The 144179-nt window shown below is 42.3% G+C and overlaps 2 protein-coding genes across 8 annotated transcripts; both read right to left on the bottom strand.

The window, feature by feature from the left end:
- Positions 1-73931: 73931 nt before the first annotated feature.
- On the bottom strand, positions 73932-111914 carry ANAPC4 (anaphase promoting complex subunit 4). Of its 6 annotated transcripts, none has more exons than XM_087963430.1 (32): positions 111869-111914; positions 110792-110922; positions 110424-110508; positions 108417-108541; positions 107202-107307; positions 106344-106476; positions 104977-105051; positions 103974-104000; positions 102423-102467; positions 101485-101569; positions 101011-101121; positions 99565-99648; positions 97634-97720; positions 96540-96604; positions 95786-95828; positions 95621-95697; positions 94094-94194; positions 93959-94010; positions 92263-92318; positions 90451-90497; positions 88178-88234; positions 86993-87049; positions 85860-85953; positions 83563-83660; positions 81025-81086; positions 80129-80167; positions 79741-79842; positions 78270-78347; positions 77768-77938; positions 77150-77273; positions 74713-74886; positions 73932-74062 (listed from the first exon to the last, which is right to left on the bottom strand). In XM_087963430.1, exons 4-31 carry the CDS (start codon positions 108522-108524, stop codon positions 74737-74739), a joined length of 2334 nt encoding a protein of 777 aa, XP_087819556.1. In that variant the 5' UTR covers positions 108525-108541; positions 110424-110508; positions 110792-110922; positions 111869-111914; the 3' UTR covers positions 73932-74062; positions 74713-74736. The 6 variants fall into 6 exon arrangements, with proteins under 6 accessions (XP_087819556.1, XP_087819557.1, XP_087819553.1 ...); XM_087963431.1 differs by having other exon boundaries at positions 110865-110922; XM_087963427.1 differs by having other exon boundaries at positions 73932-74886.
- A 1740-nt stretch (positions 111915-113654) lies between these two features.
- On the bottom strand, positions 113655-142426 carry ZCCHC4 (zinc finger CCHC-type containing 4). Of its 2 annotated transcripts, none has more exons than XM_087963416.1 (13): positions 142205-142426; positions 132707-132825; positions 131245-131327; positions 128054-128329; positions 127123-127191; positions 124972-125044; positions 121693-121843; positions 120463-120566; positions 119231-119352; positions 118179-118254; positions 116894-116945; positions 115028-115172; positions 113655-114044 (listed from the first exon to the last, which is right to left on the bottom strand). In XM_087963416.1, the coding sequence occupies exons 1-13, from the start codon at positions 142290-142292 to the stop codon at positions 113939-113941; spliced, it is 1464 nt and encodes a 487-aa protein (XP_087819542.1). In that variant the 5' UTR covers positions 142293-142426; the 3' UTR covers positions 113655-113938. The 2 variants fall into 2 exon arrangements, with proteins under 2 accessions (XP_087819542.1, XP_087819543.1); XM_087963417.1 differs by lacking the exon at positions 142205-142426 and adding an exon at positions 141977-142025.
- Positions 142427-144179: the final 1753 nt, after the last annotated feature.

Raw genomic sequence — 144179 nt, 5'->3', positions numbered from 1 at the left:
CTTAGAACAATGTTTTATTCATTAGGAGCCTAGCATGTAAAAACTCTGTAGGGAATCTGTCAAACTACTGTCACCATATCTCATTTTTAAGTAAGCAATAGCCCATTAATATCATGACTGTTTGAGTTATGTAACAATTCTTAATTGTCCAGAGGTCATTTAATACTGCTGAACTCAGGTAATGGGTGTAGAAGGTAATGGGTGGAAATATCTTTTTACAGGAATCAAGAAGAAAACTGGAGAGAAATCCATAGTTTTCTTTGAACCCCAGGTTCATTGGTGGATGTGGCAGTGGCTCAGGGGCTAAGACGCTGAGCTTGTCGATCAGAAAGGTTGGCAGTTAGGCGGTTCAAATCCCTAGCGCCGCATAACAGAGGGAGCTCCCATTACTTGTCCCAGCTTCTGCCAACCTAGCAATTTTAAAGCATGTAAAAAATTCAAGTAGAAAAATAGGGACCCCTTTGGTGGGAAGGGAACAGCGTTCCGTGTGCCTTTGGGCATTTAGTCCTGCCGGCCACTTGACCACGGAGATGTCTTTGGACAGCGCTGATTCTTTGGCTTTGTAACAGAGATGCCCCCTAGAGCTGGAAATGACTAGCAGGGATGTGCCAGAAGAACATTTACCTTTACCTATAATTTTGGCCTGAAGAAAAATGGATATCCAAAGAATGGAAGCAAAATGATGCTAGGAACATCCTATGGGGATAGGGCTGCCATAAAGAAGAGGTGGGTCAAATTATTCTACAAAACATCAGAAGGCAAGATAAGAAACAATGGATGGAAACTCATCAAGGAGAGAAGCAACCTGGAATTAAGGAGAAACTTCCTATCAGTGAGGTGGAACAGAAGTTGCCTCCAAAGTTGTGGGTGCTTCATCACTGGAGGTTTTTAAGAAGAGGCTGGACAGCCTCTTGTCTCAAATCAGAGGTGGGTTTCAGCTGGTTCTGACCAGTACTGGAGAACCAGTAGCGGAAATTTGGAGTAGTTCAGAGAAACAGCCAATACCACCTCCGACTGGAGATTTTACAGTATTCTTCCCCTGCCATGCCCACAAAGCCACATCCACAGAACTGATAGTAAAAAAAAAAATTGAATCCCACCACTGGATGGATCACCCACAGCTTCTGAAGGGAAGTCGCCCCACTGGTTAATTAACAGAACAACAGAGCTGGATGGGACTTTGGAAGAATTCTAGTCCAAGCCCTGCTCAAGGGGTCTCCAGGTATGCTATCTCCTGTGTTCATCACATTATCTTCTCCTTCGTGAAGATAGTGGAGGCACCTTCTCAGCTTCTCAATACCTTCCTCTGGTTGTGTTTCCCAAGAATGACAAACGATGTTTGATGATGATACAGAATACAGAATAACAGAATTGGAAGGGATGATTTCAGACAAAGGGGCTGTCCATTCTCTTATTAAAAGGCTCCAGTGATGGAGCATCTACAACTTCTGGAGGCCAGTTGTTCCACCAATTAATTGTTTGTACTGTCAGGAGATTCCTCCTTGATTCTAGGTTGCTTCTCACCTTGATTAAGTTCCATCCGTTGCTTCTTGTCCTGACTTCTGGTGTTTTGGAGAATAGGTTGACCGTTGACTCCCTCTCAAATATTGGAAGATTGCTTATCGTGTCATCCTAGTCCTCTTTTTCACTAGACTAGACATACCCCATTCCAGCAATTGTTCCTTCCATTCAGTCAAGTTCCAAATCTTGGTGATTTCCCTGGGCCAGGTTTCTCCACATCTTCCCATCCACATCTCTGGGCCAGGTTTCCCTGGGCCAAGTTTCTCCACATCTTCCCATACTCTGGTGGTGTCAGCTTTGATGGTGTCCTGGTTCTTTGGTGTCCTGGTTTCCTTTTACCGCTGATTCTTCCAAATTTCTTTCTCTACTGGACTTCCACACATGACATGGCAAAAATAAGCAAGATGTAATTTTGTCTGTAGTGACATGTCTGATGTTACATGGTCCAGAACTTGCTTGTTAGTCACCTGTGTTGTCCAAGGAAAAATGATGTTTGACAGATGCTTAAATCGCCCCAGTTCTTGATTTCTTTACCAAACTGTAAAGAAGGCATTTGATAGGGGAGGAAGTGGCCTTTTTGCTTAATAACTTGTTTTGCTAAGATAGCTCAAGTGCCTTCCAGGGAACTCAACAGAAGAGCCGAGTATTCAATGATTCATTAAGGTGGAAGGAAGAAACCTAGAATATAAACCTGAGGCCATAAATCCATACACAAGCTCTGGTTTCTGGGAAGCATATGGAGAAATTTATCTTATTTCTTTTTTGTTCACAACAAAGAGACTAAATCAAGCCATATCATGTCTCTGAGCCAAGGAAACCCAATCACCTGAATAAGGAAGTTAAGGATCTGGAGATACAAGATTTGTCAGCCAAGGTGGATGAGAAGCCAGACACTTGAGGTAGTAAATCTTTCAACACTTTTATGGCTTAAGAAGGCTCCTTGAGAGATTGGTAGGGCCCAGTCGAGTGTGGGCTGATATCAAAAATCCCAGGGTTTTATTTGCATGTGTCATTGTCCAGAGAAGGAAAGAAAGTTCAGACAATTACAATGTCCTCATGAGCTCTTCCTAACCAGTATGTGGGATTGTTTGGGTTCCATGAAAAAAATATATCACCACCTAGACCAGTGATGGCTAACCTTTTTGTCATCGCAGGCCAAAACTGCGTACGCGTGTATGGCTGCATCCATAATGCAATGCGTGTGCAACCCCACCCCTTCACACGCACTTTGTGACTTCCCTGTGCATGCCCCATTCCCCTGTATATGCATACATGTCTCCAATGCGCGCAATTCCCTCGCACATGCGTGGCAGATACCCAACAATCAGCTGGCCAGTGGGGTGTGTGCACATGCATGCGCAGTCGATCAGTTCTGGGTGACGGCTCACGTGCTGGCAGAAAAGGCTCTGCGTGCCACTTCTGGCAAACGTGCCATAGGTTCGCCATCATGGACCTAGACATTTTAGGCAGGAGAAATATAGCCAATCTGGTTTATAGGTAGTCCTTCAGTGATGGTATGCTACTGGTTCGGCCTGGTTCAGCCAAACTGGTAGTAAAAATAACTACCGGTTCAGCCGAACCAGTAGTAAAAAGCACTACCCTATCAGCTGAGAGGATAAAAGAAGTTACAAGTGCATGCGCGGGTGGGAAGGTTGGTCTTAGCTTTTCATTTCTTTGTCCTCTCAGCTCATTGGCATGTTGGGGGGGTTGCGCACGCATGTTAGGTGCGCGTGCGCAATCACCCACCGAACCGGTAGAGACCAGGGTAGTAACCCACTGTTGTAGTCCTTGGCTTACAACTCTTCATTTAGTGATGGTTCAAAGTTACCAGGCACTGAAAAAGTGACTTATGACCATTTTTCACACTTACGACCGTTGCGGCCTCCCATGATCCCATTTTGTGACCTTCTGACAATCAAAGTCAACAGGGAAATCAGATTTCCTTAACAGCCAGGCTACTCAGTCCACAGTTGCAGTGATTTGCTTAATACCGAGGGCAAGAAAAGTCATAAAACAGGCAAAACCCGTTTAACAACTGTCTCACTTAGCAACAGAAAGTTTGGGATCAATTGTAGTCCCACGTTGATGACTGGTTTTACTGTAGGCCGGCCTCAGTTATTCTAAATGGCTTGAGCTGGTATTTTAGAGTGCCTTATTTTTTTAAATTAGGGGCAGTTAATTTCTTTTGGGAAAGTGATAACACAGATATAAAAGTAATTAGAAAACAGTGCCCCCATTTGGTCATCCTTTCAGAGACTTCTCCTGTCATGCCCCCGTCGGAGCTTGAATCAGTAAAGGAAGATGAGCCGGAACTGGAGCCGATGGAGATTGAGGGGGCTGGTTGCGAGGAAAATGTTTGCAAGAGCCCTCCGTGAGTTTTTCATCACAAAGATCTAACACACACACCCCGAGAAAACCTGTAAAGGTAAAGGTAATGGTTCCCCTGGCACATCTGTGCTAGTCGTTTCCGGCTCTAGGCGGTGGTGCTCATCTCCGTTACAAAGCTGAAGAGCCAGCGCTGTCCGAAGACGTCTCCATGGTCATGTGGCTGGCATGACAAAACGCCTTCGAAAGCGCACGGAACACAGTTCCCTTCCCACCAAGGTGGTCCCTATTTTTCTACTTGCATTTTTTTACATGCTTTCGAACTGCTAGGTTGGCAGAAGCTAGGACCAGTAACGGGAACTCACTCTGTGACACAGCACTGGGGATTCGAACCGCTGAACTGCTGACCTTTCTGATCGACAAGTTCACCGCCTTAGCCCCTGAGCCACCGCGTCCCACAAGAAAACCTGAGCAGTTCTGTTATTCTGGTTTATGGCCTTCGGATGCGATATACAGACCAATATTGGTGATTTTGAAGATCGTTTGAACTTCCTTCTTCTGTCGTTCATGCTTACCAAAGAGTATCAGTCAAGTTACTTACTAGTTACTACACATGACACGCAATTATCCGTTCATCTTAACTACAAGCACTAGAGTTCCCACATACCATTACAGAAGATTTTCAGCATTGCTGGAGACAACCTCAGCAAAATAAACATGGTTAAGATACCCCCCCCCAACTGACCTTGTTCCTACTTTGAATTAATTTGTGTCATTTGAATGGTTCTTCTAAGCTTGTTGAGTATATTTTTGGTGTGATTATATACGCAGGCTAGGCTGTGCAATCATATATGTAGTGTGTACTGTCCATTGAAATGACGGAGTCCTGGAAAACAGGATTATTGTCTCGAACTAAATGATATGCCTCATGTAAACAGGTCACAGAGGCAGGTATTATATTATGCAAAGGGAAGCGTGTTAGCTCACACTTAGGAATGTAAGCTTCACCTATCTATTAACAGGATCTGGACAGGCAGTCATGGATGAGGAAGGAAAACATGGCGTGACAGCTTTATACGCTGGCAACAAAAATGGCAACCCTCTATTCTTGGGTGCATGAAGAAGAGAAGTAAAAAATAAATAGTGGATTAATGGAAGCACAAAGTTAGTCCTTAAGCAGAAGGTCTGTTAAGTGTGAAATGGGATTTTATGCTTCCAAAAAAAACAAAGACAAATGGGATTTTATAACGAGCCCTGGTGGCACAGTGGTTAGAAGGCAGAATTGCAGGCTAACTCTGCCGGCTGCCAACAGTTTAATCCTGACCAGCTCAAGATTGACTCAGCCTTCTGTCTTTCTGAGATCAATAAAATGAGGACCCAGGTTGTTGGGGACAAGAGGCTGACTCTGTAAACTGCTTAGAGAGGGCTGTAATGCACTGTGAAACAGGATATAAGTCTTAAGTGCTATTGATCTCCAGAGCTATGGACAGTTAATTATCATTACAACTCATTTATTCTTTATTTATTATCTATTTATCTATTTATCTATTTATCTATCTATCTATCATCTATCTATCTGTGGCAGTGCAGAGATTAGAATGCAGTATTACAAGATAATTCTGTTGACTTCTGGGAGGGAAGGAGGGAGGGAGGAAGAGGGAGGGAGGAAGGAGGGAGGGAGAGTGGAAGGAAGGGAGGGAAGGGGGGAGCGAGGGAGGAAGGAAATGATGAAAATAAATGTACACTAAATCTGGCTCTTTAAGTTTGTATGGGGAAAAAATGAGAAGAAACATGACCGAGATGTTTAAAACAATGGGTGCCATCAACAATGTGAATTCAAAGCAATATATTTTTTCTTCCTTATAATACGAAAACTCAGTGACATCCATGGAAACTCCGTGTGTGGAGACAGAGGACTCACAGAAGGAAGTGCTTTTGCACTCAGTGTGTATACGGATAAACTCCAACCTGTTGTAATGGCATCCAGTCAGGATGGATTTCAAGGGGGAATAGTAGACAGTTTTGCAGAAAACCAGGCTGGCTCTGCGCAGCTCCAAATTTTGATAGCAGCGGACAGTAAAACTCATGGCTGGACGGCCAATGGGAGAACCCTGTTGCTCTTCAGTCCAAGCTGGTGAGCTTACAAACAGAGCCTGTTGGTGAAGGGATGGCTCAGAACAACTGGCCCTTCGGATGTTCTTCTAATTCAGACAGATCTCAATGATAAGCTGCCCAGACAGTGGTGGTTGCTACCGGTTCACACCGGTTCAGCTGAACCGGTAGTAAAAAAAAACCTCCAACAATCAGCTGGGAGGAGAAAGAAGAGAAAAGCACAGGATCGGCCCTCTTACCCACCCCTCTTCTTTATCCTCTCAGCAGATTGGCACTGCAGGCCTCATCTGGTATGGGAAAAGCTGCACACGCACATTAGGTGCGTGCATGTTAGGTGCACCGCGCAATCACCAAACCGGTAGTGGAACAGGTAGGATCCCACTGCTGTGCCCAGAGTCAGAGAATTTATTTTTTAAAAAAAAAAAAAAACCAGGGCTAGCTATCTGCACCTTTTCAATACAAGTAGCTGTTTGTAAAAAGAAAAGAGCATCAAGGACTGGGTAAGATAAGTGTGGATTTATGTTACATATATAAAAAGCTAATGCAATCCTTGGTTGTATAAACAGAAGCATAGAATCAAAATCACGGGAAGTATCAGTATCACTTTATAAAGCCTTAGTAAGGCCACACCTGGAATCCTGCATCCAATTTTGGTCACCCCATTGCAAGAAGATGTTGAGACTTAGGAAAAAATGCAAAGAAGAGCAACTAAGACGATTAAAAGACTGCAGACTAAAACATATGAAGAAAGCAGGAATTCAGTATGTCTGGTCTAGAGAAAATAAGGATTAGGGGTGACACGATGGCAGTCTTGCAGTATTTGAGGGGCTGCCACAAAGAAGAAGAGGTCAACCTATTCTCCAAAGTACTTGAAGGCAGGACAAGAAACAATGGATGGAAACCAGAGAGATTCAACCTGGAATTAAGGAGAAACTTCCTAACAGGGAGAACAATTAACCAGTGTTGTCTTCAGAAGTTGGGGATGCTTCATCACTGCAGGCTTTCAAGAAGAGACTGGACAGCCACTTGTCTGAAATGGCCTGAGCAGGGGGGGGGGGTTGGACTAGAAGACCTCCAAGGTCCCTTCCAACTCTGTTATTTGGTATTCTGTATCATCATCAAACATCATTGGTCATTCTTGGGAAACACAGCCAGAGGAAGGTAGTTGAGAAGCTGAGAAAGGCACCTCCACTGTCTTCACAAAGAAGAAGAAAATGGGATGGACACAAGCATCTCCTGCTTGAGCAGAAGGTTGGACTGAAGGACTTCCAAAATCCCTTCCAGCTCTATTCTGACTTCAGAACTTAATTAAAGTGTATTTCATCAAAAGAGCAACACAATATCCCTGCCTTAAGGGGGCTCCATAAGGCAAGAGTCTAAGAGTCATCTACAAGGAAAGCCTTTTCAATTACTGGTAGCTATTCAAGGTGGAGGGCAGGAAGGCAAGGATGGGCGTGAGGAGAGTGAATTCTCTCTGGGCAAGGCAAGGAATACTATAATAGAAGAGATGGCAGCTGTACAGTGAGGAAAACCAGAAGAACTCAAAAAAACAGATCATGCCAAACAAATCTTATTGCAAACCTTTGACAAAGTGACAAAATTAGTGGAGCAGAGAAATGCTGTGGATGTAATTTACTTGGACTTCCATAAGGCATTTGACAAAGTAGACCACAACCTTCTACTTGGTAAGATATAGAAATGTGGGCTAGACAGTCTCACCACCAGATGGATTCGATACTGGCTGACCAACCGCACTCAATGTGTAGTCCTCAATGGAACTGCATCTATTTTATTTTATTTGATTTATTTGATTTGTCAATCGCTTACAAGATAATAGGTATAAGAATAAATATGAGTAAGAATACAGGAAATAGGTATGAATAAATGGGGACAATAGGACAGGGCCAGTAGGCACGATGGTGCATTTATGCACGCCCCTTACAGACCTCTTAGGAATAGGTATTCTCTCCCTTCCTTTTTCTCCTCCCTCCATTCTTTTCTCTCCTTCCTTCCTTCTTTCCTTCCTTCCTTCCTTCCTGCTTTCCCCTTCCCTGTTCTCCTTCCTACTTCCCTTCCTTCTTTTATTTTTTATTTTATTTATTTTATTTGTCAATCGCTTACAAGGTAATAGGTATAAGTACAAACATGAGTAAGCATACAGGAAACAGGTACGAATAAATGGGGACAATAGGACAGGGACGGTAGGCACGATGGTGCACTTATGCACGCCCCTTACAGACCTCTTAGGAATGAGGTGAGGTCAATAGTGGATAGTTTGAGGTTAAAGTAGTGGGGGTTAGAGGATGTAACAAGTCAGGTAGTGCACTCCAGGCATTGACCACTCTGTTCCCTCCATGCATCTACATGGAGGGAAATATGCAGTGGGATACCCCAGGGCTCTGTCTTAGGCCCAGTATTCTTCAACATCTTCATCAATGATTTGGATGAAGGGATAGATGGGGAATTCATCTAATTTGCAGGTGACACCAAGCTGGCAGGAATAGACAATACTCTCCAGAAGATAGTCTCAACATACAGAAGGATCTTGATAGACTTGAACATTGGACACTATCAGACAAAATGAAATTCAGTGGTGAACAAAAGTAAGGTTCTACATTTAGGTAAGAAAAACCAAAATGCACAGGTATAGTATAGGTGGTATTTGGCTCAATAGTAGTAATTGTGAGAGAGATCTTGGAGTCTTAATGGACGATCACTTAACTATGAGCCAGCAATGTGAGGCAGCAGCCCAAAAAAGCCAACACAGTTCTAGGCTGCATTAACAGAGGGATAGAATCAAATCACGTGAAGTGTTAAGACCACTTTATAAGGCCTTGGTAAGGCCACACCTAGAGTACTGCATTCAGGCTGGGTCGCCAAGATGTAAAAAAGATGTTAAGACTCCAGAAAGAGTGCAGAGAAGAGCAACAAAGAGGATTAGGGGACTGGAAGCTAAAATATACAAAGTAGAGTTACTGGAACTGGGTATGTCTACCGGTAGTTTGATGAAAAGAAGGACTAGGGGGGACAATGATGGCAGTCTTCCAATATCTGAGAGACTGCCACAAAGAAGAGGAAGTCAATTTATTCTCCAAACCTATTCCTCAAAACACCTGAGGGCAGGACAAGAAGCAACGGATGGAAACTAATCAAGGTGAGAAGCAACCTAGAACCAAGGAGGAATTTCCCGACAGCAAAAGCAATTAACCAGTCGATAGGAAGACAAAAATTCCAAATCCAATCTGAACAATCTGACTGACTGTGTGATAAACAAAATAATAATAATATTTGCATTAGTTTTTAAATAGGGGAAAAGATCCCAAGCATTCATTAAATTAAATTCAGATTAAAAATCCTCTTTAGTGATTGTGAAACCACAGACAACTCACCTATAACTTGCCACTGAGTTTAAATCCCGTCTACTATGATTACACATAATTACTAAAAGCCTTAGGATAAAGCACTTGATACTTTTAAATACCCAAGTACAATGTTTTAGAAGCGGGATAACCCACTCAAGAGTATGCCTCAGATTTGTTTTTACAATTTTTTCCCCTAGATGATTAAATTCAGGCAGGTCTGATTTGTAAAACAAAAAACAAAAAAAACTCACTTCTAACCACATGCAAAATACAACAAGGATTCAAAATGAACTGAGTAATTATTTAGTGAAACAATGAATCCCAAATAAAATTGTACAAAATTAAGAATCCGAATGATTATAATATTCTTATAATTTAAGTTCATGGTTACTATAAACAAGACCAAAGTGCTAATTACAATTAATGCTTAACATAGCTTTAAAAAGCACAATTAATTTCATCTCAAGAAAAGACTTCCCTTTAAGAAACTGCAGATGAATTTCTCATTTGAATTGACTCTGATTTTGTTATAACCTCAAGGCAATTGATGTTACCCATAAATCATATGGAAAATTATTCAAAATAGATTGTTAACCAAATTGGATAGATTGTATTGAATTGTTTTAGATCCGCAGGGTGTGATAAATCTCTGAATCAATTTTAATTTTAATAAAATCTCAGATGGATTAAGATTATTGCCATTATTTCTTGTGTAGGTATTGTATCTTAATCCTTTTTATGTATTTAGTGGCTAACTCTCATGCAACTATGTTTAAATGAAAGAATTGCTAGGAATTGTCAAATTATCTCTTAAATTAAATTTCCAGAAGAGACATTTATGCACACTTCCAAAGGAGTCATGGAAAGTTTTAAAGAATATGGCGAAAATCCTACGAAGAAGATGAAGATGAGGAGGAGGAGAGGAGAGGGGGAGGAGAATGGAAAGAGGAAGAAGTGGAGGAGGAGGAGAAAGAAGGAGGAGAAGATTATTTAACAATTAAGAACCATCTTAATAAGATATGCATAAAGAAATTCCCAGAAGAACAAGCATTATTTTAATACATTTGGAAGTGAGGGTGGAGTCAAAATAGATTATCATTTTGTTCTACTGCTGGCATTGGTAAACAAACCCAATCTCCATGGAGCGAAGGTGTTTTACATAAACCTAATTAAAACTTAGATCTTAGATAGTATTATAAATACTAGATCTTAGATAGCATTATAAATGGTAAACAAACCCAATATTTATGGTAAGAATCCCACTTGTCTTAGATAAACAAAATATAAACTTAGTTCTTGTGGTCTTATAAACCAATAGTGATAATTAACCAAGAAGTCAATTTTTTACAAGAACGTTAACAGGCAGGAAAGATGAATTCTCTTCCAAAATGTGTTCATACCATAAAGATTTCAGATATACCATATTGTTGACTTCTAACACCTAAGTCCAATGCAGGCACAAAACTAAATAACAGTTGAAACAATAATATATTAGAACTAGCTCTATACTCGTGCTTCGCTACGAAACTATGTGATTGGGCTTAGTTTTTTGGGGAGGAAAATAAGGAAAAACAAATTCTGCCTACAGAATTCAGCATCCATCGGTATTCATTTGGCTAGTGTCCTGTCAGTATGTGAGAGAGTTGAGGGCTGTCTGGAAAGTGAAATGGTATTTGCTGTGTGAGCAAGGAGACAGCAAGAAGCCTGGGTGTGGCTTAACTCAACTGTTCTGTACTAAAGCTGCTTGGTGCTGTGAAACTGAAACTCCTCTCCTCTGCTTGTGTTTTGCATCTGGAAGAGATTTCTTTTCAGCTGGGGAGGGGGAGTAGAACTCCTTAGCATCAGAGCATGTTAATAATAATAATATAGGAAATACTCTAAATGCTCTGGTGGTCATTTTGAAAAATCCTTTCTTAGCGAGCCCCTAGAAGCCAAGAGGAAGATATGTGCCAAAGTTCAAGTTTGCAGGCTTTACGGTTGTGGATATTTTGTGATGGCACATGAGTGGTATTTCACTTTTATATACACTGCTCAAAAAAAATAAAGGGAACACTCAAACAACACAATATAACTCCAAGTCAATCACATTTCTGTGAAATCAAGCTGTCCACTTAGGTAGCAACACTGATTGACAATCAATTTCACATGCTGTTGTGCAAATGGAATAGACAACAGGTGGAAAGCATAGGCAGTTAGCAAGACATCCCCAATAAAGGAGTGGTTCTGCAGATGGTGACCACAGACCACTTCTCAGTTCCTATGCTTTCTGGCTGATGGTTTGGTCGCTTTTGGCATGAGACGGGGTCTACAGCCCACGCAAGTGGCTCAGGTAGTGCAGCTCATCCAGGATGGCACATCAATGCGAGCTGTGGCAAGAAGGTTTGCTGTGTCTGTCAGCGAAGTGTCCAGAGCATGGAGGCAATACCAGGAGACAGGCCAGTACATCAGGAGACGTGGAGGAGGCCATAGGAGGGCAACAACCCAGCATCAGGACCGCTACCTCCACCATTGTGCAAGGAGGGACAGGAGGAACACTGCCAGAGCCCTGCAAAATGACCTCCAGTGGGCCACAAATGTACATGTGGCTGCTCAAACGGTCAGAAACAGACTCCATGAGGGTGGTATGAGGGCCCGATGTCCACGGGTGGGGGTTGTGCTTACAGCCCAACACCATGCAGGACGTTTGGCATTTGCCAAAGAACACCAAGATTGGCAAAGTCGCCACTGGCGCCCTGTGCTCTTCACAGATGAAAGCAAGTTCACACTGAGCACATGTGACAGACATGACAGGGTCTGGAGATGCTGTGGAGAACGTTCTGCTGCCTGCAATATCCTCCAGCATGACTGGTTTGGCAGTGGGTCAGTAATAGTGTGGAGTGGCATTTCTTTAGGGGGCCGCACAGCCCTCCATGTGCTCGCTAGAGGTAGCCTGACTGCTATTAGGTACCGAGATGAGATCCTCAGACCCCTTGTGAGACCATATGCTGGTGTGGTTGGCCCTGGGCTCCTCCTAATGCAAGACAATGCTAGACCTCATGTGGCTGGAGTGTGTCAGCAGTTCCTGAAAGACGAAGGCATTGATGCTATGGACTGGCCCGCCCGTTCCCCAGACCTGAATCCAATTGAGCACATCTGGGACATCATGTCTCGCTCCATCCACCAACGCCACATTGCACCACAGACTGTCCAGGAGTTGGGGGATGCTTTAGTCCAGGTGTGGGAGGAGATCCCTCAGGAGACCATCAGGAGCATGCCCAGGCATTGTAGGAAGTTCATACAGGCACGTGGAGGCCACACACACTACTGAGCCTCATTTTGACTTGTTTTAAGGACATTACATCAAAGTTGGATCAGCCTGTAGTGTTGTTTTCCACTTTAATTTTGAGTGTAACTCCAAGTCCAGACCTCTATGGGTTGCTAAATTTGATTTCCATTAATAATTTTTGTGTGATTTTGTTGTCAGCACATTCAACTATGTAATGAACGAAGTATTTAATAAGAATATTTCATTCATTCAGATCTAGGATGTCTTATTTTTGTGTTCCCTTTATTTTTTTGAGCAGTGTATATAGTTTTATCTTATATACCTTATATAGTATATAATATATAGTATATTATATAGAATTACGTAAACATATAATATAAGGAACCTTTAAAACGTTCATCAGGTATAATAATAACCTTTATACATTTAAAATAATGAGTAGTCATTTATTTATTTGCAAGTACCTTCATACTTGCCCATGAAAAAGAATTACTTTTACGGCATGTTTAAACTTTAAGCAATCTGATTTCTAACATATACTGAAGAGGAAACTTATTCCACAGAATTGGGATTGCAATTAGTTTTTAAAAATGCTCTTAACCAGACTTCCGGTTTGTCGGCTTCGGCAGCGGCAGGGATTCGCAATCCTGCGCGATCCCTGTTGCGCTAGCCGTCTTGGTGCCTCCGATCCGGACGGGTCTGGAGGCTAAGGTTGCCCCATAGAGGCAGCCGAAGATAGGAGGGATACTGGATAGGGGTTGGGGTTTTCGCAGACCCCTTCCCCACCCGGCTTAACCCTCTTTTCTCAAGGCGGTGGAGCGGCGGTCAGTAATGGCCGCCACAAAGAAGCTGACAGCTGGACAAGATTGTGCTGGAGGAAGAAGGAGAAAGTTCTGAAGCGAAAGTTTTTTTGCTGAACTGGGACTATAAGATACAAGTAATATCCTGAAAATCCTGATTTTTTGAAAGATACTTTGTTTCCAGAAGAGATTTACAAGCGGCGAGTGAAAGTGTTTAAAGAGAAAGTTTACTCTCCTTCCACATGGATTTAACAAATGGATATTGAAAATCCTGCTATTTTACAGAAGGTAAAAAATTAAAGCTTTCTGTTATAAGTGGGAAGGGAGAGGACAAAAGGAAAATTTTTATTAAGATTTTGTTGGAGGAGATGCCTGGAAGATTTTGAGATTGGAAGTTAATTGTAATAAGACTTTAAAATACAGATTGGGTTTTTTTTCCCTTGCCAATTGATATTACCCCAGGAAGAAAAAGTGTGAAGAACTTTGTGCTCTGTTTGGATTGTTTGATGACTTTGGGATTTTGGGGAATTGTTTCAAGCTTTGAATTATCTTGGTTGTTTTAAGAAGAAGAAGAAGAGAAAAAAGAAGAAGAAAAGGTTTATAATGGCTTTATCTGTTGATGAACTGAGAGAGGAATATGGCAAAATAAAAAAAGAAGGTAAAGACGGTGTGAGAGAAATTTTTCGCTTTTTAGAAATGGCGCTTGTCACTTATCAACAAACACAACAATTAATGGAGGATGAAGAAGAAGAAGAAGAAGAAGAAGAAGAAGAAGAAGAAGAAGAAGAAGAAGAAGAAGAAGAAGAAGAAGAAGAAGAAGAAGAAGAAGAAGAAGAAGAAGCCATCTTTAACGAGTTTACAAAGTTGATTAAGAAAGGAAGGAAAAAGAGGGGAAGGAAAAAGGACATAAGACTTAAAAACATCCAAGAAAGAGAAAAATAAGATGCAAAATCAATACAATGTTAGAAAGCAAAAGAAAAGAGAAATACAACAGAGAGGGGAAGCTAAGGGGGTAAAAAGACCAGATGGGATAAGATAGGAAGGAAGAAGGGGGAAAAGCCACAAAGGTATAAAACAAGATGTGAAAAAGAAATCTTTTTTTAGGGATACTGGGTAATGCATAACTTTGTTTCAAAATGTTTCTGCAAGGTACATAAGATAGTATTGTAGTATTTGTATTAGAAATAGAAAATTAGAATTTTATAAGACTTAAGTAAAGATTAAAACATTAAAGGTTTAATAATGATAGATTTTAAGATTTAATAAAATATTAAAAGGAATGTTTAAAATATTTAGTTTAAGTATAGAGTTTAATTGACTATTGTGTGGATGTTTGTATGAACTTATTATTATGGTATTTGTTTTTGCAATAGATAATTGGAATGTTATGAGATTTAATGTTTAATTATATATTTAATTACTTTATGGATTTACTATTTTAGTAAGTAGAATGTACTAAGCAGAATTAGATAGGGAACTAGGTGTTACCTTAAATGTTAATTTAGGGGAGCGATGGAAAGGCATCATACTTCGATTAGTGATTTCAGGAGAAATCTTTTTTTTCTAATATGAATGAGATAAATGGATAATTGGAAAAGAATGGACAAAAGATACAAATATAATGATTTAAATTAAGATGAAATAAATAAAATAGAATTAAGAAGAGTGGAAAGCGGGGAGATGCTATAATGAAGATATAGAAGGGTAAATAAGATAGGTAATGGCATATAAGTTGAACATGAATTTAATTGAAGTCCATACAAAGAGAGGTAATCCGGGGCCAAGCTACTTTTTAAAAAGAAGTTTTATGTTTTTGTGTTTTGTGTGTGTATGTTTGATTGAGATTTAATAAAACCTTGGGAGAAAGCGAGAAGTATAATTGTAAACAAGGCAGGGGGAAATATGAATATGATGAGTATAAAATGGATAAATATAGAAGAAATGTAATTGAATAAGAGTAATGAGAAATTTGCTAAAAAATATTTAAGTGGAAATGGGATATATTAGAAGTATATTGTATAAAACAGTGTTTTATCTGCCTTGTAAGAATTTGTAATGGAAAGAGGTTTAATGTCTTTAATGTCTAATGATGCTTTGTTTGTCTTTAAAATTAATAAAATTTGTTTCAAAAAAAAAAAATGCTCTTAACCACTGTTCTGAATATGAACCAAATAGGGATCATGGTTCAAGCCTTAAAGTTATGATATACCCAGTGGTGAGATTCAAATAATTTAACAACCGGTTCTCCACCCTAATGATTTCTTTCAACAACCAGTTCGCCAAACTGCTCAGAAAGTTAACAACCGGTTCTCCTGAAGTAGGGAACTGGTTGTTGCAACTAATATTGTAAATGTTGATTGTAATAGCACAGGCGACACACTGTTTAATGGAAGAGGACATGTTCAAGTTTAAAAAATAAAACAACCCTTTATAAATAAATAAATAAATCAGTTCCAGTTTAATTCCAAACGAACTGCAGCTTCTTGCTCTCTCTCTCTTCAGTGTCCCGACATTATAACTTTCAAAGATCATCCAAAAAAAAAAAAAAACACACAAAAATGTTTAAAAAATAAAATAAAATAACAGAAACAATTGTTTTTTGGCCTGTCTTACCAGGAAACCCAGACACCTAAAATGGCTTCTTGATGCAAAACTGAATTATTGTCTCTTGAAAGAAGCACCTGATTCTTTTCTTTCTTTTTGCCTTTTTATTTATTTATTTATTTATATTTATTTATTTATTTGATTTGTCAATCGCTTACAAGATAATAGGTATAAGTATATACATAGTTATGAATACATGAAATGGGTACATATAAGAAAAATAAAAGAAACAATAGGACAGGGACAGTAGGCACGTTGATGCGCTTATGCACGCCCCCTACAGACCTCTCAGGAAAGGGGTGACATCAATAGTAGACAGTCTAAGATTAAAGTTTTTGGGGTTTGAGGAAGAAGCCACAGAAGTCAGGTAGAGTATTCCAGACATTGACCACTCTGTTGCTGAAGTTGTATTTCCTGCAATCAAGTTTGGTGCGATTAACCTTGAGTTTGTATCTATTGTGTGCTCTTGTGTTGTTATGGTTGAAGCTGAAGTATTCATGATATTCTGCAACGAGTAGAAGAGTGGAAAGTTCTTCTTGTGAAATATTTCTGGACTTTCTCAACTGTGTTAATATCAGGTACATAATGCGGGTTCCAGACTGATGAGCTGTATTCGAGTATTGATTTAGCAAATGCTCTACTTAGTAGTGTGATATTACCAGAGAAAAAGCTACGTAGGATTAGGTTAACAATTCTTAATGCCTTTTTGGCTATGTAGTTACAGTGGGCTCTAGCACTTAGATCATTAGAGATGAGTATTCCAAAGTCCTTTTGTTTTGGAACTCTGTCAATATTTCATTCAAAGGTTTATTTAGGTCATGAGCAAACAGCTCTAGGGGAATTTTCAGATTGAGGAATAGTTTATCATAACTTGGCAGAAGGGAGGGAAAAAAACCTATGCCAAGGCAAACAACACCATGAGCTTGTGATGTCTTTGCCAGTTTCCTTGTTTGAGGAGGAAGAGCTGGACAGGTTGGCCTAGACTTGTAACAATTCATTTAGTGACAGTTCAAAGTTAAAGCAACACCGAAAAAAAGGGACCGATGACTGTTTATTTTACATTTATAACCGTTGCAGCATCTCCCTGGTCCCTGGGATCAGAATTCAGATGCTTGGCAACTGACTCATATTTATGACCGTTGCATTGTCCTGGGGTCACATGATCCCCTTTTGTGATCGTCTGACAAACAAAGCCAATGGGGAAGCTGGATTCGCTTAATGACTGGGTTACTAACTTAACAAATACCAGTAACAGTATCACTTAGATTTATATACTGCTTCACAGTGCTTTCTTTCCAGCACTCTCTAAGCGGTTTACAGAGTCAGCCTCTTGCCCCCCCTCAATATCCGAGTCCTCATTTTACCCACCTCAGAAGGATTAAAAGCTGAGTCAACCTTGAGCCAGTCAGGATCGAACTGCTGGCAGTGGGCAGAGTTAGCCTGCAATGCTGCATTCTAATCACAGGAAGGAAGGAAGGAAGGAAGGAAGGAAGGAAGGAAGGAAGGAAGGAAGGAAGGAAGGAAGGAAGGAAGGAAGGAAGGAAGGAAGGAAGGAAGGAAGGCTGAATCAACCTTGAGCCAGTCAGGATCGAATTGCTGTCAGTCGGCAGAGTTAGCCTGCAATACTGCATTCTAATCACAGGAAGGAAGGAAGGAAGGAAGGAAGGAAGGAAGGAAGGAAGGAAGGAAGGAAGGAAGGAAGGAAGGAAGGAAGGAAGGAAGGAAGGAAGGAAGGAAGGAAGGAAGGAAGGCTGAGTCAACCTTGAGCTGGTCAGGATGAAACTGCTGGCAGTCGGCAGAGTTGGCCTGTAATACTGCCTTCTAACCACTGCGCTACCACATTCTTACATGCCATGATTCACAACAACCATGGCAGGAAAAGTCATAAAATAGGGCAAAACTCACCAAGCAAACGTTTCACTTAGCAACATAACTTTTGGGCTCAATTATGGTCATAACTTGAGGACTACCTGTTATAAAATTGATTGTTTAATTGGATGTTTTTCCCACAATTTCCCATCCTATAGTGTGGCTTTCCACAAGAAATCATTTGAAAAAATATCCTTCATGTTTTTTAAAAAGGCAGTCCTATACGATAATCAGTTGAATTAAAAACTACGCATATTGTTTCTTTGGTTCTTTTTTATAGAAATGGTGTATATTTTCATCCCCCAGGACAGTCAACAGATATTCCTGGGTATTGCAGTGTTTAACAACTAGAAACTCCCCAAAAAATCTTTCTGAGAAGCCTTGGATGCTAAACTGAATAGTAATATAATTATCTTTTATTGAGATTACAGTCCAGGTTAGAAGTTTATTTAACTAGATAAGGTATATAACCAACATCTGAACTAAACATCAAGTACATAGGTAAACATATACTTATATAAAAACATTTACAATGTATAAACATTTACAATGAAAACTAAAACAATACGAGATAAACCCCAAGGAATATAATTGAAACCTATTAAAAAACCAGGTTGTTTAATATATAAATAAATACAGTCAAAGAAGTCAAACAATCAGCGCAGTTATACAGAAGTAATTGTTACAGGCACAACTGCTGCCAAGAATTTGGCAATCGACATGATTATTGCTCTTTTTTTTTGCTATTACAATGGAAAGATTGAGCAACCAATTATGTTTCCTTCCAGAGGACTTGACTAACATGAGAGTTGATCAGTTTTTAAATCTGTGTAATAACATAGGGAGACTACTTATTACACTGTAGGAAAGACCCTTCAAGCACTCATCAAGTTAGACAAATGGGAAAACAACTGAATGTAGTCCTAGAAAAGCCAAAATGAAATTTGCAGAGAATCTACTGATCTAAACAGCGAGCAGATTCTATCTTGGTATATCCAGTGGTGAGATTCAAATAATTGAACAACCAGTTCCTAATGATTTCTTCCAACAACCAGTTCACCAAACTGCTCAGACAGTTAACAACTAGTTCTCCTGAACCGGTGTGAACCGGCTGAATCCCGGTTTATCCTAGTATGAAACAGAATTCTTCTTTGAGCAGATGAGCTGGTCCTTAGATGACTTCTGTTCAAGTATCTCTAGCGTTGCTTGGGAGAAAAAAGAAGGACAAGGGGTGACATGATAGCAGGGTTCCAGTATTTGAAGGGCTGCCCCAAAGAAGAGGGAGTCAAGCTATTCTCCAAAGCACCTGAAGGCAGGACAAGAAGCAACAGGTGGAAACTCATCAAGGAGAGAAGCAACCTGGAATTAAGGAGAAACTTCCTAACAGTGAGGACAATTAACCAGTGGAACAGAAGTTGCCTCCAGAAGTGGAGGTTTTTAAGAAGAGACTGGACAGTCACTTGTCTGAGGTTGTATAGGGTCTCCTGCTTGAGCAGGGGGCTGGACTAGAAGACCTCCAAGGCCCCTTCCACCTCTATTCTGATTCAATGGATGGAAACGAATCAAGGAAGGAAGCAACCTGGAACTCAAGAGAAAATTCCTAACAATGAGGACAATTAACCAGTGGAACAGAGGTTGCCTTCAGAAGTTGTGAGTGCTCCAACACTGAAGGTTTTCAAGAAAAGACTGGCCAGCTATTTGTCTGGAATGGTATAGGGCAGGGTTGTCAAACTGAAGGCCCGTTGGCCGGATCTGACCCAAGGAGTTCTTAGATCTGGCCTGCCGGGCTGCCCTGGAAACAGCAAAGGACCATTTGGCCACCACAGGTGCCCCCAACATGAGTGATGTTGAGCTGGCCATGCCCACCCACCCACCACAAGGTCAAACACAATCCTGATGCAGCCCTCAATGAATTGAGATTGATACCCCTGGTATAAGGGTCTCGGGCAAACGATGCCTCACAAATAACTTGACACATTTTCCCGAGTTTAAGATCAGATGAAGTGTTGTTGGCAATGAGAACTCATTCACTTCAGGTCAGTGGTGCCCAGCCTGTGTGGCTTGGTGGCCCGGCTGGGGTGGGAGAGAGGAGCCGGCCCACGTGAGTGTTGGGCCGATGTGTACATATATACACGCAGCTCGACTCATACAAGCATCAGGCCAGTATGCATGCCCACGCAGCTTAGGTTGGACAAGTTGTGCTGCACGCGTGCATCAGTGGTGGGATTCCAATAATTTAACAACCGGTTCTCTGCCCTAATGATTTCTTCCAACAACCAGTTCACCAAACTGCTCAGCAAGTTAACAACCAGTTCTCCCGAACCGGTGTGAACCGGCTGAATCCCACCACCGGCATGCATGCACGCCAACCTAATGCTTGCACAGCACGGTTGCGAATAGGCCACAATCCAGTGGTGGGCCGCAGCCTGAAAGTTGTAGACCCCTGACTTAGGTGAATAAAGAGGACACTAACAGCTCTCACCCACTCAGTTTTTACAAAAAAGAAGAAGGAAAAAATGGAGCACGGGCTCAGGCCTGCCAGCCTTCTCTGAAAGAGGCATGAGGTTGGTTAAATTATCTTGGCTATTATGTTCTGTTTCAACGGTATGATTCAATCGATTAAATCCAATAATCTTGTGTACACATAAGCGTTGTTTAGGTTGTCCTATAATATCTCCCTGAGAACAGATTAAAAAGTAGACTTTAGAAAGACTATAAATAGACATTTACTGGATGTTGTGATCGGTTTGTCAGCTAGTTGTTGACTTAACATAACACAAACATAGCTCAGGTTTCTTGCCTTTCGTACACACGGGAACAACAATAACTTGGCAACCAGGAAATTGGTGAACAGTCCACTCCATTAATAAACAGACCTGCCAAAAGAGAATCCTTCACAAAATGTTGACTTTCAGAATGTCCAGTGTTATATAGAATTATTAGACCAGGAAGTTTTTCAACAAAGAGTTCAAGAGTTCAAATTCCCCTTTCAGAATGAACAATTAGAAATCGTGGCAAGGACATATATACTAGATTAATACCCATTCTTCACTACGAAACTATGTGGTCGGGCTTAGTTTTGGGGGAGGAAAATAAGGGGGGTGGAAATCTGCCTCTGCCTACCAGCATCCATCTGGTTAGCATCCTGTCAGTGTGTGAGAGAGTTGAGGGCTGTTTGGAAAGTGAAACAATATTTGCTGTGTGAGCAAGGAGCCTGGGAGTGGCTTAGCTCAACTGTTCTGTACTAAAGCTGCTTGGTGCTGCTATGAAACTGAAACTGAAACTCCTCTCCTCTGCTTGTGCTTTGCATTTGGAAGAGATTCCTTTTCAGGTGAGGAGAGGGAGTAGAATTCCTCAGCATCAGAGCGTGTTAATAATAATAATATAGGAAATACTAATGCTCTTGTTAGGAATATGTCACCTAACAGCTATTTGGGTTAGAAATATATAAACCAGGATAAACATTTTAAAACTGTATCTTTAAGAAAATGCAAAACTGTAATTAGGTGTGGTTTCTCAAACGGCCATAAGATGGAGCCAGAAACCTGGTTTGTCTTAGTCTGAGTCTCAGAAGAGAGTGTGAGTGTATCTCTGTTTCCTTCTGTTGGAAAGTGTTGCCGTTCCTCCATTTTTCCTAATTGACTGATATTTTCTGGATTTAATGTAAGTCTTACTGAACTGTTTTTTGACACTGGACTTTGATATTTGGATTATCCCTGGATTGAAAACTGACTGATTTAACTTGTGAATGACTTTGGATTGCTTATTTTGGACTTTGCTTAAACCTTTCTGGAAGTAAAAACCTACATTTACTGCACAGTGTATCTGTGTGCTATGTGTGTATTATTCCAACGCTACTCTCTATACGTCTCCCTGTATGCGCTCATTCTCCTAACGGGGAATTACCTCAACAGCTCTGATGGTCATTTTGAAAAGTCATTTCTTAGTGAGCACTTAGAAGCCAAGATGGACATACGTTAGAGGCCTAAGAATTTATGGGTTCTGCTCAGGATCATATCTCTTCCTACCCCTTTGCTTTTCTAAACAGAGAAATCTGATATAATTCCTGGGATCTGTTAGAGCCACTGTCTCAGCTTAGAAATGACAATCCTGAATGCTCCTGGGATCACCAGTGGGGTCACTTTGGGTTTTACTTTCCACATCCTCCCCAATTCCTCCTTCAGTATGTACACACACACACACAAACTTGATACACACACACAAACTTGATAAACACACACACAAACACACACAGAGAGATATCGATTGGAAAGCTGTCAATAACTGGAAACACCAAAACAGAAACCCGAATGTAATTGGCTGTCCTGGGAAAAGCTGAAATCAAAGTATATTTCCCAGATAAATCTAAACAAGGGTTCCAATTGGGTACCGTAAGATCAAGGGATTCATCCTTCCTTGGTAGACCAAAGAGGAAACGTGACCAGATGAATTTATTCTACTTTATTGTAAGGCTACATTAGCAGAATCTTGCAAGTATGAAAGTACGAATCCGCCCACCCTCGCTTTATTTATTTATTTAATTTATTTATTTATTTGATTTGCCAATTGTTTACAAGATAATAAGTATAAGTGTATACATAGTTGTGAATACATGAAATGGGTACATATAAGAAAAATAAAAGAAGAATAAGAGAAACAATAGGACAGGGACGGTAGGCACGTTGGTGCGCTTATGCACGCCCCCTACAGACCTCTTAGGAAAGGGGTGAGGTCAATAGTAGACTTTCACAGCCTGAGGAATGAAGCAAGATCCTTTCTGAGTTTCTCTGCCAGCTGAGGGCTACATCCCCTCTCATCTGACTGTTTGCCCTGTTTCTCAATCGTTTTGTCTGACATAATACCATTATTTCAAGGGAAGCTACTATCTGAACTAAGGAAACAGGCACTTTAAAGACTTTTGATTGATATCAACCTGACATGGTGGATAATGGAATTATGAAAATCCTGCCCTGCCCTGCCCTTAAATCCAGGAAGCCCTCTCGGGCACTTGCTCAACAGCTGTCTAACAACTTTGACGTCAACACACAGTAGAAAGCCAAAGGGGCTACTGAATGCCCAGATTCAGGCAGTTGTGTAGATGACTTTTGTGTAAGGTCATGTGTACACTTTTGTGTAAGGTTTTGACCTTCCCCAACAGCATTGGTTAACTCTGAACAGGATCCATAACCCAACATGACATCTACCAGGACTCCTTGTTTAAGTGAGGTCTTGTCTTTACCCCTCAGTGTGACGGGGTGCTCCTTGACAAAAGAGTCATCCCATTGTGTCTGAGCTTACACTGGCCCAATGTCTGATTTTTTTTTCAACATAGACCAACCTGTCCTTGAATGGCTGGGTGGACATTTGAACCACTATAAATCCATGTATGTGCTGTACACTAGATATAGATAGATAGATAGATAGATAGATAGATAGATAGATAGATAGATAGATAGATAGATAGATAGATAGATAGATAGATAGATAGATAGATAGATAGATAGATAGATAGATAGACAGACAGACAGACAAGTAAATAAGTAAGTAAGTAAGTAAATAAATAAATAAATAATTGTTATCTTCTGGAGACCTCTCCGGGTTTTATGCACCTTTGCTGGTATCATTCTCATATTTTTAAATTCAGGTGGTTTAATATTTCCATAAATTCATCAAGGGCCCCTTTGGCTATTAGACCTAAAGCCTAAACATAGATCAAACAAAGCCTACATCAGTTTTCTAACAATGACATTAATGTAAAATATACTTGTTAGGGATAACATTGTTTACCCTAACTGGTTTGGGTAAAAATAATAAATATGGTATCATGGTTTGTTAGTTAAAGTGTGTGTAACTTTAACAGCAAGAATGTAATTAAGGGTGTGGTTGTAAAAGCACTATATAAGAAGCGAGGCAATGCAGCTCGCTCACTCTGGCTTACTGATCCCTAATTACTGAATGGATTGATGACTGCGTTCTTGCCGAAGAAGGAGTGTTTATTTTCTCAACAGAGAGAAGATAAAGATTGGATTTATTGTAAGTGAACTGACATTGGCTATTCAACACGGACTTTGCAAATAGAGTATCCCCGACAAGAATTGACTGAAATTGATATATGACTAATGGACCGTTTATATGACTATGCTATACTTCTTAAATGGAATAAACTATATTTTTGATAGCACAAGCGTATCTGTATTTTTACTGCGTGTTAACTAGAAAACTTATCTCACACATTTACCTGTCTTCCTATCTGACTTCGCTGCACATTTCTGTTTAGTTTGTTTTCCTTAACACCCGTTGGGGAATCCAGGCTTAACACTGGTTATGGGCCCAGAGAGACTGCAAAGTCAGTTTAACTAGGATAAAAACAGGTTTATGTAAAAAGTGAGATTTTGTGTTGTTACAGTAAACAGACAGCTGTGTTTTATCAATTATAGTTTTATATCCATATATTGAAACATGGCACAAGTCAGTCTACAAAGTTTGTCCCTTATATCCAAGCTGCATGGAACAAACTATGTTTCATGGTCTATGAAATGTAGTCTACTTCTACGAAGAGAAGGTCTGTGGAACATAATTGAAAACCCACCAAACGTAGAAGAATGGGATCCTGAAGATGAGGAAGATAGTCAAAAGATAGAAGAATTTAAACAGAAAAATGAACAAGCACTTTGCATCATAGGACTAACATTAACTGATCAGCAACTTGTTCATATACGTGGAGAGCAAACTGCAGTTGGGTGTTGGCAAAAACTGAGGAGGATTTATGTCTGAGATAACGTTGGTGCTCACATAAATCTAACACGGAAGCTTTTCCGCACGTATCTCCAAAAGAATGGTGATATGCTGAGTCATTTGAATACTATGAAAAGCATTTTTCAAGAACTTCATGAGAAGGAGTTAATTTTCTCTGAGCTACACCAGGTCTACATAATTCTATCTTCATTAGACGAAAGTTTTGATGACTACGTAACTTCCCTTGAAATATTGCCTAAAGAAAGCCTAACTTTAACTGATATCACTGGCAGATTGATTGAAGAGGCCAGAAGAAGACTTGAAAGAGATCAGTTAAGGAGGGAGCAACCTCAAAAGGAAAATAATGAATCTCCTACTGCATTCGCAATTAAAAGATGTTTTAATTGTGGAGGGAGAGGACATTTTGCAAGATTTTGTAAGAAACCAAAGCACCAGAATGCAAGCCAGAATGCTGTAAGCCATCAAAGAAGAAATAAGAATTATGAGTTAGCAATGTATAGTAATGGAGTTGTAAAAAATAATTTATGGGTGGTTGACAGTGGTGCATCCCACTGTATTACAAATGATAACAAAAAATTTATAAAAATGTCAATGAGTTCACAGCATTCAATACCACAGACAATACTGCTACCCTACAAAAAGATCTTGACTATGTATCTGAATGGTCAAACAAATGGCAACTTCAAATCTCAACAAATAAATGCTCTGTCCTACATATTGGCAAAAAAATCAGAAAATAAAATACAAGCTGAATAGCCAAGATCTTGTTGATGACCCAAGCTCTGTAAAGGACCTTGGAATACTCACCTCTAATGATCTAAGTGCTAGAGCCCACTGCAACTACATAGCCAAAAAGGCATTAAGAGTTGTTAACCTAATCCTACGTAGCTTTTTCTCTGGTAATATCACACTACTAACCAGAGCATACAAAACATTTGCTAAATCAATACTCGAATACAGCTCATCAGTCTGGAACCCGCATTACGTATCTGATATTAACACAATTGAGAAAGTCCAGAAATATTTCACAAGAAGAGTTCTCCACTCTTCTACTCGTTGTAGAATACCTTATGCCACCAGACTTGAAATTCTAGAACTAGAAAACCTTGAATTACGCCGTCTTCGGTCTGACTTAAGCATGGTATATAAAATCATACATTGCAATGTCCTACCTGTCAATGAATACTTCAGCTTCAACCATAACAACACAAGAGCACACAATAGATACAAACTCAAAGTAAACCGCACCAAACTTGATTGCAGGAAATACGACTTCAGCAATAGAGTGGTCAATGTCTGGAATACTCTAACCGACTCTGTAGTCTCTTCCCCAAACCCCAAAAACTTTAACCTTAGACTGTCTACTATTGACCTCACCCCTTTCCTAAGAGGTCTGTAGGGGGCGTGCATAAGCGCACCACCGTGCCTACCGTCCCTGTCCTATTGTTTCTCTTATTCTTTTATTTTTCTTATATGTACCCATTTCATGTATTCACAACTATGTATACACTTATACTTATTATCTTGTAAGCAATTGGCAAATCAAATAAATAAATAAATAAATATCTCATTGGCAAACGGCTGGAAAATTAAAGCAAAAGGTGAAGGTATAGCTCATTGTTCTAGTATAAATGAGAACATAAAAATGTTATATGTACCTCAACTTAAATTTAATTTGCTTTCAGTTAGAATGTTGGTTAGATTAGGATACATAATTACCTTTAGGGGAGATACTTGTTTAATTGAAAAAGAAGGTAAGAAAATTACTGCATCTTTAAGAGGTGACTTATATGTGTTAAATGATAATGGTTTAGAGGTGGCTAACATGGTTTATGACAATAGGAAACCTCATGATGAATGTATTCACTTGTTACACCGACGGCTAGGTCATTTAAATTTTAAAATGATTAAGAGAACTGTTCAACTATCTAAAGGAATAAGTTTGAAACCTTGTAATAAGTATTTGCAATGTTCTGCTTGTAATCAAAACAAAAGCAAAGTTATACCGGCAAATAGAGTTGATGGATTTACTACCAAAGAGCCTTTAGAGGTAGTATTTGCCGATATAATAGGGTCCTAAAAAGCCAAGTGTAGGTGGTGCTAGATACATATTAAGCATAATGGACCACTATTCTAGGTATGGTTTCTGTTTTCTAATGAAGAGAAAAACTGAAACGTATACAAATTTCTTTAATTGGTTAAAATTTGCAGAGAGGAAATCTAAAAAGAAATTAGTAACTCTTATAACAGATAATGGTGCGGAATTTACAAATAATAAATTCCAGAGTAGACTTAGAATGGCAGGTATTCAACATAAAAAGTCCGCACCATATAGGCCTCAACATAATGCATTTATAGAGAGACGAGGCCAAACACTGCAATCAATAGGAAGAACAATGTTATCTGATTCTGGATTACCTGACAATTTGTGGGGAGAAGCTATAATGTGTGGGAATCACATATTAAACAATGTTGTTAACTCAACAACAGGTGAATTACCATTCACCCTGTGGCATGGTAGGAAACCTGATTTGAGTTATATTCACACATTTGGTGCACCAGCATGGGTGCATATCCCTACACAACTCAGGCACAAAGGACAACATAGAGCTAAAAGATTAATTTTTGTTGGATATCAAGCAAACCATAGATCTTATAGATTCTGGGAACCAGGTACATCTAGAGTATACTGCAGTGCTAGTGCACAATTCCTAGAACACATAGGATGGAATAGATTAGAGCAGGATTCAGATAATGATGTTATTATAGAACCCTACAAGAGGCAGAAAGAAAAGACTAGTTATAAGAAAAGTCCAATTAAAGAAGAAATCCATGAAGAGCAAATAGAACCAGATCAAGAGGAAATAATTGATCAAGAAGAGATAGATAGTCAAGAACAGGAAATAAAGGAAAGTCCACCTGTAAGTCCTGTTATACCTAGACGTACAACGCGTATAACCAAACCACCTGAAAGATATCAGGCAAGTATTGTTTGCCAAGTAAATAAAGTTCCTACAAGCATACCGTGTTTCTCACATAATAAGGCCGGGCCTTATTTTTTGACCCCGAAAAACCGGCTAGGCCGTCTTTTCGGGGTGACTAATTTCCCCCCTTGCATCCTCGGGTGGGCGGCGGCGACAGCTTGGATGTTCGGGAGACCTTCCGCCACCGTTAATTTCCCTTCTCCTTGCTGCACGTGGCGTTACAGCAACGCCACGGCGTTTAGCGCAGCCACGTGCAGTCAGTCAGGGCTCCTCCCTGCAACCGAGCCCTGAGGAGACACTTGGCTTCAGGCGCTCCTGTGGCCGCCTTCCCTTTGCCGATGGTAAGTGAATTATTTTAAAAACCTCCGCTCATCCTATCAGGGCCGTGCGAGCTGAGCAGAGCCGGGAAAGCAAGCCGCGGGTGTTTCCTGGTTCTGCCCAGCCCGTACGGCTCTGCCGCGACCCTGGAGGGATGAGCGGAGGTTTTAAAATAATTCACTTTACCTTCGAAGGCAAAGGGAAGGCGGCCACAGGAGCCTGAAGCTGAGACAACAACAAAGGCAAATCCTCAAGGTGGGCTGGAGGGAGGTGGCTACGTGACCCCGGGCTGCTTCAATGCAGGTCCTGCCATTGCCGCCGCGTCCTTTCGCTGCGCCTCCCTCTCCGACTGCAAAACTCGTGTGCTTCGCCAAACGCTCCGAGCGAGGCAAGCTGTTTCATACATAGAGACGCCGGCGTGCTCCGAGAGGCTGGCTCTTTTCTCTAGCCGAGGCTGACAGGAAGTGCCTCCAGGGCCGTGGCAGGCAAGCCGCGGGTGTTTCCTGGTTCTGCCCAGCGTGCACGGCTCTGCCACGGCCCTGGCGGGATGAGCGGAGGGCCCGGCGGGAGGCACTCGTTGCCTTGGTGACATTTCGGGTGCCTCTGCCGCCTCCTCACAGCGGCGGCGCTTCGCTGAGGGAAAAAGAAGACAGCGCAGCCACCTTGCTTGCTTTCCCACCTGCCCGCCCCAGATGGCCTCAGGAGCGGCGGCAGTGGCAGCAGGCGTGCACACTCCTGCCGGCGAAGGGAGGAGAGGCGAGGAAAGAGAAGGGAGTGCGGCAGCGGCTGTCACAGTATCGTCTCATAGCGGGGCAAGGCTGGCAAGCTGAGGTGGCCGCACCAGAGAGCGTCACTGCCGACCCGTCGTGAGGATAAAGGAGCGGGATAGAGATTCAGTCAGATGTCAGCCTCGGCTAGAGAAAAGAGCCAGCCTCTCGGAGCACGTCGCGTCTTTCCCTCTCTATGTATGAAAGAGCTCGCCTCGCTCGGAGCGTTTGGCGAAGCACACGAGTTTCGCAGTCGGAGAGGGAGGCGGCGGCGAAAAGGACGCGGCAGCAACGGCAGGATGCTGCAAGTCAGGACCTTGCATTGAAGCAGCCCGGGGGCACGTAGCCACCTCCTCCAGCCCACCTTGAGGATTTGCCTTTGTTGTTGGTATAGCTTGGCTTCAGGCGCTCCTGTGGCCGCCTTCCTTGTTTTCGAGGTAAGTGAATTATTTTAAAACCTCCGCTCATCCCGCCAGGGCCGCGCAGAGCCGCACGGGCTGGGCAGAACCAGGAAACACCCGCGGCTTGCTTTCCCGGCTCTGCTCAGCTCGCACGGCCCTGATGCGATGAGTGGAGGTTTTTAAAATAATTCACTTTACCATCGAAGGCAAAGGGAAGGCGGCCACAGGAGCGCCTGAAGCTAAGTGTCTCCTCAGGGCTCCGGTTGCAGGGAGGAGCCCTGACTGGCTGCACGTGGCTGCGCCAAACGCCGCGGCGTTGCTGTAACGCCACGGCAGCAAGGGAGAAGGGAAATTAACGGTGGCGGAAGGTCTCCCGATATGAAGTGCTCCACCAACGCAGGCAGCACCATATCCGGGCATGCAACAAAGTACTTCCTAACGGCAAGCCCCTCGCCATTCCCCCCATTTCGCATGTTTAATATGGGCCTTAATTTGGGGGAGGGGCTTAATTTGATTTTATGCCAATAAATCATGCTGGGGCTTCCTATTGGTGGAGGCCGTATTGGTGGAGAAACACGGTAGATGAACTTAAGATGTATCCTGCTAAGGATCAGGTGAATTGGCATAAAGCAATGGAAAAAGAGTTAAATTCATTAAAGGAAATGAAGGTTTATGAAGAAACCAAATTACCTCCAGGAGAAAAATCCATTGGGTGCAAATGGATATTTAAAGTAAAGACTGGAAATAATGGGAAAGTAACTTATAAGGCTAGATTAGTAGCACAAGGATTTAACCAAAATATATGATTATGATGAAGTATTTGCACCAAATCTTAAGGCTACAACTTTAAGAGCCGCTCTAGTATGGGCAGCTAAGAAGAATTATATAGTTAACCATTTAGACGTAGAAACTGCATATCTGCATGCACCATTGCAGCATACAATATATTTGAAAAAACCAGTTGGTATAAATGATAATAAAGTAAATAGCAATGATTGTTGGAAACTCAAGAAGAGTTTATATGGATTGAAACAATCTGGCTATGAATGGAACCAATATATTGTGAAAGAATTAAACAATATAGGGTTTAAATCTGGTTTAGCAGATCCATGTATGTTTAAAAGAGAAAATAATGGAACGGTGTCATTATTGTTACTATTTACAGATGATATTGCTTTGATTACTAAGACCAATAATGAAGCTACTGAGATTATTTCATTATTAGCCAAAAAGATAAAATTAAAGCATTTAGGTGAAATTAAAAAGTATCTAGGATTGACAATTAATAAAACCACAAAGGGATTTAAGATATCTCAAGAGGATAAAATTTGCCAATTAATTAAATTGTATAAAATGGAACTTTGTAAGCCTGCAAAGACTCCAATGAGTCAGGAAATTTGCAAAATTGATGCTCAAAGTCCCAAATTTGATAAGACTATATATCAATCTTTGATTGGTAGCTTATCATATATAAGCAATTGGTCAAGGCCAGATATAGCTTATAGTATTAATCAGCTGGCACGATATAATAATGATCCACATCAATGTCATTGGCAAGCATTAAAGAGAATTTTAAGATATCTTAAAGGAACAATGCATCATGCATTGTATCTAGAGCCAAAAGGTTATTTGAATCTTAGTGCCTATGCAGATGCAAGTTTTGCAACTGACATAAACACTAGAAAATCAACATCTGGGATGGCTATATTACTTGGTAAGACACTAATAGGGTGGAGGTCAATTAGACAACAGCATATTAGCTTGTCAACGATGGAAGCAGAATTTTCATGTCTGTCATTACTATGCACTGACTTAATTCTGTACAAACAGTTATTATTAGACATGGGTATAACTGTTAAAGATTCTATTATTGTGTACGAGGACAACCAGGCAGCTATACAATTAGCTACTAATATTGCTGTAAAGACTAGATCAAAGCATACTGATTTAAGATACTTAAATGTTAGAGAATCTGTTAAAAATGGTCTAATTAAACTTGAGTACTGCATGACGGAAGAAAATATTGCAGACCAGTTTACAAAAGCACAAGGTATTGTAAAATTTAAAGAGAGTTGTGACAATTATGATTTAAAGGTGTAAATGGTTATATTATTGTAATATTATTATTATTAACCAAAAGGGGAGAATGTTAGCTATAACATTGTTTACCCTAACTGGTTTGGGTAAAAATAATAAATATGGTATCATGGTTTGTTAGTTAAAGTGTGTGTAACTTTAACAGCAAGAATGTAATTAAGGGTGTGGTTGTAAAAGCACTATATAAGAAGCGAGGCAATGCAGCCCGCTCTCTCTGGCTTACTGATCCCTAATTACTGAATGGATTGATGACTGCGTTCTTGCCGAAGGAGTGTTTATTTTCTCAACAGAGAGAAGATAAAGATTGGATTTATTGTAAGTGAACTGACATTGGCTATTCAACACGGACTTTGCAAATAGAGTATCCCCGACAAGAATTGACTGAAATTGATATATGACTAATGGACCGTTTAAACGTCTATGCTATACTTCTTAAATGGAATAAACTATATTTTTGATAGCACAAGCATATCTGTATTTTTACTGCGTGTTAACTAGAAAACTTATCTCACACATTTACCTGTCTTCCTATCTGACTTCGCTGCACATTCTGTTTAGTTTGTTTTCCTTAACACCCGTTGGGGAATCCAGGCTTAACAATACTGCAGTGTGTTACATGGTTATAGACAAAGGTATAAATGATTGCTTTTATATTTTACTTTCAAATCTCAGCTGGAGTTTCACTAAGGATATAACCTGAATCAAATGAACTCGTGTTGGTTGACATACATTATGCAGATACAGATAATGGAAGTGAGTTTTTATGTCAATTTGAAGACAACATCTTATACATTGTAATATGGTGAAGGTCTACAATGGCGTTCTCCAAACTTGGCAATTTTAAGACTTTGTGGACTTTCAATTCCCAAAATTCCCCAGCCAGCACGAGGAATTCAGGGAGTTGAAGTCCACAAGTCATAAAGTTGCCAAGTTTGGAGATCCCTGGTGTAGCAGACCTGGAGAACAAGCCACAGTATCTCACATTCACACACTGACCTGTATATTTTTTCTTGCCTTCATACAGATGTGTGCATCCCATCGCTTTGACCCTATTTAATCCTTGAACTCCTCTATGCTTTAAATTCCCTCCAAATTTCTCCTCCAGGTTCTCATGTCGGAATTCTGAGGTGAAGATTCTTTAAATGTTTTCCAGATGTGTAAATCTGTTCAACAGAAGAGAACAATTCCACATGAGCAGCCACAATTAAACAAAGCCATGCTGGGTTGTAACACTACTCTATGCTCATTCGACGCAGCCATATATCATGGTTTAGCAATAACACTGATTGAACCTAAGTGTTGTGGTCCACCAGTGGCCTGCGGAGCTGGCAGCAGAGTCGGACAGTGGGAGGAACAGGGGCTGGTTCTGGAGTCTAGGGAGGGCTTGGATGAGTGATCTCTGTCTGACACAGAGATGGGGCCAGGGCCATCTGAGAGTTATGTGCAGACTCCGGAGCCTCCACAATCTGACAGCAGCAAGGAAGAGGAACAGCGGGAGCCAGTTCCCCAGTGTGCGTGTGCACAGAGCTGCAAGAAGGCAAGAACAATAAAGACAAAAGGGGCGACTCGGGAGTAAGGCTTGGTGATGATTAGCCTCTCCCATAAGAGATAAAGGAGGAGCAAAGGGACAAGAGTCTTTGCAGGAAACAACTTTGTTCGTTCTGGTCGATTTAGAGTCTGAAGCTCTGTGTTGACTTTGTGCTCCGTTTGGTCTTGTACAGCTAATAGGCAATTTAGTCATTGGCAGTATTTCCAGGGAGGTAAAGGTGGGTGCTTATCAGCCTTATCCCAAAGGAATGTGGCAGACTTCTGTTAGACTATTCACAAACTTTTTGGGAATCATTACGGGCTGTGAATGCATATAATTCACAGCCATTGAAATAATAAAAAGGGTATTTGGGAACAGCATGTGATTGTTACTGTCTCAGAAAGCCTTCGTCAGAACACTAACCCTTCTTAGTTCAAAGCCAAGCAAGCTACCTTGGGACTTCCTGTGATGAGAAAGCCACGTCTAAATTAGGATCCTCACAGACACAGCAACAGGCTCTATTCACACATAACCCCCTTCAGATAGAATACAGGTAGTCCTCAACTTACAACCATAATTGACTCCAAAAATTCTTTTTTTTAATTGGTTTTTAAGACGAACATAGACAAACAAAACATAAAAACATCAACCCATCATATATATATATATATATATATATATATATATATATATATATATATATATATATATATATATATATATATATATGTGTGTGTGTGTGTGTGTGTGTGTGTGTGTGTGTGTGTATATATATATTTGTTTTCTTAAGTTTATGGCCTTACATGTATAGTTGGTTGGTTCGGTCCCAGCATTGTAGTTGTATTTTAAAGTTGTAGCAACGTTTCAGAGAATGAATCTGCCATCATCAGGCTTCCCATCAGGCTTCTGTAGTGTCCGTCCAGACTTTACAGTGGTTTCAGATTTGAATTTGGGCAGCATTGCTGTGCCAGAATGGTTTTTCTTCATCCTGATTGGTTGGGAGTCTTGGTCTTGTATTGGTCTCGGAGTTGCTGTGTTCTGCTTGATTGGTGTCTCTAATATCTTCTGTCTTTTTTGCTCTTTTGTATCTTGATTGCGGCAGCATTGTGTTGCTTTTTGCCTTTAGTGCAGCTTGGCTGGGTAAATGATACCCCTGATACCTCCAGCCCAAACACATCCCAACCAGGCACCCAGATGAAACCCAGCTTCCTAACTAATGATAGCCGTCCATTTACCCAAGCCAAGCTGCACTAAAGGCCTCCAATAAAGCAACACAATGCTGCCAGCCAATCAAGATACAAAAGAGCCAAAAACAGACAGAAGATATTAGAGACACCAATCAAGCAGAACACAGCAAACTCCGAGACCAATAAACACAGACCAAGACTCCCAACCAATCAGGATGAAGAAAAACCATTCTGGCACAGCAATAGGCTGCCCCAAATTCAAATCTGAAACCACTGTAAAAGTCTGACTCACACGGACACAATACAGAAGCCTGATGATGGCAGATGAGATTCTGCTGAAACGTTGCTACAACTTTAAAAGAACAACTACAATGACGTGGGAAAATACAACCAAGCCAACACCATATATATATATATATATACACACACACACACACACACACACACACACACACACACACATACAGTGTGCCGGTTGGTTTACAAATTGTTTTGTGCTTCCATTTCATAGTCTTCAATTACAATTACATTGTATATATTCTCATATTTTCAATCAAGTATTAAATACATTAATATCATTGTTAATCAATCATTTGACTATACTTTTATTCATTCATGTTTTACGAAATAATCATATTTTACTTAAATTGTTTTGTGACAGTTCATATTATCATCTCAAATCTATCCTACAGTCATTATGTAGATGTAATAAGAAAAGAATACATCTTTATATGTTTATTATTTTCTAAGAGTCTACATATTTCATTACTATATTTTATTGTCTAACCACTGATAGAATAGATCCCAGATTTTATAAAATTGTTTATCATCTTGTTCTCTGATTTCAAATGTCAATCTGCTCATTTCAGCACATTCCAATATTTTCTTAATGATTTCCTCCTGTGATGGTATTTTCTCATTTTTCCAATTTTTAGCAAATACAATCCTAGCCGCTGTTAATACATTTACAATCAAGTATTTCAATTCTTTGCTATATATTTCAGGTAAAATTCCCAATAAAAATATCTCTGGTTTCAAATCTATATGCTTTTTTGTCATTTTTTCCAACCACGTGTGGATTTTAATTGACTCCAAAAATTCTGTTGCTGAGCAAGAACACTTGTTTTGCCCCATTTTACAATCTTTCTTGCTACCGGTTGTCAGTGTTCCAGGAAATCTCCACTCCAAAGAAATAGCTCCAAGACAGACATCTTCTCAAAGGTTCTGTTTTATTTGGATAGTAAACTGGCACATCTGGGGAATCCCAAATCTGAAAGTTCTGGGTTTCCTTGCAATAAGTAAAAACTACAAATCCACCCCCTGCACCCCTCATCTCACCACATGCCCCAGTCACCATTCATCCCAGCTTGAGATGTCCTCTCAACCAGAGGCAGAGATAACATGACCTTGACTTAGAAAAAGAATGCTATTATGTCTAACCACATAATACTCCAAGAACTTCCCCCCTCCCATTTTCCCAGGCTCAAGAATGTGGTAGTGTGGAATCAATATGGCTTCCAAAGCTGACACCGGTGCTAAGGGAATCCCTGTACTTCTTAAGTTAGTCCCACAGTTGTTAAATGAAACTGGTTTTTCCCGGTTGACTTTGCTTGTCAGAAAGTCTCAAGAAGGACATTTTAACCATCATAAATAGCAGCCAGCTGCCAAGCGGCTGAATTTTGGTCATGTGATGTTGGAATGGTTGCCAATATGAAAATTGATCATAAATCACCTTTTTAAGTGCTGTTGTAGCTTTGAACGGTGACTAAATGAATGTTTATAAGTCAAGGACAACTTGTACAAAATCCATTTCCAGTTTTAACAAACATTTCTAGCATGTGGATATCAGGATAACACTTTCTTGTCTCTTTCCAGAACATTGACCCAGAAACTTTTGTTTCAGTGTGGCTTCCATGCTGCTTCCATGTTCAGAAAACATGTGCTCACTTTCGCTGGCCTTGGTTTAATCTCAGCCTAAATGACATCCAATTACCTTTTTATAGCTTTGTCTTCTTCCCAGTGTCAGCTGGAACCTGCTGTGCCATGATGCATTTCCTGTTAAAGGTAATTTTTCACAGCCTCATCCTTTCTAAATTACCCAAGTTGAGCCAATTCCACAAAGGACCCTAGTCCTCAAGAATAGCTCTTCTGGTGCTGATGTTTGCCTTTTGCTCTTTGAATTTATTTGGCAATGCCAACCCCAAAATTCAACCAAGTCCCCTAATTTGGGGCATGTTAGGCCACGTCATCGTATTTGTCAGCTTAAAAGAACAAATGGGGTTTCTTGGTGCGAAAAAAATTGCAGTGATTCACAACTAAAACAAAAAAAAATTTTTTTTGTCCTTTGCCGTTGTTTGGTTCTGTTTATACAAGATTTGCCCTTTTTAAAATATTTCTCCCATCCCAAAGGGAAGACAGAACTCATGAAAGTATTGATATATTATTTGTTAAATTGAAAAATTATTATTTGATTGCCACGACTACTAGGCGTGTAGACATTTTCTCAAAATGGTGCAAATACAGCATGGGGAACACCGTTATTTTTCTCTCGAAGCAGCTGAAACCAACTTAAAATTGGTACTAGAAGTTCTGCCCTTGAATTCCCTATTAGGAGTTCATGTTTTGGTTACCATCTTCTGCATTTGGGACATCAACAGACTTTTCACACTATATTAGAGGTCCCAAACTCCAGGCTGCAGACGGGCAGCGGCCCATGGCCCACCAGGAACTGGGCTGTGCAACACACCTGCACACATGTGGCATCCAAGCAGTGTGTGATGCCACACTCCCCCAGGTCCCAGTCTGCAGAATGGGGTCCACAGATGGGGTCCCTGGCACCTCAAATTTGTGGGGGCCACTGTGCTGCATTAATAAGCATTATTAATTATTAATTATTATTAATTAATTAATTATGACTATCATTAAGTGTTGTACCTTATGATTCTTGACGAATGTATCTTTTCTTTTATCAACACTGAGAGCATTTGCACCAAGACAAATTCCTTCAATCACACTTGGCCAATAACGAATTCTATTCTATTCTATTCTATTCTATTCTATTCTATTCTATTCTATTCTATTCTATTCTATTCACAAGAAGGAACCCAGGAAAAACAAAACGAGGAATTACTTAGATAGAGGTTATTCTGGCTTCTTCTAGGAAAAGCACACTGAAGGCTGTAAAATAGGTTTTATTGCCTGAAATAAATTAAGTTATCAGTGAAATGACTCCCATGGATTGCTGCTGCAGGGCACAATGGATATGTGCTAAGCGGACCTGAAACTACCGTGTTTCCCCGAAAATAAGACCCTGTCTTATATTTTTTTGCCACCAAAAAAGGCACCAGGTCTTATTTTGGGGGGATGTTCTCCACTGACTAACCTCACTTGCATGGGTTGCCCCCGGCCTCCTTTTCTCTGTCAGGGGCCTTCAGGAACTTCTTCTTCTGCAGCCAGCAAGGCTTTCATGAAGGCATCTGCAGCAGGTAAGAGAGCTCCGGATTGATCCAGAGCTTTGTTCTCAGCTACAGAGGCCTTCAGGAAAGCCTTGCCAGCCTTGCCGGCTGTAGAAGAAATGGGCCGGCAAGGCAGGTGTCTGAGTATGCGAGGCCTGGCTACAACTGTCCAAAGGTATGTAGTAGGGCAGCTCCACCTCTCCTCCCCTTCCCACCCTAGCTTAATTTTTACCCATGCACCCTGGATTGAGTGGGATCTTAATTAAGGCTTATTTTGGAGGTAGGGCTTATATTGGGCACACGTGCAAAAATCAAGCTAGGACTTACTTTCGGGGTAGATCTTATTTTCAGGGAAACAGGGTAAATTATTGTTCCACTGAAAGTCTATTTAGTTCCTTTCAAATAGAATGAAAGGGACATTTTTTTTTTTTTTTGAAAATTTTATTTGGGTTTTCACAAAAAAAACCATAATACAACTAAAACATCTTTTTTTGCAAGTAGCATGGTCCCGGGTTACACTTCTTCGTACAGACACAAACTCAATTTCATGCTCATTTTTATGTTCTATTCCATACCTTATTACTGTTTTACATTTTCTACATAGTTTTTCCCCTCTTTTAATTTTCTCAATTTTATTTTAATTATCTCATCTCAATTCAAATCATTATATTTATACTTTTGTTTGTCCTGAGAATGAAAGGGACATCTGACAATCAACTTGCTTTGGGGATTTCGGTGTATAAATAAACTACCCTTTTGAGATCTGAAGGGTTGCAGTTTGGAAGCCAAGCATGGCATACATCAATCAATCCATCAATCACCTGTCAGAATCTTGGACAGAGAGGAGGAAGTAATCCAAGCTTGTGTTTACACCATGGGGATGCACGCATTTTAAAAAGTTTTAATTTCCTTGTCTTGACAATGGGATGAATATTTTGGGCTTAACCCATACTCATCAAAGGATGCAGGGATCAGATGAGGGTTAACTATGAAGATTATGTCAGACCTTCCTCAGCTGTGAACCTCTAAGTAAGAAGGATCCTTAACACCATCAGGTTGGGAAAGGTACTAGAAGCCAAAGTGAAATACAGTCATGCAAAGCCAGAACTGAAATTCGCACGCTAAAATCCCCAGCGTAACTTTCTCCCTCCCGAAAGTGCCTCTCTTAGTTGTCCTCCTCAAAGAAATTTAAAAGAAGGGTGAACTTTCGTTCCTCTGAAGTATACTCCCCTGCCATCTGGCCCCTAGCCTTCATGGCAGACAGGCAGTGAAAGAAGTCCTCGAAGAGCAGGAGAAGGGTATTGAGGTGGCATCTGACAGACTATATGAAAAAAGTTCACTACTAAGAAAATCCAGTTGCCTTTTGGAAAGAAAGCACCTTTGGGACACTTTAACTATGGTTATTGCATCACTTGGAAATCATGTTCCCACTTTAAGACATATCCATCCATCCATCTACCTACTTACCCTACCTATCTATCTACATCTATCTATCTCTATCATCACTATCTATCATCTGTCTGTTTTTCAATCTATATATCTATTTATATCTATCTATCTATCATCTATCTATCTTTTATCTATCATTATTGTCTATCATCCATCCATCCATCTATCTATCTAATATACCTATCTATCATCCATATCTATCTGTCTATCTGTCTGGTTTATTAATCTATATATCTATTTATATCTATCTATCTATCTATCATCTATCTATCTTTTATCTATCATTACTATCTGTCTATCTGTCTGTCTGTTTGTCTGTCTGTCTACCAATCTATATATCTATTTATATCTATCATCTATCTTTTATCTATCATTACTATCTATCTATTTATCTATCTGTCTGTTTATCAATCTATATATCTATTTGTATCTAACTAACTAGCATATATCTATCTTTATCTATCATTACTATCTATCTATCTATCATCCATCCATCCATCCATCCATTCATCCATCCATCCATTATCTACCTACCTATCTATCATCCATATCTGTTTGTCTGTCTGTCTGTTTATTAATCTATCTATCCATCCATCATCCATCCATCCACCTATCTACCTACCTACCTACCTATCTATCCATATCTATCTAATCTATCTATCTATCCATCTGTCTATCATCTATCTACCAATATTTTATCTATCATTACTATTTATCATCCATCTATCTATCCATCCATCCATCGCTGTCTATCTATCTATCTATCATGTATCTATCTATATCTATCTATGTATCTACCATCTATCTACCTATCTTTTATCTATAATTACTATTTATCATCTACCTACCTACCTATCATTTATATTGTTTATGTATTTCTGAACTGCCCGTCTCTCTCAGGCATTACCTTCCAAGATTTCTAGAGCTCCCAACTTGCTCCAAAGGGGAGGCCTTGTCCTTCTGTAGCTCCTGCTGGGTGTTGTGCTTTTTACAGACAATCATTTGGACTGATTGGCGATCATGTTGATGATCATGTTTGGATCATGTTGGTGATGAACATGACTAGAGGTCGTCCAATCGCTGCAAGCCACAGGTCCAGTGCCCCAGAAGCCTGAGATGCCTCACGTTATTTGAGACATTTTATAAATCAACATGGGAAAACGAAAGTGGAAGCTATTTTAAAAATGAATCCACCCCCACCCACCCACTCCAAAAATCCGTAGCTAAGCAAAGGAGAATTGGGGTGTGGAAGACTGGAAGATTCATTCCACAAGTCCTGCATTCTTGGAAGGAGTTCAGAGCAAGCACATTTGGGCAACGGAGACATAAGTGAGATGGAACATTACCATGGTGGCTTTCTGTGACCTCAACAAACTGTATTGTTCTGAAGGATGATGCAAGCCTCTGTCAAATCAGCAGACTTTTGCTTCTGGAGGCTGTGAAGGAGAATGGAAGCTACTAATTCTCCAACCTCTAGGAATTCTAGGAATAACAATAGCCCACAAACCCACAGCCACACTCCGCCAGGAATTATCCAGAACCAAAGACAAGATACAGAAGGATAATGAAAGCAACGATGCAATTTACAAAATGGTAACCATCACAACCGATATTACGTGGAACAAACATCACATCAATCGAAAGTCAGAATCCATGAGCACCAGCTGGCCATCAATCACCACAATCCAAAATCCTTAATCTCTACCCTCATCGACATCAAACAATACCAAATTGATTGGCATAATACAAGAATGACTGGTCACGCTGCCACCCGCCACACACACAAGTTTATCGAAGCCTGGCACTCTACAAGCAACTCCATCAACAAACACACAGACCAGCCTCAGAATTCAAATCAACCTCCCAACCAACCAGTGATGGCACCAGAGGTGGTATTCAGCTGGTTTTGACCAGTTCTGGAGAACCGGGAGTGGAAATTTTGAGTAGTTCAGAGCGCCAGCCAATGCTCCCTCTGACTAGCCACACCCACATCTATCCTCTGTCTCCTGAGTCCCAGCTGATTGGCTGAGTCTTGTCTGGTTGCCCTGCACAGGAGAATGGAGCTGGAAAGCAGGTTAGTGGGGTGGGGAGGGAATGAAGATTTTGCAGTAACCTTCCCCCAGGAATGGGGAGGGAATGGGGATTTTGCCATGCCCACCAAGCCACACCACACCCACCGAACCAGTAGTAATTTTTTTTTTAATCCCACCACTGGCCCAATGGTTCTCACCTGAAGTGGCCTCCTCATCACAAGACCCATTGCAAGACCCTCATCCAATGTGACCCACACCTGACCCATCACAACAACCTCACCTGACGTGACCCACACCTAATGTGACTTCCCCATCACAGGACCTACTGACCACATGAAGCAGAAGAACACCAACAAGGACAACTCCTAAACTCCGCTGAAGATGTTACCTAGCCCGGAAACCAACTCAGCAAGCTTGGAGAACGAACCACAACCCTGAAGTTACTAGTTCCTTGGACTCTTGCATATCCAGAAATGCAGTATGCCCCAAGTTGAGAAAGGGTTCCTCACCACCTGATATGAATAACGTAAGGACAGTTGATGTCCTACAAACCGGACATCAATGTGCAAAATTTTGGAGGCAGTACTGATGAAATGTCAGAGGTCCTCCTCTGGATAGGAAGCATAATCCATACACTGAATATTTTACAGTAGTGGTGGGATTCAAATAATTTAACCAGCAGTTCTCTGCCCTAATGATTTCTTCCAACAACCAGTTCGCGAAACTTCAGAAAGTTAACAACCGGTTCTCCTGAACAGGTGCAAACTGGCTGAATCCCACCACTTCTGTACTGGCCAGACACTTATAGCAGCAAATACTTTGTTTTAACTACCACTCAGCAGTGATCGTTTGCTTCTGCTGCAGCTTTGATTCAACCTAGGGGAAAAGTGGGCAGAGACATATGAAGAATTACTGTGTGTTCCAAACCCTGCATCCTATTGGTTTCTTTCGAGGTATAAACCAGGTTATCATTTCTGATCAAAACTGCAGACGACAGCACAAAAGACCAATTTTCTATGGCCATCAAATTGTTATTCCAGTTGAGATATGATAAGCCCTGGGAAAACTTTTATGGCGGCCACCCATGAATCACTATGTATCACTAAATTCAGAGACACACAAGACCACACCACAGCTCCATGTGAACCCAAAGCTCAAAAAGATTTGTTACAGTTTTTCCTGCCAGAATAATAAACTTGCTCCACTAAAACTATCCCTGGTCCCTTTATCAAGGCTAGATAAGACCTGGAAGTATCCTGCAGCTGGCACTTGGGAATGTTGCAACCTGCACACAAGCCTTACAAACTCCTCTGGTACTAATGAAAAGATTAATAACATCATAGCTAGGTTTCCAGGGAAGACATGGATGAACAGGAGATGAGTCCATCCAAAAGAGAGCCGACTATTGTGGTGGAATGAAAAACCGATGAGTAGACCAGTAGACTTTGCAACTCTTCTCCAGACTAGGAAAGGACCTGAGATCACTCACAGGCATTCCAGACAGTTGCTCCTCACAGAGGGGAATTGCAAGGCAGAAGTCTCCACCCAATTTAATACTCTGAGATTCAAGAGAAAGCCATCTCCACCAAACAGGGTGCGTACTTCCTTTCCTAATCATTTTGGGAACCGGCGTGTTTATGGGCTATTATGCTATTAGTAACCTTTGGATAGACACATTTTGCAGCACCAAGTGAGTTTGCTTCGAAAGCCATTTTGAAAGAAAAGTTTAAGGACTTAAAAACAAAATCTCTCTTTTCTTGGAAGAAAGAACAACCAGGTCATTTAGAATCACGACTTGGGAAACTTACAAACAGATTAAGGGGTCCGGATAGATGGAAATAAGATTTTGGAATTCAATCTAAGATTCCATGATTCTGGAGGCAACTAAGACTGTAAGGATGATCAAAAGTAGAGAGTTTAGGCTGTTTTTTAATTATTATTATTCCAACAGCATTTGGGAAAATGCAGTTTGGACAAAAAACCTACAATCTCTATTTTACATGGTAATCAAAATAGACCTCTACTTTTATTTCTAGGCTGCATTCACAGAGGGATAGAGTCAAGATCACATGAAGTGTTAATACCACTTCATAATGCCTTGGTAAGGCCACACTTGGCATCAGCATCCAGTTTTGGTTGCCACAATGTAAAAAAGATGTTGAGACTCTAGAAAGAGTGCAGAGAAGAGCAACAAAGAGGATTAGGGGATTGGAGGCTAAACATATGAAGAACAGTTGCAGGAACTGGGTATGTCTAGTCTAATGAAATGAAGGACTAGTGGGGATATGATAGCAGTATTCCAATATCTCAGGGGCTGCCCCAAAGAAGAGGGGGTCAAGCTATTCTCCAAAGCACCTGAAGAAGCAATGGGTGGAAACTAACTAAGGAGAGAAGCAACTTAGAACCAAGAAGAAATTTCCTGACAGAGCAATTAATCAGTGGAACAACTTGTCTCCAGAAATTGTGAATGCTCCAACACTGGAAGAAGAGATCGAACAGTCATTTGTCCAGAATGGTATAGGGTCTCTTGCTTGAGAAGCAGGTTGGACTAGAAGACCTCCAAGGTCCCTTACAACTCTGTTATTCTATTCTATTCTATTCTGTTCTGTTCTGTTCTGTTCTGTTCTGTTCTGTTCTGTTCTATTCTATTCCATCCTTATTCTTATTCTTATTCTATTCCATTCTATTCCATTCCATTCCATTCTATTCTATACTTAATCTATTCTAGAGTGATCCATAGCCCTGTACTTCATGCAGATAAATCTGTATAAATAAAAAACAATCATTTCTTTGGAATGGAATAATCCCTGGACATCATCTGGTTGTCTATCATGACTGGTTGTCTATTCATCCTCTCTGAGGAAAGGGAAGGCTATGATGATGTTTATGGTTGATTTGAGTATATAATATAACTTGTGACTCAAAGGGAAGGAAATAAGCTGAATCATGGTCTGGATCAGTGGCTTAGGGAATGAGAGGATGCCTTGCACAGAAGAGAGGAAGAGGAGTCAGGCTGGGAAGTAAGCAATTAGGAAAAGCAAACTGAAGATTGCATATTTAAGCTAGATTATCTTATATTCTTTATAGGGCCTCTGGGAAGCGCATGCCCACAGAACCGGAAAGTAAAATATTTTGAATTCCACCACTGATAAAGGTGGTTAGAAGCCACATGCCTGAGCTTCTCAGAACTCAAAAAGAGGCAGGTATGGAGAGCTGAATGAATGTCCATTGGCTCACGAATGGACCCAAAACAATCATCAATCAATCAGAATAAAGCTGGGAAGGTCTTCTAGTTGGAGTCTTCTAACCCAACCTCTTGCCCCTATACCATTTGTTGTTTAAAACATCCAGTAATGAAGCACCCACAACTTCTGGAGACAACTTCTGTTCCACTGGTTGATTGTCCTCCCTGTTAGGAAGTTGCTCCTTAATTCCAGGTTGTTTCTCTCCTTGATGAGTTTCCATCTGTTGATTCTTGTCCTGCCTTCTGGTGCTTTGGAAAAGAAGTTGACCTCCTCTTCTTCGGGGCAGCCCCCCAAATATTGGAATATTTCAATATTCAATCTCATAATCGTGCATAAGTGCACCATCGTGCCTCTCATCCCTGTCCTATTGTCCCCATTTATTTGTACCTATTTCCTGTATTCTTACTCATGTTTATACTGATACCTATTATCTTGTAAGCGATTGACAAATAAAATAAAATAAAATAAATATCATATCTAGTCCTTCTTTTCTCTAGACTGGCCATACCCAGTTCCTGCAACTCTTCTTCCTATGTTTTAGTCTCCAGGCCTTCAATCATCTCAGTTGCTCTTCTCTGCACTTCTTCCAAAGTCTCAACATATATATATATATATATATTTGTAATGCGGTGACCAAAACTGGATGCAGTATTCTAGGTGTGGCCTTACTAAAGATTTATAAAGCGGTACTAATAATTCACATAATTTTGATTCACGTGATGCGTAACCTTTGGGTTACTTATGAGGTAATTTTTCCATGCACTGCAACTTGGAGGCTGTCTCTGGAATTTTATGGTTCCAAGGAAGATGGGAGCTAGAAATCTCTTTAATTTTAAATCTTTAATTTTATGACTAGCAAACGCTTCCTGCCTTAATTTTAAGCACTTTGTTCCCTATTTTAAGAGGGAGCCTTAATACAGGTCTTCCTCAACCACAGGTGAGCCCAAAATTTCTGTTGCTAAGCAAGAGAGCTGTTAATTGAATTGTGCAACCATTTTGCAACCTTTCTTGCTGCTGTTCTTAAGTGAATCACTGCTCTTGTCTCCAGGCCTTTAATCATCCTAGCTGCTCTTCTCTGCACTTTTTCCAAAGTCTCAACATCTAAAAAAGATCCCTTTTAGAAATTCCAAGCAGTGAATTGGGTTGTTGTTATTATTATTATTATTATTATTATTATTATTATTATTATTATTATTATTATTATCATCATCATCATCATGTAACTGCTTTATTGTGAAGCATCTTGAATAAACTTCTACACAACATCCTTGGAGCTCTTAGTTATGCTTGTTTGCAACCTCAAGTGGTTTTGTATTAAGGTGCTGAAATTCTATTTCTGAAAATAATAAATGTTGCCTATGGAAATTATGGCATTCTGGGAACTGATACCTTCCTGTAGCTTTCAGAGAACTCTGTGCCGTCATTAACCAGCCCAAGAAAAACACATGAATCACCACTTTTTTCTATTTTTAAATCAAAACAGCGAATGTCATCTTTCATAAGCCTCCTTTCTTTATTCAGAAGCAGGATTAAGAGAAAAACAAACTAACTAACAGGTTTTTGCTTGCCGTTGAAAATAGTTCCCAGCTTTATTAGGATATTGCCAAACAGGTGAGAATAGTCCGTGCAATTTGGGCAGGTGTCACTCAGACAACAAATACAAGTAATCCTCAAGTTACAGCCATTTCTTTAGTGGCCATCCGAAGTAATGACAACATGTGGGGTGGGGGAGTCTTTTTCACACTTTAAACCGGCATTCGCCAACCGGTGAGCAGCGGCGCACTGGTGGGCTGCGAGAAAATTTAGGTGAGCCACAGAGAAATCTCACCCCCAGAGCACCCTCCCCCCCCAAGCAATTAATCCAGGCTGCACAGAAACACAAGGCGGTGCCACCCACATGGCCCGCGGGAACCCTCCCCACCCACTCACTCCTTACCCGGCAAACTTGCCTGCTAAATTGCTATTTTTCCAACCATCATCTGTTCTGCTGTGCCAGGAGATTTAGATTAGCTAGGAAGCAGGAAATGGTGGATTTTTTTGCTCTCTAGCTAGTCTTTAGACCTTTGGCTCTGCTTTTAAGCACAGCCAAACCTCCCTTAGGACTGAAGATTCTATTATTCAGTGCAGACTCATGACAAGAAAATTTTATGTGACAGGTAGCTGATGGCAGATAGATAGATCACTGAACGAATCTGTGATTCTGTGAGCAACTCAATCTGCCTGCCTGCTTTGCCTGATTTTGGCTAAAAGTTGCTCTTTTTTTAAAAAAAAATGAATATTTATATAAAATATTTATAATATTTACATACAAGCTATGCCCAGACAGTCACATGACCACCAAGCCACACCCACAAATTAGGCCTCACCCACAGAACCGGTTAGTGGTCCCTGGGATTTAAAATTATGAGTTTGGTGGTCCCTGAGGTCCAAAAGGTTGGCAACCCCTGTTTTAAATGACCGCTGGAACCACCCCCCTTGATTGAAATTCAGACAGTTTGCAATGGTCTCATATTTATGATGGCGGCAGTGTCCTGGGAGGGGGGTCATGTGCAGTGTTGGGATTTGTCATGCTTTTGTTGGAGTCTGATTCTGAGGGGGAGATTGAGCAGCTGACAGGGAGAGGAAGTGTGGCTCTGGTGGCTGTGGAAGAAACGGGGGAAGGGCACAGTCTGGCTGGGCATTCAGAGGAAGACCCAGGGCCACCCACTCTTCATCCTAGGGCATGCACGGGTAGGAACGGAGAAGGGAGCAACATGGCTTACGGGAGAGAAAAGGGCTCTGATCCCTTTCATTAGGGAGAACAGGATATAAGAAGGGCATTTGCATACCGCACCTTGCTGGAAGCAAAGCGTGCATTATCTTTTTCGAGGCTTTTCTGGATTTTGGTGTCCTCCCAACTGTGTGTTATCTTTTGGAAGTCTGCAGTTTATTTTCCTGGTCTGTCCTGTTAATTACTTCAGCATGGTTTTTGTGTGGGGCTTGGAGAGGGGCAGTGGTAGGAGTCCAATAATTTAGCAACCGGTTCTCTACCCTCATGATTTCTTCCAACAACCAGTTCACCAAACTTCTCAGAAAGTTAACACCCGGGCTATAGTAAAGAAAAGACTTATTTAATTATACTTGTTTAATGTGGGTTCCAGACTGATGAGCTGTATTCAAGTGTTGGTCTAGCAAATGTTTTGTATGCTCTAGTTAGTAGTATGATATTACCAAACAAAAAGATGGATTAGGATTAGGTTAACAACTCTTAATGCCTTTTTGGCTATGTAGTTACAGTGGGCTCTAGCACTTAGATCATTAGAGATGAGTATTCCAAGGTCCTTTACAGTGTTTGGATCATCAACATTCCTTAGTGTACGCCTGCCAAGTTTCCTCATAAGATTCCAGAAAAGAGATCTGTTCGGAGTTAGCTTGTTTCTGAACTTCCTTTAAAAAAAAAAAAACTTTATAGGAGAAAGGATGTCATTGAAGGCTCTGGGTATTGTTTGTGCATCGAGACCTCTGCGGAGTTGCCAGAGTTTGTGCCGATCCTGCCCTTATTGCAAAATCGGGAAGCTGCTCGGCCTAACCTATCAATTAGCCATGGCAAAGTTTCTCTCAGGCTGTCTAACCTCATGCCATTCCACCCCTCGGCTCATAAACCTGATCTGGGGTGTCGCAAACAAGATGGAAGGAACATCAGGGCTCAAATGCCAATCAAGGCTTGGCAAGACATGTTCCCTTTGAGTCAGAAGAAACAGGCGCAACGTCAGGGTTTCCACATGCTGTGGAGTTGGTTGGTTAGCTGGGCAGGACTTTCCTTTTTTCCTTTGCCCAATTCAGTTTTTAGCACAGATGCTACCAACAATGTGTGAACTCGGGCATTTTAGACAATGCCCAGGATGTCTGGAGAATGGCAAAAATGGGACATCGCAGTATGTTTAATGTTTCCCATATTTTTGAGGCATTCTTTACAATGCCAAAAGTATAAAATACTTCTCATTACTCTAAAATGCCATTCTAGTTTTTTTTCCTCTACGTTTTTCTCACTAAGAAAATCTTGTGTTTTATTTTGCATTTCTCGTTCCATATTCATGTATGTCTTTTCAATACACCTTAACCCCCAAGCTCTTTTCCTCCACTCTCTTTTCATACTTGGCCTAACTATTTCCAATATTTGAGGGGCTGCCACAGAGAGAAGAGGGGGTCAACCTGCTTTCCAAAGGATGCAAAAGCCAGACAAGGAATAATGGATAGAAACTGAACAAGAAGAGATTCAACCTCGAAATAAGGAAAGATTTCCTGATAATGAGAAGAATCGATTAGTGGCACAGAAGTTGCCTTTGGAAGTTGTGGGAGATTCATCACTGGAGGCTTTCAAGAAGAGACTAGACTGCCATCTGTCAGAATTGGAGTAGGGCCTCCTGCTTCAGTAGGTGGGGGGTTGGACTAGATGACCTACAAGGTCCCTTCCAGCTCTGTTACTCTATTCTATTCTATTCTATTCTATTCTATTCTATTCTATTCCATTCCATTCCATTCCATTCCATTCCATTCCATTCTATTCTATTCTATTCTATTCTTTATTCCAATATTCTATTCTATTCTATTCTATTCTATTCTATTCTATTCTATTCTATTCTATTCTATTCTATTCTATTCTATTCTATTCTTTATTCCGATATTCTATTCTATTCTATTCTATTCTATTCTGTTCTATTCTGTTCTATTCTATTCTATTCTATTCTATTCTATTCTATTCTGTTCTGTTCTGTTCTGTTCTGTTCTGTTCTGTTCTGTTCTGTTCTGTTCTATTCTATTCTATTCTATTCTATTCTATTCTATTCCATTCCATTCCATTCCATTCTATTCTATTCTTTATTCCGATATTCTATTCTATTCTATTCCATTCCATTCCATTCCATTCCATTCCATTCCATTCTATTCTTTATTCTGATACTCTATTCTATTCTTTATTCTGATATTCTGTTCTATTCTATTCTATTCTATATTCCGATATTCTAATCTATTCTATTCCTTATTCTGATATTCTGTTCTATTCTATCCTATCCTATCCTATCCTATCCTATCCTATCCTATCCTATCCTATCCTATCCTATCCTATCATATTATTATATTATATTATATTATATTATATTATATTATATTATATTATATTATATTATATTATATCACATCACATCACATCACATCACATCACATCACATCACATCACATCACATCATTCTTGTTATTCTGCATAATGTCTAGGTATGATATACAATGCCTAAGGAAAGTATATAGCATTTTAAAATAACACAAACATTTCATGCTTTGTTTAAAAAGTCACACATTCTATATGAAATGAATATACATTCCAACCAGGGGTGGGATTCAAATTTTTAACAACCGGTTCTGTGGGCTTAGCTTAGGTGGTAGGCGTGGCTTAGTAGTCATGTGACTGGGTGGACATGGCTTGATGGTCATGTTATTGGCTGGGCGTGGCCAACTCAACATCACTCACATCGAGGCACGCATTTCCTCGCCTTGCCTCTCATGACTATGGGGATGCTGCAACAGTCGTAAGTGTGAAAAATGGTCATAAGTCACTTTTTTCAGTGGCATTGTAACTTTGAATGGTCACTCCAAACAAGCAAAGTACCAGCAAAGGAGGGGGGAAAAACTCCAGAGAAGTTCTTGAGACAGGAAATCTAGTCCTGCCAAGAATGTAAAAAGGGTTAATAGAGAGGCAGTTTCTGTAAGCAACACCAGAATGTTTCCTTCCTGCCTTCCTTACAGGATTAGGCCAGTAATTTCTTCTAACAACCGGTTCTTTGAACTGCTTAGAAAGTTAACAACCGGTTCTAGCGAATAGGTGCGAACTAGTAGAATCCCACCCCTGATTCCAACTACTTTTAAAAACGTGCAAAGAAGAGCAACTAAGATGATTAAGGGCTTGAAGGCAAAAACATACAAAGAACGATTGTGGGAATTGGGTTTGGCTAGTCTAGATAAAAGAAGGACCAGGGGGGATGTAACAGCAGTCTTCCAGTATTTGAGGGCCTGCCCCAAAGAAGAGGGAGTCAAGCTATTCTCCAAAGCCCCTGAAGGCAGGACAAGAAGCAACGGGTGGAAACTCATCAAGGAGAGAAGCAGCATAGAACTAAGGAGAAATTTCCCAACAGTGAGAACAATCAATCAGTGGAACGACTTGACTTCAGGAAATGTGGTTGCTTCACCACTGGAGGCTTTTAAGAAGAGATTGATAATAATTGAAATGTATAAGATCTCCTGCTCGAGCAATGGGTTGGACTAGAAGACCTCCAAGGTCCCTTCCACCTCTATTCTGATTGACTGACTCTTTGATTTTCTGCCGAACCAAACATTTTTGTTTTGACTGAAAACATTACGAAGTTGTGAGTAATGAAACAGCTCAGTTTAATAAGTTTTTGGTCCAGTGGCCATAATTTAACCTTTTTAGATAGTCACACCTTCTATAGGTATCTCGGGCATTCTATACAATGCCAGCTTTTAATATAGAAACTAAGAGAAGTGAAATCTGGATACATTTTCTACATAAAAAATTAAATTAGTCACAGCCGTGACTAAATCATAGGAGTAACCTAAAAACTGGAGACTGCCGCAAAGTTATGCTGTTTTTTAATTTTGTGTTATTGTCCAACCTTTGCATTAGCTTATCAATTTTTTTTCTAAACCCTGGAAAAAAGGGAAGGAGAAAAATCTATATATATAAAAGCAAAATGCCCCTCATGCATCATCACAAAATCTCCAGAACTATCAAGCCTACAAAATTGAAATTGGGCATGTATGTTCCTCTTGGCTTCTAGGGGCTCGCTAAGAAAGGATTTTTCCAAATGACCATCAGAGCATTTGGAGTATTTCCTATATTATTATTATTATTAATAATAATAATAATAATAATAATAATAATAATAATAATAATAATAATAATAATAATAATAGTATGCTCTGATGCTAAGGAGTTCTACTCCCCCTCCCCACCTGGAAAGAAATCTCTTCCAAAGGCAAAAGACAAGCAGAGAAGAGGAGTTTCAGTTTCACAGCAGCACCAAGCAGCTTTAGTACAGAACAGTTGAGCTAAGCCACGCCCAGGCTCCTTGCTGTCTCCTTCTTGCTCATACAGCAAATACTCTTTCAGTTTCCAAACAGCCCTCAACTCTTTCACACACTGACAGGACACTAGCCAGGTGAATACCGATGGATGCTGGTAGGCAGAGGCAGAGTTTCCCCCCCTTATTTCCCTCCCCAAAAACTAAGTCCGACCACATAGTTTCATAGCAAAGCACAGGTATCGAGCTAGTATACTGTATAAAACTACATATTGTATCAGAAGAGAAGGCTGTAGAAGGCAATTAACAGTGGTTAGTGTTGACATTTAAGTGCTGGGTGGCTGAAAAATGCTGGACATAAACTGTGTACCTTTTAAGACATCATAATCCATGCCCACACAATGCCACGTTGCTAAAATTAATATGGGCCTGCTGTGAATTTCCAATACGAACTGCATTTCATCATTGCATTCAACATTTCCCTAATCCTTCCTAGAAAAAAGCTGAGAAGTACAAACATCATCTAGTACAGATAGTCCTTGGCTTAAAACAGTTCATTTGGTGACCGTTTGAAGCTACAAGAGCCCTGGAAAAAGCAACTTATGACCGTTTTTCACCCTTATGACCACTGCAGCATCCATCCCCATGGTCACGTGATTGAAACTCAGATGCTAGACAACTGACTCATATTTATGACAGCTGCAGTGTCCCTTTGTGTCCTTCTGATAAGCAACATCAGTGGGTAAGCAGATTCACTTAACAACCAGGTTCCTAACTTAACAACTTCAGTGATTCACTTAACAACTGGGGCAAGAATGGTTGTAAATTGGGGCACTTTTTTTTACAGGGGCATGATTGAGAGCGTTTTAACAAATGGCGTCCCTGTTCAGTTTGGTGGCAGCAGCGCCTCCGATAGAAAGTCCCTACAGAGAGTGGTGAGGACAGAGGAGAAGATTATAGGAAGCTCACTTCCCGTTATTCAGGATGCTGCTTATAAGCGCTGTGTACTTAGAGCTTGAAGCATTGTTAGAGACCCCACACACCCACTTCATGGCCTGTTTCTGTTGCTCCCCTCTGAGAGGAGGTTCTAGTAGGACCACCCGGTGCATGGCCGGTGGTGGGCATGGCTATGGTGGGTGTGGCCAGCTCAATGTCACTACCCTTCAAAAAGACCTCGACTATGTATCAGAATGGTCAAACAAATGGCAACTTCAAGTCTCAACAAATAAATGTTCTGTCTTACATATTGGTTAAAAAAAACCAGAAAATAAAATACAGGCTGAATAGTCAAGACTTTGTTGATGATCCAAACTCTGTCAAGGACCTTGGAGTTCTCATCTCAAATGATCCAAGTGCAAGAGCCCACTGTAACTACATAGCCAAAAAGGCGTTAAGAGTTGTTAAAATAATCCTACGTAGCTTTTTCTCTGGTAATATTACACTACTAACTAGAGCATACAAAACATTTGCTAGACCAATACTCGAATACAGCTCATCAGTCTGGAACCCACATTACGTATCTGATATTAACACAGTTGAGAAAGTCCAGAAATATTTCACAAGAAGAGTTCTCCACTCCTCTACTCGTTGCAGAATACCTTATGCCACCAGACTTGAAATTCTAGACCTAGAAAACCTAGAACTACGCCGCCTTCGGTCCAATCTAAGTATAGTACATAAAATCATATATTGCAATGTCCTACCAGTCAATGAATACTTCAGCTTCAACCGTAACAACAAAAGAGCAAACAATAGATACCGACTCAAGGTTAATCGCACCAAACTCGATTGCAGGAAATAAGACTTCAGCAACAGAGTCGTCAATGTCTGGAATACTCTACCTGACTGTGGTTTCTTCCCCAAACCCCAAAAACTTTAACCTTAGACTGTCTACTATTGACCTCACCCCTTTCCTAAGAGGTCTGTAGGGGGCGTGCATAAGCGCACCAACATGCCTACCGTCCCTGTCCTATTGTTTCTTTTTATTTTTTTTATTTTTCTCATATGTATCCATGTATTCATAACTATGTTTTTACTTATACCGATTATCTTGTAAGCAATTGACAAACCAAATAAATAAATAAAATAAAATAAATAAATTCGGGGGCACCTGTGGTGGCCAAGTGCTAAGGCAGGACTTCCCTCAGACTCTCCCTCACTCTCATTATAGTCTCCTTCCTTCTTTTCTTCCTTCCTTTCCTTCCTTCCTGGTCTTATTTTTCCTTTCCTCTTCATTCTCCTTTCTTCTTCCTTCCCCTCTTTCCTTCTTTTTCCTTCCTCGCTCTCTTCCCCTCTTCCCTTCTTTCTCTTTTCTCTTTCCTCGTTTCCTTTCTCCTTTCCTGTCCCTTCTTGCCTGATCAAATGCAAAAGAAGAAATGATTCCCTTTCGGTTTTGTTTTAAGTTAGTTTCGCTAGCCCTCCACCAGTGAAAACGGAGCATGCTGTTTCCAGGCCAGATCCAAGCACCGTCACTTAGGGGTGCACCGAAACTAAGGCTTTGAGCTTGACCACCCTGGGTGTAGCGCAGCAAAGGAGAGCTCAAAAGCAAGCATGGCTTTGCGTGACCCTGAATCCGGTCCTCGTGCAACCACTGGTGATCTAAATAGAAGGCAAAATCTCCCTGCTTTCATCAGTTCTGGTTACATCAGGGCTGCTTCTATTTTTAGGAACCCAGTCTCTGACAACGCCCCTAGGCTGACTAAAAAGATCAAGGCCCTTTCCTTTTTCCTGGATCAGGAAGCTTTCCAGCATCCTGGAGAGGAAAAAAAAAATTAAATATTTAAAAACCACTTGGCAATCTCTGAGCTCGGAGGGACGCAACCCACTGCCTTCCTTAACCGGCACTACCAGAATAGCAGAAAGTAAAGGTGTTGGTGCTTGACAGGTTGCGTGAGTCATATGTTTGAGGCCAGGAATGACATGCCTGCCTCAGAACAATGGGAGATTACATCTTTTGGAGGCTCTTATTCCCTTTGCCTGTTTCAATGAAACCTGATCTGGGATCTCGCTCTCTTTGCCCGAGTTCAGATTCAACAGAATAACAAGAGTTGGATCATGGGACTTTGGAGGTCTTCTAGTCCAAGCCCCTGCTCAGGCAGGAAACCTGCTGTCCCATTTCAGACCAATGGCTGTCCAGTCTCTTCTTAAAACCTTCCAGTGATGGAGCAACCACAACTTTCGAAGATGAAGGCGTTCCACGGATTAATTGTTCTCCCTGTCAGGAAATATCTCCTTCGTTCTAGGCTGCTTCTCTCCTTGATGAGTTTCCTTCTGTTGCTTCTTTCCTCTAGACTAGACATACCCAATTCCTCAACCATTCTTCGTATGTTTTAGCCTCCGGTCCCTTAATCATCTTGGTTTCTCCTTCCTTGATTGCTCTGCACTCCTTTAATATCCTTTTTTATGTCATGGTGACCATATCTTTTTATTCTATAAAGTGTTTCACTTGTATAAAGCATTTGCATCAGTGGTGAGATTCAAACTTTTTTTTACTACGGGTTCTGTGGGCGTGGCTTGGTGGGCGTGGTGTGGTGTGGCTTGGTGGGTGTGGCTTGGTGGTCCCCACCCCACTAACCTGCTCTCCAGCTCTGTTCTCCTGTGGAGGGCAACCAAAGAAGACCCAGCCAATCAGCTTCAGGAGGCAGCAAAGACATGTGGGCGGGGCCAACCAGAGGTGGTATTTGCCAGTACTCTGAACTACTCAAAATTTCTGCTCCCGGTTATCCAGAACTGGTCAGAACCTGCTGAATACCCACCTCTGATTCCCTCCTCACCCCACTAACCTGCTTTCCAGCTCCGCTCTCCTGTGCAGGGCAACCAAAAAAGACCCAGCCAATCAGCTGGGACTCAATGGGTGGCAGAGAATAGATGGGGGCGGGGCCAGTCAGAGGTGGTATTTGCCGATTCTCTGAACTACTCAATATTTCTGCTACCGGTTCTCCAGAACCAGTCCAAACTGGCTGAATACCCACCTCTGATTTGCATTACAAATATTTGTATTCATATCATGTGTTTGATTCTATAAAGTGTTTTTACAGGTAGCCTCAACCACAAGTGAGCCCCCCCCCCATTTTTTTTGTTACTAAGTGAGACACTTGTTAAGCAAATTTTGCCCCATTTAATGACCTCTCTTGTCACAGTTGCGAATCACGGCGCTTGTTAAGTTAGTAATCCGCTTGTTAAGTGAATCTGGCTTCCCCGTTGAGACCTTGCTAGTCAAAAGGTTGCAAAAGAGGATCGTGTTGACCCCAGGATACGACGATCATCATAAATGTGAGTTTCCAAGTATCTTAATTCTGATCATGCAACCGTGGGGAGGATCGTAAGTGTGAAAACTGGTCATACGTCCCTTTTTTTCAGTACCGTTGTAACTTCAAATGAACTGTTGTAAGTCAAGGACTGCCTGTATTTGTATAAAGTATTTTTATTGCCACAGAATCTTGCAAATCTGAGCATGCTCCCTTCTCCTCTCCTGATTGGATGAAGCATTTTCTCCAGTTAGTTCTTGGTTCTGGGCTCAAACCCTGCTTATCTGACTGTTTCCTCCTTAATGGTTCTTCCTCCCTCAAGGCCATTCGCTCTGACCTCTTTTTCAAGTTTATCTCCAGGTTGAATTCACCAACAGGGTTGCCCTTCTCACCATTGCAAAGGTCTCCTGGTGTTATCTTTTTTATTATTGTAAGTTAAAACATTTAATTAAAAAAATATTATTTTAACAAGCATACAAAGGTCTCCTGGGACAACGCCACACCTTTGCCTTTCTAGGGATCTTATTTAGAGGGCAAAGACTTTCTTCTCTGTGTCTTGAATTAACTTCAATCAATCAGAATAGAGCTGGAAGGGGCCTTGGAGGTCTTCTAGTCCAGCCCACTGCTCAAGCAGGAGAACTTATACTATCTCAGACAAGTGACTGTCGAATTTCTTTTTAAAAACCTCCAGTGATGAAGCTCCCACAACTTCTGAAGGCAATTTCTGTTCCACTGGTTCATTGTCCTCACTGTTCGGAAGCTTCTCCACAATTCCAGGTTGATTCTCTCTTTGATTAGTTTCCATCCATTGTTTCTTGTCCTGCCCTCAGGGGCTTTGGAGAATAAGTTGACCCCCCTCCCCTCTTCTTTGTGACAGGCCCTCAAATACTGAAATAATGCTATCATGTCTCCCCTAGTCGTTCTTTTGTCTAGACTGGCCAAACCCAATTCCTGCAACCATTCTTTAGCCTTAGTTGTTCTTCTTTGCACTTTTTCCAAAGTCTCAACATCTTTTTTTTGTAATGTGGTGACCCAAATTGGATGCAATATCCCAGGAATGGCCTTTTAGCCATCTTCAGTAAGTTTGCACATTAAAATGTAGTAAACACTACAGAGGGAGCTTCCAACTGTTGAAAACGGAGCTTTGGGATTAAACTGGTGTAACAACTGGTTCAGTGAGTGTGCGCAGTGTTTGCAACTCATCTTCTGCTGCGAGCCCTGTGTGTAAAACAGATGACGCGCGGCAATCCACTATACCGTATGAAGCAGCTGAGCTGGGAAACCCAGAAATAAAGCACAGACTAGAGCCAAGGCCAGTGGGCGGACCCAACAGCTGATCATCAGAGAAAACCAGTTTGCTCACAGCTGATCATCGGAGTGAACCAGTTTGCTCACAGCTGATCGTCAGAGTGAACGGTTTGCTCACAGCTGATCATCAAAGCAAACCAGTTTGCTCACAGCTGATCATTGGAGTGAACGGTTCGCTCACAGCTGATCATTTGGAGTGAACCGGTTCGCTCAGCTCGTTGGAGTGAACGGTTCACTCACAGCTGATCATCAAAGCAAACCAGTTTGCTCACAGCTGATCATCGGAGTGAACCAGTTCGCCTGAACTGGGCTGAACCAGCACAATCCCACCCCTGGTCAGAACCAGGGTGCTTTTTCAAAAGGCAACCATGAACTGGATGACTCAGAATCTCCATAGACAGCAAGAACCAGTAGAGTTCAACAGTGAAGGTAGGATTGGCTGGGGAAGGGTGGACTCAGGTTCTAATTTCTCCTCCTAGGTATGGAAGATCCTTGGGCGAGTTTCGTCCAGTTCTCTCTCATCCAACGATCAGTGCAGATCAGTGGTAAAGATGCTGGATTAGGAATGGAGAGGCCCAGGTTATAATCCCTACTCAGCTATAGAAGCTTCTGGGAATTTGGAGTCCGTCCTCCCTCAGCAGTGGTGGGATTGAAAATTTTTTACTACTGGTTCTATGGGCATGGCTTGGTGGGTGTGGCGTGACTTGGTGGGCATGGCTTGGTGGGCATGGTAGGGGAAGGATACTGCAAAATTCCTACCCCACTCCAGGGGGAAGATTACTGCAAAATCCCACCCCACTAACCTGCTTTCCAGTTCTGTTCTCCTGTGCAGGGCAACAAAAGAAGACCTGGTCCGAACTGGCTGAATATCACCTCCGTCCCTCAGCCCAAGAACTGGTATGGGGAAGTGGATGATGGGCAGAGCTATCACTGGTGAGAGCCAAGTTCACATCCACACTCATTTATGGAGAGTTCAGGTCAATCTGTCTTTTGGCCAACTCGCTTCAATCAAACCGTGATGGTGTTTGGGGTATATGATACTGATGGAAAAACAGTAGTAGCACTGGGTGGCTCAGCCCTTCCTTATTTCCCTGGAGACCTACCTATCTACAAAGGGGAAGAGGAAAAGACCAGCTTAGGTGAGAGGCAAGAAAAGTACTCTGTGATCAGAAGGCCAAGGGGGAAAAAAAAGACGTGTTGGCCAAGAGTTCCAGGAACTTCCATCTACAGCTAATAAAGGCAATCTAATGTCTTCCAAACCACATCGTGTCCATGTGACCTCTTATTTACCAAGGAATTGAGCAAGGCCAATTGTCTTCTCCACCCACGTTCTCCGTCAGCATCAGGGAGATGAGACAACAGAGAAACAGAAGAGAAGTGAGCAACAATTTAATTACCAGTCTTCCAAGTAGTTTTCCCCCCCCCCCCCTCTATAGTTCCTAAAGTTGACACAGAAAATTCTCTAAGTGAGAAGTTGGTTTCACTGGCTGGTCCTTTCAACATTTTTTTTAAAATTCATCACCATGAGCTAAATACTCATCAGAGGTGGTATTCAGCTGGTTCTGACCGGTTCAGGAGAACCAGTAGTGAAAATTTTGAGTTCGGAGAACCAGCAAATACCACCTCTGACTGGCCCCGCCCCCATCTATTCTCTGCCTCCCCATTGAATCCCAGCTGATTGGCTGGGTCTCCTTTTGTTGCCCTGCACAGGAGGACGGAGCTGGAAAGCAGGTTAGTGGGGTGGGGAGGGAATGGGGATTTTGCAGTATCCTTCCCCTGCCATGCCCACCAAGCCACGCCCACAGAACCGGTAGTAAAAAAATGTGAATCCCACCACTGATACTCATGTTGCCAGTTTCCCAGTTGTCATTTCATTGCTTTGTCCTGCACCATAGAGTAAGACAACATGAATTGAGCTCCCTGAGGATGGGATATTGTACACACGTGGTTTTGGTGAGGAGGTGGATTGGGGGGGAGGGGGGGGGGAAGGATCAAAAAAAGATTTGTAGATACATTAAGGCACATCTATCTTGAAAAGTTCCAGTTTCTACAGTGGGTGAGCCAGAGATAATTTTCTATCTGATTTGCATCTATATCCTTGATGAGTCTGCTGTTTGAAATGCGGTAAGTTCCTCCTAGCCAGCTGTTCCAAACTAGTTCCTTCTTTAGTTCCTCAATAAATCTACATGATTGACAGCCTTATTCGAGACCCACCCTGACCATTTTCGCCACTTCCATTACAAAACAATGTAAAGGGGGAGGTGGGGAAAACCATGTCCTTCAACTGACTCTTGACTTTTGATGAGTTCATGATCCTGTTCCTGTGGTTTTCTCGAAACCAACACAACAACCCCAGACTAAAAACAATATTTTATTTGAGCCAAGCTCATCATATGATGTCCATCCGTTGTGGGCATGTTGTGTGGATGGCCGATGGGCAGATTCCAAAAGAAATCGGGAGGATTAGTGCAGGGAAAGTGCCCTAGAGGGAGACCCAAGCTGCAATATAAGGATATCTGCAAGAGGGATCTCTAGACTTTGGGAATGGACCTCAACATCTGGGAAACCTTGACCTCTGATCATGCAGCTTGGAGGCTAAAGACGCAGCATGGCCTTCTCCAAGTCAAAGAAGAGACTCTTGTTGGGCAGGCTGAGGCCAAGGGGCAGCCCCAGAACCGGCAAAACAGGGGACAGACTGTATCTGTCCTCAGTGTGGAAGGGATTGCCACTCTTGAATTGGCCTCTTTAGCCACACTGGATGCTCTTTTAGGGCCTCTTTTCAGAGCACAATACCATCGTCTCTTGAGACTGAAGGATGCCAATGAATATGAAGCTGCTTGGCTATTGTTTTTTTCCCCTCCACATTTTTAATTTTTAGCTCTGAGATGGGTCCCTCATCCAAGTACTGACTAGTTCAATCCTGCTTAGCTTTTGGTATCAGATCCACAAAAGTCAAGAAGACAATTGTCTGCCTTGGTGGGATTAAAGATCCCACCTGCTCTATTGATTTAGCACCTGTCAGAACTGCCATCACATGCTTGAGCATCCCTTGTGCTAGCTAGCACTCTGCCCTGAACTAGGGAGGGAGGGAGGGAGTTGGACAGAGAGGGCGAGAGGCTAACTACTCATTGCACCACCCAGAGACATCAACTCAAGATCAAAATGCTGGGAATCAGAGGTGGGTATTCAGCAGGTTCTGAGCAGTTCTGGAGAACCAGTAGCGGAAGTTTTGAGTAGTTCAGAGAACCGGCAAATCTCACCTCTGACTGGCCCCGCCAACCCCATCTCTTCTCTGCTTCCCATTGAGTCCCAGCTGATCGGCTGGGTCTTCTTGGGTTGCCCTGCTCAGGAGAACAGAGCTGCAAAGCAGGTTAGTGGGGTGGGGAAGAAATGGGATTTTGCAGTATCCTTCCCCCAGGAATGGGGAGGGAATGGAGATTTTGCAGTATCCTTCCCCTGCCACACCCACCAAGCTACGCCCACAGAGCCGGTAGTAAAAAAAAAAAAAAAGTTGAATCCCACCACTTCTGGGAATGGAATGCAACAGTTCCCAAAACATTTTATTCAAATATAATTGAACAATAACAGACTATAAGCAAGAGGGAGGAACTGGGGAGGAATTGGACAAGAAAAGTTAACCAGGAAAGTTTGCCGCATGAATTTCAGTTCCAGCTTTGCTATATTGTAATCCACTTGGCCTTTAGTATACCTTTCACCCTGAATGGAGTCGAAGGTCGTTCTTACTTCTTACTTAAGGGACTAAGTTGAGGCTGGAGTGAGAGCACCCCTGCTGTTTGTTGTATTATCACAGTTGATAGAACATTCTTTGAACTGAGATCAACTCCAGCTTTTTATTATTATTATTATTCAATGCAACAATTAGTGGTGGTGAGTTTTTCTTTTTTTATGTCTTCATCTATCCCACACTCGTATTTCCTGGTGCTGTGGTTTTCCTTCCAAGCACTGGGGGGACGGACAACCTAAAGTTTTTAATCTTCTGAAGATCGGCCAAGTGCTGTGCAACAAGGGAATTAAATATCCATGCAACTTTCCCCTGTAATAAATTAAAACAGATGAACACACAAGCACAATGAGAACGCTCCCTTGAGATTTGCTTCAAGGAAAAGCCACTCTGGGTGATGAGGTTGTGTTCATGCAATACTTCCCATCGTTTGCCAAAGAATTCTCAATGTTTGGGTTTGAGTTACATCATTCGTTGGGTTTCATCAATCTGGGTTTGGTTCCAATGATTGTGTGGTTAAATTCCTGCCTTCTTAGCGCATCTCCAATAGTAAACTATTACCAGTTCTTTGGAGATTCTAGTGACTCCGCTCCCTACTAGTACTTATGATGTTAATTAGTTGGATGATGAAATGTCTTCAAGGAAACAACCAAGCTCAGAGAACCTCAAGGATTCCCCCATTTCAACCCGGAACTACAAATAATTCTCATCTATCGATTCTAGTGAGGGTTTGATCCTGCTCATCCACCTTACCCATTTTCTTCCCACATTCCTACTTTCCATAGCTCCGCCGAGGACAATAATTTCCCCAGTCGATTCTCCACTTCCGTCACATTTCCATAGTCTGTGAGTTTCTGCTTGACAATCATCAACTCAAGGGAGCAACCAGATTTTAATTGGCCCGAGACTGAGTGATTGGTTTCTCCTACATTTCTTAAACTATAAATGATTCCTACTACGGCAGGTGGGTGTGCATCACTTGCTAATTGTTGGATAGTAAGCAATTTAGAGACTCTTGGCAGCTGGGGATTTAGAAGAGAGAAACTTTCAGGGTCTCCTCCAGGGGGTGGGGCTGCTACCGGTTCACACCAGTTTGGGCAAACCGGGTGTTAATTTTACATCTGGTTCGCCAAACCAGTAGTTTAATGACTGGCTGGCCCCGCTCACTCCACTCCTCCCACAAGTCTCCACGTGGCCCATTTTGGGTCCCAGGTAAGTAATTTTGGGTCCAACACCAACCATAAGAACCTCCGTTGTCGCCCTGACCTAACCATACAGCAACGTGCCCGCTCCCGTGTACTCCACACTGAACTCAAAAAACGTCTAGACAATGGAGAGAAGGACCTGTACATTGACTACCATGCTGACTGTATCAAAAGTAAGCCACACAACCCGCAACTCAGCTTTAACCCTCAACCACAACCCTACCTCAACCGATCCACCATCACCCAAGACTAGGCATGCACGCCCCTAACTACCTCAATTCCAACTACTACTGGCCTTAAATGCAAACTACTCAATGCAAGAAGCCTCGTGAATAAAATACCTGAATTTTTCCTCCTACTAAATATGGCTAAATTCGACATTATATTTGTCTGTGAAACATGGCTCAATGCATCTCTCCCTGACTCCATTACCACAGTAAGGGACTATCATGTTTACCAATCAGATCGTGAAATTCGTAGAGGAGGTGGTGTTGCTATCTTCTATAAAAAGTCCTTACATCTAAAAAATATCCAAGTTACCCAGGAGCTTGCTCTTCCTGAGACCATCATCTGTGAACTATCCTTAAATATCACAATTCGATTCTTACTATGTTACAGAGCACCTGATTATGACATCGAACATGTAAACAAGCTAAATACATTACTAACATGGGCTGCATCCTGCCCATACCCTTTTATCTTTCTTGGTGATTTCAATCTACCTCATATTGACTGGACCCTAAATGAATGTACAACTGAAATCATACACACAACCTTCTACAATGCTATTACAAATCTGGGACTGGAACAACTAGTAACCAACAACACTAGACTAAACAACTGCCTCGATCTCATCTTCTGCAATAGTTTGAATTTAATTTACGGAATACAAACTAAAGAACCCTTTTCCAGCAGTGACCACAATATGATTGACTTTTGTCTCAACATACGCCCACACAAAAATCACCACAATGATGTAATCCCCAATTGTAACTTCAAAAAGGCAACTATGATCTTATAGACAACGATCTCTCATCCCTTGATTGGCAATCTCTATTCACTGGATGCAATACTGTTGAAGACCATTACAACATATTTTTACTTGAAGTCAAAAGAGTCATCAAACTATATGTACCAACAACAACTCCCAAAACAAAACAAAAAGCAGATTACCCATAACAATAAGGAAACTTCAATCCAAAAAGAGATCACTCTGGCGGAAAAACAAATCTGGTCACGTTGCCAATTTCAAAAGCCGATACAAAAATTTATGCCACCAGATAAAGACCGAATGCACCAATTATCACATTAAACAAGAGGAAAACCTTCTAAGCACCAATTCCACCCGTGCTTTTTACAATTTTGTAAACAACAAACTAAAAGACTCAAGGTCCATCCCACCCTTGATAGGACCTGATGGTAAAGACTGCAACGACGACACCATTAAAGCCAACCTCTTTAACACATTCTTCGGCTCAGTATTTGTAAACAGCAACGGATCATGCCCAGTATTTCCTAGCCGTACCACAGATAACAACAATGATCTAATACATATCGATTTTACAGAATACAATGTTGAAAAAGCACTACGCAATCTAAAACCATCTCTATCTATTGGACCGGATGGAATATGTGCCTACTTCTTTAAAAAGCTATCCACTGCCATAGCCAAACCTCTAAGCATAATCTTTGAAAAATCTTTCAGGACCAGCTCCTTGCCTAACCTATGGTCACAAGCCACAGTCATCCCCATCTTCAAAAAGGGAGACCCAAGCCTAGTTGAAAATTACAGACCAATCTCCTTATGCTGCGTCACCTGTAAAGTCATGGAATCAATTATTAACCAATCCATCATCCTCCACTTAGAGACAAACAACCTACTCTCCAATAAACAATTTGGTTTCAGAAAAAAACTATCCTGTAATCTGCAACTCTTACACTGCAAAAACATATGGACAACACAACTCGACCAGGGCAAAGCAATAGACGCAATCTACATAGACTTCTGTAAAGCCTTTGATTCAGTGGTACACGACAAACTACTCCTAAAAATAAAATCCTATGGTATCTCTGGACAACTGAATAACTGGATAGAAGCATTCCTGGCAAACAGACAACAAATGGTCAAAATTGGGAGTGTCCTATCAAATCCAGTACCTGTCAATAGTGGTGTCCCCCAAGGCAGTGTTCTAGGACCAACTCTCTTCATACTCTACATAAATGACCTCTGTGATCATATTAAGAGCAATTGCGTTCTTTTCGCTGATGATGTAAAGCTGTTCAATACCACAGACAATACTGCTACCCTACAAAAAGATCTTGACTATGTATCACATTGGTCAAACAAATGGCAACTTCAAATCTCAACAAATGAATGCTCTGTCTTACATATTGGCAAAAAAAATCAGAAAATAAAATACAAGCTGAATAGTCAAGATCTTGTTGATGACCCAAGCTCTGTAAAGGACCTTGGAATACTCACCTCTAATGATCTAAGTGCTAGAGCCCACTGCAACTACATAGCCAAAAAGGCATTAAGAGTTGTTAACCTAATCCTACGTAGCTTTTTCTCTGGTAATATCACACTACTAACCAGAGCATACAAAACATTTGCTAGACCTATACTCGAATAGGAGTTCATCAGTCTGGAACCCACATTACGTATCTGATATTAGCACAATTGAGAAAGTCCAGAAATATTTCACAAGAAGAGTTCTCCACTCCTCTACTCGTTGTAGAATACCTTATGCCGCCAGACTTGAAATTCTAGAACTAGAAAACCTTGAATTACGCCGTCTTCGGTCTGATTTAAGCATGGTATATAAAATCATACATTGCAATGTCCTACCTGTCAATGAATACTTCAGCTTCAACCATAACAACACAAGAGCACACAATAGATACAAACTCAAAGTTAACCGCACCAAACTTGATTGCAGGAAATACGACTTCAGCAATAGAGTGGTCAATGTCTGGAATACTCTACCCGACTCTGTAGTTTCTTCCCCAAACCCCAAAAACTTTAACCTTAGACTGTCTACTATTGACCTCACCCCTTTCCTAAGAGGTCTGTAGGGGGCGTGCATAAGCGCACCAACATGCCTACCGTCCCTGTCCTATTGTTTCTCTTATTCTTCTTTTATCTTTCTTATATGTACCCATTTCATGTATTCACAACTATGTATACACTTATACTTATTATCTTGTAAACAATTGGCAAATCAAATAAATAAATAAAAATAAATAAATAAATAAGTGCAGGGCCCACGCAGAAGCTCGGGGAGTGGGCCTCCCTGAATTTCAGGAGGGCCAGAAATGGGCCCGTTTCCAGCTTCCAGAGAGCCTTTGGAGCCCGGGGAGGCCGTTTTCACCCGCTGGGAGGCTCAAGGAAAGCCTCCAGAGGCCAGGGAGGGTAAAAATGGCTCCCTTGCCATGGTGCAGGAGGCCAACTTGTTTGAGAAAAGAACTGTTGCATGTGTGTGTGTGTGTGTGTGTGTGTGTGTTGGTTTCCATAATTTCCTCCACAATATAGCAACTATCAGCTTTGGAAGCCATATTTTACTTCGAAGCTCAAAGCTGCCACATTTTAATGCCTGGGAATTTGGGAGTGGGGGAATGCATAGAGTGGTAGAAAGTTAGACTCAACAACATTCTTCTCATAAAGTCAAGGACAAGTGACCCTGCACCTGGAGAGGAGGGTCTGGAGGAAGGTCTCTAGTTGGGACGATGGGGGATTGGGGCATGTGATGAGCTGATGGGTGCAGGGGAGGGGTTTGTGAATTTTCAATTGGGAAGGGGAAACCTGGAACTCTCAAGATTCAGGTTTTCCCAGATGTACCAATAGGACTTCAATAAATTCTTACTTGGATTAACTTTGTTTCTGAGTGCTGAATGAAATGGGGAGTTTCATTAGAATGCTGACAGTAGTAACATTTACATAACTTTCTCTCCTCCCCCTACCCCCCCAAAAAATGTGTTCCCATCCCATCAGCTTAAACACTCCTTCTTGCTGGTGAAGAATGAGAGATAGCAGTAGACCAAGGGTCTTCAAACCTGGCAAGTTTAAGTCTTGTGGACTTCAACTCCCAGAAATCCTGAGCTAACATGACTGGAGGAGGAATTGTGGGGGTTGAAGTCCACAAGTCTTAAAAGCTGCCAAGTTTGGAGACCTGTGCTATAGCACCTAAGATTTTTGGCTTAAGACAAGAGTCTTCAAACTTGGCCAGTCTTAAAGCTATCAAGTTTGGAGGCCTCTGCAGTAGACACTCTTCAGAGTCAACCTTTCAATAAATGACATGGTTCCCATTGGACTGTCACAACATTCCAATCTTTTTTTAAAAAATAAAGTGATTTTTACAGCTCTCTCTTGAGTACTCAAAGTTTTACAAAGCCATAAAAACAACTGAACCTTGGGATAATATCTTGGGGTAACATCAAGTGATGAAAAATATAACTTTCAACCCCTCCCTGCAACCCACAACCACCTGATAGCCACCGCCTGAGGCTGAAGTAGGGGGAAAATAAAGACCAAAGGCAAGGAAAAGTTAGGCCAGAGTCATGGAGGTCCACTGAAAAGCAAAATCTGGACCGGTGGTACTCCAAACCAAAATTTGTTTCTCTTTTCTCATGTGACTGAGCTTAAAAGTTTTTTTGGGCTGGACTTACCTGTCCCACTCTCTTCTATTCTCTGAAATTCAAGTAACTCAAGAGTCCGCCTTTCCGGGATGAAGGATGTTCCTGATTCAGGATCGGTCCAGTTCCACCTTTTGTATTTGTAGCCTGAGGAACCAATCAGAAACTGATTGAGTCTTTGTCAATATCATGGGAAGAGATGACCCATATTTCCTCTCTCTTTTTTTTTTTTTTGAATAATAAGTCAGGGACTAAGAAGTTTCAACATACTTCTGGTGTCCTCACTGTCTCTGATTCCTCCTATTGAAATATGTAGAATTTCGATCAACCTCATCCTGCTCCAATCCCTCATCTGCTTGTAAATCCTGAGATCTTCATGAATCATGGAAGTAGATGGCGTTGACATGAGGGATTCCACAAACCAGCAACTGAACTGATCAAGAGTAGCCGTTTCCCGTTTCTCCGTTTTAGAAATCCCATCAGCACATGATCTTCAGGAGAGAAGAATTCTACTCCATAAGCACAGAGTCTCTATCAAGTAAGAGAAGAACAGAGTTGGAAGGGACCTTGGAGGTCTTCTAGTCCAAACCCTTGCTCAAGCAGGAGACCCTATACCTGTGATGGCAAAGCTATGGCACGCGTGCCACAGGTGGCACGCAGAGCCATTTGTGCCAGCACGTGAGCTGCAGGCAAACTTACCTCACTGCGCATGCGCGCACCTCACAGCTGATTTTCGGCTGGTGTGAGGCCTTTTTTGGCCTCCCAAAGGCTTGAAGAAGGCTTCTGAAGGCTTCTGCAGGCCGAAAAGTAGGCCCATTTCCTCACTTCCTGTTTTTCCGAAAATACCGGAAGTGATTAAATGGGCCTAGTTTTTGGCCTGCAAAGCCCGCAGAAGCCTGCTGTGAGGCACGGTGCAGGTAAGGGGGTGGCAGAGGATGGGTGGGGATTGCGTGTGTATGTGTAGGGGGCATGGAGGGGCGCGCATTGCCTTCTGTAAGCGCGCATACAATTTTTGCCACAGCAGCCCCAAAAGGTTAGCCACCACTGCCCTATACCGTGCCAGACAAAGTATTTGAAGAGCTGACAGAACTACCAGCTTAAAAGAGTGATGGTTCTTGGTTTTCTTTGAAGACGTTTCGCTTCTCATCCAAGAAGCTTCTTCAGCTCTGACTGGATGGTGGAGAATGGAAGGATTCATTTTTGCAAAGAAAAACCAGTTGCCCCTTGAAAAATGCACCTTTGGGATAAGCATGACCTGGATGGCTGAGAATCTCCATAGATCTGATCTGATGGCACCTTTGCTAAAAATATTTCCGAGTTCAGGTTGGCCACAACGGTTCAGAGGGATCACTTCCTTTGGGAAACAATGCAAACGAAGAGGATGGGCTCTCCTTGTGATGTCTTATCAATCTAAGAATCTTAAAAACAACCTCATGCCCACTAAAGAGTCATGCCATTAATACAAGGTAGGTGTGTGAGCTCATTAATTTGACCACTCCATTATTGCTGAGCCCAAGGTGTTGGCACAGAAATGGCTGAGTCACTGCCCTCTAGCTGAACTACCCTGCCCTCAGTTCAATAGGTTCTTCATTGCCTACAGAAGCAATCCCTGGAAAACCCAACTGATTCGAAGAGGAAATTCTGTTATTTCACCACCGAACAGACTCACGTTAAACATGACTTCACCTTCAACATTCAAGGGGTTGCGCGTGCAACACCCAGCTCTTTGTAGATCACGTGCTTGGAATGAGCAAGAGTTCCTTTGTGCAAAATTCTAGAGAAGATTGGGAAAATGGGTTTTGACTCAAGATCTTGCTTCCATTTGAACGTAACCCCGGTCCAGTTGGGCCCTGATTAGATAGCTAGTCACTGCCCTGGTCTTCAGCCCATCCATAAGCTGAATTTCCCCTCAGCTGCACTCCCAATGAAATACCATAAAAGGTAACAATGGAAGAAACCGATGTCAATTGGACCAGAGAGAAGTTCTCAGGAACAAGGGCCTTCTCCAGTTCTAGTTCACCCATTGGTTAAAAAACCAGGGTTGTCCTTGTTAATATTATTTTATTGTTTTAACAGATAATCAGGGTTGGAAGGGACCTTGTAGATCATCTAGTCCAATCCCCCACTCAAGCAGGAGACCCTACACCATTTCTGACAAAGGGCAGTCCAATCTCTTCTTGAAAGACTCCAATGATGGCGTTCCCACAACTTCCGAGGGCAACTTCTGTTCCATTGGTTGATTATTCTGTCAGAAAGTTTCTCATTTCCAGGTTGAATCTCTCCTTGTTCAGTTTCCATCCATTATTCCTTGTCTGGCCTTCGGGTGCTTTGGAAAATAGCTTGACCCCTTCCTCTCTGTGGCAGCCCCTCAGATATTTGAACCCTGCTATCCTGTCTCCCCTGGTCCTTCTCTTCCCTAAACTAGCCAAGCCCAGTTCCTGCAACCGTTCTTCATATGTTTGAGCCTTCAGTCCCCTCATCATCTTGGTTGGTCTTCTTCGCATTCTTTCTAGAGTCTCAACATCTTTTTTACAGCGTGGTGACCAAAACTGGATGCAATACTTTAGGTGTAGTCTTACTAAGACTTTATAGACTGGCATTAGTACCTCACCTGATCTTGATTGTATCCCTCTGTTCATGCAACTTTTTTTGTTTTGGAAAACAAAACAAAACAAACACACCATTTGTTTAGGCCTCAGGGACTCAAAAGAGCATAAACAGTTTGCCTGCAGAAGAGGAAGCTGACTTCAAAAGTATTTGGCCTGTCTTCAGTATAATTGAGATTAAAGTGACAGGAGGACAACTGAAGAGCAGGAAAATCTTCCTTTCTTGCACTTTTAGGAATCCATTCAGTGGTTCTTGCAACATCTCTGCGATGGAGAAATAAAACTTCAGATAATATTGTTCATTATAGTGATTGAGGGGGCGGGGAGTATGTTTCCTCTGTACCACTTTGGTACACTTTTTAAAAAAACTGTTAAGTATCTTTGTTTTCCACCGTTTTTGCTTTTATGGTGGTAGTAGTCTTGTTTTCCCCTCCCAAAGGTGGGGGGGAACATTGAAATTTCTAAAAGAAAAAGAGACAGAGAAAGAGGGAGGGAGGGACGAAGAAAAAGAAAGAGGAAGAGAGAGAGAGAAAAAGTGAAAGAGCAAAAGAGAAAGAAGAGAGAGAAAGAGAGAAAAAAGTGAAAGAGAGGAGAAAGAGAACGAAAGAGAAAGAGCAAGAGAGAAAAAGAGAAGAGAGTGAAAAAAGAAAGAGAAAGAGAGGAGACAGAGAGAATGAAGAGAAAGAGCGAGAGAAAGAGGAGAAAAAGAAAAAGGAAAGAAAAAGGAGACAGACAGAAAGAGAAATATAGAATTAATGCAACCGTTCTTCATGTTTAGCTTCCAGTCCCATAATCATCTCTGTTGCTCTTCTTTGCACTCTTTTTAAGTTTCAACATCTTTTGTATATTGTGGCAACCAATTAGAAGGGACCTTAGAAGTTTTCTAGTCTAACCCCTGTTCAAACAGGAAACCTTTTCACTAGACTAGACATTCCCAATTCCTGTATCCCTTGTTCATGTTTTAGCCTCCAGTCCCCTAATCCTCTTCATTGCTCTTCTCTACACTCTTTCTAGAGTCTCAACATCTCTTTTACACTGTGGCGACCAAAACTAGATGCAGAATTCCAAGTGTGGCCTTAAAGGTAAAGGTTCCCCTGCACATCTGTGCTAGTCGTTTCCGGCTCTAGGGGACGGTGCTCATGTCTGTTACAAAGCCGAAGAAGAGACAGCGCTGTCCGAAGATGTCTCCGTGGTCATGTGGCCGTCATGACTAAACGCCTTCGAAGGCGCACGGAACACTGTTCCCTTCCCACCAAAGTGGTCCCTGTTTTTCTACTTGCATTTTTTACGTGCTTTCAAACTGCTAGGTTGGCAGAAGCTGGGACAAGTCATGGGAGCTCACTCCGTGACATGGCGCTGGGGAGTCAAACCACCAAACTGCCGACCTGTCTGATTGACAAGCTCAGCAGCTTAGCCACTGAGCCACCTGCTGAGTGTTAGAATCCCAATATTTCCAGATTCTGGGATTGTAAGATTGAGCCTGAAATTGAGACAAAGCTCTTGCATGCTCTCTGTATTTTACTACGTTCCCCGAATGCCATAATTTAATCTGGCTGGAGAGCTAACTTCTACTAGCATGCCAACCTGGCTGTAATCGTCCTGTTCCTCTCAATTCCCTGAAATTTGTTAAAATTTGGACGTTCTGATTAAATCGGAGCAAGTTCAGGAATTGAGATCTGTAGAAAAAGTGTCTGTGGTTCTATTCTCCTCTCTCTCCCAGATCGGCTACATACATAACCTTGTGCCAAGACATGTAAGGTGTGGGGGCGGGGATTTTTCAATCTTATCTTTACTAAAGCAATACAATTTTACTACTCTTATGTTCATGGAAATTCTCGGTCAATCTGACATGTTAGTCTGGAACAAACAAGTCAGCCTGTTTGAAGTGTGCCATTACCCTTGTCCTCGATGCTTATCTGTGGGAATTATTATGCAAGATAATGTAAAAAATCCCAAGTGCATTCAAGGCTACTCACATTGCTAGACAGAGAACTGGCAGAAAAGAATTTCTGCCAATCCACAGATATTCCCATCACTTGAAACGATGTGTGTGTTTTTTTTTAATTTTATTTTCAGCAAAACCAGTCATCACCTTCCTTTTATTCAGAAGGGGATTGCAATTTCTAATTCTCCTTTTAAATTGAGTTGTACTCACAAGAAGGCTTTGCAATGAGGAAACATTTCTTAAACACATGGTGTGTGTGTGTGTATTTTTAAATCTGCTTTCTGGAGCTCGTGATGATGGACCAGGTTCAACCATGATCCAATACAGACGTCCAAAAGTTATTTTTATTGCACTCAATCTGCAAGGATCTTAGGACTCTGCTAAATTAGAAGCCTGGTTTGCCAAGTTAAGAGCCACAAGCTAATTCTACATCTGTTTAAAGGAAAGGTAAAACATCTGGATTGGGAAGATCCCCAATGCTTCCTTAAGAGGGAGCCTTCTTTCTTGAAGAAGACTGGGCTATGCTCCATTTTGAAGAGGACAAACCTGGATGTAGGAGTTTTAGAAAACTAAATTAGTCTTCAACCTTTCTTAACCAGTTCCACAGTACCTATATGAATCAAATTATCTAGACCCTTTTTGAGTTTGGTTTCCAACCTGGTTACAGATGGGCATTAGTTGGGCTCTGTTTGGGAAGAAGTCTTTTGTCCTTCAATATATGGTATCTTACTAGTCTGCCTCAAAGGGGCTATAGCTAACGCAATTCTAATGTATCCTTACGATTTTTATTGACTGTTTCCTAGTATGATTTGATTGATGACTATCGTTAAGTGTCGTATCTGATGATTCTCAAATCTTGACGAATGTATTTTTCTTTTATGTATACTGAGAGTATTTACACCAAGACAAATTCCTTGTGTGTCCAATCACACTTGGCCAATAAAGTATTCTATTCTTGGTTGTATAAACCGAGGCCCAGAATCAAAATCAGGTGAAGTATTAGTACCGCTTTAAAAAAACCTTAGTAAGGCCACACTTGGAATACTGCAGGAACAGAGAAGAGAGCAATGTGGGTTGCAAGGCTTATGGGGGAGAAAAGGGCCCTGATTCCCTTCATTAGCTGCAGCTGGGAATACAGTGCATAAAAAAGGCAAGCTGCTTGCAGCAAACTGTTGGGAGCAAACGTGACTTTATCTTGTAGCGTCCCAACTGTGTGAGTTTTACCATGCATTCAAGTCTGAGATTCCTTCTTTTTCCCTGTCAAACTAATTACTTCAGTTTGGTTTGTTTGGATTTTAAGTTACAGTTTGTGTTGACCATGTTTTGGACTGAATTTTCTACACTTAAAGGCTGTCCCTGGGAGAATTTTTCTCCAGACGAAGGTAATCTGGACATTGGGGGCAAAGTTGGGGATAATAAAGGGATTCTTCTTGCATATTTGACTGTGTTGCCTTTGTGACACACCCCTTTGGGTCATCACAAGGTCTTTGTTGAGCTTGGGTTGGTGCATCAGTTGCCACTCTGTCTGCCTGGAACAGGAGGACCTGGCTACAGTCACTCACAGCCTCATCGCTGTGTGGTTCAACTACTGCAGTGAGCTTTGTACTGGGCTGACCTTACTCTGAAACTGCAAACGGTCTCAAGTGTAGCAAAACGACGGGAGCCTATAATACCAGGTCCTGCAAGCCCTGCATTGGTTAATTAATTAATTGGTTAATTTTGGCTCCAATTCAAAGGGCTGATAATTATCCTTGTGTTAAGGGGACAAAAGGAAGGGAAATCTCAATGTAAGCGACCCGAACTCCTGGAAAAAAAGCAGGATATAAACAAAACAAAACAAAATGAAACAAATTAAAATGTGCACTGGATGAGTTTCTAAGCGTCAAAAGCGAAAGACTAGGTCAGGGGTCTTCCAACTTGGCAGCTTTAAGACTTGTGGACTTCAACTCCCAGAATTCCTCCTCCAATCATGTTTGCTCAGGAATTCTGGGAGTTGGAAGTCCACAGTTGCCAAGTTTGAAGACCCTTGGACTAGGTCTACATGTGAATGTTCAATTAAACTGTCCCAAAGGTGCTTTTTTCAAGAGGCATCTGGACTTTCTTGGACTTTTTTCTTTTGAAGACATTTTGCTTCTCATTCCAAGAAGCTTCTTCAGCTCTGACTGGATGGTGGGGAAATGGAAGGATTTATACTCCTTGCAGACAGCTGGTCATTTGCATCCTTTTTAGAGGGTCGTTGAGGCCACTTGGAGGTTTATCTCTGTGTCCTCAGGGTCATCTGAGTGATGCAAATGGGGGTGGAGCCTTCTTGGCCCAATGGGGGTGGAGCCCACCATCCAGTTAGAGCTGAAGAAGCTCCTTGGATGAGGAGTAAAATGTCTTCAAAGAAAAACCAGATAGTGCAGTTGCCTCTCAAAAAAAAAAAAACACCTTTGGGACAACTATGACTTGTATGACTAAGAATCTCATCGATGTTCAATTAAACTGATTTATTGCTATAACCTAGGCAAAGAATTTCTCAACTAACACCTGCTTAGATAGAAGTCCACAGAACTCAAGGGGTGGGGGGAAGGCAGATTGGACTTAGTTCACTTGTGACTACGTAGGGATTCTCGGCCTATCCCTCTTTTAACTCTACCCTCATGTTCTCTCACTCGTTCTCCCACACTTAAGCCCAGAAATACATCACTGGATAGAAGTGAGGGGATATGGAATGGAACAGTGGCATATTAGATTACTATGTATTTTTCACATCACATGTAAATCAGATTCAACACACACTTGCAGTAGTTTTCCAACTGAAATTTAACTCCCTAATTTTTTACAGTTGAATGGCACCTCATGCTTCCAAGCCTTAATTGGGGAAAAAAGCACCTCTCTTTCATAATTCTTGACACAATGTTGGAAATTACCAGAAACTGAATGATGAAGCTTCTCCGAAGTTATTTAAGATGACATTCTTTGAGATTAGCGGCAGGCAAACACTAAAGCTGTAAAAGAACATTTGTTTTGGATTAAAGCACCCGAGAAATAATTTGGCGATAGATGTGTTGGTGAGACAGGAATTGTGAAACGAAAAGCGCAACTGAAAAGCAGAGTTACAAAATAATAGCTCTGTTTTATTTTCCTTTACGCTGCCTTTCGAAGTTGATGGTGGCTATGGTTATGAGGTTACTTCCCCAGCCGTCCTCCTCCGTATGACGCCGGCAAATGAAACACAAAATGCGTCCTGTAATGACAAATTGTGACATCTAAAGGACATAACTTGCTGAGAAAAAACAAGAGGGACCATGGAGTTTAGAAAACCGTGGGAATATCAAAAGCAGAACCATGTTGGCAGGAGTATCTGAAGTAGGGGGTTGGATTAAATGATCTACAAGGGCCCTTCCAACTCTTGTGATTCTGTCTGTCTGAAGACTTGTTTGTTTTCAGCTGTATTATTCAGACAATGGAGGCCATAACCAAAGAAACAGAAGTGTCAGGATTCCATGTGCCATAAATCAGTTTCTACAATTAAGCATGTACACAGGCTAGGTGTCATCCATCACATTCTCCAATTAAAGTTTTTCTAGTCGCTTAGCTACAATCTTGTTTAAGATAAGGTTGGAATGTGCTTCTAAGTTCATTTGCCGTATGCTTCTCCAGTCCTTTCCCCCACTCCCCTCTTTCTTATGCCAACTTGGAAACAAGTGTAGGAATGTTTTACAAGTTGTCAAGAGGTTGGCAGAATGTGAGTTTTAAAAACCAGACAGAGAGAGAAGCACACAGTTTTCCCGTACTTTCCAACAGCAGGATCACATTCCCAGTTCTTCGCTCTAATGTCTAAGACCCTGAAATGAACGTTTCTTTTCCTCTCAGAAGTTCTCGGTGGGACCTCACCTACAAGCTCAGCTGAGCCATGACCTAGTCTCCTTCTGCCATGTCTGTTGACTGGTTGAGTTCTTCTTGAGGTAGGCCGACAGCCTGAGGGGCTTCTTCCTCTTCCTCCTCCTCAGCTTCTCCATCGTCTTCGTCCATTTCAAACACCCGGATGTGCCGTAGGTTTGAACTTAGCTAGGAAAACATGAAGGACAGAACTGGTCCAAACCGGCTGAATCCCACCCCCAATGAAAGACGGTTGAATTTTAAAGCCAACTGCCTCAGAACTGATCTTTCAGTCCTCAGGACAGAGATATTATGTCACTAGCTTGGGTGCTGTCACCCTAAAACTAAAAGCAATTTTGTCCCCCCCACAAGGAAGATAACAAGATAAACTGAGGTGAATGAGAGATTGAGTTACAAGAATTTGTCCCCTGGATTATTTATATCATTCAAAATCAGTAAAGATTTCTTCATTGTCTTTCACAAAAACTCCTTTCTGGGAACAGGGTAATTTTAAGTCTCTTCGTGGATAATGGAGAAGCTTAAAGAGTGGTTATTTACAATTCCAGTCTCCTGAATTGTTATCGGTCTTTTAAAAGCTAATGACTGACCGGTGTCTCCTCAAATAACTTCTTCAACCGTTTATGATGTTTTTTATTTATGGCATAGGTGTAGAAATTAGAAACCAGCAGGAAACGAACAGAAATGAGTAAGCATCCCAAACCAGAAACAGAGAAGGAGTGAAATATCATAGAAGGGAAATAAGATAAACAATGGGTGGATCAAGTGGTGGGATTCCAAATTGTGCGCTACCAGTTCTGCGCGCAGCACTCAAAGACTGCCCTCAGTGACGTGAGCTGTTTTTTTTACCTTAGCTGGGGCATGGCTGAGGCATGGCAATTTGCTCTGCGAATCAGCTGAGGTAAAAATCAATGGAATACAGGATGAAAAAGGGCGGGTGCGGGTGGGCGGGGCCAGCCAGAGGTGGTATTTGCCGGTTCTCCGAACTAGTCAAAATTTCCGCTACCAGTATACCAGAACCAGTCTGAACCGCCTGAATACCACCTCTGGGGTGGATGCATAAAACTAAGACTGACATATCCTTCCTCCACGGAACATAGATAGTTATAACCTTTCATTTAATGGCTCTTTCAAGTTACAATGGCACTGAAAAAAGAGACTTATGACTATTTCTCACACTTACGACTGTTGCAGCATCCCTGTGATCACATGATCAAAATTCAGAGGCTTGGCAACTGGTTTATACTTATGACCGTTGCTGTGTCCCAAGGTCACACGATCCTCTTTTGCGACCTTCTGACAAGCAAAGTCAATGGGAAAGCCGGATTCACTTAACGACCGGGTGATTAACTTAACAGCGATTCCTTTAACAACTGGGCCAAGAAAGGTTGTAAAATGGGGGGAAACTCACTTAACAACTGTCTCGCTTAGCAACTGAAATTTCAGGCTCAACCGCAGTCATTAAAGGATTCTTCCTCATCTCCCCCCCCAATGACTCCTGAAAATGTTAATTCTCCTGAGGCTGATGGACAAATTTAACCTTTTCCTGTCGGGTCTAAGATAACTTGCCATGGCCAGCTCTTCATGGAGACAAGAGTTAGATTAATATTGAAGAATCATTAAAGATGCCAAAAGGAGGGACAGAATCAAATGGGAATGACAAGAAGATAGATAGATAGATAGATAGATAGATAGATAGATAGATAGATAGATGACTTTAAATGCTTAAATTGAATTGCTGAACTGGCCTGCAGCAAGTTGGCCATGGAGAGTTGTGGCCGGCCAGTGGCCAGCAGAGTTGACAGCAGACTCGGACAGTGAGGAGGTTGGGGAGGAACATGGGCTTGTCCTAGAGTCTGGGGAAAGCTCTGACGAGGGCTCTGCGTCGGAGACAGAGATGGGGCCAGGGCCGTCCGACAGTTATCAGCTGCCTTCAGAGTCAGAGATCAGTGGGGAAGAAGAACAGCTGGAGCCCATTCCCAGTGTGCACATTCACAGAGCTGCCAGAAGGGAACAGCTAAGGAACAAGGGTTGACTTGGGAGTAAAGGCACAGGTGGGCGGTGAATGGCCCCTCCTACAGGGAAAGGGGAGTGGAGTTTTGCAGGAGACAGTTCATTTGGGTGAAGATCTGTTCCTGCATTCTTGCTAATTATTGTCTGCTACAGTGTGGCATCTGAAAGATATCAGTCTGGCAACTCTCCAAGCCTGATAAAGGTCGGTAATTGGGAACTCTCTTGAAAGACTGTTGGCCGGGACTTTGCTGGAGAGGAATTCACGGTAAACTAAATAAAAGGGGTTTATCGGGAAGAGGACTCAGCTTTGTGCTTTTGGGGAAGCCTGGGTCAGAACAAGTTGTCCCATTCTGCTCCCTGAAAACCCAACCATCAAGGAGACAACCCGCTTGTACCACTGAACAAACACAACGAAACTCACAACGCAAGACACTTTCCGGATTCCGTTCACTGTGATGTAGCTAGCCTTCATGTTCTCCAGCACCCTCCACTGAGTCTCTGTGTTCACTGTACAAGTAGGGATGCTGTCACGCTGCATGTCTAACCTAACATCCAGAAGAAAACCAAGTAAGAGGAACATAGGCGGTTCTCCCCGATTGCCCAAGATGTCCCCACATCCTTACGAGCAGCCTCGACTTGCAACAGTTCATTTAGTGGCCAAAGTTACGACGTTGCTGCAAAAAGCGACTTAAGACCATTTTTCACACTTATGATCCTTGCAGCCTCCCCATGATGTGATCAAAATTCAGAGGCTCGGCAACTGGCATGTACATATGCCGGTTGCATCCAGGGGTCATTTGATCCCCTCTTGTGACTCATTGACAAGCAAAGTCAATGGGAAAACCAGATTTATTCACAGTCTTTCCAGAGAGTTGTTTAAATCAAACTTTCTCCAAAGCCCTTGAAGTCACTGATTTGGGTCTGATGAGACATGGTATGAGGAGTTTTGTCTCAAATTATCACTCTTATTTCTACTGGGGATTGTTTTATTCATTGTGCAATGACTTCTATGAAATTGCGCCAACGGTTTGGCTCTCACCTTTGACCAGAATTCCAGTTAAACTCCATCCCCTGGTTCTCCTCCGTACAGATAGATGACAAAGGCAACTGAGCCAAAATCCGTTCCTTCCCCTCTTGTTCTGAATTTTCCACCAGGATGACGGTTATCGTTTCGTCGTCATAAAAATGAGCATCCAGACAGCTGTAGGAGCTGGAGACCAAGAAATAAAACCAAGTGTTACCCAGGGCAATACCTGATGGGGAAAAGTATCACAAGGTTTCATAGTTGCGGCGCCATTCAAAATAGAGGTGTTCCTCAATTTGCAACTACAATCGAGCCAAAATTCAGGTTAAGTGAGAAATTTGTTAGGTAAGATTTGCCCCATTTTATGAGTTCCCTTGCCATCTTTGTTAAGTGAATCACCAAAGTTATTAAATGAGTAACCCAGTTGTTAAGTGAATCTGACACCACAACTGAACATTTTCTATAATTCAACGTATGATCGTGTTCCTTAGTCGGGATGGTTTTTCCACAGACTGACCTGCTTTCATTACTTTCATTAACACTTTTGTTCAAGAAATTCCCAAACTCCACAGCAAGCAGTCCGTTATTAGTGGACCTAAATATTAGGGAGGGAAAAAACATAAACGGTTATTAGAGAGTGTCTGAAGATGTTTTGGGGAGAACTGTGTTTGAAAAAAAAAAAAGAGAGAACGAGAGACGCTGGGTGCTACGCAGGGGTAGGCTGTGAACTGGTAGCTAATTTTATCATTATTATTTTTAAAAACAATTTTTTTATTTTTCTTATCTACAAACATATTGTGTGACCAGTGTGACACCTCGGTGTCTTACATTTTAAAACAAATATGACAGTATTTCCATAATTAATACATTTAACAATATTATAACATTTAACCTCAATATACAGTTTTTCTCCTTAATTATTCAACTATTTTTTGTATCAATCTCCATATTCTAAACATCTCTTTTTACTACCAATAGTATATTATTAATTATATTTGTAGTGTTTAACAGATTTTAGTTATATTATCCAACATTTATCCCCTTTTAATGTTAATTGTATCACTGTTATATTTTAACACAAGTCCCTCCATAATCTCATTTCAGTGCATAAGTCATATGTTCCATCTTGTATTCATTTGACAAATTATACATTCTAATAACAATATATATATATTTTATCTATTACTATACCTTGTATATGTATTCGACATTCTAATAATAATACACATATTTTATCTATTACTATACCTTATATATGTATTATACATTCTAATATATATATATATATATATATATTATATATATATATATATATATATATATATATATATATATATATATTATCTATTACTATACCTTACATATGTATTATACATTCTAATATATATATATATATATATATATAATATATATTATATATATTATATATTATATATTACTATATATATGTATTTCCCTTAATATATGTATTTCCCCCCTCAAATTCCAAGACTTCTTTCCCACATAATTCATATTAATTTTACATATATCCCATTAGCAATTACATATCTTTAATAATAATCTTATAATAAATATTTAATTTCATATTTATTCCAATTAAAATATTCAGGCTTATATTTCTTTAACTATTTACATGTCTTTAGCAATAAGTATTGATTCCCCATTTTCCTCATTGTATCAAAATTAATCATTATATATCTTAACTCCTATAATTTTATCATTTTTAATAGCCGGTTCGGCGAACTGGTAAATCCCACCCCTGGCTGGCCCTGCCCACCTCACCCCACTCCTCCCAGGAGTCCCCACGTGGCCCATTTTGGATGCTAGGTAAGTACAGGCGGAGGCTCGGGGAGGGCAAAAACACCCCGTCCCCCGCCATGGTGCAGGAGGCCGACTAGACCACGGCCACCATGGCCACACCCACCCAGCAACCGGGCAGAGAACCCGTTGCTAAAATTTTTGAAGCCCCACCCCTGGTGCTACGGTACCTTGAAATGTCTGTATGCCTTCTCAGGATGTAGAGTTTGGAAACTGAGTTCTCTAACATCGTGAATAAAACATAATGCAAACTGTAAGATTTGTCGTGCCATCTGCAAAAGCAATTTTGATCCTTTTATTAGTAACGAAGCATCCCTGACTTAGAACTTAAGTCTTAAAATAACTTTACTGTCACTTCGAATGTACGCTAATCAGCCATACATTAAACTGAAATTTTGTGGCATACAGCCCTCAAATGGTCTCTATCTCCAATATACATAAACACGACAAAAAAAGAAATACAAAATTATGCACATATCCACATGTATTATGCGACATAGAGAAACACACAGTCTAATATGTGATATATGAACCGAATGTAATAAAGCATGTACTTACAAAAAGGGCAACTTAAGCAGCTGAGACGTCGAATCGTCACTATGACAGGAAACAAAGAAATTAGAAGAGAATCTGGAGTTTTTAATAGGCATACTGTATGTCCTAAAGCAGTGGTGGATAACCTTTTTGGGTTCCTGTGCCAAAAATTGTACACGTACTTGCATGCGCATGCTCACGTGCCAGCACCCAGAAGGCAATGCACACACCACCCCACACCCCTGCGCATGCGCGCGCAACCCCCCCACCCCCTTACCTGCACTGGGCCTCCCAGCTGATTTCCGGCCCATTTGAGGCCTTTTTCGCCCCCCCCCCCCCAGAGGTTTGAAGACAGCTTCTGCAGCCTTTGCAGGCTGAAAAATAGGTCCGTTTCATCACAGGAAGTGACAAAAATAGGTCCGTATTACAGGAAGTGACAAAACGGGCCTATTTTTTGGCCTGCAAAGGCTGCAGAAGCTGTCCTCAAGCCTCCCAGAGGCCGAAAAAGCCCTCAAATGGGCTGAAAATCAGCTGTGAGGCACATGCATGTGCAGTGAGGTAAGTTTGCCTATGGCTCGCGTGCCAGCACAAGTGGCTTTGTATGCCACCTGTGACACACGTGCCATACGTTCGCCATCACGGTCCTAAAGTAAAGATTGTATGAGTTTTTATGTAGTCAGAACAAGACAAGGAATACTGGGAGTTGAAGTCCACCTGTCATCCAAAGGCCATCGTTCCCCACTTTTGTTGACTCAGGAATTGGCCCACTGTGTAACATGGTCATAAGTGACTTTTTTTTCAGTGCTATTGTAACTTCAAAATGTCGCTAAACAAATCATTAATGGTTAATGGTTGGAAGTCGAGAACTATCTGTAAGCTGCAGTTAGAGAATTAAAGAAAATAAAATGAAAATTGCCTACCTTTTAGAGGCCTTATATAAAGGCATACAAAACACTTGGCGGACCGTTTTTCCAATCACATCCTGGAAGAGAACAATTAAACAAAATCTACAAGGTATGTCTTAAAAGAGTTACCACCCCTCCCGCAGCCCCAACAGTAACTCTGGCACCACAATAGGAATACATGATCCAAATCAGGAGATTTCTTAGAGATATAGTTCCAGGCCCATGCTTAAAAGTAACCAAAGAAATTGCAGGTAAAGAATAGGTTTTCTTTTTTTATAAATATAGTTTATTAATTTTTACAATTAAAACCAGTCACAATACATACACAAATAAGCAAAAGAAAGAGAAAAAAAAAAGAAAGAAGAGAGAAGAGGAAGAGAGGGAAAGAATTTGGGAAAAGAAAGAAAGAAAGAGGTTACAGGATAAAAAGTATTCTTAGTTTAACAGTTTGCAAGATCTTCTTTTGTTTTCATCACCTTAACTTGTGTCATATAACCACACCTGTTTTTAACTTATATCGCTACCTCGTTATTATGTATTGATACTTTTCTTTTATGCCTTATGATATATAATTTATCTTTGGTCAATCCAATTATACCAACAATTCCAGCTATCGTAGTATAGTGTAGTGTCTTTGTTTTTAGCGCCAAAGTCAATTTATCCATTTCTGCGCATTTTGAGATTTTTTCAATAATCATTTCTTCTGATGGAATTTGATATTGTTTCCAGTGTTGAGTGAAGGCTAATCTGGCCGCTGTTAAAATGTGTATTGTTATGTATTTGGTTTTTTTGAAATTTGCTTATCAAAAATCCCTAGTAGGAAGGACTCTGGTTTGTATTCGATCTGCTCTTTGGTGATTTCTTCCAACCAAGTTTTAATTTTCTTCCAATACTTTTGGGTTTCTGCACAAGACCACCACATATGGAAAAAGGTTCCTTCTTTTTCCTACACTTCCAGCAATGCGGACTCATGTTGGGGTGCATCTTCGCTAACCTCAAGGGGGAGATGCCATCTATAAAACATTTTATAAAGATTTTCCTTGTATGCTGCCGATTTGGTAATCTTATTGTTTCTGCCCCAAACTTTCTCCCATTCCGCTAATGTGATGCAGGCCCTATGTTCTTACTCCAAGCAATCATATTTCCTTTTACAATTTCTTCTTCTAGTTCTGTTTCTAATAAGTAGTTATAAAATTTTGTTATGTTTTTTTTATTTGATCCTAATAAAATTTTATCTAACTGTTGCAGTTTGTTATTAATTCCGAATTCTTTTTGTCTTGTTTATATCTGCTTTGAATCTGAAGGTAAACCCATTGATCAATTTTATGTCCTTGCTCCTGAAGATCCAGCCTCGGTTTCAAATTTCCTTGTGGGTCTAATAAGTCTTTGTATTTAATCATTTTGGTAAGCTCCAAATTGTTTGGGTGAATCATTGCCTCCATTGTTGAAATCCATACTGGTACTTTTGTATGTTTTTTCCTTATTTTCCTCCAAATTGTTAATAGTGCGTCTCTAATTAAATGTCTATGGAAATATTTTTGACTGGTTTTCCCTACGTCCCATAGAATAGTTTTAAGCCCAATTCTGCTGCTCTATTTTACATTTCACAACTTCTTTTATGAATTCTGCTTTCCTTCCATGTCTGTTTATTATTCCTTTAATGTATGGTATCTATGGAGGTCAGGCAATCACTGATATTCAACATTAATAAAAACCATGAGTTTGTAAAGCATCCACACAGATGATAGAGAGAGACGATATAGAAAAATATTAGATCGATAGATAAAGATAAAGATGATACATAGATAGATCGATATAGATGATATAGATGGATAGATATAGATAAAGATAGATAGATAGATAGATAGATAGATAGATAGATAGATAGATAGATACCGATAGATGGATGGATGAATATAGATGATAGATAGATACAGATATAGATAGATGGATATAGATGGTGAAGATGATGATGATATAGATAGATAGATAGATAGATAGATAGATAGATAGATAGATAGATAGATAGATAGATAGATAGATGGATATAGATGATAGATGAAGATGATGATAGATAGATAGATAGATAGATAGATAGATAGATAGATAGATAGATAGATACTGATTATAGAGATAGATGATAGATAGATCTAGATAGATACAGATAGATGTGTATGATAAAGATGACATAGATAGATAAATAGATACAGTTGATAGACAAATAGACAGACAGACAGATGAAAGAGATGGAGACAGACAGACAGATATAGAGACAGATAAAGACACACACACACACACACACACACACACACACAGATATAATGTGGACAATACAATACATGAGATAAAATATTTAGTGAAACCAAAATCATGATAAAATCACCATAATATGGCACTGTAGGCAATAGGATAGATATTATAATTCCTTGTGTACGAGAAACTTTTTTCATCCCCTTGGTCTTGGACCACAATAAAATTCTCTATATTTAAACACAGCCAAGATCCATGTGATGGCTTGCCATACCCAAATCTGATACACCTCTGGATACTCACAGCTGGCTTTTGGAGGCACTGATCAATGATGCTTTCCATTCTCCTCTTTATAAAATGCAGTGATTTTTGAGGGTAGTATGGAAACAGCAACGGGCTTTCTAAGCAACATTTCCACAAAACAAAACAAAAAAGTCAAATTAACGAGACCCGCAAGAAAAGGTTGCATATTTTTAATAAAACATGTTTTTCTATTACTGGATACTTTATGGAAGATGAGCAGTGTGTGAACATAAGCAAAAAAATGAGCTTTGCAACAATATAAATGGTCCTTGACTTATAACCCTAGTGGAGTCTGCCCATAATGGTGCTTACGTCTCGACCATCATAAAATGGCCAGATCTGTTTCGATTACCTTTCTGCAGTGGTCGCGGAGTGAGAACCACAGTCATTAAGCAAACCATTGTTTGCTACGGGCCCTTCCTGCTGAAAAACCTTAAAAGGCACTTCTTCAGCCTGCCGGCCAAACCCAGTTTGTTTTTAAGATAGTCGGTTCCACTCTATCTTAGCTGGTTGAGATTCTAGAAAGAGCGTAGAGAAGACCAACAAGGATGACTGGGGGCTGAAGACTAAAACATCGGAAGAGTGGTTGCAGGAATTGGGTATGTCTAGTTTAATGGAAAGAAGGACCGGGGAGACATGATAGCACTTCAGATATCTAAGGAGCTGTCATGCCCCTGTTAGAATCTGACTCCAAGGGAGAGGAGGAACAGCTGACAGGGAGTGGGAGTGTGGCTCCGGAGGTTGTGGAGGAGTCTGGGGAAGGGCAGAGGCTGGATGGGCATTCAGAGAAAGAACCAGGCCCATCTCCTCTTCATCCTAGAGCATGCAGGGAGGAGAGGATAAGGGAGAAACGTGAATGGCATGGTCTATGGGGAAGGAAGGGGCTCTGATCCCCTTCATGGGCTGCAGCTGGGAGGACTGTTTAAAAGGACAAACTGTGCATGGCAAAGTTGCTGGAAGCAAAGCGTGAAAATATTTCTAGTCTGTCAGTTCTTATCTGAGTCCTGGCGTCCTTCCCAGTGTGTGTATTTCGATATCTGTGGACCAAGCCCTTATCCTGCCTTGTCTCATCAATGTGGTTTGTGTTGTTTTAAATTTTATTTCCTTGTTGTAAAGGTGTTTCAGAAGAAAATTGTAATTTTTTCCACCCCTTTCCAAATAAATCACAACCGCCGATAACAAAACTCATCGCTGCTTTGAGCCCTGAGCATCCTATCAAAGGATTCACAGAATTCATTTCTGGTTGAAGCTCTGGAATGTCTTATCTATCTTATTTATCTTATTTTATCTTTTCTTACCTGACATTCCAGAAATGAATTCTGTGAATCCTTCGATAGGTTTAATGAGTACCAGATGGATGGCAGCAGTGAGTTTTAGAAAACAATAGCTCGATACCCATGCTTCCCTACGTAACTATGTGGTCGGGCTTAGTTTTTGGGGAGGGAAAAAAATTCTTCCTCTGCCAACCAGCATCCATCGGTATTCATCTGGCTAGCGTCCTGTCAGTGTGTGAGAGAATTGAGAACTGTTTGGAAACTGAAAGAGTATTTGCTGTGTGAGCAAGGAGACAGCAAGGAGCCTGGGCGTGGCTTAGCTCAACTGTTCTGTACTAAAGCTGCTTGGTGCTGCTGTGAAACTACAACTGAAACTCCTCTCCTCTGCTTGTGTTTTGCATTTGAAAGAGATTTCTTTCCAGGTGGGGAGGGGGAGTAGAACTCCTTAGCATCAGAGCGTGTTAATAATAATAATATAGGAAATACTCTAAATGCTCTGGTGGTCATTTTGAAGAATCCTTTCTTAGTGAGTCCCTAGAAGCCAAGAGGAATCTACATGCCAAATGTCAAGTTTGTAGGCTTCGCAGTTCTGGAAATTTTGTGATGATGCGTGAGTTTGTATTTCGCTTTTATATATAGATAGATAGATAGATTCAGAAAACAGCAAGAAATGAAACTTTCTGAAGAGTACATGAAAAATTGCAAAATGTTAACCTTGGGAAGGCTGCCAAGGAACATGATAGCATTTGAAAAGTGTGTGTGGGGGGGAAAATGTGACAAGAGAAAAATCCAGATCTATTTACTCTCCTTCCAAAATGCAAGGCGCTGAATAATCATTTAGGAAGGGCCAAGAAAAGAAGGAAAACCCATGGATCAGCTCACCCATCTCGCAACCCTTGTTAAGGTCTTCACACCTCAACACCCTGGAAAACTAATTTCATCTCTGGAGGATGTACAACTTTATTTTGCTTTGGCCACCTTTGACACTTTTCGGTTTTCTTGAAATTAAAACCCGGACCGTACCTTTAAGACTGTTACTACTTTGAAGGAAATTAAACCACTGGTTTCCATCGGTGTTAGGTGGAGATACAAGATCATCATCTTCGTCTTTTAAATACTGAAAAGAGAATGATTTTAATAACTATCTTTAAAAAAGATACTTATCTTTAATAAGTATCTTTAAGGGGGGGAGGGGAGAAATGCCAGGACTGTAGGTTTCTCTCAATTTGCAATAAAATAAAATAATAATAAAATAAAATAAAATAAAATAATAATAAAATAAATAAAATAATAAAATAAAACAAAATAAATAAAATAATAAAATAAATAAAATAATAAAATAAAACAAAATAAATAAAATAATAAAACAAAATAAATAAAATAAAATAAAATAAACAAAACATCAAGTTTGATTCCCCCCCCCTCTTCTTTTCAACTGGGAAACAGAAAACCTTTCAGATGTCTAGTTGTTTTGCTGTAAAATGCTTTGAAAAAAGGGATTTATGGCTCAGTGTTCAATCTGTTTATCACAGCTTTCCTTCAACCGGTCTGTTATCTTTGCAGAGTGGAACAATTTATCAGACATGGCTATAAACCTTTGCTCCGTGAAACTCTCACAGCTATAGTTGTGTCTTGTGACTGAGAGTTGTTCATTAAGTGACACATTTTATGCCCTGATGTGCCTGCCCGGGTCCCTTCGGCCTTGCCACAGGAGAAAGCCACTGCGAGCAGTATATATTCACAGATATGGCAGCAGCAGTGGTGGTATGCTGCCGATTCACGCCGGTTCTAGCGATCCGGTAGTGCCAGTCAGCAATTGGCCCCACCCACACGCCCCCATCCTGTCCTGTCCTATATTTTCTTTGTAGCTCCGCTGATAGGTGTGGTAGAGCATATTGCCGTGGCTCAGCTGTTTTACTCACCACTGTTGACGATAAGTTTTCATGCTTAAAATTCCTTTTTAGAATGCTCCACATGCGTGTGTGAAACGTGCGCCCACAGAACCGGTAGTAAAATATGTTGAATCCTACCATTGTATGGCAGGGATCCATCGTGCAAATTCCACGCAATTTTTGTGGAAAGTCCAGGCTAGCCAACTCTTCCTTTCTCAAGAACTCCAGGACCCAGGCCATCCCTCGATACGACTGGCGCCTTACCTGCCCAACTCTTTCCACGTTAAAGTATTTCCCTTTTCGACTGTAGAGCTCAGGTGCCTAGAAAGGAAAGCGTGAAGAGGGCAGTTAGGGTATATAAGAACTGGCAAACAATTGTTTTAACAATTCTCTGAAAATTCTCTATCAGTAGTAAACCCTTGAGGGACGCGATGGCTCAGTGGCTAAGACGCTGAGCTTGTCAATCAGAAAGGTCGGCAGTTTGGCGGTTCGAATCTCTAGCGCCGCGTCACGGAGTGAGCTCCCGTTACTTGTCCCAGTTTCTGCCAACCTAGCAGTTCGGAAGCAAGTAAAAAATGCAAGTAGAAAAATAGGAACCCCTTTGGTGGGAAGGGAACGGTGTTCCATGCGCCTTCAGTGTTTAGTCCTGCCGGCCACATGACCACGGAGACATCTTCGGACAGCGTTGGCTCTCCAGCTTTGTAACAGAGATGAGCAACGCCCCCTAGAGTCAGAAACGACTAGCACGGATGTGCAAGGAGGGGAACCTTTATCTTTACCTTTAGTAAACCTTTGGTTGGGAATTTGGATTAGTTCCCAACGTTTGGTTTAGTCAATAAACAATTCTATCATGCCATTATATCGGGGTTTTAATAATCCTATATACCCCCTGTCTTGAAAACTTAAAAGATGTGTGGCCTTCGACTCCCAGAATTCCCTAGCCAGACATGCTGGCTGAGGAATTGTGGGAGTTGAAGTCCATATGTCTGAAAAGTCGCTAAGGGTTTTTAGGGCACTCTGCGGTACAGTATAATCAGAAGAGAAAAAAAAGCTTTAAGGGAAGTGGCATAAATAAATGTTTAGCTACATCGAGATGACCTGAGTGTGCTCTTTTGAAAGGGAAAACAACCCTTCCTTACCATGAAAATGCCTGCAAAAAATAAAACAAATAATAAAATAAAATAAAATAGCTTGCCTTCAGAAATTGTGGGCGCTCCATCACTGAAGGTTTTTAAGAAGAGATTAGACACTTGTCTGAAATGGTATATAGGTCCTCCTGCTTGAGCAGGGGGTTGGATTAGAAGACCTCCAAGATCCCTTCCAGATTCTATTCTATTCTATTCTATTCTATTCTATTCTATTCTATTCTATTCTATTCTATTCTATTCTATTCCATTCCATTCCTAAAATAAAACAAATATAAAATATAAAATAAAATAGAAATCTTACTTCATTGAAGTGCTCCGTCAGAAAATCAGCCACAAAAGTGATGTCCTTCTGAGTCATCTTGGAGAAAGAAACATAACAAATCACTATCACCACAAATGTACACTTCACACATCTACACGAAATGCAGCACACAACCGACACCAACAGCCGTCACAATTCTATAAACCAACAAACCACCAGTATGACATTTTCAAATAACTCGGACAGGAAAAAAACAATAACAACCCCAGAGCAGTAATGCAATAATATTTTGAAAAGGAAACTTAAGAAAAAACATAATTAAGCTAAATCCTAAAATCCTTTTGACTGCTTTTGTATTGGACAAAGTTGGCTTTTAAGAGGACCAAAATGAGGAAAACACCAAATCATTTTCTAAGAATAGTTCGCCTTGCAGTTTAAAAGAATATTTTAATAATTTCATTTATGAAAGAGAGAAACAACCGTCAGGAATTGAATTTCAGTTGTTGCACTGGAGAGAACACTCTAACCAGTTTGAGGTGGTTTGTATCTTCTTTGTAAAACTGTAGGAAAAAAAAGCCGTAACTTTCAAATTAACGACTAATGCCCAGTCATTATAACTTGGGGCAAAGAAAACTGGGGAAGGCAAAAAAACAGCCAAACTGGAAGTACCGGTAGGCCCCATCCACCATGGCCCCACCCACCCAGCAACTGGGCAGCGAACTGGTTGCTGGGATTTTTGAATCTCACCTGGGATGACCCGGGGAGTCACAAAAATAGAAGAAAGTCCCTTTAATGCCTCCAGCTTGGCCCCCAATGTCCAATTATCCCTGGCTGGATATCAAACTCATAAAGAAAACAGTTTACGGAGGGGGTAAATGCAGTCTGCACCCAAAGTAAAGTTAATTTGAAATTTAAAAAACCCAACACACCACACTGAAGGAATTACTATGGCAGGCAAGGATGCTAAATTGCAGACTTCTACCAGATAACACAGCAACCACAATTGGGAGGAAGCTAAAACACCAATAAGCTACGACAAGAATAAAACACGCTTTGCTTCCAGCAACTTTGCCATGTGCAGTTTGTCCTTTTAAACAGTCCTCCCAGCTGCAGCCCATGAAGGGTATCAGGGCCCCTTCCTCCCCCGTAAACCACTTTGCTCCCTTATCTGTTCCTCCCTGCGTGCCCTAGGTTGAAGAGGGGATGGGCCTGGGTCTTCCTCTGAATGCCCATCCAGCCTGTGCCCTTCCCCAGTTTCCTCCACAACCACCAGAGCCACACCCCCACTCCGTCAGCTGTTTCATCTCTCCCTTGGAGTCAGACTCCAATAGGGCATGACACCACCCTTGGCTTAGGTCCAGAAATAAAAGCTCTGAAAACTTGCCTCCCATCAGAATGCCTGACTTGAGCTTCCAGCCTGAGCAGTGGGTGATGATCTCCAAGGTCCCTTCCCACTCTGCGATTCTGTAATAATTCTGCCCATCACCCAGGGAAGGAACGTTGTTACCAAACGCAATTTCATTAAGTGGGGAGGGTGTCATGCTCTTGTTAGAGTCAGACTCTGAGGGAGAGGAGGAACAGCTGACAGGGAGTGGAGGTGTGGCTCCAGAGGTTGTGGAGGAGGCTGGGGAAAGGCAGAGGCCGGCTGGGCAGTCAGAGGAAGAACCAGGCCCATCCCCTCTTCATCCTAGGACATGCAGGGAGGAACGGAAAAGGAAACAACTTGGCTTATGAGAGACGTAGCGGCCATGATTCCCTCATTGGTTGCAGCTGAGGAGACTAGTATATAAGAGAGATGGTTAAAACACAGCATTGCTAGAAGCAAAGCGTGTTTTATTTTGGGCTGAAGTTATCTTAGTTGGCGTCCTTCCAACAGACTGTGCCTTGTTATCTCCTTAAAGTTGGTAATTACTGATCCTGGTCCGTTGTGGAATTTCCTTCGCTGTAGTTTGTTTTGGGTTTTTATTTCACCTCTGTCTGCTCATTAAGTTCAGACTGTATTGCTTTCTTTTGAAGACTATTTTTGAATATGTTTTATCTCCAGCTGAGAATTATTTGAACAGTGGGCCCAAGTTGGAGGCATTAAAGGACATTTATTTACGTTTTGGATTTTGTTATGTTTGTGTTACACTCCAGGTCATCACAGAGGGAGACTGCAGGCTCTCGTGAAAGGTTCCGCGAGAAAACATTCCGAGGGCACCAATTATTGGTGACTCTCCACTCGCAAAGAATAAAACCGAAGACTGTCTGGATAGGTGGAACAAGAAATAGGAGAAGCCCCTCATCATCGATGTACATAAAATGATGGTTACCTTGTTCAGTTCAGGGGGAACAGGATCTTCTGACATTCGCAGCATGGCTGGAAAAAATAAAAACAAGGCAACTTTCAATCTCTGGCTACAACTGATCCTCCCCCCTTGGAATTTCTGTTGTTCAGTGAGACATTTTATTAAGGGAGTTTTTGCCATTTTCGATAACTTTTCTTGTCAAAGTTTGCAACTTTGAACAGCCCTGGTTGTAAATTGAGGTTTATCTGTATATCAATGCTAAAGAATAGCGACTACACATAAACAGGTAACAAAATCCGTCTCCTGTGCATTAATGACGTTATCCGTATTCATACGGCTAACGTCCTGTCAGTGTATTGTTGAAAGGCTGCTTAAAATGCCTTTCTTCTGAGGATTCGATTTTCCTGCTAGGAGAGCTCCGGTGCAAGGATACAGACAACTGCTTGAAAGCTGGTTCTTTTTATTTTTCAGGAAGGCGAGAGATAGCAAGAAGTCTGCGTTCCTGGGGCTAGCTAGCTTTGTATAATAAACCCCTGATTTTTATATATTTTTTTCTCCTTTTGTGTGTGAGTGCTTGTGTTTGTATTTCTTAATGTTTTAAATCCTGTCAGGGGTTGTCTTCATTTCCGCCGGAGGGTAAACTCTGCGGGGTGGTTTGATTGGATTATCCGTTTCGTCCTAATGTTTTCTTATATTTGTTTTGTGGCAATCTCCTGTCTGCTTCCTATGGAATTTATTTCGTGTCTTTTGTCTATTTGTTTTGCTGATTTGGCATGACCTGTTGTTTGTAAGGGATTTCTTTTTCTTGTTTCCCTAGCTTTCTTAATTACTTGGCTTTTGTCTAGGGGGCTTCTTTCAATACCTTTTATTAAATCTCTTTTCCTATGCAAGTTTGTTTTATGGCTGGCTTGATGTTCCCTTTGGGCTTTTCCTGCTTGGGTGACACCACTGTCCTCGTGAAGTTCCCTTTCCACAGTATGAGAGTTGAGCGCTGTTTGGAAACTGAAAGAGTATTTGCTGCGTGAGCAAGGAAACAGCAAGGAGCCTGGGCGTGGCTTAGCTCAACTGTTCTGTACTAAAGCTGCTTGGTGCTGTGAAACCGAAACTGAAACTCCTCTCCTCTGCTTGTGTTTTGCATTTGGAAGAGATTTCTTTTTTTCAGGTGGGGAGGGGGAGTAGAACTCCTTAGCATCAGAGCGTGTTAATAATAATCATATACGAAATACTCTAAATGCTCTGATGGCCATTTGGAAGAATCCTTTCTTAGTGAGCCCCTAGAAGCCAAGAGGAACATACGTGCCAGATTTCAAGTTTGTAGGCTTTATGGTTCTGGAGATTTTGTGATGATGCGTGAGGGGTATTTCACTTTGATATAGATATAGATAGATATATAGATATATGGATATATGGATGAGGAAAAAACCATTCAAATAAAGCAGCAAGCCAGCACCAAATTCAAACAAAAAACGGCTGCCAAGCCTGACACACAAGATTAAAAAGAACCCAATACACAAGCCTGAGGATGGCAGATGAGATTCTGCCAAAACATTGCTATAATAAAAGCACAAATATTAAGATGTGGGAAAATACCCGAAGAAAGCTAAATACCATAGATATATATAGATACAGATAGATACAGACACATAGATATAGATAAAAGAGAGAGAGCTAGAGAGATACAGATAGATAGAGATAGATAGAGATATAGATAGATATACTTATATATAGATTATAAATATATACAGTATATATATATATAGAGAGAGAGAGAAATAAAGAGAGAGCGGGAGGGAGGGAGAGAGAGACAGAGAGAGAGATTAGGACTGTTTCTCTTACCTACATAAAGCCAACGGAAGAAAGCTTTGAAATTTTTCATGCTGCTGTCTATAACTCTGAGGGAAAAGGGAGAGAACAGAAATGATTCCCTTAAGTGGTATTCCTGAAGGGAAACTGAGGGTTTTTTTTGCGTCCGTCATTTATAAGTAGTCCTTGAGTTACGACCACAATGGAGCCCACATTTTCTGTTGTTAAGCGAGACACTTCTTCGGCGAGCTTTTGCCCCATTTTGTGACCTCTCTTGCCACGGTTGTTAAGTGAATCATGGCAGCTGATCTGTTCGTGACCCAGTTTTTAAGGGAATCTGGCTCCCCCCCATTGACTCTGCTCATTAGAAAGTCGTAAAAAAGGAGCATGTGACCCCAGGACTGTCATAAATATGAACCAGTTGCCAAACATTTGAATTATGATCACATGACTCTGCAAAAGCTGTAACCGTGGAAAATAATCATGTCCCATTTTTTCCAGTCCCATTGTAGCTCCCCTCTGTTTTCTCCTCCTCTCTTTTTTCCTTTCCTTCCTTTCTTCTTTCTTTTCTTTTCTTCCTTCCTTCCTTCCTCGCCCATCCTCTTTATTTCCTTCCTCTCTTCCTCCCTTCCTCTTTCTTTTCGTCCTACCTTCCATCCTCTTTATTTCCTTCCTTCTCTTCCTTCCCTCCTTCCTTCCTCTTTTTCTACCTTCTTTCCATCCTCCCTCCCATCCTCTTTCGTTCCTTCCTTCCCTCCCTCCCTTCCTCTTTCTTTTCTTCCTTCCTTCCATCCTCCCTCCCATCCTTTTATTTCCTTCCTCCCTTCCTTTCCTTCTTCCCTTCCTCTTTTCATCCTTCCTTCCATCCTCCCTCCCATCCTCTTTATTTCCTTCCTTCCCTTCGCTTTCCTTCTTTCCTCCCTCCCTCCCTCCCTTCCCTCCTTCCTTCCTTTCTTTTCTTCCTTCCTTTCCATCTTCCCTCCCATCCTCTTTCCTTCCTTCCTTTCTTTTCTTTCCTCCCTCCCTCCCGTCTTTTCTTCCTTCCTTCCATCCTCCCTCCCACCCTCTTTATTTTCTTCCTTCTTCTTTCCTCCCTCCCTTCCCTCCTTCCTTCCTCTTTCTTTTCTTCCTTCCTCCCATCCTCTTTCGTTCCTTCATTCCTTCTTCTTTTTCTTCCTTCCTTCCTTCCATCCTCCCTCCCATCCTCTTTATTTCCTCCCTCCCTTCCTTTCTTTTCTTCCTTTCTTCCATACTGCCTCCCACCATCTTTATTTCCTTCCTTACGTTTCCTTCTTTCCTCCCTTCCTTCCTCTTTCTTTTCTTCCTTCCTTCCATCCTCGCTCCCATCCTGTTTCGTTCCTTTGGTCCTTCCCTTCCTTTTCTTCCTTCCTGCCTCCCATCCTCCCTCCCATCCTCTTTATTTCCTTCCTCTCTTCCTTTCCTTCCTTCCTTCCTTTCTTTTCTTCCTTCCTTCCATATTGCCTCCCATCCTTTTTATTTCCTTCCTTCCCTTTCCTTTTTTCCTCCCTTTTCTTCCTTCCTTCCTTCCATCCTCCCTCCCATCCTCTTTATTCCCTTCCTTTCCTTCCTTCCTTCCTTCCTTCCTTCCTTCCTTCCTTCCTTCCTTCCATCCATCCATCCATCCATTCATCCATCCATCCATCCATCACTCACTCAACAAACCGTTGTTAAGTCAAGAACTACCTTGTAGATAATGTCAATTACTTACTGGAGAAGCTCATTTGCTTTCAGAATGAAGGAACCAACTGCAGTAACAGCTTCTGTATAGAAACCAAGAATAGAAGGGATTGGAGGGCGGGTGAGCAGGGCCTCCCCATCGAAGCCAGGAGACTGAGGGCTGTACCTTCTATTCCCGAGGCGTCTAAGCCGAGAGATTCGTACTTCTGCTTCCACAGCGCCATCCCCTTCAGCTCGCTCAGGTGGTACAGCAAGGCCTCCGAACCGCTGTCCAAGCAACGGGGAGCCCGTTAAAAAGGCTGGAAGAAACCCGTCTCTCGGGGGGACTGAAAGCAAGCTGAAACGGGCCCCACCACCACCAAAAAAGGCCAAGAACCAAACAAATTGTGGATTTTTTTTCCAACTTTGTCTGCCAGACTGATAAAAACAAACCAAAATGGAAATCGGTTTATGGGGTCTTTTCTTTCTTTTTTTCTTTCTTTCCTTTTTTCTTTCTCTTCTCATTTCCTTTCCCTTCCCCCTTCTCTTCTTCTTCCTCTCCTCTCTCCTTCCTTCTTCCACCTTTCTTTTCCCTTTTTTTCTCTCCCCTCTTCTCCTCTTCCTTCTGCTCTTCCCTCATTTCCTTCCTTCCTTCTTTACCTCCCCCTTCTCTCTTCTCCTCTGCTTTTCCTTCCTCCCTTTCCTCCCTTCCATCTTCTACCTTTCCTTTCCCTTCCTTTCCCTCATCTCTTTTTCCTCCTTTCCTCCCTCCCTCCTCCTTTCCTTTCCCCTCTGCTCTCCCCTGCTCTCTTTTCCTTCCTTCCATTCCTTTTTCTTTCTTTTCTTCCTCCTTTTCTTCCCTCTCCCCTCCTCTACTTTCCTTTCCCTTTCTTCCTCTCCCCTCTGGTCTCCCTTCTTTTCCTTCCTTCCTTCCTTCCTTCCTTCCTTCCATCCATCCTTTTCTTTCTTTCTTTCCTTTCCTTTCCTTCCCTCTCCTCTCCTCTCCTCTCCTCTCCTTTTTCCCTCCCTTCCTCCTTCCTGTTGGTTTCCCCTCTATTCTGATGGGAGTGTAATTTTTGAAACTAATCATTACTCATCCAAATTCAACCTGATCGAGGAATCCCTCATCCAGCTGCAAAATTCAAATCTTTTTTTCCTCCTTTTAACCGAAGAAAGTGAGATAGCCAGGGACATATTTTAAGTAATGTCAGGGTTTAGAGAAGAGTTTCCCAACGTTGGCAGCTTTTAAGACCTGTGGACTACAACTCCCAGAAGAATTCTGGGAGTTGTAATCCACAGGTCTTAAAAGCTGCCAACTTTGGGGAAACCCTGGTTTAGAGTTATAATGGAGAGAAGAGCAATAATAATACTGAGAACTCTCCAAGTTAAGAAACATCATCAACGTATCTAAATCAGTGGTGGGATTCAAGCAGTGTTAACAACCGGTTTGGTGAGTGTGCGCTTCGTTCGGTGTGTTTGAAAACAGCTCTAAAACTTGCCTTACCTTCAGCCCCAGTGAGTAAAACAGCTGATAGGCGTGGCAATCCGCTCCTATCAGCTGGGCTTCAAACTAAGGAAATATAGGACAGACTAGTGCAGGGGCGGATGGGCGGGGCCAACTCATTGCCAGAACTACCGGTTCATCCAAACCGGTCCAAACCGGCTGAATCCCACCCACCTCCTGATCTAAATCCATGCACCTGCTGAATTTTACCTCTGCAGGTGACTTATCACAAGCTTCTGAATACTGGAGTAGGAAGATTCCATAGACTGGCCAAGTTTTTTTAAACCCTGCAGGGAGGAAAAAAGTGCATTTTTTGGTCACGCTGGATGAATCAACCCAAACCACAAGAATTTCATACCGTACATGCCGGCCTACCTTTACGGTTAGCTGGTTCATTAGCAGGGCCTGAAGTTCAATACTTTTTGGAAGAGAAGAAGAAAGGAGAAAACAAACAACAAAAAAACACAACTTCATTTTTCCCTGCTGGAAGAAGGATCAAACGTGGATGGGGTGTTGTGGCCTGCCAGCGGCCAGCAGAGCTGGCGGCAAACTTGGACAGTTAGGAGGTTGGGGAGGAACATGGGCTAGTTCTGGAGTCTGGGGAAGGCTCTGACAAGGGTTCTGCATCAGAGGCAGAGATGGGGCCAGGGCCATCCGACAGTTTTCAGCTGCCTTCAGAGTTGGAGATCAGTGGGGAAGAACAGCTAGAGCCTGTTCCCCGTGTGCGCATGCGCAGAGCTGCCAGGAGAAGGGAACAGTTAAGGAACTAGGGCTGACTTGGGAGTTAAGGCACAGGTGGACGGTGAATGGCCCCTCCCATAGGGAATAAAAGAGGAGTGAAAGGGGAATGGGGTTTGCAGGAGACAATTAGTTCATTTGGGTGAAGATCTGTTCCTGTATTCTTGCCAAGTAATTGCTGCTACAGTGTGGTGTCTGAAAGATATCAGCCTGGCAACTCTCCAAGCCTGATAAAGGTCTGTAATTGTGAAATATCTTAAAAAACTGTTGGTCGGGACTTTGCTGGAGAGGAATTCCCAATAAACTAAATAAAAGGGGTTTATCGGGACAAGGAGTCAGCTGCATGCTGTTGGGGGAAGCCTAGGTCAGAACACAGGGTTGGAATACTTACCTTGCTTTGCCCCACAAAAGTAACTCCATAAATTCATCTTGCACAGACGTGGTTGTATTTTTCTCCTAAAAAAAACATAAAAATAAAACTGAAGATTGCAGAACGCAGACGTTTCAAGCCTCCTCTTGAATCCACAAACACCGACAAGCTGTCAAACGACAAACATACACCCAGTGGTGGGATTCAGCCGGTACGGACCGGTAGTTCGGGCGAACCGGTAGTTCCGGCGATGCTAGTCTGTCCTATATTTCCTTTGTTTGAGGCCCAGCTGATAAATGCACCCCGCCTCAGCCGTTTTACTCACCAGGGCTGAGGTAAAAGTTAAATTTTAGAGAGGTTTTAAAATGTACCATGTGCACTCACCGAACCGGTTGTTACACCGGGTTGAATCCCACCTCTGCATACACCCCTAATTTTGACCCACAGTGACCCTGAGCCACACCTGATCGACTGGGACGGAACAAAATCATTGGCCACGTGTGAATTCATTGAAGAGCTGGTCTTCAATCAACGGCTCTATTGACAAACGTGTTGGTTCGGAGTCAGGCACTGCCAACGTCATAAATGTGAGTCAGTTGCCATGCGTCTCCATTTTGATCCTGCCAGCATGGTTGTTAAGTGTGAAAAATTGGTCCCAAGTCATTTTTTTCCCCCTCAGGGCCTTTGTAACTTTGAATGTGACCTGTTGTAAATTGAGGACTACCATTTAAGAATTACAATGGCCCTGAAAAAAGTGACTTAGGACTCTTTTCCACGCTTACGACCATGGTCACATGATCAAAATTCAAGACCCTTGGCAAGTGACTCACATTTATGACGGTTGCAGTGAGGTCACGTGATTCCTTTTTCAATCTTCTTGACAAGCAAAGCCCGTGGAAAAAAAACATTCGCTGAACAACCATGTTACTTTTTTTTAAAGAACGGCGATTCACTTAACGGCGGCGAGAAAAGTTGTAAAATGGGGCAAAATTTTACTTATCCGATGATTCACTCAGCAACAAAAACGTTGGAGGTTCCCTTGCGGTCCTTAAGTGGAGGACGGCCTATATTTTAAAAAAAGCGTTAATCATTGGAGAGAATCGTTTTGGCAGTACCTGCACAAATTTGGTTAATCGTGAATCCATCTGCAGCAATATTTCTTCCCAAGCTTCACACATGCAGGTCAGCGAAAGTTTTATGTACTGTTTGCAAATAGAGGGGGGAGAAAAAAAATCATCAAATATTAGGGGAAAAGGCATAAATTGTCCATTTCCTTATAATCACATTGTGTTTAACTCAATGTTCAGTTTTCAAACAAACCAAAACAAACAGCACACATCGCTATAACAGGATAAAAGAATTACAAATTACAGTACAATAATAACCCCCCATTAGGATCGGCCTTATATCAAAATAATCATAATATCTCTTTTTTTCCTTTTCTTTTTGAGCTTAGATCTTAATGCCTTATTCAATGGAACCAAATGCGTTAGAAGTCAATGCCTTTTTTTTCTCTTTTTCCCTTGCTTTCCCCCACTATTCACTTCCCTTTTTCCTTCCCCAATTTCCCTAATATTTGTTTTTGTATTCTCTTTGTATGTTATATTATAACCTAATAAAACAATGGTCTTAAAAAAAGAACCATGATCATAATAGCTCTGTAACGGAGAAAGAATATTAAGTGCCCACATTACATAGCTGACTCGGAAATAATGTATAGCTTATATAGTGGCATTTAAGTGTGCTTAAGAAGAGATTGGACTGCCATTTGTCAAAAATGGTATAGGGTCTCCCGTTTGGGCAGGGGGTTGGACTATATGACCTATAAGGTCCCTTCCAACTCTGATTACCTGATATCTGTTATCTGCTAACATTTCAACCCTGAACAGTCAACCTGTTCTGACAGAGGCTTCCTGAGATACCAACAAACACACGTTAAATCCAAAATCCTTTTCTTTTAGTTCAACAGCTGTGAATCATTCACAGCCTGTAATGAGTCTCAACCAGTTATAAATAGTCCCATGCAAGACTACCAAAGTTCTTCGGGAGAAGTCTGATAAGCACGCACCTTTATCTTTCTTGAAGTGTGGCCAACGACTAAAGTACCAATTAGTCTTTCAAAACAAAACGGAGCACAAATTCACCATGGAGCTTTCAGGTTTCAAACCTACCAGAACGAACAAAGTTGCTTCCTGCAAAGGCTCATGTCCCTTTGTACTTCCTTTATATCTTATGGGAGGAGCAATCATCTCCAAGCCTTACTCCTGAGTTGCCCCTTTTGTCTTAACTGTTCTTGCCTTCTGGTAGCTCTGTGCATGTGCACACTGGGAACAGGCTCCCCCTGTTCCTCTGCCTCGCTGATGTCAGATTTTGGAGGCTCTGGAGTCAGCACGTAACTCCCAGATGGCCCTGGCCCCATCTCTGCATAGGACGCCAGCACCCTTGTCCAAGTCCACCCCAGACTGGCCCATGTTCCTCCCCACTGTCCAACTCTGCTGACATCTCCACAGGCTGCTGGCAGACCACAACACAGTCCTTGATTCATTTAGTGACGGTTCGCTAAAGTTACAACGGCACTGAAAAAAGTGACTTAGGACCGTTTTTCACACTTACAACCTGTGCCATATCCTCAAGATCACGTGATCAAAATTCAGATGCTTGGCCACTGACTCATATTTACGACGGTCGCAGTGTCCCCTTTTGCAACCTTCGGACCAGCAAAGTCCACGGGGAAGCCCGATTCGCTAAACGACAAGGTTGCTAACTTATCAACTGCAGTGATTCGCTTAACAACGGTGGTGAGCAAGGTCGTTAAACGGGGCCAAAGTCTCTGAACAACCAATGCCTCACTTAACCACAGAAATTCTGGGCTCAATTGGGATCGTAAGTCAAGGACTACCTGGATTATGGTACAAAGGAATGATTTGTTCTTTAAAAGTTCGTTAAGATGGCTACTAAAGATGGCATGGATTTTACACATCACCTCCTCCATAGAATATCTCGCTGTTGGTGCATATGTGAAAAGCTGGAGATTTTATTAGCGTACCTGCAGAAGAGTTGAAATATGTGTAAATTTTCGGGCCATTCGTGTCACTTCTGGTAAATAGGTTGAGAGCAGACTGGTATCCATCTAAATGAGAGAACCAATTTTGTAATCCAGACAATACCATATTACATGGCCTCTACTAACTGCAGAACTGGGTACAACACAGAACAGAAAAAAAATTACAGCTTCTTATTTTTATAAGGTAAAGGTTCCCCTCACGCATCCGTGCTACTCGTTTCTGGCTCTAGGGGGCGGTGCTTGTCTCCGTTTCAAAGCCGAAGAAGAGCCAGCGCTGTCCGAAGATGCCTCCTTGGTCATGTGGCCGGCATGACTAAACGACGAAAGGCACATGGAACGCTGTTCCCTTCCCACCAAAAGGGTCCCTATTTTTCTACTTAAATTTTTTTTTACATGCTTTCGAACTGCTAGGTTGGCAGAGGCTGGGACAAGTAACAAGAGCTCACTCCATTACGCAGCGCTGGGGATTCGAACCTCTGAACTGCCGACCTTTTTGATCAACAACCTCAGCGTCTTAGGCCCTGAGTTTTTATATGGGGACACAATTTGGGTTTTTAAAACGGGGGAATAATGGTTGAATGAATGTTCCTTTTCAAAATATGAAGGGAATATATTCCAAAGCTGGTGTGTGATCACCTTCTTTTAATGGTCCCATAATCCCTTGCGGAGTGGAGTCTGGGCAAGATAGAAGAGTAAGAAGCTGAAACATGTGATAATAGTAGTAACATATTATAACTGATTGATTTGGATTCGATAAGAGAATGAATATAACTTAGGTAAGAATGGAATATATTTTTGAAAGATAATTACAATGTTAATGATAATATAACAATTGATCAATGTGATATAAAATATCGATCAAAATGGTTATAAATATAAACAAGTAAGAAATGTATGATAATATTATTATGTGCACAAAATATATGCACCCAACCGACACACTGTAGAACTGAAAGATGTTTTTATTTGTTGTTTTTGTTATAAAAATAAAAAACTTAAAAAGAAAAAAGAAAACGGGGGAATAATGGTTGAATGAATGTTCCTTCTCAAAATATGAAGGGAATATATTCCAAAGTTAGTGTGTGATCATTTCCTTTTAATTACCCTATAATCCCTTGTGGAGCAGAGTCTGGGCAACTGAATGGAGCTCGTAGAGTGTTTTTACTGGCCGGATGCCCTTCCTGTTGCCAGTGGGGAGTTTTGTTCGGCAGATAATATCCTCATTGTGCTCAGAAATATTTGCCTCTTAACTAGGATCGAACTCACAACCTCCTGATGGTGAGGCGAGAGCTCCACCTCTAGGCCCTCGCACCACTTCAAAGTTAGCCTGTGATGCTCTTATCTAAATAAACACCTGGAAAGTTCTCGACGTCCTACAGAAGAAAACGGCGCATGGGAATAATCGAGTGGCCATGACCTTCTACTCACTTGGAAGTATGTTATTTCAGGATCGGTGTCCGGACCATTGTCCACTTCTGTCACAACCGAAAGTGATTTCAAGTCACTGGATAAGCACAATGCAAGGCAGGAGCCTGTCACCTGGAACGATTGGACGGCAAAAACCATAAACCACATTTTCTTTTAAGATTTAAAAAACAGTTCACACTGCAAGCTGTCGCGTTCTTTGCCTCTCTTAGCATCAGGCGATTGCGAATCTGGGATTGTTTATTCCCATCTTTATTGTTTATCCAGCACCCGAGAAGCTTCATCAGTTCTGAAGAACAACCCTTCTTTTCTGAAGAATTGAAGAAGCTGCTCGGATGAGAGGCAAAATGTTTTCAAGGAAGGGGAAAAAAAACACCCAAGAAAGAGCAGTTGCCTTTTGGAAAAGCACCTTTAGCACTCTGAAGGGAAGAACATTTTTTTTACTGGACGAGAGGGACAGTGAAAGGAACTACGTACCCCTGTTATTGTCGCAATCTTGTACATTCCGTAAGCATAGATCTCAATGAACCCATCAATGCCTCCAAGAACCAGGGCATTAAGCCTACATAGAAAAGGGTTTAAAAAAAAAAAATTGAGAGAGAGACACACACACACACACACAAAGACAGACAGACAGAGAGACACAAAGAGACAGAAAGGGAGAGACAGAGAGAGAGAGAGAGACAGAGAGAGAGAGACAGAGAAAGAGAGAGACAGAGAGAAAGAGAGAAACAGACAGATGGAAACAGAGAGAGACACACACAGAGAGAGAGAGAGAGAGAGAGACAGACAGACAGACAGAGACAGAAGACGGAGACAGAGAGAGAGAAACACACACAGAGAGACATAGACAAAGACAGAGAGACAGAGAGAGAGAGAGAGAGATGGAAACAGAGAGACACAGAGAGCATGAGAGAGAGATAGAGAGAGAGAGACAGACAGAGAGAAAGAGAGACAGATAGAGAGGCAGGCAGGCAGCGAGACAGAGAGAGACAGACAGACAGACAGACAGACAGAAGGAAAGTAATCATGGATGCAGTCATGTTAGAGAAAAATTCTGTTAGCCATCGCTTAGTCATATATACAGGTAGTTCTCAACTGATGTCCACAATTGAGCTAAAAATTTAGGTTGCTAAGTGACGCATTTAATCAAATCAGATTAATCAAACAAATTGCTCCCTTTTCAGCATCCTTGCTTGGGAGTGCAAATGATAAAATTTTACTGCACTTCCAGAAGTCCTACTCAGCCTAGGTTTCTAGTCTGAACCCCAAAGGAGCAGGCCCTACTGAAAGAGAATTCAAAGGAGGTTTTATTGGTTTCCTGAGGAAAACTTGCTGGGTTTCCTATTAGAGACTCAGAACCAGAACCTAATTGTTCCCCTTTTAGGAAATAATAATTTAAAAAACATAGTTACCTGATGTCGCCCATGAGTTTCATAATTTCGTCAGATTTCTCTTCACTAAAATACAATAATCAAGGTCAGTTAAAAGCAGCTCTAAAAACCAGAACGTTTTCTTTTTGGGTTTAATGGATAAAGACTTGGGGGGGGGGGAGGGGGGAATTGGCACTTATATGTTATATATGCTGACAGCAGCAAGATTACTTTATGCACAAAAATGGAAGGAGGCTTTGATTCCCACAATGGACGAAGGGCTGCAAAAGTTGGTGGAGTTAGCAGAGAGGGCTAAACTGACTGTTTTGATTAAAGCACAAAAACACACAATTACTTCTGTTTCTACTTGGAAACAAATATTTTGGACTTTGTGCTCGAGGTGAGGGGAAAAAAATGAAACTCTGATTTTAGATTGGTTTGTTGTTATGGTTTTACTGATTAGACAGCTTTGCTGTCATAGAAAAGAGGGTTTATCTTCTATATACCGTATTTGCCGGGTATAAGACGACCCGGCGTATAAGACGACCCCCACCACCACCGGAAACGCCTCCAGAAATCCCGGGGCTGCAGCGGCAGGGCAGAGTGCCAGGGGCCGTGGGAAGAGCAGGAAGGCTGCAGCCTCGGGCGGAGCGAGGCGGCGGGATGAAGCGGAAGCGACGCAGGGGATCCAGGAAGCCAGAGGCGCCTTCGCTGCGTCCAACAAGCATCCGAAAGCCGGCAGTGGATATACCGGCGTATAAGACGACCCCCACTTGGAGGCATGTTTTTCGGGCAAAAAAGTCGTCTTATACGCCGGCAAATACGGTATATAAAAGCGAAATGCCACTCATGCATCATCACAAAATCTCCAGAAACGTAAAGCCTACAAACTTGAAATTTGGCACGTTTATTCCTCTTGGCTTCTAGGGGCTCACTAAGAAAGGATTTTTCCAAATGACCATCAGAGCCTTAGTATTTCCTTTTTTATGATTATTAACACGCTTTGATGCTAAAGTGTTCTACTCCCCCTTCCCACCTGGAAATAAAACTCTTCCAAATGCAAAACATAAGCAGAGGAATTTCAGTTTCACTTTCTCAGCACCAAGCAGCTTTAAACGGTTGAGCTAAGCCACACCCAGGCTCCTTGCTGTCTCCTTCTTGCTCACACAGCACTGTTTCAGTTTCCAAACAGCCCTCAACTCTCTCTCACACTGACAGGAAGCTAGCCACATGAATACTGATGGATGCTGGTAGGCAGAGGCAGAACTTTTTCCCCCTTATTTTCTTCCCCCCAAAACTAAGCCCAACCATATAGTTTCGTAGCGAAGCACGGGTATCGAGCTAGTATTACTATGTAAAAGTAAAAAATTGAGGTTTGATGCTATTATCTTATTGCACTGCACCAAAGGGAGTCAGAAATTTCTTTCTTTTTCCCTACACTTTTCCTTTCCCTTCTCCCTTATTTTCCTACTGTTATATTTTGTATTTTATATTATAAACTAGTAAAAAAAAATCAGTTAAAACAAGCATATCTGACCAAACCCTCATTCTCCAAATTCTCAAAGAGTTAAACAAACAGAATAGGAATTTTACCTGAAGATCTTTGCTGTGGTGCTGTAGCTGCAATTTTAAAAAAGAAACAGAAACATATTCAGAGAATGGTGTTGATGATTAGCTAATTAAACAAGAGAGGGAATGGATGAATGGATAAATAAAACATCTCCATGTTCCCTGCAGTTATTAAAACACAACATACAAGCAGCATTGTAATTTACAATAAGTCAGGTCATATTAATTCTATTCTTGCTCTGGACTAGGCCAAAACTACTTCTGGACAATTGCATTCCAAGATAATATGAAGATATCCAACAATGATCCTTCCACACTTGGCTAGAAATCATCAAACTGCCCCCAGAATGTTATGGTTCAAAAAGACGTCGTCGTCTGACGTCGTCGCACCAGTGAAACCATCATGAATTTTAGCAAAACTCAGTGACCAGTGGTGGGATTCAAAATTTTTTACTACTGGTTCTGTGGGCGTGGCTTGGTGGACGTGGCAGGGGAAGGATACTGCAAAATCCCCATTCCCTCCCCACCCCACTAACCTGCTTTCCAGCTCCGTTCTCCTGTGCAAGGCAACCAAAGGAGACCCAGCCAATCAGCTGGGACTCAATGGGAGACAGAGAACAGATGGCCAGTCAGAGGTGGCATTTGCCGGTTCTGCAAACTACTTCAAATTTCTGCTACCGGTTCTCCAGAACTGGTCAGAACCGGCTGAATACCCACCTCTGTCACAGTCCCTCAAAACCTGTTAGTAAGGTTGAAACACTATTTAATTCAACCAGGCCTATTATTCTGAGCATCTAGGAGCAAACCCATTCTACTCAACAGGCTTACTTCTCAGTAATCTTGCCTAAGACATGGTGTAAAAAATAATCTAAAATCCTAAAACAGCCAACAATCAGGTCACAAATTCAGGCATATGTTCAACGCCTTCAGTTCCAAAAATGGCTTCATTCAACTATCAAAGGTTTGTGAAGGCCAAGCTCCATATGCACTTCCAACTCCATTGTTCCTTCCTGACAACACAACTTACTTCTTTGGCAAGGCAGGCAACTTAGGAAGGAGAAGACTGGACTCGTCTTCAGCATTATAAAACGAAGTGAGAACACTGAAATGAAAGAACGATACTTGGATTTAATGCCTGGAAGATCCTGGTGAAAATAAAACTACATGTCAGAACCTACTTCCCAACACGATTCTCTTTTGGGGGATGTGAAAGTTACAAATCCCAGAAGAGGCCACTTTGAAGGCTGATTTCAAAAGAATTAGTAGAAACATCGGATCTAAATTATTATCCAAATTTCAACTGAATTGTTGTGATGACATCCCTGGCTTCCCCAGTTATCTCTCCAGATTTCAGTTCAGAGGAAAGGGAACCAGTTCCAGGCACATCTGGAAGGGAGTTAGACATTGGCTCCCAGAAGCCATCTTAGAGGGATTTGGCTCCAGCACAGCTGTAGCAGGACATCCCTAAGGCTTCAGGTGGCAAAAGCATGCAGCTGCATCCAGTCAGTGAAGAGGAGGAGGAAGCGCCTTCTGTGCTTCATCCAAGAACGTATAGGGCAGAGAAAAGGCCGGCACAGAGAAGGTCAGCCCGATTACACGCAAGGAGGCAGCCTCAGCCCTCTTGATGGGCTGCACCGGAAGCTGGTTATTGAGCACAGAATACACATGGAGGCCATGCTGAGAACGACATGTTCGTTTCCTAGCTGTGTGTTTTCTGGCCATTGTGATTCCTGCCTCACTTTGGATTGTCCCCCTGCCTTGACTTTGGATCGTGCCTTGTGAACTCTGGACTTTTCTTGCCTCGTGAACCCTCTTATGTTGTGGATTTAATTTTTCCTGGTGAGGGTTATCTTGTCTGGGAAACTTTCAAGTGCCTGGTGGACTCATTGGCCCCATTGCCGTGTAGACTAGCATCGGTCTGCTCACTGACTGGACTTAACTGGGACGGTTCTGGGTTTTTGGTGAAGGGAATTGTGTGCAGGGATGCGCTTCAAAACTTTCACAAACCAGTTCTCTGCCCGGTTGCTGGGTGGGCGTGGCCATGGTAGGTGTGGCCTAGTCGGCCTCCTGCACCACGTGGGGGGGGACCTTTTCCCTCCCCTGACTCCTGAGGCTTTTGTCGAGCCTCCAGGAGGGCAAAAACAGCCTCCCTGGGCTCCAGAGGCCCTATGGAGATCAAAAATGGGTGTGTGGGGACTCCTGGGAGGGACGAGGTGGGGAGGGAAGGGGTGGGATTTGCCGATCCGCCGAACTGCGCACAATCTTAGTTAGAGGATTGCCCAAATCCATCCCAGCCCGCCCCTGGTTGTGGGGGAACATGCATAAAACCATTAAACCAGAGTTATCTGTGTGTGTGTGTGAGAGAGAAAGGACTGATCTTGAATTCCGACATACCTGTTTTCCTCCGTAACTTCCATCCAGTACATGAACGTGAGAGGAACGCTGACCGAAAAAGAGTGCAAGCTCTCTGGTTTTTCCACATCACACAGAATAACTTTCTTTGTATCCGCAAGTCCAAAAGCCAGAACTGCAAAAGCAATGGGGGTGTGTGGGGGAGGCAGAGGAATTAAAACATCCTTTAAGATCTGGGATCAATGAGGACTAGAAACCAGAAGTACAGAGGAGAAAAAAGGAGAGGAAAGGAAGACTCATTTGGTAATAAGACGCGTGGAAGGTTTTTGACGATATCCCTTTGAAAGAGAAAAAGTTTGTGGTTGATGTTCTCATCATAAACTCAATGGATAAAGTTCCAATTGCTCATAACCAACTTTTAGTAAATGTCCCACACACCACATTAAATATACTAGGCTACCAGAAAGATGTCAACTCATAAAATATTTCTATGGTCTTTTTAGAGTTCCCAACAGAAAGGGAGGGGGGAGCAGTGCGGCAGCTTGCAAACCAAAACTGCATTCCATAAATAGTTTTCAAAGATAGTAACTAGGTGACTGAAGTTTCTGCCCTGCAAAATTATAACTGGAGAACATGATTGATGACTCTGGGCTATGGATGTGTCCCATTGGAGAATATGAATTACGATACACCCGGGGGGTGGAGGGAAACTAGGGTCAAGGGTGACAATGAATGATGTGTCTCAGAATTGGCTACACCCTTTTGAAGTTTTGGAAGTTTGGCTCACAACTCATGATTTGAATGGGAGTGACTCCCGGAACCCTCATGGTACTGGGGGGAAATCTAGCCATCTTGAACGTATGAACCTTTAACATAAAGTATTGTTTTGTCACACATTACTTTTGCCGTCTGGTCTCCAGGCGAGCGCGGATACTTCTTTGCCCGTGCTTTCATTTGGCGGCAAACTCCAAACTCGCTGAAAATTTGCCAGGCGGTGAAGCAAAACCTAGAAAGAGATGGAGAGATTAAATCAAGTCCAGGAGTGGGCTTCAAAAATTTTTTAGCAAGGGGCTCTCTGCCCTAATGACTGGCTGGGTGGACATGGTTAGGTGGTCATGTGACTGGGTGGGTGTGGCCAACTCCACGTCACATCTTTGCCCTAATTACCTAAATAAAGTTATATACCAAAAAGTTGTTTTATTATTTCATGCATTTAATACTTAAATAAAAGACTGGGTGAAACCAGGCTTAATAGCAGTGACTGTAAGGGTCTTAGTGGAGTTTCTGGTGAGTTATGTGATTTTCATTATTTGGGAATAATGGAGGTGAGTGGTTATGTTATCTGATTTTCTCACTGGCTCTCCCTTGCAAGCGCCAGTGGATTTTTTATCTAGCTTGCCACACTGTTACCAGTTGTGAAATGCTCTTGGCTGAACGCCCAGAAGTTCAATTAAGCCTACGAAGAGCTTTCCCTGGCTGCTTGTCTTTCTGAGGTTATTGGGGGCTTTCCAAGCCCCGCACAGTCTTAGCTAGGGTCTTTTCCAAGCCCCTGCCAGCCCCCAGCAGCCCATCCCTGACCACGCCTATCTTTAGAAGAAAAGCAAAGTCTTCTAAAACTCCTGTTGCTCAAGGTTACTCCTATTTCCCATCACAGGGAGAGCTCTCCGGCGGAATCCAGAGCCTCGCCTGGTTTCTAAATCGTCTGAAAAGACACAAACAAATTGGAAATGAATTTGCACAAGCTCTTTCAACCAAGAACTTCTGGAACCAGGTAAGAAAGAATCATTCAGATCAGGGAAGGGGAATGATGGCCCTTGTGTGACTTGTGGACTTCAACTCCCAGAATTCCTGAGCCAGCAGAGATGGCGAATGATGGCCCTTTTAAGACTTGTGGACTTCAATTTCCAGAATTTCATGCTGGCTCGGGAATTCGGGGAGCTGAAGTCCACACATCATCAAAGGGCCATCGTTCCCCACCCCTGACCCAGACCAACAGTTTCACAACTGCAAAAGTCGTCTCTTTGAGAAGATTGACAGTTGATCCCAAGTTTTGTTGTTGTTTTTTGGAGTGCCCTACTACAACCCCTGCACCCTGCTCTCCATTGGCCCACTTACCTCTCCCACTTTGTTTGCCAGGGCAATCAGATCCCTTTTAGGAGACCAGGCCATAAAAATGACCTCTTGAGGAAGCTGCTTCTCTCCAACTTGCCTGAAAGCTGGCATGGTGGGGGCATCAGTTCCTGTAAACCAATAGATATAAACCATGAATGAGGGTTAGCTCAGATGCATTGAATCTCAGCAACGGGAGGCACCCTCAACAACGAGTGATTGAATGCCAAGATGCCAAATAGAGATGGAGTAAAATGTTTTTGAGAGTAACGTACAAATAACCAACTCACAAAATGCCTTAAGGCACATTCATGTGCAGAAATGAGTAAATTGACACTAGCAATTAGAGAGCAAGAAGATAAACAATATTACAAAATTTGGGACTTATTTTATCAATGGCTAGATAAGAAAATAGAGAAGTAAATGATGTTATAAAAAGGAATACAATAGGTAAGGTAAGATGTAATGATATTATATAATTGAATATAATGAAATGAAGTGTATGTTCTCAGATTTGTTAAAACTTAGATTTGCTCGATAAGAACTATGTGAATTTATAGTTGAGTCTAATGATGATATAATAATAATATAATGATATAATACAATATGTATAGTTGTCTTATGTAATATGAAGATATGTTTGGAAGGGGAAGACTGTTGCTACTGTGATATCGCACGAAAGAAACGTACCAACCGACACGCTATATTTTGGAAGATGGTGTTATGTTGGTGTTTTATGTTTGTGCTTGTTACTGTTTCTCTTTAAAAAATAAAAAACCTTTACAAAAACAAAAACAAAATGCCTTAAGGCAACTAACACAACAGCTGGGACCGAAGTTACCCCTTATCACCCCGATAGTAAATCTTGCATAATCCTGCCACTGTCATCTCCTTTATACTCTAGTAAGAAAGAGACAGTGTATACGTGTATCAAGGAAGGATGAACATAAGATTGGTGAAATCACACTGCAGGCATCCGTTCCGTTTAAGGCAATGTTTCCAGCTACTGATTTGAAAGCAATCCCCTTTTCACACACACATACAACAGACATGCGCAGTTTGAAACTGACTGGGCTACAAGTTAGGTCCATGTTTGTAGAGTAGCTTGTGTAGAGAAGGGGGGAAGAAGAGTGGAGATTTGAATTGGTGCATCTATTTCAGTCCCACTGTTAAGGTTTAAAGCATGGGGGAGGGAGGGAGGGAGGGAGGGGGAGAGATTAGAGATGGAGATGGAGTTGGAGAGACAGAGAGAGATTATGATGATGTTGGAGATAGAAAATAGATGATAAGAAATAGAGACAGGGAAAGAGACCAAGATGGAGACAGATGATAGAGATGGAGACAGTGAGATGAGACGCTCACAAATGCACAACACACACACACACACATAGAAAGAGATGGAAATGGAGAGAGATGATAGAGGCACAGAGAGAGATCACATGTGTATATATATATATGTGTGTGTGTGTGTGTATGTATGTATGTATGTATGTATGTATGTATACTACATACATACATGTATATGTATATATATTTTCTTAAGTTTTCGCGGGTATCTATATGTACGATATTCAGCTTTGTTCGGGTATCTTCCCACGTCATTATAGTTGTGCTTTTAAAGTTGTAGCAACATTTCGGCAGAATCTCATCTGCCATCATCAGGCTTGTGTATTGTGTTCGAGACACTGATTTTCTCAGTAAGATACTACACAGGCATCTCATCAAGACCGCCTTCAAAACAGACAGAAATATAGCAGCCATCCTTAGCAACCCCAAAGATAAAATTGACCTGGAAAACCAAGGCATATATGAAGTCCCCTGTGCATCATGCCCTGCCACATACAGACCAATAGAAGAATAAGTACCCGCCTGGATGAACACAAAAATTCAGTAAAAAAGCTGGAACGCACTTCCTCACTAGTCCAACACATGGAAGCCACAGGTCATGTGAGATGGATGAATGAATGAAATGTGTCCACCCAGGAGTCACACTCAAATTGGGAGTAATTTTACCTGAAAAGCAAGCGGTAAAATCTGGTGCACCGTTTGTCCCTCCAGCCTCCCTCCAGTCCGATCCAAGGAGAGTCGAAGCAAAAGCCTGAAAGAGGTTGAAAAATGCGAGAATGGACACCACAAAGGCTTCACCTTCTCTCATCGTTCATTCTGCTCTGCTCAAACTCACATTTTTTCCCCTTTCAAATCCAGAGGTAGCCGGGCATGAAGAGCTTATCTAGATTATTACAAATTTGGGATCGATTAACAAGGGGAACTCGTTTAACGGGGGACAATGGGAGGCATCCAAGGCCCACGATATGCCAGTGGGCGCAGTGGGGGTGCCCAGAAAACCTCTGGGCCCAGCTCTGCCTCTCCGCCAGGCCTACCTCCCAGGGTTGTTGTTGTTGTTGTTGTTGTGGCGGGCATAAAATGAGGGGGGCGATCCCAGCACATGGCTACCTGGAAGAAGTGGGGCTCCAATTCCTCTGAATTGTTTTGGAGATGACTTCAATGGTAGCTTTGTAAGGAGTGAATGGTAGGTAAGGAATGAATGGAGGGGAAGAGGAAGAGGAGAAAGAAGAGGAGGAAGAGGAAGAGGAGGAAGAAGAGACTTCAATATAGCTTTCTAAGGAATGAATGGGGGAGGAGGAGGGAAGAGAAGGGGAAAGAAGAGACTTCAATGGTAGCTTTGTAAGGAATGAATGGAGGGGGAAGAGGAAGAGGAGAGGAGGAAGAGGAGGAGGAGGAAGAAAAGACTTCAATGGTAGCTTTGTAAGGAATGAATGGAGGGGGAAGAGGAAGAGGAGAAAGAAGAGGAGGAGGAGGAAGAGGAGGAGGAAGAGACTTCAATGATAGCTTTGTAAGGAATAAATGGAGGAGGAAGAGGAAGAGGAAGAAGAGGAAGAGGAAGAAGAGGAGGAAGAAGAGACTTCAATGATAGCTTTGTAAGGAATGAATGGAGGAGGAGGAGAAAAAGGAAGAAGAGAAGGAGACAGGTGGGGAAGGAGAAAGAGGAGACTTCAATGGTAGCTTTGTAAGGAGTGAAGGCAGGAGGAGGAGCAAGAGGAGGAGGAGGAAGAGGAGACTTCAATGGTAGCTTTGTAAGGAATGAATGGAGGAAGAGGAAGAGGAGGAGAAAGAGAAGGAAGAGAAAAAGGAAGAAGAGAAGGAGACAGAGGTGGTGGTGGAGGAGGAGGAGACTTCAATGGTAGCTATATAAGGAGGAGGAGGAAGAGGAGAGGAGGAAGAGATGAAAGGAACGAGAGGAGGAGGAGAGGAGAGGAAAGGAGGGAGGGAGGGGAAAGCGCCCCTCCCTTCAGAGGAGCCCACCTCCCCCGCAGAAGGGGTTGGGGGTCTTGTGGGGGAGGCCTTGCTAGCCCTGGTGAACAGCCCCAAACCCCGCGGGGCAAAGCGCTCCTCCTCCGTCCCCCCATCATCCCAGGATCCTCAAACCCGGCGCGCACCTGGCCGGCCGCCTTGGCTCCGCCTCCTCTTCCTCCTCCGGCTGCTGCTGCGCGGCTAAGGTCGGCCCGCCCTCCCGCCCGCCTCTGGGCGGCGGAGGCTCCGGAAGCGGCGTCGGCAAGGCCGGCCCCCCCCGGCCCTCCCGCCCGTCCTTCCCGGCACGGCTCCTGCTCCGCCGCCAGGAGGAGAAGGGAGAGCGGCGCCTGGAAGGCCCGAAGGCCCCGCAAGGGAGGAAGCTTCGGGGTGGGAGTCTCTTCTTCCTCCTTTTCTCCTTCTCCTCTTCCCTCCTCTTCTGCCTCCTCCTCCTCTCTCCTCTCCCCTCTCCTCTTCTTCTTCTCCTTTTCCCCCCTCTTCTCATCCTCTTCTTCTTCTCTTCCTCTCCTCTTTTTCCCTCTTTCGCCATCCTTTTCTCCTCCTCTGCCTCCTACCTCTCTTCTTCCTCCTTCTCTTCTCCTCCTCTCCTTCTTTCCTTTCCCTCTCCTCTTTTTCTCATTCTCTTCTTTCTACTTTTCCCTCCCCTCTTCCTCTCCTCCTCTCTTCTTCTTTCACCTTTTCCCTACTTCTCCCTCTCCTTCTTTCCTTCTCTTCCTCATCCTCTTTTCTCCTCTCCTTCTCCTTTTCCCTCTTCTTTTCTTCTCCTCTCCTCCATCTCTTCTCCTTCTCCTCCTCCTATTCTTTCCTCTTTTTCTTCCTCCTTCCTCTCCTCCTCCCTCCTTCTGCCCCATGCCTCTACAGTTCCTGCCTGTCCCTGGAGCCCAGACCTGGGAAAGGTTGACCCACCAACGCAGGGACATCCTCTGACCCAGAACACAGAAAATGGAATCGTGGGTTGGAAGGGACCCTGGAGGTCCTCTAGCCCAACCCCTTACTCTAATATGAGAGGCCATGTGACATTCCGGATAAGCGGCTGTCCGTTCTCTTCTTCAAAACCTCCAGTGATGGAAACTCCCACATTTTGGGGAGACTTTCCTTGACTCTGCCACTATTTCTGCAAGAGCCTCTTTTCCCAATCAAACTTAGGCCTTCGGATAAAATGGATCTGCCTGAAAAGATCCCACCAGATTCCTGATTTTGGAGCTGGATCCTTGCACGGGAGCTGGCTGACCCCTCTCTCTTCGGCCTTCGGCCCACCTAGCAGGGAAACATCTTCCAAACATCCCATTTCCTGCATATTCCACAACTAGCCTTTGGGGGGAGGCGGGGGGGGGGCGGGTCCAGTGCCATTTTCTATGTCCGCAACCTCCAGTAAAATCTAACCTAGTTAGTAGCAGACTAGATAAGATAAGCAGGTCACGCTAAGGGGGGTGGTTCATCTTGCAAAATACACATTTTTAACTGCAGAAGAACACAGCTTGATTTTAGCGGGAGGAGTATCTAGGACAGGTTACCACTAGGTGGCAGCAAATAGGCACTAAAAAACAGTGATCTACTTGCGCCATCTGGTGGAAGAATTGGTCATGACATGCAGCAGTCTTCACCACCTGCAACTGGGGGGGGGGAGAGAAATTGGGCTGATTTTTCCAATACGGGTAGTCCTTGAATTACGACCACAATGGAGCCCAAACATTTATGTTGTTAAGTGAGACCTTTCTTAAGGGGCTTTGCCCCGTTTTAACGACCCACCCTGCCACAATTGTTAAAGTGAATCGTTGCCATTGTTAAGTTAGTAACGGTTGTTAAATGAATTTGATATGACATTAAGAATTGTTTGGTAATAAAATCTTCATTTCTTCTTTTAGATAGAAAGAGCTAGATGATAGATAGACAGACAGACAGACAGACAGATACTGATTTGACATGACATTAAGAATTGTTTGGTAATAATAAAAACTTCATTTGTTCTTTTTAGATAGAAAGAGATAGATGATAGATAGAATTATTTTCTGTGATGCTGTAACTATGATCAGTCACTAAGTGAACTTTGGTAAGTTGAGGGCTAACTGTGTGTGCCCAAGGACATATTTTACTCTTTCTAAAAATATAAACCCTTTTCTGTTAATCCAGATAATTTTGTAATACTCAGATTAATAATGGGACAATAATAAAGGAATAAACACTGAAATGTTTTTTTCCTATGTCTTGTTTTTTCTTTTTCTTGCAGCTTTTGCCTTATTCCAATGCGTTATCTCCACAACGTCCTTCTTCAATTTCTTCTTTTTCTTGGCCTTTTTGCTTTCTCTGCAAAAGAAGTTGAATAAATAATTGTGACATGGAAGGGTGAAAGAGATGAGGAAATGGCATTAAATAAATTAACCCTGCGATGAAATTACAAATCTTTGGAACTGTGTGTGCTTTCTCAACAGGCAAAAATATCCGCTGGAAACTTCAATTGTCTGGTTTGCCCAAAATGTTAAGCCAAAGTGGGGTTAACCCAGATATAAGAGATTTATTTAATAAACCACGGCTGTACAATGAAGAGTCATGGATAGGAGGGAATATTTATAGCTCGGGGTTGAACTGTGGGGTCCTTGGGGCTCTCTGTGCTGGGTTGTTTCCTTGCAGACATTTCATGACCCAACTAAGTAACATCATCAGTGCTAGAAGGGAGTGGGCTTTAGTGCAGGTATCTAATGCAGCATGTAGCACTCATGATGTTACGTAGTTTGGGTAATGAAACGTCTGCAAGAAAACCAGCAAGCGCAGAGAGCACCAAGGATCCCACAATTCTCCTCCTCCTCCTCCTCCTCCCTGCCAACTCCCCTGCCTTCTAGCACTGATAATGTTACCTAGTTTGGTCGTGAAATTTCTGCAAAAAAGCAACCCAGCTCAGAGAGCACCAAAGACCCTACTGGTAAAAATAAAAATAGCCTAATCAAGGAACCACCAAGACCTCTCCCATCAATGCTGACAGGGCACTCACTGTTGACAGAGAGCAAACCCCACACTCCCTTCCAGCACTGATGATGTTCCCTAGTTGGGTCATGAAATATCTACAAAAAAACAACCAAGCTCAGAAAGCACCAAGGACCCCATAGTTCTCCTCTCTGCAAATCCCACCTCCTTCAGGCACTTAATGACGTTACTTAGTTTGGGTCATGAAACGTCTACAAGAAAACCACCAAACTTGGACAAGCACCAAGGACCCCAACAAGGAAGAGCTCAAAAGAGCCAGCTTCTTTTTTGCCAGATCAGCAGGCCAACAAATTCCCGCTATTACTTACTGGTCAACTCTGCAGGTCCTTTGCCGATTTGGACACGTGGTGCGTTTGTGATCGGCTTCACCGCAAACGAAGCATCCAGCCTGAGCTCCTTTGCAAGGGTGAGCAGGGAGAGCGCAGCGATTACAGATGCTACAGTGGAGCCAGGCTGCCAAAAGAAAGGAAGGATTCCGTCCTCAATGAAAAGCAGCAATCTCTTCTGACCCAAGCCTTGTTCAAATTAAACAAGCACAGTGCATAAAAGCAAACCTTTTTTAATGCGGCACTGGGAATTCTGTGCATTCCCAGCCAAGAGTCATTTAAACCTAATTGTCCGATATCAAAAGCCAGCCCTTTCAAGGCTGACAAAGGCTGCCAACAACAGAAAAATAATTACTGATTAAATATCCACCGACAGAAGTTGCAAAAACAAACCGGAGTAAGCAGAGCTTCAACAAAGACTCTTGAGTCTAAAGAACTTCTTTGCTTCCTGCAAAGAGCACATCGCCGAGGGCTGGCTTTTATCCCTTATGGGAGGGGCCATCACCTTGCAGCCTTACTCCCGAGTCACCCTTGCTGCTTCAGCTGCTCTTTCCTTCGAGCAGCCCTGCGCGCACATGCACTGGGCACAGGCTCCTCGGGGGGCTCTTCATCACTGCTGCCAGCCTCCACAATCTCCGAAAGCAGCACTCCACTCCCTGATGGTCCTGGCCCCATCCCTGCATCACACGCAGGCCCCTCATCTGAGTCCTCGTTCTCCGAGACCTCAGCCATCCACACCTGCTGCCGGCGAACCACAACACAATAAAACATTTGGATCGTTGTGGCCCCTATTAAATCAGCATGCAAATTTGGGGAGCTGAAGTCCGCAAGTCTTAAAATTGCATGCTTTGATAAACAGGGCCTTAGAAAGACTGCATTGAACGACATTAAAAAAAACCTTCTAGAATATACAATAAAATGTACAACAAAATGTTTCAGTATGTTGTGGTCAGTCAGTGGCCTGCGGAGCTGGCAGCAGAGTCAGATAGTGGGAAAGAACAGGGGCCGGTCCTGGAGTCTGGGGAGGGCTCAGACGACAGATCTGCATCCGACACAGAGATGGGGCCAGAGAGAGTTACGTGCCAACTTCGGAGAATCTGACATCAGCGAGGCAGAGGAACAAGAGGAGCCTGTTCCCAGTGCGTGCTTGCACAGAGCTGCCAGAAGGCAAGAACAGTTCAGACAAAAGGGGCGACTCGGGAGTAAGGCTTGGAGATGATTGGCCCCTCCCATAAGACATAAAGGAGGAGCAAAGGGACATGAGCCTTTGCAGGAAGCAATTTTTGTTCTTTCTGGTTGGTTTAGACTCTGAAGCCCCATGTTGACTTTGTGGTCCGTTTGGCCTTGTACAGCTAATTTAGTCGTTGGCAGCATTTCAAGGGATATAAAGGGGGATGCTTATCAGCCTTACCCCAAAGGACTGTGGCAGATTTCTGTTGGACTATTCACAAACTCTTTGGGACTCTTTACCGGCTGTGAATGCATATAATTCACAGCCATTGAAATAATTTAAAAAAGGTTTTTGGGAACAGTGTGTGATTGTTATTGTCTCAGGAAGCCTTGGTCAGAACACAGTAAATCCCCAGACCCAAATATGAGAAAATTCCTGTTGCTGTTTCCAGACCCTTTGGAAACTATGATTAATCAAGATCAAAAGGAGGTCAAATTTCCTAAGAAGATATCCACTGATCTCAGTTAAGGGTGTTTGTTTTGTGACTGGGCCAGAGGCTGAGTCATCTTACCCCAAAGCAAAACATTAAAACTTTTTTTAATGGCCGTTTCATCTTGAATTCTCCCGATCCCTATAAAGATGGTATTTAAAAAAACACACACACACACACAACTTACAGGGTTTTACACATTTTTTGCAGAGATTACAATGTGTCCAACGTCTGCCATCCTATTGCAAGGAAGAAAAACATGTTAACTTTGATGTAGATGAAAGAATGAAAGTATCATTTACCATCAAATTAGTACAGGTAGTTCTCAACTTACAAACACGACTAAGCCCAAATTTTCTGTTGAGAAGAAACAACTAGACACAAGGACAGTTTTTCCCCGAATGCCATCAGTTTGCTAAACAAATAATTCCCTCAACACTGTCTAACTATTTACTAAGACTGTATTACTATTCTTCTTCTCATCCTTCCGATTACCTGTCTCTTCCAACTTACAACTATAACCGTGTTGCTTGTATCTTTACGATTAATATTGTTTCATTTAGTTTCCTAGTACAATTGCTTATTTAGTATCCTATGACTATCACTAAATGTTGTATCTTATGATTCTTGATGAACGTATTTTTTGATGTACACTGAGAGCTTCTGCACTGAAGACAAATTCCTTGTGTATCCAACCACACTTGGCCAATATTCTATTCTATTCTATTCTATTCTATTCTATTCTATTCTATTCTATTCTATTCTATTCTTATTCTTATTCTTATTCTTATTCTATTCTTTATTCCAATATTCTATTCTATTCTTTATTCCAATATTCTATTCTATTCTATTCTATTCCTATTCTATTCTTTATTCCAATATTCTATTCTATTCTATTCTATTCTATTCCTATTCTATTCTTTATTCCAATATTCTATTCTATTCTATTCTTTATTCCAATATTCTATTCTTTATTCCAATATTCTATTCTATTCTATTCTATTCTATTCTATTCTATTCTATTCTATTCTATTCTATTCCTATTCTATTCTATTCTTTATTCCAATATTCTATTCTATTCTATTCTATTCTATTCTATTCTATTCTATTCTATTCTATTCTTTATTCCAATATTCTATTCTATTCCACTCCATTCCATTCCATCCAATATTCTATTCCATTCCATTCCATTCTATTCTATTCTCTTCCATTCTATTCCATGCCATTTTTCACACAGCTATCTCTTCCTAACTCCAAGCTATAACTTTGCCACAAAGTTCTCCTTGCTCTTTTCTAGCAAAGTGAAAACAAAGAAATCCATCCATCTGAAGACAACATGTTGTAGCCATGGTGTAGGGATTTCAGCATCCTGATGTCTGAATTCTGCCTCGACCCCAATCCATTGAAAGGCAGGAGAACTAACTTGAGGAGCAACCAACCATCGCAAGAGATCGTCGCCAGGGCAGACTCACTTTTGAAGTACAGGAATGGCAGATGTCACAGTGCCGGTTCTCGTTGCTGACGTATCGCTGACAGAGAGGGCAAAACCTGATGGAGACAAACCAGTGAGAAGGTTTTGAGAAAGGATGTGGCTAATCCTGACTAAGTATCATGCCCCTGTCGGAGTCTGAATCCGAGAAGGAAGACAAACAGCTGACAGGGAGTGGGAGTGTGGCTCCGTTGGCTCCGTTGGCTGTGGAGGAAACGGGAAGGGCAAAGTCCAGCTGGGCAGAGCAGGGGAGAGGTAGAACAAGGGAGAGGGAGTTCAGGCCCAGCCCCTCTTCATCCTAGGGCATGCAGGGAGGAACGGAGAAGGGAGTAATGTGGGTTGCATGGCTTATGGGGGAGGAAAGGGCCCTGATTCCCTTCATTAGCCACACCTGGGAATGAGAGTTTAAAAGAGATGCAAGCTGAGAGCAGCGTCTGCTGGGAACAAACGTGAGTTTATCTTGTGTTGACTTTGCTTATCTGTGTTCCTGGTGTCTTCCCAACTGGTTGGATTTACTGCCGTGTTACTTCACTTCTGGAACTCCTTATCGTGCCCTGCTGGATTTATTGCCTTATCTTGCTTTGTTGGATTTATAGTTTTTATAGTTTTCTGTTTACAATGTTTTGGACTGGAATATCTGCAGCCAAAGGCTACTGCAGGTTCCAGGGAGAGTTTTTCTCCAAGCCGGAAGGTAACCGGAACCACGTTGGAGCTAATAAAGGGACCCCTTACATTATCTGGCTGGGTTGTCTTTGTGCCACGCCCCGTGTCATTACAAAGAGGCTTGGTAAGTCAGGGCTCCCCAATCCCTGGTCCGTGGAACCACACCGGGTCGTGGCATGCCAGAAACTAGGCTGCGCAAACCAGCAAAGTAGCATCCGTGGGATGCAGGCAACACAGGAAACCATATCCCTTCCAGTCCACAGAAAAACCTCTTTCCACGGAACCGATCTCCGATGCCCACTGTGGTAAGCTACATCAGTGGGTTTTATAGATAATTTAAAAATAATTTGTTCTATTGAGCAAAGGGTTTACCTGTATCCTTCTTCTGCAGGAAGAACTATCGAACGTGGGGATAGGTTAGTAAAAATACGAACTGGGGATTGTTTGCGGCCTCTTTTCCCGTGCTTATATAGCGCGTGGTTGTCATAATCAACCTAAAAAAAAATAACAATAAAAGCAGGAGTCATTAACAAAAGGGAGGCTGATAAACCTTCCAGGGTAGTAGAAGGAAGTCACGAAGCAGGCACCTCATCCCAATAAAACCCCTTTTATTTCAGTTAAAGGGAATTCCTCTCCAGCAAAGTCCCGGCCAACAGTCTTTCAAGAGATTTCACAACTACAGACCTTGACCAGACTTGGAGAGCTGCCAGGCTGATAGCTTCCAAATGCCGTGCTGTAGCAGCAATTACTTGGCAAGAAGTCAGGAACAGATCTTCACCCTAATAAATTGAACTAATTGTCCCCTGAAAACACCACTTCCCTTTTGCTCCTCTTTTATTCCCTATGGGAGGGGCCATTCACCACCCTCCTGAGCCTTTACTCCCGAGTCGACCCTTGTTCCTTAGCTGTTCCCTTCTTCTGGCAGTTCTGCACATGCACACACTGGGAACAGGCTCCAGCTATACTTCTTCCCCACTGATCTCCGATTCTGAAGACAGCTGATAACTGTTGGATGGCCCTGGCCCCATCTCTGCCTCCGACGCAGAGCCCTCGTCAGAGCCTTCCCCAGACTCCAGGACTGGCCCATGTTCCTCCCCAACCTCCTCCCTGTCCGAGTCTGCCACCAGCACCATTGGCCGCTGGTGGGCCACAACAGCCATGTTGGGAAGACATAGTCCCAATGGCCTGTACGGAGCTTATGGGGAACCTGGGTTGATTGCATGACCAGCTGGCATAATTGCTTCATAGTTAGCTTTGGGAATAGGTAAATGTACTTTAAAACAGAGCCACCACTCTCTTGGCTCCTATACTGAGGATGATTGTATAGGGATTATGATCCATTTTCTTACTGGGTCAGTGCAAGATTTTATCATAAATGTTCTAAAGTAGCCACATCTTTTCCTTGCATCAGTCCAAATCTTCCTTGGAGACAAAAAAATTATATATATATATATTTTTAGGAAAAGAAAAGGACGGATTCAATTGATGGTTCAGCACAAACCTAAACAAAGCAGTTCATAATCAGAAGCAGAGAGATTCCAGAAGTCATAAAGAAATCGGCACAAAAAGTTTACAGATTCTGATCGAGGGCTCTTTGACCTTACCTGATAATCCAACATTGTGAAACTTGGAAAAAATTCAAGAATGCGTGGCTCAAAAAAATAGGGAAATATCCAAAGGATGGGTAACTCTTTGCTAGTCATAGATCCTAGTGAGGCAAAGAAGGAGGTAAGAGATATACGTACTATTCACAATATTTTTTTAAAAAATAGATGTAAAAATAGATACAAAATAGATATAAAATAGGTATAAAATGATATAAAACAGATATAAATAAATGTATGTAAATACAAATAAAATTCTGCAAGGAACAACACAGCAAAAACGCTTATTATCTTTGCAAACTATTTAGGGCTAAAATGATCTATTTTGCAGAAGAAACTTTGCAGCCCGCTCTGAATTGTGGCATGCTAGTTGAAAAACTCTTAATGAGTTCTCAATAGAAGACAGCCATTGCAGCTGTGGTCCTTTCTTACATCATGTCAAAATCCTACTTGTCACCTTAAAGGAGTAGTCTCATGGGATGGGATGGGATGGGATGGGAAAGGAAAGGAAAGGAAAGGAAAGGAAAGGAAAAGAAGAAGAAAAGGAGGGGAGGAAAGAAAAGGGGGAAGGAAAGGAGGAAGGAAAGGAAAGGAAAGGAAAGGAAAGGAAAGGAAAGGAAAGGAAAGGAAAGGAAAGGAAAGGAAAGGAAAGGAAGAAGTAGGGGAGGGAAGGAAAGAGAAGAAGGGAGGGAAGAAGAAAAGGAGGGAAGGGAAGGGGGAAGGAAAGGAGGAAGGAAAGGAAACAAAAGGAAAGGAAAGGAAGAAGAAAAGTAGGGGAGGAAAGGAAAGAGAGAAGAAAAGGAGGGAAGGGAAAGGGAAGGGAAAGAAGAAAAGGAGGGAAGGGAAGGGAAGAAAAGGGAGAAGAAAAGGAGGGAAGGGAAAGGAAGAAAAGGGAGAAGAAAAGGAAGAAGGAAAGGAAAAGGAAAGGAAAGGAAAGGAAGAAGAAAAGGAGGGGAGGGAAGGGAAGGGAAGGGAAGGAAGGAATAGAGAAAAGAATGGAATGAAATGAACAGAACAGAATTACTTTTATTGGCCAAGTGTGACACAAGGAATTTGTCTCTGGTGCAGGAAAAAAAAAACTACCTTTGTCTGGTTGTTTTGGCCTGCAATGCCCTAGCCTAGAGCAGCATCCTGAAGGGAGAAGCCGAAACAGGTTATGGTCCAGGATGGGAGGGCTCTGTAGCTATTTTCTCAGCCGTCTTTCCTGATTCGTTTAAGTGCCTCAGTTACCTGCACCTCCTCCTGAGCTCCACATGGCCATCAGTTTTTGGAAACTAGAAGCCAACGCCTCCACCAGGCCTCCAAAGGGGGGGTCAGCCACCAGGACCGCAGGACCGCCTTGGTCTTCCTGCAGGAATTCCTCACAAACACGGGACGCCGCCTGCAAGAGAGCCAGAGAAGGCTCAATTTCTGGAGATCTGGCCTCTTGAGAGTCTCACTCTTTTAAAGGGGTCTTTTAACTATCTGATATGCAGAACTAGCTCCATACCCGTGCTTCACTATGAAACTATGTGGTGGGGCTTAGTTTTGGGGGAGGAAAATAAAGAAGAAGAAAATTCTGCCTCTGCCTACCAGCATCCATCGGTATTCATCTGGCTAGCGTCCTGTCAGTGTGTGAGAGTTGAGGGCTGTTTGGAAACTGAAACAGTATTTGCTGGGTGAGCAAGGAGACAGCAAGGAGCCTGGGTGTGGCTTAGCTCAACTTTTCTGTAAAAGCTGCTTGGTGCTCTGAAACTGAAACTCTTCTCCTCTGCTTGTGTTTTGCATTTGGAAGAGATTTCTTTTCAGGTGGGGAAGGGGAGTAGAACTCCTTAGCATCAGAGCGTGTTAATAATAATAACAATATAAGATATACTAAATGCTCTGATGGTCATTTCGAACAATCCTTTCTTAGTGAGCCCCTAGAAGCCAAGAGGAACATATAGGTGAAACTCGAAAAATTAGAATATCGTGCAAAAGTTAATTTATTTCAGTAATGCAACTTAAAAGGTGAACCTAATACATGAGATAGACTCATTACATGCAAAGCAAGATAGTTCAAGCTGTGATGTGTCATAATTGAGATGATTATGGCTTACAGCTCATGAAAACCCCAAATCCACAATCTCAGAAAATTAGAATATTGTGAAAAGGTTCAATATTCTAGGCTCAAAGTGTCCCACTCTAATCAGCTAATTAAGCCATAACACCTGCAAAGGGTTCCTGAGCCTTTAAATGGTCTCACAGTCTGGTTCAGTAGGAATCACAATCATGGGAAAGACTGCTGACCTGACAGTTGTGCAGAAAACCATCACTGACACCCTCCATAAGGAGGGAAATAAGGTAATTGCAAAAGAAGTTGGATGTCCCCAAAGTGCTGTATCAAAGCACATTAATAGAAAGTTATGTGGAAGGGAAAAGTGCGGAAGAAAAAGGTGCACAAGCAGCAGAGATGACCGCAGCCTGGAGAGGATTGTCAGGAAAAGGCCATTCAAAAGTGTTGGGGACTTTCACAAGGAGTGGACTGAGGCTGGAGTCAGTGCATCAAGAGCCACCACACACAGACGGATCCTGGACATGGGCTTCAAATGTCATATTCCTCTAGTCAAGCCGCTCCTGAACAACAAACGTCAGAAGCGTCTTACCTGGGCTAAAGAAAAAAAGAACTGGTCTGTTGCTCAGTGGTCCAAAGTCCTCTTTACTGATGAGAGCAACTTTTGCATCTCATTTGGAAACCAAGGACCCAGAGTCTGAAGAAAGAATGGAGAGGCACACACTGCAAGGTGCTTGAAGTCCAGTGTGAAGTTTCCATAGTCTGTGTTGATTTGGGGAGCCATGTCATCTGCTGGTGTTGGTCCACTGTGCTTCATTAAGTCCAGGGTCAACGCAGCCGTCTACCAGGAGATTTTGGAGCACGTCATGCTTCCTTCCGCAGATGAGCTTTATGGGGATGCTGACTTCATTTTCCAGCAGGACTTGGCACCTGCCCACACTGCCAAAAGCACCAAAACCTGGTTCAATGACCGTGGGATTACTGTGCTTGATTGGCCAGCAAACTCGCCTGACCTGAACCCCATAGAGAATCTATGGGGCATTGCCAAGAGAAAGATGAGAGGCGTGAGACTGAACAATGCAGAAGAGCTGAAGGCCGCTATTGAAGCATCCTGGTCTTTCATAACACCTCAGCAGTGCCACAGGCTGATAGCTTCCATGCCACGTCGCATTGAGGCAGTCATTGCTGCAAAAGGGGCCCAAACCAAGTACTGAGTCCATATGCATGCTTATACTTTTCAGAGCTCCGATATTGTTCTATGTACAATCCTTATTTTATTGATTGCATGTAATATTCTAATTTTCTGAGATTGTGGATTTGGGGTTTTCATGAGCTGTAAGCCATAATCATCTCAATTAAGACAAATCACGGCTTGAACTATCTTGCTTTGCATGTAATGAGTCTATCTCATATATTAGTTTCACCTTTTAAGTTGCATTACTGAAATAAATTAACTTTTGCACGATATTCTAATTTTTTGAGTTTCATCTGTACGTGCCCAATTTCAAACTTGTAGGCTTTATGGTTCTGGAGATTGTGATGATGCGTGAGGGGTATTTTGCTTTTATATATATAGATAGAGTTGGAAGGTACTTTAGAGGTCATCTAGTCCAACTCCCTGCCCAAACAGGAGACCCTATCCTATTCCAGACAAGTGACTGTCCAGTCTCTTCTTAAAAACCTCCAGCTGAAGCACCTACATCTTCTGGAGGTAATTCGTTCCACTGATAAATTGTTCTAACTGTCAGGAAATTCCTCCTTAGTTCCAGGTTGCTTCTCTCCTTGATTAGTTTCCATCTGTTGCTTATTGTCCTGCCTTCAGGTGCTTTGGAGAATAATTTGACCCCCTCCTCTTTGGGGCAGCTCCTTAAATACTGGAAGACTGCTCTCCTGTCCCACCTCGTCCTTCTTTTCTCTAGACTGGCCATACCCAATTCCTGCAACTGTTCTTCCTGTGTTTTACTCTCCAGGCCTTTAATTGTCTTAGCTGCTCTTCTCTGCACTTTTTCCCAAAGTCTCAAACATCTTTTTTGCAATGTGGTGACCAAAACTGGATGCAGCATTCCAGGTGTGGCCTTACTAAGGCTTTGTAAAGCGGTACTAATACTTCATTGTGATTTTGATTCTACGCCTGTACAACCAAGGATTGCATTAGCTTGAATACACTGTATTAACTGATACCTTTAACCAAGGGTCTTCAAACTGGGCAGCTTTAAGACTTGTGGACTTCAACTCCCAGAATTCCTGAGTTAGCATGACTGGAGGAGGAGGGATTTTGGGAGTTGAAGCCCACAAGTCTTGAAGCTGCCGAGTTGGAAGACACCTGCCTTTAACTTCATCAGGGCACATGTATTAATGGCAAGCAGAGTCCTATGAAGGGTTCAGGAACTGTCCGTCACTCCTTGAATATCCCACTACCGCTGCACCAACTTGGGGGGGCACTGGTAAAATGTGCATGAAACTTGACTGGCCCTTACCTCTCCAGCAAAGAAATAATGGTTGAACATGTTATAGTGACAAAAGTCCTCCTTGGGATAGAACTGCGAATACCTGTAAAGGAATGGTTTCTTATTAGGTTTACACATGAGATTTCAGCAGTCAAAATAGAGATGGACGATCTGTGGATAAAAATGTCTCAGCTGCTTTCTCCCTTAGCATTCAGTTGCTCCAATGTCTCCTAAAAGTCCATCTATCTGACTTTCCTTCCTTCCTTCACCTTCCTTCCTTCCCTCTCCTTCTTTTCCCCTTCTCTTCTTTTCCCTTCTTAGGTTTTTTTTCTCTTCCCCTCTCCTCTCTTCCATTTTTTCCTCCCTTTTCTTTTTTCCATCATTTCCCCCCATTCCCCTTCCCCTTCCTCCTTCCCTCTTCCTTTCTTCCCTTCCCTTCCCTTCCCCCTTCTTCCTTCCTTCCTTTCTCTTCCTCTTCCATCAACTCATTCTTCTTTCCCCGTGTCTATGGGGATTCTCCATCATTCAGGTCAGGGTTGACCCAATGTTGCTTTTCAAAAGACAGCTGGACTTTCTTGATTTTTTTTTCCTTGAAAACATTGTCATCCAAGAAGCTACTTCAGTTCTCCCCTTCTTCCCCTTCCTCTTCCCTTCCCTCCTTCTCTATTTCAATTCCCCTTCTTCTTCTTCAAGGGCTCGGCCAATTGGTGTCAGAAACCAGACTGCCATGAGCATCCATGTTCCTTACAATCTCAGACATTCGGGGGGACGGGGGACTAATTAAGTTATAAGAAATATGTACTATTATACCATTACTAAGTATTCCATCTTATGTTTCTTGATGAATGTATTTTATTTTTTCTTTATGTACACTGAGAGCTTCTGCACAAAAGACAAATGCCTTGTGTGCCCAATCACACTTGGCCAATAAAGAATTCTATTCTATTCTAATTCTATTCTAATTCTATTTCTATTCTATTCTAATTCTATTCTATATTCTATTGTATTCTATTCTAATTTCTATTCTATTCTAATTTCTATTCTATTCTATATCCTATCCTATCCTATTCTATATTCTATTCTTTCTCTTCTAATTTCTATTCTAATTCTATTCTATATTCTATTCTAATTTCTATTCTATTCTAATTCTATTCTATATTCTATTCTATTCTATATTCTATTCTAATTTCTATTCTAATTCTATTCTATATTCTATTCTATTCTATATTCTATTTCTTTCTATTGTAATTTCTATTCTATTCGATTCTATTCTTCACTCTCCTATTCTACTTTACTCTACTCCATTCTATTCTATTTCGGTAGGCTCTTTTATAGATCACTTACTCCTATTAATAGCTGAGAAAACAATTCATTAGAAGGATACATCAGAGGGAATCTACATAGAGGTAGTCCTTGCCTTACAAAAGTTTGTTTAATGACCGTTCAAAGTTACGGCACCGAACAAAATGAATTATGACCGTTTTTTTCACACGATCGTTGCAGGATCTCCAGGGGTCATGCTTGGCAAGTGACTCATTTTTACGACAGTTGCAAGGGGAAGCCAAATTTACTTGACAGCCAGGTTACTAATTGAATTGCAGGATTCATTTATGTGAGGGAGTTCCTTGATTAGGAAACTCTGTGCCAAGAAAGGTTGTAAGGTAAAGGTAAAGGTTCCCCTCCTTGCACCTACGTACTAGTTGTTTCCGGCTCTAGGGGGCAGTGCTCATCTCCGTCACAAAGCCGAAGAAGAGCCAGCGCTGTCCAAAGATGTCTCCGTGGTCAAGTACCACCAAAGGGGTTCCTATTTTTCTACTTGCATTTTTTTACGTGCTTTCAAACTGCTAGGTTGGCAGAAGCTGGGACAAATAATGGGAGCTCACTCCGTTACGCGGCGCTGGGGATTTGAACCGCCAAATCGCCGACCTTTTCTGATTGACAAGCTCGGCGGCGAAGACGCCGAGCCACCGCGTCCCTAGAAAGGTCGTAAAATGGAGCAAAATTCACTGAACGGCCGTTTTCACGTAGCCACGGAAAAATTGGTGACTGTAGGTTGAGAAGGATCTGCCTAGGGATGACACAGTGGAGAAGCACGGAAACAAAGAGCAACTGCTGGAAAGAGGAAAAACTCTCGGGGAAGAGACGGCAGCATCAGCATCAATCCCTTAATAAAAACCTCACCGGAAATCAATATCGAGCAAAAGACTCTTCATCGAGATCTTCTCTTCCAACTGGATCAGTTCATGAAGCCTGAAATTGATCAAGGAGAACGTCAACCTAGAACCAAGGAGAAACTTCCTAATGGAGAGGACAATTAACTAGTGGAAGGGCTTTACCCTCCAGAAGTTGTAGGTGCTCCATCAGTGGAGATTTTTAAAGAAGAGATTGGGCAATCATTTATCTGGAATAGTATACCGTGTTTCCCCAAAAATAAGACCTTGACTTATATATATATATTTGCCACCAAAAAAGGCACTAGGTTTTATTTTGGGGGGATGTCATCCACTGAGTAACCTCACTTGCACGTGTCGCCCCTGGCCTCCTTTTCGCTGTCAGAGGCCTTCAGGAACTTCTTCTGCAGCCAGCAAGGCTTTCATGAAGGCCTCTGCAGCAGGTAAGAGTGCTCTGGATCCATCAAGCTTTGTTATCAGCTCCAGAGACCTTCAGGAAAGCCTTGCCAGCCTTGCTGGCCTTAGAAGAAATGAGCCAGCAAGGCAGGTGTCGGGGTGTGCAAGGCCTGGCTACAACTGTCCAAAGGTAAGTAGTAGGGCAGCTTCATTCCCCCATCCCCACCCTAGCTTAACTTTTACCCATCCACTCTGGAGTGGGCGGGATCTTCATTAGGGCTTATTTTGGGGGGGGTAGGGCTTATATTGGGTGCATGTGTAAAAAAAAATCAAGCTAGGACTTACTTTCAGGGTAGGTGGTATTTTCAGGGAAACGGTAGGATCTCCTGCCTGAGCTGGGAGTTGGACTAGAAGACCTTTAAGGTGTCCCTTCCAACTCTGTTCTTCTGCAACTTTGGCCCCATGTTTTATTCCAAGGGCAAAGGCTAAAGGCCATTCGTTGGTTAAGGTCAACTATGGTGGGAGGGAAACACTTAAGAGCTCACCTTGGAGTGCCAACACAAAGCACCCTTCGGAAACCCTGAGCCACAAGAAGATCCAACAGGAAGTGGCAACTTCTATCGGTGAAGAGATACTGTGCGTTGGTCTTCTTGTTCTCCAGAGCACTGAGGAGTTGAGTAGGTCTTCTCAGCTGGGCCGCTGAGATATCAGAAAGTACTGGATGGCCAGAGTGTCTTTCCCATTCAGATATCAACAGGAGCTGTTGACATTCTTGACAAAACTTCCTTTTCAGCGGCGGAAGAGCGACAAACTCCTTGTACCTTATAGCAAAAAGTCACAGGTATATTGGCATTGCCTTGAAATTCCTGCCTTCTAATTCCCCCCACCAAGTTTTTTTTATTTCAATCTACACATACCCAACAATACATATTCACAGTGTGGTATCAATATATCACACATTTTTAATATAGGCGAACTTAATACCACCAATCCTATCTCTTAATACACATATTCACATTAAATCAAAATCCTTCCTTGCTTACTTTCAACATTTCAGTACTCTCTCCTAGTGCCAGCCACCATATCAGTTAAACATACTTCATGTCATTATTCAATTTCCTCCCCAATTTTGTTTTATTTTTAAATAAAAAGTTCTCATTTGGCAAGCAGTACGGTTCCAGGTTTTACATCTCAATACAAACATGACTATAGTTACCTATTCATTTTGTTTGTTTAATTTCATATCACAATAACCTTATTAGTATTAAATATTAAACTTATCTTATCCAATTCCAATTCATGTTATAACTTATTTAATTTTTCTTAGGATATTCTAAAGTTCCTGCCTTTTAATTGAAGTGCCCATCCATTTACCGTGTTTCTCCAACAATACGGCCTCCACCAATAGGAAGCATGATTTCGAGGCATGAGGTGAAATTAAGCCCCGCCCCCAAAATTTAGGCCTATTTAAACCATGCGTTTCCCCGCCATTTCTCACATCGTTCGTTAGAACTACACGAGGTGAAGAGAAATGGGGGGTGAGGGGGGAAGGCGGGGGGGATGGGGAGAAAACTTGCCTTTAGGAGTCACCTGCAGGTAGCCTAGGCTAGAATACCCTGATAGCCGATAGAAGCTCCCTGAAGGCAGAGTCCCCAGCCGCTTCAGGGCGTGGCGTGGCTACCCGTGTCCCCTCGCCTTTAGGGCAGTCTCTTTCGGGCGATGGAAGCTCCCCAAATGCAGTCACCAGCTACTTCGATCGGCCAGTAGAAGCGGCCTCGGGGCGACCGCACACACACACACACACTCTCCTCGCCGCGAGGCCGCTTCAATCGGCAGACGAAAGCTCCCTTGAAGGCAGAGTCCCCAGCCGCTTCAGGGCGAGGCATGGCTACCCGTGTCCCCTCGCCTTTAGGGCAGTCTCTTTCGGGCAATGGAAGCTCCCCAAATGCAGTCACCAGCTACTTCGATCAGCTGGTAAAGCGGCCCGGGTGAGTGCACACACACACACACCCTCGCCGCGAGGCCACTTCAATCGGCAGACGAAAGCTCCCTTGAAGGCAGAGTCCCCAGCCGCTTCAGGGCGAGGCGTGGCTACCCGTGTCCCCTCGCCTTTAGGGCAGTCTCTTTCGGGCAATGGAAGCTCCCCAAATGCAGTCACCAGCCACTTCGATCGGCCAGTAGAAGCGGCCTCGGGGCGACCGCACACACACACACACCCTCTCCTCGCCGCGAGGCCGCTTCAATCGGCAGACGAAAGCTCCTTGAAGGCAGAGTCCCCAGCCGCTTCAGGGCGAGGCATGGCTACCCGTGTCCCCTCGCCTTTAGGGCAGTCTCTTTCGGCAATGGAAGCTCCCCAAATGCAGTCACCAGCTACTTCAGCTGGTAAGCGGCCTCGGGTGAGTGCACACACACACACACTCCTCGCAGAGGCCACTTCTATCGGCAGACGAAAGCTCCCTTGAAGGCAGAGTCCCCAGCCGCTTCAGGGCGAGGCATGGCTACCCGTGTCCCCTTGCCTTTAGGGCACTCTCTTTCGGGCGATGGAAGCTCCCCAAATGCAGTCACCAGCCACTTCAATCGGCTGGTAGAAGCGGCCTCTATGACTCTCTCAAAGAATGCAAATGACCAGCTGCCTGCAAGGAGTATAAAGCCTTCCCTTCCCCACCATCCAGTAAAGAGCTGAAGAAGCTTCTTAGAGGAGAAGCGAAATGCTTTGCAACAAAAAAAAAAAAAAAACAACAACAAGAAAGTCCAGTTGCCTCTTGTGGAAAAAAAGCACCTTGGGACAAGAGAGGTGATCAAATTTCCTTTCATTCTTCAGCTTTTAAAGAATTACTACAGGAACTTGAATATCTGTTTCATGGAACCCAGGAAAAGCATACTTAATTTTCAACTGATTAAGGAAAACTGTATGGATTCCGCCAGTTCCCCCCATTTAAATCCTGAGTCTCGAGCCAAACTTCCAAAACTTCAAAAGGATTTATTGGGAGTTAACATGTCCGGCACTGCCTGGGTGTAGCTGGCTCTGAGATACATCATTCCTTGTCACCCTTGACCCTGGTTTTCCCTCCACGCCCCCGGGGTGTATCATAATTCATATTCTCCAATAGGACACATCCATAGCCCAGAGTCATCAATCATGCTCTCCAGTTAGAATTTTGCACGGCAGAAACTTCAGTCACCTAGTTACTATCTCTGAAAAAAATTATGGAATGCACTTTTGGTTTCCAAGCTGCCACACTGCTCTTTCAAAATCCCTTCCCCCCTCCCTTTCTTTAATTTTTTTATTAGACAAACCCAAAAAACAAAAAGAAACATTAAAAACAATGAACGTACAATCCTCCTAACCCACAGTTGTCTTACATTGCTAAATCATATATAAAAATAGTGCATGTTTACATTCTATATAATATACTGTATGTATGTATGTATGTATGTGTGTGTGTATATATATATATATATATATATATATATACACACACACACACACACACACACACACATATACATTTAATCATTTCTTATTGTCTTGATCCTTTCTCTTTTCTAACCAACCATAAAACTTATCCCATACTTTGTAATAATACCATTCATCCTTATTTTTTAATTGTTTTGTCAATTTGTCCATTTCTGCACACATCCAGATTTTCCTACCCCCCCACCTTCTGTTGGCAACTCTAAAAAGACCCTAGAAATATTTTATGAGTTGACACAAGCATTTCAACCCAAACAATACCTTTTTACATTGTCGGAATGAGTTTTAGAAGGCCGACGACTCCGGTTGTATTCTTCCCGTGCCGAAAGACGAGCTTCTGATATCTATGGAACACGTAGAGGAAGAAAAAAAAAACAATGAAAGAATGAGAAAGTACTACTTCAAGTCAGTCCTTTGAGTTACAACACTTCCTTGAGTGACTGCTCAAAGTTACAACGGCATTGAAATAAGTGAGCCGGGGCCATTTTTCAGAGTGATGGCCTTTACAACCATGATGGTGTGATCTAAATTCAGATGTCTGATAACTTGATTCGCATTTGTGATGGTCACAGTTTCCTGAGGTCACTTGGACGAGTTCAATTTTTTTTTAATCTGAATTTCTAGTTCAGAAAGAAGAATAAAAATATTTCTAACTCAAAGCTTTGTATGTGTCTGTGTATATTTTCACACACACACACACACACACACACATTATTTTGGAAAAATTGATAAATACTTTAGAAAATTATTGTTTTGCTTTTAAACCCCGGAGCATACTGTGATGACCCAAAGGGGCCTGGCACAAAGGCAACACAGTTTGATAATCAATAGGAGTCCCTTTATTAGCTCCAACTTCAACCCCAATGTCCTGGTTACCTTCTAGGCTGGAGAAAAACTCTCCCAAGAACAGTTTTTGGCTGCTGAGAATCAAGTCCAAAACATGGTCAGCACAAATTGTAACTTAAAGCCCAAACTAGCTAAACTGAAGTAATTAGTTTGGGACGGCAGGAGCATGAATTTCAGGCTTGAAGGCATGGCAAAACTCTCACGGTTGGGAGGATGCCAGGAACACAGATAAGCAAAGTCAACACAAGATAAACTCACATTTGCTCCCAGCAGACGCCTCACTCAGCATGCATCTCTTTTAAATTTTCTTCCCAGCAGGGGCTAATGAAGGGGATCAGGGCCCTTTCCTTCCCCGTAAGCCATACAATCCACGTTGTTCCCTTCTCCGTTCCTCCCTGCATGCCCTAGGATGGAGAGGGGGTGGGACTGGGTCTTCCTCTGAACTCCCTCTCCCTTGTTCTACCTCTTCCCTGCTCTGCCCAGCCAGCTTTTTGCCCTTCCCCAGTTTCCTCCACAGCCAATGGAGCCACACTCCCACTCCCTGTCAGCTGCTTGGCCTCCCCCTCCGAATCAGATTCCAACAGGGGCATAACACATATATTGAAATATGCCCACCTTTTGTCTTCTCTCTCCTACCTTCTGTTTTCTGTCTTCCGCCAAAATTACCAGAAATGTACAGATTTATTTATTTTTAATTAAAAAATAATCCCATTACCATCCCAAGACTTTGAAATCTGCACATTTCCAAACAACAGCCATTTTAGGTGTACAAAACATCCCTCCACTACAAGACACATAAAGGAAGAGAACACGACCGTCCCTTGAAAGGGAAAGGAAGAATAATTCCTCTTTTAAACATCTCTTGTTTTGACCTGACCTTTTCATCTTCCCACTGGAAAAAAGGGCAGTCTTTTCTTTCTCGGCACGCCGAACAAGCATAAAATCTTCTCCCCTTTCCTTTCCCTGGAAGAATCCTTGTAAACAAAAGAGTAGGACCTAACAAAGAAAAAAATAACAATCAGAAATGGGGATTGTGGAAAGAAACAATAAAACGATTGCAATTTGATGGAGTAGTAATTTATATATATATATATATATATATATATATATATATATATATATATATATATATATATATATATATGGATCTTTAGGTTATTCGGGTTTTCTCCCGCGTAAGATTGGAAGTATCTAGGCAACGTTTCGATGAAGTCTCATTCATCATCTTCAGGCTTCTGTCTTCGCTCTGTGCTTCTCAGAGTGATGTGAGCTTGCAGCTGCTTCTTCCTTTTAACTGCTAGTGGGGGTGTGACTTGATTGGTTGGGGGCTTGGCTGTGTTCTGATTGGGTGGGGTATGTTCTCATTGGTTGGGGTTTGGCTGTGTTCTGATTGGTTGGGGGGTTGGCCATGTTCTGATTGGCTGGAGGCGTGTTCTGTTCAGGTGGGGGCTTGGTTGTGCTCAGGTTGGTCTTAGTTACTGGGGATTTGAGCTGGTGAGCTGTGATCTTGCTGTTTGGCTTGAGTTCGTGGTCGTGCTGCATCTTCATGGTGGGGGTCAGTTCGCTTCATGTATGGCTCAGGGGGTTGAAGTGGGTAGTGATGCAGCTGCAGTGCGGCTTCTGGTCTGTGGTGGTGTCTCATCTTCTGTGTGGGTGTGAGTCTGCTTTTTACGTGGAAGTGTGGTGGTGGCATCTTGTGTGGCCCTCGTGGGTGTGGGTCTGGTGTCATTCATCATGTTAGGTACTCGTCTGTTCATGAGGGCGGGTTTCCAAATGGCTGGTAAGCGGAGGTGTCATCTCTTTTATTCATGCTGTGTGGGCGTTTTTCTATCTCTATGGCTTCTCTGATTATTCTGTTGTTGAAGTGTTCGGTTTTGGTGATAGTTCTGGTATCCACCATCCTAAGAAACCCTAAAGACAAAATCGAGTTAGAAAACCAGGGAGTATACGAAATCCCTTGCACCGCCTGCCCCACTACATACATTGGACAAACTAACAGGAGAATAAATGCACGCGTTGAAGAACATAAGAACTCAATCAAAAAGAAGAACCGACCTCTTCCCTGGTCCAACACCTCAAAGCCACAGGACATGAGATTGACTTTAAAAATACCAGAACTATCGCCAAAACCGAACACTTCAACAACAGAATAATCAGAGAAGCCATAGAGATAGAAAAACGCCCACACAGCATGAATAAAAGAGATGACACCTCCCGCTTACCAGCCATTTGGAAACCCGCCTCATGAACAGACGAGTACCTAACATGATGAATGACACCAGACCCACACCCACGAGGGCCACACAAGATGCCACCACCACACTTCCACGTAAAAAGCAGACTCACACCCACACAGAAGATGAGACACGACCACAGACCAGAAGCCGCACTGCAGCTGCATCACTACCCACTTCAACCCCCTGAGCCATACATGAAGCGAACTGACCCCCACCATGAAGATGCAGCACGACCACGAACTCGAAGCCAAACAGCAAGATCACAGCTCACCAGCTCAAATCCCCCAGTAACTAAGACCAACCTGAGCACAACCAAGCCCCCACCTGAACAGAACACGCCTCCAGCCAATCAGAACATGGCCAACCCCCAACCAATCAGAACACAGCCAAACCCCCAACCAATGAGAACACACCCCACCCAATCAGAACACAGCCAAGCCCCCAACCAATCAAGTCACACCCCCACTAGCAGTTAAAAGGAAGAAGCAGCTGCAAGCTCACATCACTCTGAGAAGCACAGAGCCGAAGACAGAAGCCTGAAGATGATGAATGAGACTTCATCGAAACGTTGCCTAGATACTTCCAATCTTACGCGGGAGAAAACCCGAATAACCAAAGATCCACATACAAATACCCGCGAGAACCTCAGAAAACAAATATTGCACCTCTACGGGGAGGAAACCCACCATCTGACCAGGACTTATGAAAAACTTGAAGTCCAAAGAGCTTCCATTTTATGTGACCTCGCATTCCTATGCAACTGCCGAGATCAAAATTTAATTCCCACAAGCTTCCAATTGAAATTCCACACCAACACAGCAGCCACCAAACGCATCCTAAAAAGAACAGAATTGGCCCTAATTAGAAATGAACTTCACACAAAAAGATTTCTCCTAGACCAAATCAACAAAGATCTCCTCACACTTCACCTCAGACTCAGCAACAAGATTCACCCCTTACTTTGGGACAAATCCAAACAACTCGCTGTCTGGAGAGCCGAAACACAGACCACCCTCAAGACAGACACACACACCAACAAACTCAGAAAACTACACAACAACGCCAGAAACCAACTCCTCCCCCTCACAGCCACACATGAAACAAACAGTGCACAACATCTCAGACAAGATCCTCACCGAAGCCGAAACCAAGGTCCTTTCAAAAGGATTCAACTTTGCTGTCGCTCCCAAACACATCCCCACAGAAACCATCATATGCGGAGTTGAAACCAGCCTGACCAAAACCAACCCTGATGATGCTAATAGAATCAGACTCGAAATCACCAACATCCTCTGCACTAGCAAACCACCCAAAAGCAACTTATCCAAAGAAGAACAAACTGCACTACGTAACCTGAAAGAAGACACCAGCATAATAATCCTACCAGCAGACAAGGGCAACGCGACAGTGGTTATGAACACATCTGACTACCAAACCAAGTTAACCAACCTACTCCTAGACCCCACATACAAACCCCTAAAGACAGACCCCACCACCTACCTAGAAAAAACCACCAGATCCAAAATAAAAGCCTCCCCCATCAGTGAAGAAATCCAGCAAAGAATCATACCCAGAGAGAAATCATCCAGATGCCCTAAGCTTTATGGTCTCCCCAAGATACACAAAGAAGGAACTCCACTTAGACCAATAGTCAGCTCCATAGGCTCACCTCTACAAAACCTAGCCAAATTTCTCGCCAAACAACTACAGCCCTATGCAGAATCCATCAACTCACATGTAAGAAACTCATTCCAGTTCATCGAGATCATAAAGAAACAAAACTTACAACCCAGCGACCTACTAGTGAGCTTCGATGTCATATCCCTCTTCACCCAAGTGCCAATAAAAGAAGCCATGACAGCCATCCAAAACAAATACAACCCGCCCCCCCAGCACATCCTAGATCTGACCAACCACTGTCTATCCAATACATACTTCACCTACAACGGACAAAAATACAAACAAATAGAAGGAGCACCCATGGGATCACCCTCTCACCTGTCATCGCAAACCTCTACATGGAACACTTTGAAACACAAGCTCTAGAAAAATATGATCACAAACCCAAACTCTGGCTCAGATACGTAGATGACACCTTCATAATCTGGCCACACGGGAAAGAAAAACTGAACAACTTCCTCACACACCTCAACAGCCTACACCCCAAAATACAATTCACCATGGAAACAGAAGCTAACAATCAACTTCCCTTCCTAGATGTCTTGGTATACAAAAAACCCAATGGCTCCCTAGGACACACCATCTACCAGAAGAAAACACATACAAACCGCTATCTACATGCACTCTCACACCACCACCCAGCACAGATCAATTCCGTAGCTGAGACACTCATCTCCAGAACAAAATGCTTAGCTGATGAACAACACCTAAAAACCGAACTAAACACTCTCACCAACGTACTAACAGCCAATGGATTCCAAAGAAAGAAGATTACCCACCTAATCCAAAAAGAAACCCCAACCAAAATCCAAGACAGAGAACAAGAGAACGGCAAAGCCCTCCTCCCATATATAAAAGGCACTACAGACAAAATCAGCAAGATCCTCCAAAAACACAACATTAAAACAGCATTCTGCACAAACAGAAAAATATCCACCATCCTAAGAAACCCTAAAGACAAAATCGAGTTAGAAAACCAAGGAGTATACGAAATCCCTTGCACCGCCTGCCCCACCACATACATTGGACAAACTAACAGAAGAATAAGTGCACGCGTTGAAGAACATAAGAACTCAATCAAAAAGAAGAACCGACCTCTTCCCTGGTCCAACACCTCAAAGCCACAGGACATGAGATTGACTTTAAAAATACCAGAACTATCGCCAAAACCGAACACTTCAACAACAGAATAATCAGAGAAGCCATAGAGATAGAAAAACGCCCACACAGCATGAATAAAAGAGATGACACCTCCCGCTTACCAGCCATTTGGAAACCCGCCCTCATGAACAGACGAGTACCTAACATGATGAATGACACCAGACCCACACCCACGAGGGCCACACAAGATGCCACCACCACACTTCCACGTAAAAGCAGACTCACACCCACACAGAAGATGAGACACGACCACAGACCAGAAGCCGCACTGCAGCTGCATCACTACCCACTTCAAACCCCCTGAGCCATACATGAAGCGAACTGACCCCCACCATGAAGATGCAGCACGACCACGAACTCGAAGCCAAACAGCAAGATCACAGCTCACCAGCTCAAATCCCCAGTAACTAAGACCAACCTGAGCACAACCAAGCCCCCACCTGAACAGAACACGCCTCCAGCCAATCAGAACATGGCCAACCCCCAACCAATCAGAACACAGCCAAACCCCCAACCAATGAGAACACACCCCCACCCAATCAGAACACAGCCAAGCCCCCAACCAATCAAGTCACACCCCACTAGCAGTTAAAAGGAAGAAGCAGCTGCAAGCTCACATCACTCTGAGAAGCACAGAGCCGAAGACAGAAGCCTGAAGATGATGAATGAGACTTCATCGAAACGTTGCCTAGATACTTCCAATCTTACGCGGGAGAAAACCCGAATAACCAAAGATCCACATACAAATACAAATATACAAATATATATATATATATATATGGTGTTCGGCTTGGTTCGGGTATTTTATTTAAATTTGGGGCAGCCTATTGCTGTGCCAGAATGGTTTTTTCTTCATCCTGATTGGTTGGGAGTCTTGGTCTGTGTTTATTGGTCTCGGAGTTTGCTGTGTTCTGCTTGATGGGTGTTTCTGATATCTTCTGTCTGTTTTTTGGCTCTTTTTGTATCTTGATTCAATTATGCTATAGCACCCCAAAAAATCCCCACAGAATCCATCATATGTGCAGTAGAATCCAGCCTAACTAAATTAAATACAGATGAAGCTGATAAAATAAGACACCAAGTTACCAATATCTTATGCACAAGCAAGCCACCCAAAAGCAACTTGCAGAAAAATGAAATTAAAGCACTACAAACCCTAAAAGAGACAGCAGCATAATCATCCTCCCAGCAGATAAAGGGAATGCCACTGTAGTAATGGACAGAAAAGACTACGAAACAAAATTGACAGACCTACTCCAAGACTCCACATACAAACCCATAAACACAGACCCAACCACATATCTGGAAAAATTAACCAAGAAGAAAATTATAACCAGCCACATAAGCAAAGAGATCCAACACACGATTATACCCAGAGAGAAATCTTCCAGATGCCCCAAACTATACGGCCTCCCAAAAATACACAAAGAAGGCATACCTCTCAGACCCATAGTCAGCTCCAGAGGAGCACCACTACAAAACCTAGCTAAACACCTAGCAAAGAGCTACAGCCCCATGCTGAAACAGCAGCTTCACATGTACAAAACTCATACCACTTCTTGGAAATGATCAAAGATCTACACGTGGAGCAAGAAGATCTGCTTGTAAGTTTTGACGTGGTTTCACTATTCACTCAAGTCCCGATAAAAGAGACCCTTGAAATCATCAAAAATAAATACCAACCAGCTAAACACCTCATGGAACTAACAGAACACTGCTTATCCAACACATATTTCATATACAAAGGACAAAGATACAAACAAATAGAAGGAGCCCCCATGGGATCACCACTGTCACCTGTCATTGCAAACCTGTTCATGCAAGAATTCGAATCCAGAGCCCTGGCCAATGCCATCCTCAAACCCAAACTATGGTTAAGATACATCGATGACACATTCGTGATTTGGCCCCATGGACAAGAAAACCTAAACAATTTCCTAACACACCTAAACAGCGCACACCCCAAAATCAAGTTCACCATGGAAACAGAAACAAACAAACAACTACCATTCCTAGATGTACTAATCTACAAAAAACAGATGGCACACTAGGACACACCATATACCAGAAGAAAACACACACCAACCGCTACCTCAATGCCCAATCCCACCACCACCCAGCACAGATAAACTCCGTGGCTAAAACACTAATTACTAGAACCAAACGCCTGGCAGACAAGACACACATTAAGACTGAACTATGCACCCTGACTAAAATATTGACAGCCAACGGCTTCCACAAAAGCAAAATCACCAACTTGATCCACAAAAACACACTGAGACATAATAGAGACCCAGAAGATGAACAGACCTATGGAACAGCTGTCCTGCCCTACATAAGAGGCACTACAGACAAAATTAGTAAGATACTACACAGACATCACATCAGGACTGCCTTCAAAACAGACAGAAAAATAGCAGCCATCCTTAGCAACCCCAAAGATAAAATTGACCTGGAAAACCAAGGCGTATACGAAGTCCCCTGTGCATCATGCCCGGCCACATACATTGGACAGACCAATAGAAGAATAAGCACCCGCCTGGATGAACACAAAAATGCAGTCAAAAAGCTGGAACACACTTCCTCACTAGTCCAACACATGGAAGCTACAGGTCATAGCATCAACTTCAATGGCACCAAAACCCTGGCCACTATGGAAAACCCTAGCCACAGAGTCATCAGAGAAGCCATAGAGATTGAAAAAAAGACCAGAAAGCATGAACAGAAGAGATGATTCCACCAGGCTGTCAATCATTTGGAAGCCTGCACTCACAAACAAAAAAAATCTCCACACCACAAGCCAGGCAAACACCTGGGCACAAACAGATCCCCCCTGATACCTCCAGCTCAAACACACCCCAACCAGGCACCCAGATGAAACCCAGCTTCCTAACTAATGATAGCCGTCCATTTACCCGAAGCCAAGCTGCACTAAAGGCCTCCATTAAAGTAACACAATGCTGCCAGCCAATCAAGATACAAAAAGAGCCAAAAAACAGACAGAAGATATCAGAAACACCCATCAAGCAGAACACAGCAAACTCCGAGACCAATAAACACAGACCAAGACTCCCAACCAATCAGGATGAAGAAAAACCATTCTGGCACAGCAATAGGCTGCCCCAAATTTAAATCTGAAACCACTGTAAAAGTCTGACCCACAGACGGACACAATACAGAAGCCTGATGATGGCAGATGAGATTCTGCTGAAACGTTGCTACAACTTTAAAAGAACTACAATGACGTGGGAAAATACCCCAACGACCATACATGTAAGTACCGAAAACTTAAGAAAACATATATATATATATATATATATATATATATATATATATATATATATTATGTATGTATGTATGTATGTATGTATGTATGTATGTATATGTATATGTATATATGTATATATGTATATATGTATATATGTATATATGTATATATGTATATATATATATATATATATATAAGCAAAATACCCTCACGCATCATCACAAAATCTCCAGAACCGCAAAGCCTACAAACTTGAAATTGGGCACATATGTTCCTCTTGGCTTCTAGGGGCTCACTAAGAAAGGATCTTTCCAAATGACCATCAGAGCATTTAGAGTATTTCCTATATTATTATTATTATTATTATTATTATTATTATTATTATTATTATTATTATTATTATTATTATTACACTCTGATGCTAAGGAGTTCTACTCCCCCTCCCCATCTGAAAAGAAATCTCTTCCAAAGGCAAAACACAAGCAGAGGAGAGGAGTTTCAGTTTCACAGCATCAAGCTGTGAAAGACAGGTTGCAATTAATGCAAGTTGTAATCCAGGTAGTCCTCGATTTACGACCACAGTTGAGCCTGGCATTTTTTGTCACTAAGCGAGACATTTGTTAAGTGAGCTTTGCCCCGTTTTATGACCTCCTTGCCCCTCCCTCTCCTTCCTTCCTTCCCTTTAATATTCCTTCCTTCCTTCCTTCCTTCCTTCCTATCTATTAGAATGCGGTATTGCAGGCTAACTCTGCTTACATTGCCAGCTGACCGGCTCAAGATCGATTCAGCCATTCATCCTTCCAAGGTGGGTCAAATGAGGACCCAGATTGTTGGGGGCGAATAGGCTGACTCTGTAAACTGCTTAGAGAGGGCTGGAAAGCATTATGAAGTGGTATATAAGTAAGTGCTATTGTTTGGGAAGGGAGGAAGGAAGGAAGATGAGAAGGAAGGAAGTGAAATGAGGAGAAGAAAGGAAGCTGTGGTGGCACAGTGTTTAGTGGAGTGCCATGTTGCAGACTAACTGCCCACTGCTAGAGGTTTGATCCTGACCAGCTCAAGGTTGACTCAGCCTCCCATCCTTCCGACGTGGGTCAAATGAGGACCCAGATTGTTGGGGGCAAAAGGCTGACTCTGTAAACCGCTTAGAGTAAAGCACCATAAAGCGGTATATAAGTCTAAGTGCTACTGCTAGTTCTTCCTTCCTCCCTCCCTCCCCAGTGGTTAAAATGCAGTATTGCAGGCTGTCTGTGCCCACTGCCAGCAGTTCGATCCTGACTCAACTTTCTGTCCTTCCAAGGTCGGTAAAATGAGGGCCCAGATTGTTAGGGGCAAGAGGCTGACTCTGTAAACCACTTAGGGAGGGCTGCAAAGCGGGATATAAGTCTAAGGGCTATTGTTAACTCCCATTTTTTTCACCGCCATTGTAACTCCAGTCACTAAACAAACTGTTGTACATCGAGGACTGCCTGTGTAGACAAATAAGATAGAAACTGATGCTATCGCAGTTAAATCTTTCAATAAGGAGTCACATAAAAATAAAGGTGGGTGAGTAAGCAAAAGAACACACACACACAAACACACACACAAACAAAACACATACACACAAACACACATACACAAACACAACAAATAGACACAAACACACAAACACAAACACACACATACACACAGACACACACAAAAACAGACACAAACACACATACAAAAACAAACACACAGACACAAACACACACAAAAACGAACACACACACAAACACTCACAAACACATAAACACAAACACTCACAAACACACAAACTCACACCCACGGGGTGCAAACTGTGCATCCTTAAGCATCTTTAAACCCTCGGGCTCCCTCTCCAGCTCTCTGCTGCCTACCTCGCGGGGTAGTTGTGTAAGGGGGCGGGACCAAAAAAAGGGCAACCGATCAATCCAATCATAGAATAACAGAGTTGGAAAAGACCTTGGAGGTCATCTAGTCCAACTCGAGCAGGAGCATCCAATCCCATGCCTCCCAGGCCTTCGCTCACCATGCGGGCACTCGGGCGCCGGGGCTGCGGTGGAATCGCGCTCCAGCACCACCGTCGCCACCCCAACCTCCGGCGAGGCCGCTTCCATCTCGGCTCGACGGTCCTCGACGGGCGACCCCTCCGCTTTCCCAGTCTCGCCAGCAGCCCCAGCCCTAAACAGGAAGCTCTCTTCCCTTTTCCTATCTCTAGGGCATCGCCTTTCTCGCAGAGGCGACGCCCCGCCTCTTCCGGCTTCCTTTGGAACCCCTAGACCTTAAATGGGTTGAGAAGCCGCCTCCGCTTTGGGAAGCGGAAAGAGCGGTGGCGGGACGCGCCGTCCAGAAACGGAGAGATTTGAGGCTATAAAAGGCCAAGCTGCGAAATTTCGCCCAAGTCGTCAAGTTGATTTTTGCACTGAAAAAGACGCGGCTTGCATTTTTTTAAAAAATTATTATTTCTTTGAATATCCTGCTGGGTGTTTAAGGAAACGGCAGTGGCTATTTTATTTTATTGTTGCATCAATTATGACTGTGTTTCTCAAATCTTAGCAACTTTTAAGATGTCTGGACTTCAGCTCCCAGAATTCCCCATGGCTAGAGAGTTGGAAGGAAGGAGAGAAAGGAGGGAAGAAGGGAGAATTAGTAGAATTACAGAAGTGGAAGGAGGGAAGGATATCAGAATAAGAGTTGGGAGGGACCTTGGAGGTCATCTACTCCAACCCTCCCCCCACTCACCCAAGCAGGAAACCCTACACCATTTCTAACAAATGGCAGTCCATTCTCTTCTTGAAAGCCTCCAGGCATGAAGCTCCCACAACTTCTGAATGGGTGGATTTCAACTCCCAGAATTCCCTAGCCGGCATGGGAGTTGAAGTCCACCCATCTTAAAAAGCTGCCCGAGTTGGAAAAATACTGAGCTGCATGATTTAAATAAGGACAAGAATCGAACTTCCTAAATCGCATAAATCCTCAAATTTATTATTGATGTCTGAAATAACTCTGGCATCTTCCATTGGCAAAGGGACACATTTTGCTGGTTTGCCAGAGATTTCATTGGCTACATGTATGGAGTACAGGTTGTGGTGTGGTACGGTGGCTGAGAGGTGAAAAGCTCACCTCACAATCTGGAGGCTGTGAGTTCAATCCTAAGAAGCCAATATTACTCTCTCTCTGGGCAGAATGAGAATATATCTGCTGAACAAAAATACCTCATTGGCAACAGGAAGGGCATCCGGCCAGGAAACACTCAGCTCCATTCAGTGGTCCAGACTCCACCCCACAAGGGATTATGGGGTCATTAAATGTTTTGAGTAGATATTCAGCTTTAAGACCACAATGGAGCCCCAAATCTGTCGCTCAGTGAGGCAGTCAAGTGAATTTTTCCCCGGTTTTACCACCTTTCCTGCCACAGTTGTGAATCACTGGAAGTTGTGGAGTCACACGATTAGTGAATCTGGTTTCCTGGTTGACTTTGCTTGCCAGGTCACAAACCTGTCAGAAGATCACAGGACGAGGAGACACTGCAGCCGTCATAAATCTGAATCCATCGCCAAGCTTCTGGATTTGGGTCACATGATCGTGGGGATGGTCGTATGTATGAAAAATGGCCGTTAAGACATTTTTGGTGCCGTTATAACTTCAGTCACTAAATGAACAGTTGTAAAGTTGAGGACTACCTGAGTCTTTTAATCAATCAGGAGGGGGAGACAATGCAAATTAAAAGTTGGTATTTGGTTGTTGTCTCACATGTGTATAATGAAACTGAAATGAGCCTCCTTGGTGCTAGCCCTCCAAATCTATCATATTAAACCTCATTGTGGTATTTTTGTCAAGGAAGGGAACTTATTATAATGCTTTTTCTTCATCCCATCTTCCTCATAACCACCAATCTGTAAAATGACTTGGGTTGAGTGGCCCAAAGTCACCCAGCCAATTTTCATGTCGGAGGCAGGACTAGAATGCACCGTCTCCTGGTCTCTTTAAGCCAGCACCTTAAC

This window comes from Notechis scutatus, chromosome 4 (assembly GCF_049901735.1).
Source record: "Notechis scutatus isolate UNSWTSFEM ecotype Mainland chromosome 4, rNotScu1.2, whole genome shotgun sequence".
Taxonomy (NCBI): Eukaryota; Metazoa; Chordata; class Lepidosauria; order Squamata; family Elapidae; genus Notechis; species Notechis scutatus.
Note: the sequence above shows the minus strand (reverse complement) of the source record. Positions and strands in the feature narration are given on the sequence as shown.

Coding starts and splice junctions, on each gene's coding strand:
- ANAPC4 (XM_087963427.1), bottom strand. CDS start 108,524: ATGCCAGCTTTCAGGCAAGTTGGAGAGAAGCAGCTTCCTCAAGAGGTC. Junction 105,052..106,343: donor GAAGTTACGGAGGAAAACAG/GTATGTCGGAAT, acceptor CTTTCATTTCAG/TGTTCTCACTTCGTTTTATA. Junction 94,195..95,620: donor GTGATAAGTCACCTGCAGAG/GTAAAATTCAGC, acceptor TTGCTTGGACAG/CGGTTCGGAGGCCTTGCTGT.
- ZCCHC4 (XM_087963416.1), bottom strand. CDS start 142,292: ATGGAAGCGGCCTCGCCGGAGGTTGGGGTGGCGACGGTGGTGCTGGAG. Junction 127,192..128,053: donor CTTTGTGTTGGCACTCCAAG/GTGAGCTCTTAA, acceptor GATCAATTTCAG/GCTTCATGAACTGATCCAGT. Junction 115,173..116,893: donor CAAAAAATGTGTAAAACCCT/GTAAGTTGTGTG, acceptor TTCTTTTGGCAG/CCTGGCTCCACTGTAGCATC.